Consider the following 144,179-nt stretch of genomic DNA (forward strand, 5'->3'; position numbering starts at 1 on the left):
GAGATTCCATGCATTTATAGATAGATGTGAAAAATATTCGCACACAAAACAATATTCCTATTAAGTGAAAATTATTCAGGGATTTACTTCCTACTGGCAGCATTCACCAGAAATTGGCCCCTGATCAGTCCACGGGTTTGCGAACTGTGGGTAAAAACATTGGTATTCGAAGCTCGTTTTTTGAAGATTCTAGAGTCTAGATCAGTGGATCTGAAACATCCATTTGAAAATACTTTGTGCCAAGGACCAGTGTTGCCAGATTCTGTGAGAGAAACAAGCAACCAGGTCTCGGAAAACCAGCCCAAAAGAAGCGATTATGGGCCACATGAGTACTTTAACATATACATCAGCTATTTGAAAATAGCAGATCTACAAGCTCAGCTTGTAGATCTGCTATTTTAAAATAAAATCTTGCGGGGAAATTATAATAAGCAGATCTGGCAACACTGCCAAGGACCCCCACAAATACTTTGTGCCAAGGACCCCCATAAGATACCACTTGTCAAGATATTTATAAAATAGCCAAAAACTATTAGGGCTTAAATGTTGGAATTAATGATCTCTAGGAGAGACGCTTCGCGGTTCCTTGCACATGATGTGACAGAGACTTCAACAGCTATACTGCCTGGAAAATGGAGCCTGGAGTTTTGCTCAGGTGTGAGATTGAGAATTGAACAGTAGTTATGCCAACTAAAATCTTACACCTCAGTGATGATGGGCTGATAAACATGTCCCTCCTCCGGAAAAACCTCACACCATCGCCTATGTGTTTCGAACGCATGCATGGTTGTGTGTGTGTTTGTTTGCGTGTGCGGCATGCATGCATTGGCAGGCTTCCAAGTGCATAATGTGTGTGTGTGTGTGTGTGTGTGTGTGTGTGTGTGTGTGTGTGTGTGTGTGTGTGTGTGTGTGTGTGTGTGTGTGTGTGTGTGTGTGTGTGTGTGTCCTGAAACGGGTGCTTATTTTGTGTGTGTATGAGTGCGTGTGCGCCAGGCATCTTTGTTGTGAATGTTCCTTGTGACAGCCCCAGTAACACCTGGCCACCCAGCAGGAACTGCTGTATCTAATAATGAGAGACGGTGTCAGGGACACACAGGGGGCGTCCAACGGTGGGGGGTATTAAGCATCACCATGGACTCCCTGCTTCATTTATACTCCACCGTACGACACTGCTGTGCACCATAAATAGTCCGATCTACAAGCTCACGACTCGTCACGATGCGACGGGTCGTGAGCTTGTGCATCTGCTATTTTTGGCACGCGACAGCGAGGCACAAATCAAGCTTATACCTGGGGGGGCCGCTAACAAACTACACATAAATCCACCGTGGCTCGCATCCCATCTTACTTCGTTGGCTGCCAAACTACACAGTGGAAAGTGAGAGAGAGAGAGAGAGAGAGAGAGAGATAATCATATTTCCTGTCAAAGTGTATGGTAGATGGCAGGTAAAAATAAATAAAAAACAAGACTCATGCAAATGTGCCTCCTTTGTTTTTTTTCCTGCCTCCCTCAGCTGTCATTCCAGCTCAGCTTTCAGCGGAGAAATAATTCTGTCCTCTCTGGAAGCTAGACGGAAATCAAACGCTGGTCATTTGATTGACAGCTCATTACCCTCGCCTTAACACAGACAACAACCTTGGAAAGTGGAGGAGAGAGACTGCGTGAGGAATCGAGTGTGCACACGCACTCGCGCGCGCACACACACACACACACACACACGCACACCATCCTCTGACCTACATCCTCTGAGAAACATAGGATGTATGCCTTCGAGGTGGCATATTCACGCCACCACACACGTGGGCTGCTGCAGGGGCGAGAGGTGCGGAAACAACTAGTTGCAGAAACTCTAGTTACTGCTCCTCTTGAAGACTTTTAGAGTTTGTCCTGCAGCACTTGTCAAAGCCCCTGCTTTTTTACACAGCGGTTTGCAGTATACCATTCCCCCTCCTCCCCGTAACTCTTTCTATACTTTCGTCGGTTTGACCTAATAGGAAGCATCATCAAACTGTGGGCTGATGATGACCCAAATAAGTAATTCATAATCTATCAAACATTCATAAAATGTTAATTGGATTAAGTTCTTATAAACAACTTTGATTTTGTAAATATTTCCCTTTTAACCCATTAAGACCGGGAACGCATCTGTGTCATTTTAGGATTTCTTTGGCTATTCAAAAATAGCAGATATACAAGCTCGGCACCGAGATTCTACAAATGTAGTCTAAAGGTCATTACACACCGGCGATTATGCGAATATACGCAAAATTCGGACTCGTTCCGAATAATTAAAAGACGCTTTTTCGCTTCGCTTTTTCGCTTTTTCGCTCCATGGAAGCTTGCATTGACTTTATAAGGTTTTTAAAAAAAACATATTATTCGCATGAAAAAATCGCCCATGGTGTGTAAGGAGCTTAAATCCTAACCGTTTTTTGAAAAAACTTATGTTGCTATATCAGTGGTTCTCTTTTCATGTCAAGGACCCCCAAAATGATATGTATTTGGCCGCGGACCCCCATCTCAAAATGTTTTGTTCCAGGGACCCCCCAGAAGCAAAGATTTGAGTTACAAATGTTCGCTTTAAAAATATACATATTCAAAGATTTGCAAAAAAAATCTATATAGCAGATAGCAGATCTACAAGCTCATAGTGCGGCACTCAAATAGCCCAAAGAAATAAAAAATGACACCGATGCGTTCCCGGTCTTAATGGTTTAAGAAACTGCATTTCTGAAGGAAACGTTGCAGTGCTCTCTCCGAGCGCCCAGCAGGGAGCCGTGGTGCTGAGTCATGGCCTTACTCGGCGGTCTGCTTTTGAGCAGGGTCGTCCTGACCTATGTTTTGGAGTTGACCTTCATCAGCTATTGCACGTGTTCCATTAGCACAATCTCCTTACGGCCAGTTTCTGGTTGGATGGGCATGTTAATGTATTTTTGGGAGAGCATATTTAATAAAGGGACATTTTTTAGACAGATCTATTTTTGACGAGTGATGCATACCTTTTCGTGTGTGTATATGCTCCCATTCATATGGGCGGACACACACACACGCACGCACACTCACACATTATTATTTCACGGCTGAATGTTCAGAGACTGAGAAACACCTCCCCCCATGTCCACACAGTCACAAAATACAAAGAATATGCGTCTTCCACACTCACAGCACACAAACTCATTCGCATATGCCACACACACACACACACACACACACACACACACACACACACACACACACACACACACACACACACACACACACACACACACACACACACACACACACACACACACACACACACACACACACACACACACACACACACACACACACACACACACACACACACACACACACACCATCCTCTGACCTTCATCCTCAACAGCAACACAGTATCAGTGGAGATGGAGAACTCCCTGTTCCCTGGAGAAGGTCCGGCAGCCGCCCACCTTATCTCTGTCCTCCCTTCGAGGTTCCCACCACCAGGAGAAAGGAAGGTCTTTCATATGCTTCTTATCACCGGGATGGAAGGGGAGTGAAGAGGCTGGGGGGGGCTGGGGGGGAGGAGGAGGAGGAGGAGGGTGAGAACCCCCACCTTCCCCTTCATCCTAGCGGTTTCCCATGTCCAGGTCTTGATGATGTGTCTGCCGGAGCGCACAGGGATCTCACCTCGCTCCGGGTGAGGGAATCAAAGAAAAGGTACGACAAGAGAAAAGGTAACGACTAGATAAATGTCAAAAAGGAAAGTAAGACAGAGACAAGAAACAGCTCAATTACCCACCAGCCCTGGCACAGTGGGGACTGAATCTGGTGTATATGATACTATATACAAACCAGTGATAAATGAAAGGAAAGACCAGCACAAAAGTGTCTTAAGTAAGGTGTTAGGCCACCACAAGGTGTCAGAACAGCTTCAATACTCTCTGGAACTCTACTGGAGGGATGGAACACCGTTCTAACTAAATATTTTCCATCATTTTGTTCAATTGGGTTGAGATCTGGTGACTGTGAAGTCCATAGCCCATGATTCAGATCTTTTTAAAACCATGCAGTGACCCCTCATGCCCTGTCGATAGGGGCATTGTCATCCCGGAAGAGATCACTCCCATCAGAATAGAAATGTTTCATCGTAGGATTAAGGTGATCACTCAGAATATATTTGTATTGATTTGCAGTACCGCTTCCTTCTAAGGGAACAAGTGGATCCTGTCGTGGAATTCTGGATCAATCAGCAATCGATAAGGCACATACTAGGAGTCGAGACAATATTCTAGGTGGAGGTGGTTATGCTTTATGTACATGATATCATGGTCAGAAGTACATTAACGCTCATGTCAGTGGTACGGTAGTTCTGCCTCAAGCACAAGGCAGAGATCAGACTGTTAGCTGCCTGAAGGACAAACTGAACCATAACAAGATAGGCTGTACCAAAACAATAGCTATAGGCCTAGCAGAGACATCTAGGATCTTACAAGCTGTCAAATATCATAAAGTATTGTAGAAGTATTATAAGGAATGGTATAATATAAAGGTTAAATATAAGCAGCCATATAACTTCTTCCTCAATCCAAACCATTTGAGGGAAATGCCCCCATATAGCATAACTGGACCCTGTCACTGTTTGGGTGAAGCAATACTGTTCTGTTCTCTTGTACACCACACGTGCACTTGCCCACTTGTGGGGAATATGGTGAAGGATGACTCATATGACAATAATTATCAGTTTTTTTCCACATCTTTGTAGACCAGTGCCTATGTTTTTTTCACCAATTTTTGTCATTCAAATTGTCTAATGTCACAGTCTAATCACATCCTCTATTGACATTGAAAGTCACATGAGGCAGAATTGCTCTTCTGTTTTTCCTTACATATCACATGAATGAGTATCATCATCATGATCACTGAAAGTGAGCTTTTGACCACAGTTTCCAATGCTAGTCACTGTCTTTCCTATAGATCGTAATGCAGATGGCACTTTAGTTACTGTTCCTATTGACATAGGAAAACTAATAGGATACGCACATCACTTGGTGGAGGTGCTGGGTTGTAAAGTGTCGTGAAGAAAAAGAATAAACCTGCACTCTCATCTGTTCTTTTTCTTTTTCCTATTGACATAGGAGACATTGGAGCAGTCTTTGTGAATGCCCGTGCCATAATGAACCCTCTTTCATAGTCATATGGATCACATCTTGATCCATAATAATCAAGGTCGACTGGACCCGCTCCACATGTTTTTTGTATATAAAACTCCAAATACAGCACAGCTCAGTCATGGTATTCAGAAGCACAGAGATGAAATTGTGTGATGTGCAAATGCTGAATATTTCATTAAACACGGTTTGATCTTTAATTGGCGTATTACAGCACCATTAGCCAAGATCAAACCGGCCTGTCCCATTCAAACATCAATGCGTGTGCAGGCATCTCAGGGACTGTCACTCTCATCTCCAACAAAAGCCTGTCTTCAGCCTGCCTCTTCGCGCTACGCTGTCTGCTCTGGTAGCTGCACGGCTTATTACAATACTCCCTCAAAGTATCGTTTGAGGGAGCTCGATTGTGAGAGAGATAGTTATCATTCTTTTCAGCCAACGAAACAAAATGCACTGAATGGAGCAACAGCACAGTTATTCATTTCCGTGACACCAAACTTCTCGCTACATAAGGACAGCCTACAGCGCTGTCACGACTTCAAATAAGATGCATTTCATATTGTGTCAGCTACAGAGTATGTACAGAGTATGTAGGGCCTCGGTGCCTTGCCCGAGAACAACTCAACAGGATAGACAGTGCAACGTATGATACAGTATGTATGCATCTGTCAGACTGCTGATGTTGAACCTGTGACCCCTAACAAATCTACTGTAAGACACCATAGGCCTCTCTGCGGCCATTCAATAGTTGCTCTTGAACTACAACAGTGGTTCTCACACTTTTTAATTTCAAGGACCCCATACTTCTGAGAACGTTGGGTCCATTTGGTTCCATTCTCAGAGGTACAGGGTCCATTTAGAACCTCCACGATGAACCCTGATGGTCCCTGGACCCCAGAACCACTGCACTACAGCAACAATCAGTACTTTAAGTACATGCTTTATGGCGATTTTGTACAAGAAAAGTCACACCGACTGCACAAAACATTTGTGTTGCAAACCAAATAAACCTCACAGTAACCGTCAGCGTTCTGTCAACTTCTAAGAAGCTATTCTAGCATTTTCTCCCCATTTCCTATGGTAAAAGGCTATGAGCATAATTCCACCCGGCACAAATTAAGACGTTACGCTATTCATGCAGAATAATGAAGTGTGCTGTTGTTTAGTATGGAGGGACAAGCATGCTCAAGGGTACCCAGGGCCTCATCAGCATTGCTGAACAGTGCGGGAGGATGGTGGGGAGGAGGAGGGGGGGGGGGCACACTAGTGTCCCTAGTCCCTCTGGGAAAAACCTGGGGACCCTCAGCCTTTGAAGTGGTAATTTGCCCGAGCACAAGGGAGGGCAGCCAAATTGAAATGTCTTTGACAACGACAGACAGACGCTGTTGTCATCTGATTGAGCCACCCTCAGGACGTTGGAGGGGGGCGAGTGAGAGGAAGAGAGGGAGACCAAAAGAGACACACAGTAAAGGTGGAGCAGAAAGAGACGTGTGTGTGTGTGTGTGTGTGTGTGTGTGTGTGTGTGTGTGTGTGTGTGTGTGTGTGTGTGTGTGTGTGTGTGTGTGTGTGTGTGTGTGTGTGTGTGTGGTGTGTGTGTGTGTGTGGGTGTGTGTGTGTGGGGGGGGGTTGGCAGAGAGAGATTCTTTCTTTTTTTACGTTTTTATTAGGTTATCCTTACATATTTTTAAATACGAAAATGTCTTCTTTTTTTGGAGGGGGGGTGAAGTTTTCTACTTAGTGTATTTGATTGCAATGCTGCAAGCTCTGTTTACTCATTTCTTTATAACATTTGAAATGATGCCTAGCCTGCGAGCTAGTTCAGGCACTGGAGAGGTTTCATGCATGGTTTCATACTATGTGGGTGTGTATACCATACCTGCCAACCTCAGACCGTCAGAAAACAGGAGTTTTTTTTCTAGGGGGGTGGGGGACATATACTGACCATGCCACAGTGTGTCTTTTTATTATTTTTGGGTCCACTAATATTATCTCTTCCTTTATAGATATTGAAGACCTGGCCCGATGACATGTACAGGCCTTTTCCTCTGCTATTCAGAGCCATAATTAGTGTTGCCGTGACCCAGAAAAAAACGTATTTTGTGAATGGGATTGGTGTTGCTTTAATATGATGGTGGTGGGAGTGGCTTTAGGTCTGAGATTGCGGGTGCAGCCAATGGGTTGCATGTCCGCTGACCTTCACTTTGGAGGTGTAGCCTTTAAAATGTTTGGTGGTTGATGTGTTCTGTATTGTCTGTCCTGATGAAGGTCTAACGACCGAAACGTCAATTAAGAATAAAGAGCTACATTTTTTGCAAGATCCAGACGGTGTGCGGGTCCTATTCTTTGGTCTAACCATCAGAGATCTCCTCCATAATTTGTACATTTTTGACTTACGCACCTGTCGCCAACCCTTGAGGTGTGCATCGGCCTCCTTCACAAAAGCTTCACTCTGTTATAAAATATAATGCCTCATTGTATCCATTTTTAATGTCATTAATTCACAGACCATTCAGACCGTATAAAAGAACAATCAAATACTGCCATTGTGATTTGCATATCAAATTAACATGAATGGCCGTGGCTGCATATCAGTGAGGGGCCTCACAAAAAGGGTGGAATCCCCCAAAACAGGATAAGAACAGGAGAAATGGAAGAGCAGGAGACGTCCAGGAGATGGGGTCAAATAACAGGATTCTCCTGGTGAGAACAGAAGGGTTGGCAGGTCTGGTGTATAGTCCACACTCCACAGACGTGCTGCCTGTAGGCGGCCATTGCTGCGGTGTCGCGGTGCGGAGCGTTGACACCGCAGCAATGGCTGCCTACAGGCAGCGCGTCTGTGGATTCGTCTATTCACGAGTGTCAGTTTTCCTGGACTGTTGTTATGCGCCTGCTTGCTATACCAGCGCCACCCCAGCACCACCAGTGGGCTCTGCTCTCTGTTCCCCATGAGGATTGTTATTGTATACTGCTCTTAATGGTTAATGATGGTTGTCTTATAATGTGCTGAGCAGGATAAAAGCCTGAACGCCAAGATAAAATACAATATTCACACTTGTACTCACATTTTATAAATATAATGTCGGTTTCAATCCGTTTGTGAGTTACCTGACTGAAATGCACATACATTTCATAGTCTTTTTAGATTTTTATTTCTCACTTGCTTTGGAAAAGTAAGTAAGTAGGTCGGAGAGCTTACTTAATTTCTCACTTGCTTTGGCAAAGTAAACGCGTGTTTCCCATGCCAATAAATTAAGAGAGGGAGAGAGAGAGGAGACCAAAGGGGCAATTGGAGAGAGAAACCGTTAAATGGGGAGGTAACCAGGGGTGTCAAAACTGGCGGCCCGTGGGCCACATACGGATGATTTGTGTGTGTGTGTGTGTGTGTGTGCTAGAGACAGAGAATGAGATGAGGGTAAAGAAGGAAAGACAGACAGACAGACAGACACAGAGGTAAGGCTCCAGTTTAGAGAGGGGGCTGTCTGCTCAACAGACGGAGGGAGACAGAGTGGCTGAGACAAGGAGAAAGAGTGAGAGAAGAGTGAGGGGGAAACAGGCTAAACGTGTTTTATCTGCCACCAAACTGACTTTAGTGGAAATGGAATCATTGCTTGCTGCAAACAACAAGTTCACTGGCCTGGCTAATCCTGTTATGACCTTAAATCACAAGGTCATATTGTGATGACCTGAGGCACAATCAGCGAAGGTCTCCTCATGGATGGGAGCCCTAGGCTATATCTTTGGATGGTATGAATATTTCATGCCTTGTACTGCATTCAACAACCTTGAGCAGTGACGTCCACAGAACCAAAAATACTCATCAATAAAAGATTGACAAAGGGGGAATGTTGGTGAGATGTTGCTTGTAATATATTGGTTATCTAATAACAAAGCATACTCTACTGCCATTGTTGTTACTCAGTGTAAAATGCTATAGAAATAAAAGAGATGGTTGCATGTAGTGTAGGCATATGCCAACACTACAATAATGTGCATTAAAGAGACATTCTGAACATTGATCGGTGAATACGAGCACCTGGAATAGGTTGTGAGATAGCTACGGTTCATAAACAGTGCTTGCTTTCCACTTCAACCTGCTTTGAGATGCAAATAGAACACACCACGGGGCAAAGTGCAGATGAGGAGCATTTATCCACATTCGAGCAGCGAAATTAAGTCTGCGACATTCATTTGAATGTAAAATGAGGTTACGCATGGTTCACTCAGAGAGCCCCGGCTACAAGAAAGTGGTAATGTAACACATTGCCATGCAGCAAATCACTTCGCATTGGGCTCCATTTTGTGTAGCTGTTACGCAGAAAGAGAACTTGAGGGTCAGGGAGTCATCTGACCTGCCATAATCACTGCTTTATTCAACTGTTTTTCTGCTTTTCATTCTCCTCTCGCTCTCGCTCCTGTGATCTTAACGCTCTGTCACATACTCAAATTATCACGCACGCACGCCAACACACACGCACGCAAGTGCAGACAGGCACGTACACACCCAGACATATTTCTTCCTTCTTTTTTTATGTCTGCTACAATGTGTGACCAACCAGAACAAAAATAATTTGCCTCTTATATACCTGTACACAAGATGTAACAATAAAGAAACCTTGAACTCTAGACACATAACTAGCTGCCGCTTGTACAGACTCACTCACACAGACAATCACACTCACACACACATGCACGCACCCGCCCACGCACGCACACACGCCTCTGTAGATGAACAGATGAATGGAAGCAGGCTCACTGCGGAGGCGAGGAGAACCTTTAACCTCTGCGTGCTGCAGGTGGACTCGGAGACCTCCTGGTGGGAGCCAGGTGACAGCTTGGTGGCTCAGCTCCTCAGAAGGGACCCCAGCTGAAGTGTGTGTATCGCCCCGCCCCGTGGCCTTATTCTGTCCTGAAGCAGATGAGGCCCTACGTGAGGGGTCCCGGGGAGGGCCCCGTCCCCATCTGTCGAAGCACGTCTCACTGCACCGCAGCATGACATGGCATAAAACAGCAGAAGGAGGGGAAGTTAAAATGCATTCAATGCTGGTGGAGGAAGAGTAGAAAACAGATATTTTCTCTCTCTCTCACACACACACGTACATGCACACACGCTATTTATTACAAGGCAACATTCTCAGATTAAAAAGAATGCTTAAAGAATGACAAACTCTAACAAAAGGCTTAGCCATTACATCTGAATAAATTGTGTGCGCACCTGACCTTGTTTTGAATTGCTCTCTCTATCTGTCAGACATCCACTATAATGAATGCTGTATAAGGCCAAATTCTGCTTGCAGAAAATACGTTTATATAACCACATGAACCCTGGCTAGCGTCCCTATTCTGGGGGCGAATGTTCAGTTAAAATAGCAGATCAACAAGCTCACAATGTGTCGCCTTACGACGCGTTGTAGATTGCCTATTTTATGGAGAGATTTGGTGTAGAATGGACAAAAGGAGGGGGTATCCAGTCAACTAAGTAGTGGTTAAGTTGTAGGGCTAAATTGTTGCTTATTTGAATGTCTCTGATCATTGCTAATGAGAACAATTACATCTCTCAAATTGCTCTCTTAATTTTGACTTGATGAAAGTTATGGCACGTTTCTGTTGTCTTGCAATTCAGGAAATGTCACATCCTTGTTCTGTCAAACTGGTGGCCTCTTAAAAAAAAGCATTTTGCCAGTGAATCAGTGCCTTACGAGGGCTGGCTCGTGCTCCGTGGCAGCTCTGTTTAGATGAACAAGCAGCTTTTGTTGCCCATAGTTCTGAGGAGGGGAGACATTTCTGCTTAACTCTGCAAATTCAGCTCAGTTCAAATGTAAAACTCTGCAAAAAAAGAAAAGAAGAAAAAAAACTAAAACAAACAAGAGGGCATGTAAGAAGCTGCGTTTTTAAAAGTGTACCCAATTAAAAGTGTGTCTCTTGTGGGATGGAGGTAAAATTAGTCAGGGGATTTAACCGGAGAGAGAATGCCGCAATAGACAACATCCTCAATCAGTTTGCAGGTGCAGCTGCAACTCTACTTGAAGTGGGGGCTGTATTTGGGGTGGGAGGGGGGGGGGGGGTGCTCGGAAGGAGAGCGACAGAGAGTATATTCATATGCTATACCAGGGGTCTTCAACGTTTTTCAGGCCAAGGACCCCCTAGCTGAGAGAGAGAGAGATGAAGCAGGGACCCCCTCTATATTGTATAAAATTGTGTTTCAGATTAAACTTTTTTCCCCCCCTATCTACACCTAAACCTCTTTGCCAAAAATAGCCGATCTACAAGCCCACAGTGCGAGGCGTTGTGAACTTGTAGATCTGCTATTTTTGGCAAAAGTTCTCCTCAGAAAAGGGATGCTAGGGTAAGTGGTTGATGTAAAAAAATATATATATCATATCACACAAAGATTTGGCGGCCCCCCTGTAGTAACTCTGAGGACCCCCTAGGGGTCCCGGACCCCCTGTTGAAGACCCCTGTACTATACCAGTGACATGACACTACCGATAATGACTGGCACCATTCTATATGAAATGGTATTGTAATGCCGGTGTGCTTACAGTGCATGGTGATATTATTGCTCATCAGAGATTGGTCGAATTATTTTTAGATATTTATTGACTCGGCTCTGCTTGCCTGCAGTCCCAGAGGGGCGTGGTTTGCTGGCTCGGGGTAATTCAGGACAAGTTTTCAGTCTCCAGACAATTTGAATTAAAAGAAACAATAGTCAACAACATTACTTTATCCTACATGATGACCCCCCCACACCCCCACCCCCAATCCAATTAGTACAGCAAGTGGGTTAAAGCAAACACTACATGTAGAAGTAAAATACAACTCACTCACTCAGGGCTATTCCTAGCCTGTGCTTGAAACTGCTGCCACCAAGTGGTCATTTTGGGGACCGGTGCCATTTTTGAAGGACAGGACAGACAAGCCTGTAGTGAAAACAGCCCATCATGAACACAACACAATAAAGTACATTACTCAGAATTATAGAATCATTTCCCATATTTGACATTTAACATTTTTACATTTAGTTCCTTTTCACAACAAATGATAATAACTTTTGTTTTGTCAGGAATAATGTAGTGAATTAACATATGATACTGTAAGTGCAACACATTCTGTTGTAGGCCTACTGTGTGTTATTAAGTACCTCAAACTTACGTTGCGCATTTGAGGCAGGCACACACACACACACACACACACACACACACACACACACACACACACACACACACACACACACACACACACACACACACACACACACACACACACACACACACACACACACACACACACACACACACACACACACAAACAACCTGGGTAATGGTATCAGCCACCACTATTGGAGTTTTGCTTTTATCGTTTGTCTTTGTATAGCAAACTCCCAAACCATAGGGCCATAGGCAATGCAGGGTTCCATTGCAATGGTGTGTGAGATGACCTCATCTAGGACAACATGTTCATCCCTGACAGGTCTTTCTTTACCGGGCCTGATGATATATGACTGCTGCCCTTAGCGGTGCAAACTCAGAGGTTCCGGGAATCGAGCACAGTTTCATCTTTGGCTGGTTGCACTGGCCTTGACATACCCACTCACTCCCTTGGTTACACGGTGCAGAGTGTGTGTGTGCATGCGTTTCTGTGCCTGCGTGTATATGCACGTGTGTGTTTGTGCGTGTATGTCTCACTTCTGCGCAACCCGAGAGTCCTTGTCTGGAGACCTTGAGTGCTACAAAGTACAGGGCCTCTCTTGTGGGAGAGGAGGCGAAAGACCCTGAGCAGATAAGAAACTTTTCAGCCCCGGCAGCTAGAACGAGGCGTCCCACAGCCTCTCCCCTCCTTCCTCGCTCCGCTGTTGACGTCTATGGGATAGATAGGAGATAATCAGCTTGTAGCGAGTTCACCACTGGCCACAATGATTTAGACATAGCAGCCAATGAACCCTACACAGACAAAGACTCTACATATCTCTGGATAATTAAAAATGTGTCTGTCTGTCTGATGTTGCAGGGCCCCCACAGGTGCTGCTCGATGGCCCAAAACCAAGGAGGGGGGGGGGGCTACGTGCTGACTGAGCACGGAAAACAGCTACTCTGTCTTTCTCAAACATCTTCAAGGTCCCCGTGGAGGGATAAATGGCCAACAGGAGTTGGCTTCCTGAGGGAGAGAGCTCCGGAGCTTTACTGGGGTAAGTCCGCTTCCTGCCTCATTGGCTTTATGGGGCGCTTGGGTCTATATACCTAATCGCTTTTATTGCAGACTAGATTCTATAGACATTACTATTCAACCTTTCTTTATTGTTTTTACTTGTGATATAGACATGTTTTTTCTTTTAATTGTTATATTATCTTATGGAAAATTAACTCAAATGTTCAGAGGAGGAGAATATCTAAATCTGCATAATGCCTTGTATCTATCCTGAGTGCAATATAGCAAATTGCTTGTAACTTGGCTCATACTGACTGTGACATATTTTGGTCTGTTAGTGCATAGCCACTGATTCTGTGTCTCTTTTTTTCTAGGTCCCAACACTGCAGAGCAGCTGCTGGCTTCCAGGAGGACTCTGTTCACTCGCTGTTCCTTTTTCCTATGCATATACCTCTTTGAAATGTAATGTTAAAGAGGCATACGGCATGGGAAAATGGGGCTGCAGAGGTATTTCACCAGAAAGTTTCGCCGTTTCGTCTTCTGCTGCCGACCCTCCCGACAGCTGACCCTCCCCGACAGCTGACCCCAAACTCCCCAGCAGCACCCTGGGCCACAGTATGGAGATGCGAGGAAGCCTGCAATCTGCAAAACAGTATTTGTATCATTTAATGCTGTCAGTTACAATGATGTAAAACCATTATTCCTTTTTGAGTGAATCACCTGCTGTTGTTCTTTCATAAATAGGCCTATAACATGTATAGATATTTTACCAAATGTTCATATTTGACAAATCCCTCTGTTTGGATAACCAGGTTTTTAAAGAGGTTATTTTATGAAATAAAGACATTTTCAACATCAACAAGTTATCTTTTTTACTACTAATTGTGAATTACTGTATTTAATAATGTTATCTATTACTGCTAAAAACAATTTAGGGTGTTGATACACTAGGCAATATTTTTGGGCATCTCTGATGAGCAACAGTGCCCAAGAAATTGCCTCAGTATTGCTGCTTTAATCTCATACCAATATCTTTTTTTATTATTATCTGTACCGTACACAGTAAAGTATTTAGTGTAAATTTTACTTTTGAGAGTGAGCTTTAGTTGTTTTTTTTAATGTTTGATACACTCTCAGAGTTAAATTAACACAGGGGCATTTACTGTGTATAGCCTACTTTCTCAATGCGGTAATGGCAGTGCTGTATATCTAATTGCCTAAAAGGGCACTGTGTATCATCATAAGGGCATTATTTGCAGTTAGATAATAGTGTGGTTGTACTACCTTGGAGTAGATGGGTTTTAAAATGTGCACTTTTGTGCAAAATAGTCTTGCAACAAAAAGTACAGTAAAACTGTGTGCAGTATTTCTGACAGAGGTTAATTATTACATTACATTACATTACATTACATTACAGTCATTTAGCAGACGCTTTTATCCAAAGCGTGAAAACATTTAACCTGCCTGGAAATGTTCATATAACACAGAGGTGTAACATGCAGGTGGTGATGGTGTAGGAGTTTTTTTATGGTCAATATATATATTTGTACAGAATTTGACTTAGTTTCTCACTTCAAGACATAATGTATATCAACGGGTTATAGCAGTTGTTCTCAACCAGTGGTCCGGGGACCACCAGTGGTCCTTGAGGGGGTTTTCAGGTGGTCCCCAGCTAAATGATGGAGAGTTGGTAACCAAATGGACCCTTATCATAGATCTTTAACTCTTGAGAGTGTAAAACAGGTCCATTTGGTTTCATTTTTACGCTCTCGAGAGTTAAATTATTGTTAAACATCTGCATTACTTAATTAAAGAATTGTTATTTTGATCAACGTCTGCCTGTCATCTCTCTGTCCCATTGGTACCAACATCAATACAGCATGGAATTGTGGACAAAATCTTACCAAACGATAACAAAATATTCTAAGTCTTGGGTCTGAGAGTCTAAATCTCATCAAACAGTGGTCCGTGGCTCAAATGCCGGATAAATAATGGACCTTGATGTGAAAAGGGTTGAAAACCACTGGTGTAGGAGAGCCACAGAGGGCTTTTTTATTGTCCATCCATATATATATTTGTACAGAATTTGACATTTTGTCAAGACATAATGTAATCAAAGGGCTATTATAGGGTAATGCCTAACCGCTTTCTCGCTACTGGCTCCAGCCGGTCTACAGCCATCACATAGCTTCTTAAGGTACTTACCTGAGTGATAACCACTCTGATCTGAATGCAATGCTTCAAGTATCAGTGAAATGCAACTGGTCTCCGCCCTTACACATTTGCAAAGGCTTATCCATGTTGATGTGACCATTACAACCAGTCCTGCAGTTAAAGGTCATGAATTACACATGATGTGCAATTGTAGGCCCTGGGAGGTGTGACAATTTTACTGTTTTATTTACTGTGATCCAATAAGCCTATAAATGTTTTTTTTCTCTAATTGTGTGGTTCTTTGTGAATTAAATCCTTACCTTTTGATGATTATATAGGCTTGTAGATCTGCTATTTTTGAAAATATGTGCATACCTTTGAATATATATATCTTTAAAGCGAACATTTTTAACTCAAATCTTTGCTTCTGGGGGTCCCTGGCACAAAACATTTTCAGATGGGGGTCTGCTGTGGCCAAATGTATATCAATTTAGGGGTCCTTAGAATGAAAAGGTTTGAAAACCACTGATAGGCCACTTGGTATAGGAAACAAATATGCAGAAAAATATGTCTGCATGACTGAGTAGCTCCAGTCTGCATGCAGGGTTGCAGCAGACAGAAACCAAAGCAGCCACACAGAGGTGAGGAAATGGTCGCTGTGTGGAGGCGACACTTCCCTAGAGTCCTCGTCAGAGCGGGTAGATTATGTTATCATCTTGGGGGATCAGGGCCCATGCTGCATCTTCAAAGCGTCCCAGATAAAGGCCGCTAAAGACCAAGGGACTCTCTTACAACAACAGATCACCGCGATAAAGGCAGACATTCAAACGTATAGCCTTATCGCCATCATTGTCATAGCTAAGCATCAGTTTAGTGCTCCCATTGTCCCCTGGCTGCGGGGCGCAGAGCCACTAAAGGATCTCGAACCCTTGTAGTCAGGGTTGCCAGGTCCGCTTATTAGAAGCTACTTTGGGCTTGTTTTTCTGTAGAGTTGCTTGTAAATATTGGTTAGTTGCTGTTTTTTTGGGCTTGTTTCCTAATGTTGTTTAAATCAGTAGTTGTCAAGGACCCCCAAATTCACATGTATTTGTCCACGGACCCCATCTAAAAGTATTGTGTGACCCCCTGTAGCCTACCAGATTGGTGTTGTTAAAATATTAAAAAATATATTCAAAATGTTTCATCAATATATTTTTTAAATAGCAGATCTACAAGCTCACAACGCATCGCATTGCCATGCCTATTTTCAAATATCCGATGCTCATATGGCCTATGTTAATAGTTGCTTCTTTTGGGCTTGTTTTCATAGAGCTATTAGCTTATTTCTCTCGCAAAATCTGGCAACGCTGCTTGAAGTTTGCTTGGTGTCACAATCTCAGTGATTGAGGCTTTCATTTCTTAAAGAGGGCGACCAGAGGGAACATTTTTATGATGTGAATAGTAGCCTACTTTATGAAGCCGTGCGTAAAACTGCGACCCTTGTATGCGCCATTGTGCGAACACATACGGGGTTTTCGAATTATCATTGTCTTTGCATATTTACATTTGAACTGGCCGACAATCAAGCCTAATGTTGTTGCTACTGTAATACCTTTGATCTTCACTGATCCAAACGCTGGCTGTTGGGTAACTGGCGCCAGTGTGCCCACCGGGGTATTGGAGACGTGTCAATACTACAACAGGAACTGTATTGTGCCTAAACTACTTTATTCTCTGTTGGGAAACAGAATGTGTTGGTTTAGGAAGAGACAGTTAAGCCTGATTCATACTTTATGACAGAAGCATAAATGAGTCTTTATCCTCGCATTCTGAGGACAACTTGTAACATGGCCAGCGTTTCGGGTTAAACTGGGTTTGATTAGAATCAGAATACATTTATTATTTTTTTATTACCAGGTATAGCCTATTACCTCGGTGATGTCGGTGCACTGAACACTCACTACCTACACTGAAAGCAACATGAAAACATGCACTCTCATTTAACGATTTCTTCAAGATAATAGGGCTAAAGTCTGCACACAGTAGGCCTAATGTTGACAAGCCTCTATCATTCAATAGTGCAAGCTTTCCATTTCTCCAACTCTGTCTAGTTGTAGCCTACTAGCCTTATTGGCCTTTTATATGAATTGGTCTGTCCATGCAGTCGGTGTTGAGGGCCAAACACTTTATTCTAGACCTCCATTCTTTATGAAAAAGGTTACCTGACATTTAACGTGCATTGGAATTGGACACAAATTGAGACTCTTAAAATCGGACTGTTTGTGATTTTCTTCGGGGGTAGACTCAGACTGTCTAGTGCATTGGTTCTCAGGGGTCATTGGGGGGGTTCCAGGGGGTCGCCAGCAAAATGTTTTAATATAGCATCACAATAACTTTAACCTTTTATAATATGGGCTATTCAAAAATAGCAGATAGACAAAAAAAATAGCAGATCTACAAGCTGTAGATCTGCTATTTTTTTTTTGTGCTTTTAAAATAATATAATATTTTTTAAAGCCAACATTTGTAACTCAAATCTGTGCTTCTGGGGGTCCCTGGAACAACACATTTTGAGATGGGGGTCCGCGGCCAAATGCATATCATTTTGGGGGTCCTTGACATGAACCACTGGTCTAGTGTATGCAGGCCTATGCACAGACATGAAAGTCAGGGTCGTGATACAGTCGGCGGGGCCACAGTTTCAGGCGGGCAGACACATGTATGAGCTCCAGAGATTCTCACAGACCGAGTGGCGCCGAGGTCTTCACACACTCACAGGATATGTAAAGCCTGCAATAACGAGCCATTAGCCCCCCTAATCAGTGGAATCGATCAGACGTTAACACCTCTTTACAATTGCAAATTTCTGAGGGGGGCCAGGCCTATAAAAGCGGCCCTGGGGACAGGAGTTCATCACATCACTCTCTGACTCTCACTGGATAAAGAGGTCACTGACCACCAGCACTGATACATTACACAGCCGCAAACATGGTGAAAATATTCTCTGTTGACTGGATGGCGCAGAGCCACTCTAACAGCACACCGACAGAGGACCAAGGAGCGATTATTGATAACACCCCAACCCAAAGACCCCATGTTCCATGCATGGTGCAGCCTCGTCCACCCACTTCTTACGAAAAGGGTTACCTGCAGCTGAAGCCGAAAACAACAACATCTCAACACTGTGAGAGCAGCAGTCATCGGGGATCATCTGAGATGATGAGCTCACCTCTCCGTGAAACAAACTGTTCGTCGCCTCCTTCGGATTCAGAAATCAGCGGGTGCTCGTCTGGTTACGAGAGCGAAGCTGCGTCCTCGGGCTCGGAGTGTCCCTCTGTGGAAGAGGAGGTCACCGAGATGGAACAGGTCACCGAGATGGACAGAGATGCGGCCCAACGCCGTGTGCGCACTAAGTTCTCAGCGGAGCAGATCAACAGACTGGAGAGAATCTTCAACAAGCACAAATACCTGGACGCCGGGGAAAGAATTAAGACTGCAGAGAAGCTGAAGCTGTCTGAGACACAGGTAAGATTGGCTACAATTAAGACAAAACTAATATGAATGCACAACGTTCGCTTAGGTTCATTTCCAGTTCGATGCTCTATATCTATGCAATGATTTTAACGATGTTTTCCCTTTTTTTGTCTCTCAGGTCAGAACGTGGTTTCAGAACAGAAGGATGAAGCTTAAACGGGACGTACAGGACATACGGGCTGAATTCCTCGCCCCCGCCATGTTCCAGGCCGTGCCCCAGATTCAGTACCCCGGCTTCGGCGGACAGCGACTCCAATATGGCCAGGCGTTTTACCCTGCCATTGTTCCCCAAATATTCCCCATGCAACAACACTTTTCACACCAGCCCACGCATGTCATGATGCATAACCCCCTTTTCTACTGAAGACATGGCCCAATGTACATTGTTAGCGACTCAAACACTTAGAATTCGAAGTTAAAGTGCAATCCCTACTTTTTTACGAGGTGTTGTGTTACCAATATTATTTTTTTTATGTAAAGCTGTACAGAAATACAAATGTCTATTTATCATTGAATAAAAACATATATTTTATTGAAATACTCGTTTCTGTGCTGGTTTCTTTAGGCTAGATTGTCATTATTAAATTATTATATAAGGGCTATTATATTCAAACTGGGTGGAGGTCTAGGAAGGCTGCTTCAAAGGGAACCATTCTATTCTACTGAGATGGTTGACAAAAGTATCTATTCTTATCATTAGAGGATTAGCTGAACATGAATAGGCCATTTAAGTCTTATTTCAAGCACATCAGACAACAGATGGGTATGTTATCTCAGTGCTCTATCAAAGACATGGGATTGGGGATCAGGCTATTAGCAGAAGTTCTTATCACAGTCCCTTGTATGGCTTCCTTGATTTGATCCCCTCATGACAGTCACACTGACGCTTAGTCCAATTAAACAATCATACAATTAAATCACGGCATGGCCTGCAGTGAGCATTTCGTGCTCAAAGATAGGGGGCAACGACAAAATGAACCATATTTATTTATTTTATGGACGACGAGGGTGGAGCGGGTTCTCTTCTCGTCCCAGTCTGTCCCACCTGTCAACAGAGACAGAGAAGGGACCCCATGCTGCGCTTTCAAATGAAAGTCAACTAGTCGTGTTTGTCCTCACCGCTGCACTTCAAACGCCATGCTAACGGGGAGATCATGGTCAACAATTAGCTCAGATTAAGCCGGTCATTGATGAGTTTACACTTACTGCTGGAGCCCTCCGGCCTGGCTCCAGAGAGTCTGGGGTTCTGTGTGCCTTTGAGTCTGATCCCTGGTTTGAAGTCGGGCCTGAGGTATAGACTGTTGTGATGTGACTGTTGTAGGTACCATTTGAAGTACCATGATAGGCTTGATAGCACACCTTTGTCTATACACAACAACTGTAAATGAATTAACGGAACATCAATAACTGCTGAAGGAGAAAGGTATGTCGCTAGGCCAAGTTATTGATGAATTACCTTCAAATATACACAACAAAAAGAACACAATTTAATGTTCTGCCAAATGTGAGAATACACTTTCTGATTATAATTGCCATTATAAGACATGTATTATACAATGCTGTCACTTTAATTTCAATTATAGAGCAGTGGTTCTCAAACTTTTCAGGCCACCCCCCAAAATAATCGTATTTGAACTGGGGGCCCCCCAACCCTGATAAGCACTTGGAATTGTAGGAGTTGAGGCGTTACATTTAGTTTGACTGGTTCCACAGATACATATTCTAAGCTCACAGCTTGTAGATCAGCTATTTTCACTTATATTATTTGACAATTTGACCATTGTTTGACCAGTTTTTATAGTATATATATTTTTTTATAGTTTTGTTGATTACTTTTGATGCAGTAATGGTCTTTTTATTTTCTTCCTTTTTTTGTTGAGGTCACTGTCATCTGGGGACCCCCCAAAACATCATGTGGGGACCCCGACCCACAGATTGAGAACCCCTGAGCACCAGCATAGCAGTTGCAATGGAGTTTACAAGGATCGAGGTCCAACAGCAGCAAATGTCATTTTAAATTAGCATGTTAACGAAGATCAAACGGACCTTTCTCACTTTCTGTTGATACGCTGTGATGGCGTCACACCCTCCCACTCAGACGCTTACAAAGACCTCATCAACAGGCTGTTGACAGCGCAGCAGACAGCCAGGCGCTTCTGTTCTGTCTGCGGCCGAAATTCACCAGCCTCGACGGCCAATAAGTCACAATTGATTTAAATACAATGTCAAGTTGTTTTATTTCATTTCCCCCAGACTCTAACAAGAGAACAGAAGATTAATAACTTGATTGAATGCAAACTCAAATCCAACTCCACAAGTTCACACCAGGAGTGGATGAGATTATGTTGCGCATTCCTGGGACATTGATAATTTAAACAATTATTTAAAAACAAGAGATTCTGGATAAATAGTATAGGCAAAATGTATGAGGTATTTACTGTACCTAAACTCAAACGTACAATAGGTGCTAATAAACAGTGATCCCCCCTGTCCGTTCTGCTTATTATCACATACCATCAAATGTATAAACACATAGGCTACATAAACATATGAGGATGTATACAGGGGATGTACTGTACATGTATGACACGTGTAAAACAGAAGGTCAAGATGATGAGGCAAGAGACTGAGGTCAGAGCTCTCTGAAGTGTTTCTGCTTGGTCTGTGTTCAGTCAAAACTATAGCCCCATAAAGAGTGCACCCCTGGTAAAAGCAGTATAATATTTTTCCAGGACTGAATTCTGACACATGACAAAAAGTGAACGTGTTCATTGTAGACTTCTATATTAAGTGTATACGCTCCTTTGAACACATATAGTCAGCAGTGTAAACAACTCTGCAAACACGCACATGCCTTCACGCACGCGTGTGTGCGCACACACACACACACACACACACACACACACACACACACACACACACACACACACACACACTGAAGATCAGGCCTGTCCCTTGATAAATGGATAGTTGGATAATTACTTGCCATTAAAAGTTAAAATAATGAAAGGGAAATGCCTACCTATTTCAACCCAAGATCTTTAGAAACTTCCTTTTAGGAATGGCTATTGTAAAGTCGGTGATGAGGAATTCAGGCCATCAAGAGTGTGACAACCAACCCCAGTCTCCCATTAATCAGTGCAAGAGAGGACAGGTCAAATGTTTGAAATATTACTACAATAACTCATATAAATTACATTCATGCTTTGTTTTGTATTATTTCATTAATCGTGGCTATATGGCGTCGAATCATTCAGACATACAGCCTCCCCTACAGTATTGACATTTCATTCACTCCCCCTACCATCTACATGATACTCAGACTTGGAGGCGCCCGGACAACCATCCAATCTTGAACGTGAGAAAAGGAACACAATTGCGGTATCTATTAACCTCAATTACAACGGCCATCAGGTTTTTATCGTTCCGTTGAGATCCCTTTGCATATGCAAATAGAGACGTGTGCCCCTCCTATATATAGTGGCCACGACCAGGTCAGTGGTCAAAGCACACCTTGAGCCTCAGTCATAGCTATACATCCTACAGCCGTCGGAATACCAACACAAATAATGGCACACAACTTCTCCGTAGAATGGCTTTCCAAAAGTTGTTACACCACGCAAGACTGTGAGGATGTTATGATCCGAACCACGCAATGCAAGACCGCTTCACTCCAGCCTAAAGTCCACAGTGAAATGTTTCTACAAACTCAGATTGAGGAGCTCGCAAAGGAATCAAGAAGCCAATTTACTCCGACCTCACCAAACAGTAAGTTCTCTTTTTGATATAATATGAGTTTGTTTGTGCATCTTGTGTGCAGAGCATGAAAGCCCTGTTTTACCAATTGGTTGGATTTTAACCGAATCTTCTCTCTCTCCCTCCATCCATCAGATAGCTGCGGGTACACCTCGGGGTCAGAGAGTGAGATTGGAGAAGACAGCGAGCGAGAAGCGGCCCAGAACCGCAGGATGAGGACCAAGTTCACCACCGAGCAGATCAGCAAGCTAGAGAACACATTCTGCAAGCACAAGTACCTCGGCGCCACGCAGAGGAGGAAAATCTCCGAGAAACTCAACATTTCTGAAACTCAGGTAAATAGTGACCTATTGTAGTTCAGTGTTTCTTAAAGTCGATTCCAGGAATCCAGGGACTCTCTGGGTTTCTTTAGGGGGGTCTAATTTCACCCTTACAAGTCTGTAACTCTGACAGTGTACAAATTCATTTGTACACTGTCAGAGTTAAGGAAAGACCTTGAAATGTAAAAGTTAGAGAACCATTGCTGTAGTTCTGTCTTTCCTTGAATCAGTGACAATATAATAATATAAACTAAAGAAAAACACAAAAGTACAAGTTATCTTTTCATTGTATTTTTATTTGACAAGTGACAAAAACGGATGACTAATTTTCCCCCTCTTCTTCTATTGCAGATCAAAACCTGGTTCCAGAACCGAAGGATGAAACTGAAGCGAGAGGTCCAAGACCTGCGCCCCGAGTTCTTCCACGCGCAGTCGAGTCTGCTGCCGCCTTTCCTGTTCGCGGCGCCGCCGTCGTTTCAGCACCACCCTATGAGCGGACAGCTCCCCGCCTACTCCTACGGACCCCCACCGCCGGTCCAGCGCCTCCCGTTCCCCACGCAGCAACATCTCACAGTTCAGCAGCATCTCACTCCAATGATGCTACATCCTCACTACTACTAAAGCCTATAGTTTTTTCTATTCAAAAATCTATGTTTCTCATGTGGAACTGATGTTTAATTTAACTGTGGATGGATTTCCTATCTAGAATCTAGATGTTTTTTTTTTCTCTTTCCTCTCTTTGTGGAGGGGGTTTTAAGATTTTTATTTTGTGAAGCACTCTACATTTTATCCAATCTGTATTATATGTAAATAGATATTTATACAGAGAAATGTTTTATTATGGTTTATGCTATGAAACAAATAAAATTGTTTGAATTCTACCAATTCGTCGCAAGTTTCTGCAGAGGACACGACAAGAACAAGCATGGTAGCTGAAAACTATTCGGGGGTATCAACATTAGATTCATGAAGTAGCCTATAATAGATTTTTAAAAATAAGCTAAAAAGTCTTCTTAAACCTTCCAAAATGAACAGCAAAGTGTCGAAGGAAGTTCAATGTTAGACAATTTGCTGTTGGAAGGCTAATAAAGACACTTAAATAATGTTGTTACCGATACACCTAAACAATGTGACAATATAAGTCTTTTAGCTATATAATGATAGACAGTGTTTTGCCACCAGCTTTTCGGCTAGTGTGAGCCGCAAAGAAACAAATGGTGTAGGTTCCAGCCCATAGTGCTATTGGCACAATACTGTGACCGTATTGTTTCACATTTTGTCACGTTTGTCAACAACGGTGGATCACAGACCAGCTGTATGGTCATGGTCCATAGACCAAAACCTTCAGCATATCATGCATAAACTGACAATACCTTTAAAGAGAGTCGGCCTGCTGTGCTTATACTGGTTTGGCTGGAATATCCATTTCGTGTAGCATTATATGGGTTTATAAGTGAATGAGTCGTCTCAGCACAGTTAGCAGCCTCTGGACAGGCTACAAGTTGATGACCGGTGGCGTGGCTCCGAGCCGTGATTACGTTCTGCTCTTTAGAGATTTGCATCTTCAAAGGGACTTCAAAGCCGAGGTAACTGCTAGATCATTTAGATCCATTGAGCTCCTATTGTCTCTAAATTGAACTTTTCGCACTTACTTGAAAGACTCCGAGACACGGCGCCCGCAAGTCTGCCAAATGTGTATATTGTCTCACGTTAAAGTCATTAGATGGCACCAGTTAAAGAGGTGGCTGATTGAGTCACTCCTGTCATATAGTCTCGTTCACTGATGGATTTGTAAATCCATTTTAAATGAAATACCTGTGTAGTGACTGCACTGCAAACTCCAACTGTTTATTAAAGGATTTCCATTAGAGACACATGAATAAGCCTCTTCCTGGGGTCCTAAACAAAGAAAATACAATACAAATGTACAATCAAAAATACAAATTAAAGTACAAAAACAATAAAATAAAAACAATACAAATTAACATTATAAAATCAAATCCAATAGTCCAGTCAAATTAAACAAATACACAGTTACATACTCGAGTTACTTGGCAAGATAGCTATGTTTTTTTTAAAAGTAATTTTGCTATGGATTGGGTTTTTGTTCTATTGGCCTATATATACCAGTGAGTTTTAGAATTTTGTTTTTTGTGCTGTTTTTGTTCTTATGTTACCAGACGCTCAGAACATATTCAACTCAGACATCCAATGCTAAAAATGTGAAGTCACATTTGCACACACACACACACACACACACACACACACACACACACACACACACACACACACACACACACACACACACACACACACACACACACACACACACACACACACACACACACACACACACACACACACACACACACACAATGGAAACAAAATGAACACATACACGCAGCTTGTATATGAAATGTAATTTATTTGGCTAAATCCAGAACACTTCCATAGCATAGGTATCACATGCCATGTTTCATGGGAGGAGAGAAATATAGGCTATAGAAGAAAAATAGACCAGAAATAGAAAAATAGACTTAACATACTGTACTTGATCAAATAACATTATGCACACACCGATACCTCATGTTAAATCAAAACCTCTGAAAGGCTAGTATTTACACAATAGATAAGCTTGTCAAGTGTTTGCCCTTTGTGTCACTACTATCCACACAATAAATACTATCTGTTAGCTGTGTTTAAAACAGAATGTGATGACGTCTGCTTTAGGAGTCTCTTCATATGGATGTAATTGTTAACAACTAATTGGGAAAACTAAGAGTTGTGTGCTATGATGAGCGAGGATAAGACCAGGTGAAGCACAAGCACAATGTAGTGAATAAAGTCCTGCGTTTGAATTTCCATGTTTCAGACAGTCAGACATCAAAGCAACATCCAATAAGACGTTTGCAAAGGTTTAAAAGTTAAAGCTCTATTATGTTTAAGAATGCAGACAGGTTAAGCCCAGGTATCACTATATAAAGATCTTATCATCTATTTAGGATTTGATCCACGTATATAAAGAAATCACTGGGTCAGGCCACAAATAATTATAACATCATCAGAATGACAATTATCTAGGGATGAATGATCTCAAATGACCCCACAAGCGGTATATTTTCCACTTAAATTAAGGAAATGTTTTAACCACTTAAGCCCCTATTCAAAAGCTTTCTAGAAATAGTCGGTTTACTTGATCTGCGATTTTAAATAGGTCATTATAAGGCAAAGACATTTGCAGCCACTTTCAACCTGGCATCCCCGTTTTGGGCATGTTATTATAGGTGAAAATGTTCTAAACTCTTCAACAAGCTGACAATGTGTCACACCGAGACACATTGTGAGCTTCTATATCTGCTATTTAAGAAAAAAACGCCAGGTTTAAAGTGGTTCATGTAAAAAAAAAAGAAAAAAGAACTTGACTTAATGTAAAAAATACTTATATATACACGCTAAGAGATGTGGATCATGGATGAGATCACGTGAGGTCAACTTTCTGCAGGTTTACCCGTGTGTTTAACTTTAAAACCAACACTATTCGCCAAAGCTGGGGGGCTGTTTGAAAAATAATACAAAACTATTAAACACCAAAAAGATGTTTGGCTGCAAATTTCAGCTATCAGAGTGGAACTGGGTCTGCTGTAGCAACTGGCTGGGGGAGGGGGGAGGGGTTCATGGCTCACTGGAAGGTGGCCTTGACCCTCCTCAGCGTGTCCTGAATCCTCCGGGCGTGCCGTTCGGTGGATTGCCGGAAGTTGGCGTCGTTGTCCGCCGCCAAGAGGTGAACGTCGCAGGTACTGAGGTTGGAGACGCGGTGCCGTAGGTAGGCCTGTAGCTCACGGTCGGGGCTGTAGGGGTACGCGGCGTCCTGGAACGCGTGCACTTGACTCACCACCTTCGCTATGCTCCTTGAACACAGGATGAATGACACAGGAGATAACGAAGGGAGCGTGGGCACAGATCAAACGAGAGAGAGAAGAGAGAAACAAAGGAGGATTGCTATTTTAATGTCGAGAAGCCGAAATCAAAGAATTTGACTCCTTATCATGTAACAAATAAACTCTTGAATCTTCAGTGTTACTTTATAACTCTGAGAGTGTGCAAAATCTGCACCCAAAATGGACCCATACGGGTCCATGCCAAGAGCATCGCTAGGTACCCTTGACCACCAGGACCCTAAGTTACAGGTCAATTAGGTTCAAGTTCACATTCAGAGAAAGGGTAAATGAATACTGAGGATTTTTCTGTGTCAGAATGAGAAGCCAGATAAAAACACAGAACAAGGGACGAAGCAAAACTCCAGTCTGATATCACTTCAGTGTCACCCCCACCCCCACACACACACATTGGAGAGTGCCAACGGAAACCCAGCTTTAGCAATAACCAGCTGTGTCTCTCTCTGCCCCCATACCAGCTATGTCTCCTGACCCTGGACATCTGGAGAAAACGACGCCTCGCGGCATCTGGGCCTTTGCAATCTCTTTACCAATCTCACCCCATCATCACGGGCACCATCTGGAGCAGCGCTAGGATGCCACTATCCCATTACCACACTACCGCCACGTGCCACGACCCTCAGCATCTGGTCAGCCATATTGGAGTGAGCGAGAAGGACATAGGGGAAACTATGTCCTCACGGCCACTTGGCCCTGACTTTGTTTCAGTTGGACATGCGTGCGTGTGTGTGTGTGTGTGAAGAGAAAGTTAATCTTCAGTTTATGTCATCTTGAGTTATTACTGGAGTGACATTTTGTGTCAGTACTAGGACACAGGGCATGTTTATCAGCACACAGGAACTAATGTGACTATTCTTTATGCAGTTTAAACTGGGGAGAGTGCATAGAACAGCAGTTTTCAACAGACATAAGAGGAGTGATGATTCCACCTTTGGGGAAGTTACTTTATAAATGTAATTTATTGCATATTACGGACAGGCAGACAGACAGATAGATAAGAGTCATACCATAAAATGGAAGAGGCTGAATGGAATATACAAGAATGACACAATAAGAGTACAATGCCATGTCATGTTGACACACAAAAAACTCAGAAGCTGCAGCACCCTCTATCGGTGCAGGGCATATTATTGTCAAAAATGGAATTAAAGTCTAAATAGAGAATGGTAGGATTTTTTAGCTGAGGGGGTGCTTTTTTTATGACATCACGCGCATGTGCGGTCAAGTATTGTGAGGTTTTATATGTTATTATATTTCTTTTTAGTTTTGCATTAAAAAAATAATTTGAGTTTCAACTTGTTTCTGTTTTTCTAACGGCTAATGAAATTATTTCTTCCCTTTTAGTATTCTTCTTAGTTAAAGCTGCGCAATGTAACTTTCCTGTCATACCCCAGATTTGAACCCGGGTCTACTATACAAGTACTGACATTTCTACCACTGAGCTAATAGAGCCTGCTTGCTTGCTGTGGGGAGAAATTGAATTTTGGACCTTCAGAAATAGGATCATGTCAAAGATCCTCCTGGCTGCTTTGCATAAACATAGATGACCTGCATGTGTTCAACCGCAGTCAGAGTAGTTGATGAGGGGATCATCGTTCATGCCTCCTCTGTGGAATTAATTACATGAACAATAGGAAGGTAAACGACTGCCCTTTGTCCTCTGATTGGGGAGGGATAATCCTTCATTCCTGGCCAGGTCTTTTTGCACAGTGTCTGCTGTTTGTGTTTGGAATAATTTTCAGGAGTCACAATTGATTCACAATTGAATTTTGACCTTCAGAAATAGGATCATGTCAAAGGTTGTGTCCAACCTAGACACAGATGCAAAATGTCTCAATAGAAGAGCAGGGACACCAAATTCAACCACCCCAATTGTATTGTAATTTTAAACATACTCTACCATACAGATAGGATAAAATAACATTTTATTCACAACATTTTTGACACAATACAGCTTTAACTACAGCCCTGACACAGTCACACTTACACACACATAAGTAGACTTAAAATAATCAGACAATTTTGTGTTTACTTGAACAATTGTATTTGAAAAAAGCTACATTTGATAAGTCTATCTGCATAGTGAGTGATTCAAAATGATTCCAATAACAAACGGCAGACACTGTGCAAAAAGAACTGGCCAGGAATGAAGGATTATCTCCCCTCAATCAGAGGACAAAGGGCAGTCGTTTACCTTTCTATTGTTCATGTAATTAATTCCACAGAGGAGGGATGAACGATGATCCCCTCATGATGATCCCCTCATGATGATCCCCTCATCAACTACTCTGATTGTGGTTGAACACAGGTCATCTATGTTTATGCAAAGCAACCAGGTAGGTGATACTGTTGTTGTTTGAAGTAAGTTGATCGCATTCTCGTGGGCTTCATCTTTTAAATTAGGCTTTAAACACAGGAATGTAAGACACTGCAATGATAGTAATTATATGCGGAGAGGAGACAAAAATGGTAATCGATGCTATTCCGACGCATGACGCACACACTGCAGATGTAAAAAAGCCGTGGATTTCCCCTCACCTGAGCTTGGTCCACTTGTATGCTCCAGTGGTGAGGGTGAAGGCTCCTATCTCTAACTGCTGGATGTGCATGGCCAAGATGTGTGCCGAGGGCAGAGTGGGTCTTCTCCTCGCCTGCTCTCCTCCCATCAGACACAGGTCATCACTCTTTAGAAACACCTACAGTAAAGAGAGCAGGGTTGTGGTTCTGTTAGCCGGTTCCGTTTTGGATCCGATTCTGACTATAAAATGAGTGCTAACTCATCACGATTTGTGTGCATGGGGATCTCATCTTAAACAAGCTCAGTGCTTAATGAGTCTTCCAGTTTAGTAGACCTTGTATTGTGAATTTGTACTTCCATGTACTGTTGTTCTCATGTCTTACTAAATAAAGTACATCAATCAATCAATCAATTGAACAGATTTACAATTGGATGAATGAACACTGAGGATTTTAGTGTGCTCAGAGCACGATTTGGATCTTTAACTAGTCATTTGTACAGTAACAAAAGGATAAATGAACACTGAGGATTTTAAGTTTAAGTTTAAGTGAAGTTTGTAAAATACCTGGATTGGTTAAGCTCAGTCTCTTTTCTTCGCTCTCTCTTCTACAACTCCTGTCAGTATGTGATGGTGTAATATGTTTGTTTATTCAACTGTGTGTTGGTTCATGGCAAATAGCTGCACTAAATGGAAATGTGGGGTGCAAGTGTGGTAAAATCAACAAACTGACAGTGAAATGCAATATTTGCATCAAGTTCCTCTCAACAAAGCAATCTCAACCAAGCAAACACCATGTTTAAACATGTAGCTAAGCAGCATCAAATGAAAGTAACAACTTTGAGAACCAAGTCAGTGAGGCCAGTGTGAGTGCAGCCAGTTGGTCAGTCGGTTGTTCAGTCGGCCTGTTCTGTCTGTGTGTTCAACACTTGGCTATTATACAAATGTCAGTTTTGAGAGGCAATTTCCAGAGAGAAAATTAAAACAAGAAGAGGTTGTCCAGCACCCAGTAGCTCAGTGTGTTCAATCCCTGTTATTCCTAATTTAAAAGCACATTTTGAAAGAGATTTCCCCAGGGGATAGACTTAAAAGCTATTTGAGAGTACATGCAGGGTGTCTTAGTCACAGTAGCTCCATGTCCACGGGTTGTGCTGTTAATCTTTACATTTTTAGATAACATAGTACGGCTTATTTCGGGTTTTGTCAACACAGTACTGAATAGTTTCATATAAAGCGCTTTGGGCAAATGTACCTTATGGCTTATACTATGCTCTGCCTGAGATTCATATCTTGAAGTTTATATTTTGTATTATGTTTTGTGCCATCAGCCAGCTTTGTGACTGGGAGCTACAGTATGGACACAGTTTACATTTTGAAAAGTGTTTGTATGTAGTTATGGACATGCAGACAAATTCATATAAAGGTGATTACCGTGATTACAACATTAACTTTGTGACAGCTTGGGGAGGGAGGAATGGGAGGGCAGAGACAGAAGAGGGGTGTTTGGATTTATTGTGTAAGGATGGGTGGGGGGTGGCGTGGGTTAATCTTATTATTTGTACACACTACTATTATTCCTGCACTGTAAAATATTGTGTTAAAGGGACACTTCACCCAAAAAAAACGTTCAATGGATTAGTCACCCCATGGAGACTTGAATTCATGGATATTTTTTTAGTTTTTTGTCTCATTCCTAAGACAATAATTTGATGACCGGAACCGCTGCCTACCGGTCCACTGCCTACCGGTCCACTGCCTACCGGTCAAATTATGGTCTTAGGAATGAGACAAAAACAAAAAAATATCCATGAATTCAGGTCTCCATGGGGTGACTAATCCATTGAAACAGTTTTTTTGGGGTGAAGTGTCCCTTTAATGTAACTCTGAATGTCCAAATGCAATTTCACAGTGTGACACAGTAAAGATTGAAATTATAATTATTATTATTTCTGCTTATAGGATATTCGGGCAAGAGAGAAAAACAAATGGACAGAGAAGGAATGCCCTGAATGTTGACGTTCTAGCTCACATGTGATGTGGGCAATCATGTCTTTTCGAATGATAAGTCGATCTTGATGGGCTATTGAGTTGGTCGCAGAGCATTAGAAAACTCATACAAAAACAGCCGTTCACACTGTCCGACGGCCATTCACACTCAGCCTGGCTGATTTGAATGTGAACCCTATAGAGTCATATGAGGGGAGGAGCGCATAAAAGCATATTAGCATAGAAATGTCCCATTCAGCATATCAATGGTTCAGGTGTACTATGTTTAGGACTACTTTTGAGTTCAGAAAGAGACGCCAAGGGACAGAAGAAATATTTCACATTTCCACACCAATCGAGATGAGAATTCGGCATGTCGAATAGAAAGCGCTTGTGTCTCATCTCAGCGATGGGGAAGAAGGGGAATTTAGAACTCTCTGACAAACTACAAATCCTTTTCCAGCTGAGGAAGAGAAACATGAAGAATTTGAAATCTCAGGCATTGGTAGGGAGAGACAGAGGCAAGAGAGCAGGCTGTTTTCACAAAGCCAACCGGTTAAATCAATCCAACCACTGCACCTATCGTGTTTGTCACATTTACGCCAAACTAAGGAAATCATTTTGGGATGGTGTGATATTCAAGGAGACGTTGCTTTCAGGGACTGGTTTAGCTGTGGGTCTGTATAGCAGACAGTGAGAACACTCCAAGCTGTTTTTTATTTGGTTGTCTGCCCTCCAGCTCAGCAGAACATTACGTGCCAAGTCCAGCCTATCTAGAGAAAAACACAAGCCAGTGTGCACACATACATGCACGCACGCACGCACGCACGCACACGCGCACACACACACACACACACACATACCTGCACAGCTCGCAGCTCCTCTAGGATCTCACACACTTTGCTAGGCAGATGTTTCCAAGCCTGCAAGGGAGACAGGAGGAAGTTTAATTTAGTAATTTCATTTAGCCACAAAAAATGGAAACTAATTATACAGGAATATAAGCAGCCTTCAGATAGAAATATGGAAATGTCCCTTATTCGGTTCAGATGGGTGTCTTTTCATAGGATATTTGAGGACCCTTCTGTACAGGACACAAACCTACTGTAAACTCTGTGCGCGTGTGCTACATCAGGAGTGTCTAAATCATTTTAGGTCATGGGCTGGACTGTATAAAATGTGACTTAATTCAGGCGGGACCATTGTGCACACGTGCAAACGCACATGTGTGAACGCATATGCATGTTATTTAAAAAAAAATAAAAAATGTTTGCATGTCTCTGCTCCAAAATATTTCACTTCACGATTTAGGTTCTTATGAGAAACATTTCTAGAAAACGTTTTTGTTCGGTATCAGCTATATATCAGAGACAAATGGAACAAATGTAGAACTAACAAAACAATGTTCAAGTGTAGGCTACACAATAGCACTTACATTTTATACTCATATTTTATATTTATATATTTTTTGACAAGTAACCAAACAGACCACTATAGCACTCACAGATCCATCAAAACTTCTATTTGTTTTTAGGTTTTAAGGCATGAATCTGGTCATAGTATCCCATAACACGTTTCTTGAGGCCTTGCACGTTGACATTGACATGGAGTACCTGATCAAGGCCCTGCACAGACTGAGGGTTGACGAGTAGACACAACAAGCACACAGTGGGCATTGGTAGTGCAGAGATGGCAGCAAGAGAGTGTCAAGAGAGCAACTGCCATACAAATACTTAACCCATTCAATCCGGCATACTAATAGCAGATCTACAAGCTCGTAGCGTGGCACCGAGTGCCACGCTACGAGCTTGTAGATCTGCTATTTTATTTGAAAAATCGCGAACATTTGTGCAAATCTTTTGAATGTATGTTTTTTAAAGCGAACATTTTTAACTCAAATCTTTGCTTCTGGGGATTCTACAAACCCCCCCCCCCCACCCCCATCTCAACATATTTTGTTCCAGGGACCCCCAGAAGCAAAGATTTGAGTTAAAGATTTGCACACATTTTCACGATTCCCCCCCCCTCAAAAATAGCAGATATACAAGCTCTATGAGCTTGTAGATCTGCTATTTTTGAATAGACAAAGAATAAATGCTTGTGAATCATTTTTCTCTTCTTCCCGAAATCAGAAGAAGCCGATTCACTGGACTGCACCTGGGCTGCGGGGCAAGGGCTGTCCAGCGCGTGGACCCCCGCGCTGCATCAGTGCTTGTTGCTATTAATGTTAATATGGATCCCATTTGAGGAGGACATTAACCCATTGAGACCTGAAGCCGATTCTACAAAATGTCTTCTATATCTTCTAAAACAGCTTTCTGAAAAAAACGTATGTTGCTATATCAGTAGTTCTCAAACTTTGTCATGTCAAGGACCCCCAAAATTATATGTATTTGGCCGCGGACCCCCATCTCAATATAATTTGTTCCAGGGACCCCCCAGAAGCAAAGATTTTAGTTAAAAATGTTCGCTTTAAAACAATATATATTCAAAGATTTGCACGCATTTTCATAATTTTTCAAAAATAGCAGATCTACAAGCTCGTATATACACGTATAAAGTGTAAAATAATGCTTTTTTGCTCAAATGAAAAAGTGACACAGATGCGATCCAGGGTCTTAATGGGTTAAATATGGTCTCATCGCAGGCAAATTCAACTCGTAGCCCGAGGGCACCGAATCCATGATTTATTGCAGTCATTCCGGAATTGTTTTGTGAGAAGCAATTTATTATCTCTGCAGCCTTACTGGTAACTGCCTGACAATCACATTCTCCAGGCCTCCGAGGATCTGCATGGCCGTGGCGAAGTTCCTCGACTCGTAGCAGTGTTTGCCAATCAACAGAAACTTGCTCAGCAAAGCCACTTGCGTCTGTAAACAAAACAGAGGACACATGACCAAAGACAGCACATAGAACCACTGAGAGATATAGGAACACAAACTGTGCCTACTGTACGCAGTAAAATCCCTGTGTCGATTTAAAGGGGGTTTCAACCTAAATCCCATTGTTCTGAGGTGAAGAGATCAGGCATATAGGGTGTGGCAAAAATACCCTATGACTGTGTATTTCTCCCATACATAAGAGGAAAAAAAAACATCATATGTTTTTATTCGGAGAGCACAAGAATCTGTTATACACAATAAAATAAAATCAACTGTGTTAACCCATTAAGGCCTGAGGCCGATTCTACAAAATGCCTTCCAAATCCGTTTTTTGAAAAAAACGTATGTTGCTATGTCAGTGGTTCTCAAACTTTTTCATGTCAAGGACCCCCAAAATGATATGTATTTGGCCGCGACCCCTCATCTCAAAATATTTTTTTCCAGGGACCCCCCAGAAGCAAAGACTCGAGTTACAAATGTTTGCCGTAAAAATATATATATTCAAAGATTTGCAAAAATGTTCACGATTTTTCAAAAGATAGCAGATCTACAAGCTCATAGCGCGGCACACACGCGCAATGAGCTTGTATATCTGCTATTTTTGAATAGCCAAAGTGTAAAATAATGCTTTTTTAGCTCAAATAAAAAAATGACACAGATACGTTCCAGGTCTTAAAAGGATTGTACAAATGTAACCAAACAGACCCGAAAGGGTGCTTTTTGTTAGATTTGTACAATCTCAGAATATTAATTTAAACTGAAGATTGTATTGTGTGTTTGACCAATACCACCAGACACAGCATTGCTCTCATTTGGCAGATTCGATCTCACCTTGACCGTGTCACAGATGACTATCTCTGCAGAGATCCAGGTGGTGACACTGTCTGCATATGTGAGCAGCCGCTGGAGGTGGCTGCGTGTCCCCTCACATGCAAACAGATTGTTGCCCTCTGGTGGCGGGACGTGCTGCTGAGACACATTCCTGATGGTGGGAAAAGCCAGGATTCAATATAGTTTTAGCCACTTAAAACCCTCAATACTTAGTAAAACTTGACCGTAGGCTCTGTACTTAGTCTGATATTTTTCCCTCTACATCAAACATTTTTGGCGAAAAGATTGGAGACGAACGTTCCCCCGAGAATAGGGATGCTGGGCGTTCAGTGGTTCTCAAACTTTTTCATGTCAAAAAGACCCCCAAATTAACGACCAAATGTATGTATTTGGTCGTGGACCCCATCTGAAAATATTTTGTGCCAGGAACCCCCATACAAGATTTACGTTTTAAAAATATTCAATTTTCCCCCCAAATTTTTCAAGTAAAAAAAAAAGAGCAGATCTACAAGCTCACAACACATAGATCGTCTATTTTAAAATATCCGATGTACTGTATGTATATCGATTGATTGAATACTTTATTAGTCAAAAATTTAAACAGCAGGATAACACAAAAAAGTCCTGGGGACTTGTTTCAATTGTGGTCGTATGTATTCAATTCATCAACAGAGCATAGAATATTGACACAATAATACATGTCATCAACAATTACAAATATATATATATTAACAGAGGGAAAAAAGGGAAAGGGAAAATTGGCGGCAGTGTAAGACCTCTCTATTTTAGGGGATTTCATATCCATGTCCACTTGTAGTTTTCTGACAGATATAGGGGTCAAGTGGTTAAACTGATTTTGATGCTGTTTTAACACATTTTATTTGGGACCCCCTGGAACCCTCTCAAGGAACCCTGGGGGTCCCTTGACCCCACTTTGAGAACCACTAGTTTAAGTCAATAGTTCATCATTTTTTTTTCATCATGAAGGGTTCACCCAGTTCATAAATGTGAGTTACTTTTGACACATAATCAGAATCAATGTAATAACCAAATACAATAATATGCAGGACTGTGCCAGACAAGCTTAACAGAATCTCCCACATTGCTTAAACTAGGGACAGGGGGGAAATATATTGTGGATGGTAGATTAGTAAATGGATTACTTAAATATTAACAATCATCAATACTAAATATGTGTGTGTGTGTGTGTGTGTGTGTGTGTGTGTGTGTGTGTGTGTGTGTGTGTGTGTGTGTGTGTGTGTGTAGCAAGTTGTCTGTACTCACTTGTTTGGACTCGAACCCTTTTCTTTGACACCTTGAATTCTCGAGTTGAGGAAGTGAACTGGGTGACAGCCATGGAAAATGTCCTGTTAGACATATTTTAATAGTAACGTCACCTCATGTCATTCAAGTGCACAGGAGAGCAACATGCCAGTTAATGGTGACTTACATCTTCATAGAGGTATGTCTCCCTCTAGTGTGGAACACAAGCAACAGCACTTTAAATGTGAGTAGGAGAAAAGGGATTTTGTGTGAATATATCCATCACATTGAATGTTTGTCTGTGTATGTGTAAGCATGTGAGAATGTGGGTTTTTATATGGCCTGTATATGAGCATGTTTATTATGACTCTACAATGAATTGTAAATAATTATTTCAGTTTCCACAATTAATAATGACACAATAGTGGCGCTGAACCATTTGATTGAATCTACAATACTTGCAGTAGTTGGAAATATGGAAATTAACATGTGGATCAGGATTAACTGTGACCATTGTGTAATACACTGGATTATCGGTTTAGCTGTAATTGTAACATAATAACATCCTGGGATGGCCTATGTTTGTGCAAATACAAGTTGGGGAGCAAGTTGGGGAGCAAATATTATTTCAATTAATCAAATAATCGAGAACCGAAATAATCGTTTAACCACTTAAACATTGCATGCTTTGTTTTAAGCAACGGTGTCATGCATCAAGTCAAGTTGTGAGCTTGTAGATCAGCTATTTTCAATATCTTCGCAATTTTTTTTAACATTTTCGCTTATAATAACATGCTCAAAAGAAGGGATCAAGTATTAATCAATTATTTTATTACATTATTGATAATTTTTTATTATCGCTTAACCCATTAATACCTGGAACGCATCTGTGTCACTTTAGATTTCTTTGGCTATTCAAAAATAGCAGATATACAAGCTCATAGCGCGGCACCGAGTGCCGCGCTATGAGCTTGTAGATCTGCTATTTTTGAAAAATCATGAATTTTTTTTCCCAAGATTTTTTTCCAAAAACTGTTAGGATTTAGAAAACATTTTTAAGAATCGCCTCAGGTCTTAAAGGGTTAAAGTGATTAGTTCGATTAGCTGTTGGATTAACCTGCTGCAGCAGTGTGAGCTGCTGTGCCGTCTGCTGTGCGCCGTATTCACTCTGGCTGAAGGGGAGGCGCTCGTCGCCACGGAGGCATCCGCTGGACAGGTCGTCCATCAGGGAGCCGTAGTACGTCACGGGCAGGGCCGCGGCGATCGAGAAGGCCTTCTCTTTGGACAAGGACACCGTGGGCTCCACCACCCTGGAGATCCTCCACTGAAACGTCTAGAAAGATGACAACGTGTGAAGGCCGACGCGTTCTTGTTTTGTTTTGTTAATGAAATGTCTGAATATACAGCCCTTAACCCATTAAGACCTGAGGCCGCTTCTAAACATTTTCTAAATCCTAACAGTTTTTCGGAAAAAATTTAAAAACAAATAATTTTCACGATTTTTCAAAAATAGCAGATCTACAAGCTCGTAGCGCGGCACTCGGTGCCGCGCTATGAGCTTGTATATCTGCTATTTTTGAATAGCCTAAATACATCTAAAAGTGACACAGATGCGTTCCAGGTATTAATGGGTTAAGTCAAGTCTGATATGGGAGAGAAGGCCTCGCAACATCATTTCTGATTTTAAAAGGCTGCATAATAATACATTTAAAAAGTTGAAAATGTACGCGTCGGTGCCTAATCACCCCGTCAGGATTTATTTATCAATAATGTCCGGCTACCCGTCAATTATCCCTTGCATAATAGGCACACAAGGTCTTCCAAAAGGGTCCTCAGCTGCAATAAGGAAAAGGAATCCAGCGCAAGCCAAACCAAATTTCAAATGCCTCTAGTTAAACTGGCTGTTTAACATGAAAGACTGAAAGCAACTAATTCAGGCCCATTGCCCCATGGTCTACACCAAGGATATGTGTTCTGCGTCAAAAGATGTATCTTCATTATTTGTGCTACCGCTTTAACATGTTTTGGGGGGCATCCAAGGGTCAGTCGAAGAGGTTAGGTGTTCTGAATAGAGCTCGCCTGATGCCAGATTTTTGTGTCCTAGACCTCCTAGACCACTGATTACCAACTCTTTCACTGTATCTTGTAAAAAGAAAAAAAAGAAAAGAAAGAAAACAAATAAAGAAATAATTAACGTTTGAATTTGAGAACATTTCACCTAAAAACAACCAAATAAATTTAAATAAACACAAATAACTTTTTAACCCATTTAGACCTGGAACGCATTTGTGTCACTTTAGATTTCTTTGGCTATTCAAAAATAGCAGATACTGTATACAAGCTCATAGCTATGAGCTTGTAGATCTGCTATTTTTGAAAAATCTTGAAAAAGTTTTAGAAGACATTTTGTAGAATCGGAACCTCAGGTCTTAATGGGTTAATAGATAAAAACATATATATATATTTCGGCCAAACGGATATATTGGTCAGGCTCTAGTTTTGACCACATCAATCTATTTTACGGACCATCATACTACACTGACTTTTCTTCCTGGGTCCTCGATGGATGATTTGCCGCACAGCAGCTGGACAGACAGGGAGTCGTCGCCCTCATCTTTGTGGATCAGGCTTTGACTTCCATGGCTCCACGTCTTACTTGGAGAGCTGTGGAGGCTGGTGAGAAGGACCTCTCCTCGGCTGTCTAGTGGAGCCACCTGTAGAGGAACCAGAATGGGCAAACAATGGAATTTGCTGTAAACAGTGCATCAGCTGTCTTTTTGTCATTCCAACAATGTTCCTCTGAGTGAGAGAGATTTTGGCAAATGCCCAACAAGCAAGCCTACAATACAAAGTTGACTCACGGTTGATTCAATTTAGCTAGTCTATTGATTCAGACACTGATTTGAGTTGTTTATAACGTACTCCTGACCAGTGGTGTAAAGTAACTAAGTACATTTACTCAAGTACTGTACTTAAAGTAAAATGTTGAGGTACTTTACTTCCAACGGTCTATACTTTTACTTCTACTCCACTACATCTCAGAGGCAAATATTGCACTTTTACTCCACTACAATTATTTGAAAACTCTAGTTACTATTTACTTTGCAGATATAACTTACTACATTATAGCCCCATTTTATACCTAGCCGATCTACAAGCTCACAAGTGAGCTTTTGGTACTTTAAGTACATTTTGATACCAATACATTTGTACTTTTACTCAAGTAAATTATGAATTTCTGACTTTTACTTGTAACAGAGTACTTCTGCATTGCAGTATTGATACTTTTAATTAAGTACACCAGGGTATGACACTAATCACCGATCTACAAGCTCACAATTTCATCACATCACGACACCAGCGTGCAACAAGTGTTTTTGAGAATTTTATCCCATAATGATCGACGTGCCCAAAATAGGAATGCCAGGGTTAATGTGACCGGCCGCGGGCATTGACCACTTGGTCAACTAAACGATTCCTATGTCTGATTACCTGAGTGATGAGGAAGTTCTCCAGCGTGTTCAGAAGGACAGACTGCTTCGTGAAGTCCACCAGTCTACAATCCATCACCCAGGCCTCCAGCAGAGCCAAACTGCGGTGGAATACCTTTGCATTGTCTCCTGACAAGTCTGGACCAGCTCTGGCACAGAAAAATCACAGCAGAGTGAAGCCCGATTCATACTTCTTTGCCGCACATCAAAAATAGCCGCGACCTAAGCTCACAACGCATAGCGGATGATGGCTTTACAAAACAGATACACAATTCATGCAAACACAAATCACACACCAGAAGTAGAGTGCTCAGCCAGAGGTAGAAACTACTTCTAACTTCAGACTATGGCGTTCAATAAAATGGAGTATTTTCAGAACAGTTAATTATGCAGCTATTTCTTTGTGTATTCATGAGATATACTGTGTATATACCTTGAGGAACTGACGAATCTGTCCATTAGGAATTGAAGAAGCTCCTCTGGAGTACAGAAGTGGCGATACGTGTACAGGAAGTGTTGGACGTAACCTTCCAGAGCTGCGTTTCTAGAACGAGATGGAACATTATAATATCAACACAATATGCAAGTTTGTCGATACAAGCCAACATTAGATTAACACCAAAATATACATTTATAAATGTGACTGACAACATACCCCAAAATTACTACTCTATTGTTCTTAATGTTGCACTCATTCAACTCAGTCTGAGCTGGTTTAAGTCAGTCTTTAGATGTTTGCCAGCGCATGCACCAAAACTAACACTGTATATCCTAATACAGAGCCGTCTTGAAATCACAGACATGTAGTGTTACCAAATGAGCCTGAACCTGCTGTTAGTAGTAAGGTGAGATGAAATTAGCAATATTATTATACAATTCTTATTCTCATTCACTGCCACTGACGTAAAAAACGTATTTTTTTCCAATTACCAAATCTGCCACTGAAAAAAAACGTAATTTTGCTAAATAATTTTTTTAAACAAGATCTCAAGGTCCTTCATCTCTCTCCACGACACATTTCATTGTGCACACCCGGATACGGAAATACGTCATATCGAAGATTTTCGCTTCCGCCCGCTTCCTGTTTAGGTCCCGCCTTCAAACGGCCTTTTCTCGGCTTTGCATTTCTCCGCCGCGGAACGCTGTTTAGCAACGCTGTTTTGAAACTGCTTCTACTGCAAAATGGAATGTCGCCGATTGAAAATGTCTTCTCTGGGCCACTCACACAACTACCCTGTGTGTCTACAAACAGTTGAACACGCGATCATAAGGGATTTAGCGAGGTCTGAAAAGTAAGTGAGTTTTCCGTTCACATGGCGATACATGGTGTTCTACGCTGGGCTGGAGGAGAAGGGCTCCACCCAGATCTGAATGTTTGTTGTCTGAGCGACGTGCACGACTCGCCTGTGTGTTTAGAAACGACTGGACTTGCGATCATAATGAGATTTTTTTTTTAAAACATTTTTATAAAAAACACTAAATCGCTGGCAGTGGGCAAACACAGCCAGAAATAAGTCTGGCAGGGAATGAGTTAACAATGTAGCAGCTTTTTAGACTGAAGATAATGTGATCATGTGGCACATGTGCCTCTCTAAATTGTTCTAGGTGAAAGATATCGGTGCCGTGATCATGCAATTACCGGTACTGTGATTGACTCAATTATCATGTCTCAGTCTCACCTTCTCTCTCTCTCCCCCTCTCTCTCTCTCTCTCTTAAACCCTATATAAGTACTTCATTGACTGGGGTCCCCCAGAGGTTTGTACTTGGCCCTATTCTTTTTTACCCTCTATACCAAATCTATTGGCTCAAAATAGCCGATCTACAAGCTCGCAACGTGTCATGTTGCGAGTAGGGTTTAACATTTTCCGGGAAATATCTAAATTTAATTCCCGGGAATTTTCAGACCTTTTCCCGGGCTTCCCGGGAATTCCCGTTAAAGGGTAAAAAAAAAAAAGTACCCACTAAAATGCTTTTATATGTAGATATTTAAATAGCCAATTTTATATTGAGGTGCCCAAATGTCCCTATTGTGTCCACCTATGAACTTGCACTAATAATGACTTAAGTAGATTTTTTAAATCATATAAATATAATATATAAATATAATATAGTGCCCTGGCGGAGATCTGCCCTGTTACGCAGCAGCGGGTGAAGACAATTAACTTAAACGAGGAGCTGCGCTGTGCACCCAACACGCACTCAAACAATGTCAAACTCTAGCTGCTGAAATAAACGTTCCATTTGTATCATTATTGACAAGAGAATTTGCAAAAGGATTATTTATTTATTGTCCATCAGAGCGCCGGTGAGGTCACAGCTTATCTCTACTTTTGTAGGATATTGATTTGATATTGTTTGCAGTTATTAATTTATTTTAGGCTACTTGGATATTAAGACTCCATTTTGGGATGTTGGCTGTATGTTGTCAAATGTATTAATCTATATTTTGTTGTTGATCAAATGTCGGGTTTTGTAGTGTGATTTTGATGTGCACATGCATGCGCTGCCACTGACAATCAATGAGACAGACAGCTGTTGTGCAGTTCACTTGTTCTACTGGGTAGTTCTAGTAAAATGGTAGTTTGAACGTTCTAAAATGCAAGTGTAGGTAGGGTAGGCTACATTAATGATGATAAAAAAATCGGACCACATCGGTCTAATTCTCTCTCTCTCTCTCTCTCTCTCTCGCACGCGCTCTCTCTTGCTCTCTCTCTCTCTCTCTCTCTCTCTCTCTCCAGTCTCTCCTCTCTCTCTATCTAAAGCATTGCTTGGCTTGCGCGCATTTTAAGCTGGAATATAGGCTCGAAATCAAACCTACCCACTGCTTATGCAGCGTTTCACTTGATGTTGAATCTCAACTAGTCAACTGGTGTCTACTGTTTTAAACGGTGAAATCAGCGTGCGCAGGGCAGGCAGGGGGGCATCACGGCCACGGCCACGTCCCATATTGGTTCTCACAACGGGACGATGGGACCCTGCCCTGGTCGGCAACGCGGCAAGTAACTTGGCTAATTATAATAGTAATTCCTCCTTGCTGTAGATAGGCCTTTCTACTAATTAGTATTCATTTCTAAAAAAAAAAAAAAAAAAACGGGATCCCGGGAACCGAAGTCAGTTCCCGGGACGGTAAATAACCTCGGGAATCCCGGGATTCCCGCATCCCGGGATTCCCGGTGTTAAACCCTAGTTGCGAGCTTGTAGATCGGCTATTTTCGCCGAATGTTCACCGAATATGACATGACCAGAATAAGGACGCTAGCATTTATGTAAGTCGCACTCATATGTTTGAAAAGAAGCTATTTGCTTTTAACTGGAGTAGAGTTCACAGGCATCATTTTTGTATTTAGAAGTGAGTTTATAATCTATGCAAATCTGCTTATATTTTCTAGAACACACTGTTCCCATCTGAATCTATAATTTATCTATTAAATCATTTATAATTTATTTATCATGTCTCATTTCTCTCTCGTACACACATTTAAGCAATGATGGGGTATTGGTAGGCGGTATCTGGCCGATTGTGATGGGCTGGTCTGGGCCAATACTGGCCAAAGACCAGGTTATCTACTAGGCTTTGTCTGTCTTTCTGTCTGTCTGTCTGTCTGTCTGTATGTATGTCCCCACAAACGTAGACCAATCATAGCTCACGTCACTTCAGGTCCTCCAGGCCAATGACCGAACCAGAGTCCTGTTCAGTCTCGCCATCTGTCTGGAGGCATGAGGCCATTTTCCGGAAGTGCTATATTTAGCAATATTTTAGTGAAAATAGATGTTTGGGAGGTGTACTGAGAATATAACTAGTGGCGGCCTTTGCTATGTTTCGGGCCTCCACCCTCATGGGGACCTCCAACTGACCCCCCCCCCCCCCCATTTTTGTTAGATCTTTGTTGAACAGCAGTTCCTATATGCCAAATTATTAGAAACGTTATCACACTTCATTTAGCCATCACTATTCTATGGGGAGTGATAAAAGGGTGATAATCTATATTTACAGTTCCCTTCAATGCATTTCCAGTCAAAGTCAGTGGTGGAAAAAGTACTCAAATGTTTTATTTAAGTAAAAGTATCAATACTGCAATGTAGAAGTATTTTGTTACAAGTAAAAGTCCGGAATTCGAAATTTACTTGAGTAAAAGTACAAAAGTATTGGTATCAAAATGTACTTAAAGTACCAAAAGTAAAAGTACTAAATATTTGAAAATAGCCGATCTACAAGCTCACAACGCGTCGCGATGCGACGCGTTGTGAGCTTGTAGATCTGCTATTTCCAAATAGTCTATGTATAAAATAGGGCTAAAGTGGTTAATGTATGTTTTATAATATCATAATTGATATCTGAAAAGTAAATAGTAACTAAAGTTTTCAAGTAAATGTAGTGGAGTAAAAGTACAATATTTGCCTCTGAGATGTAGTGGAGTAGAAGTAAAAGTATTGGAAATTGGAAATACTCAAGTAAAGTACAAATACCTCAAAACTGTACTTAAGTACAGTACTTAAGTAAATGTACTTAGTTACTTTCCACCACTGGTCAAAGTGTATATGAGTAATACCTAGCATAGAGGTACGCCATGAGACCCAGCGGAGACCCGGCTTGTAGCGTACTCTTCCCTTTGTTGGTCCCAAAGCTCAGCACGGCAGGGTCTTCAGAGGATCGCAGCTCCAAAGAACCAGGACCACACGCTGCCAAGGAGGATAGCTGGGACACGTCTAGACCCCACTGTTCCACAGTCAACATCTGGACAAACACACGAGTCACACATCACATCAATAGTTCTACTATACTGCATGAAGTGAAGCAGCCCATTCAGGTGGATGTACTAGTTTGTGTTGCACCTCAAGCAGTGGTGGAAAAAGTACTCAATTTTTTTACTTAAGTAAAAGTACCAATACTGCAATACGAAAATACTCTGTTACAAGTAAAAGTCCAGAATAAAAAAATTACTTGAGTAAAAGTACAAAAGTATTGGCATCAAAATGTACTTAAAGTACCAAAACTAAAAGTACTAAATATTTGAAAATAGCCGATCTACAAGCTCACAACGCGTCGCGATGCGACGCGTTGTGAGCTTGTAAATCTGCTATTTTCAAATAGCCTAGGTATAAATTTAATTTAAAGTGGTTAATGTATGTTTCATTATATCGTAATTTATATCTGAAAAGTAACTAGTAACTAAAGTTTTCAAGTAAATGTAGTGGAGTAAAAGTACAATATTTGCCTCTGAGATGTAGTGGAGTAGAAGTAAAAGTATTGGACATTGGAAATACTCAAGTAAAGTACAAATACCTCAAAATTGTACTTAAGTACAGTACTTAAGTAAATGTACTTAGTTACTTTCCACCACTGTGTACTAGTTTGTGTTGCACCTCAAGGTATTTCTTCACAGAGTCCAGGAAGTCCACTCTAGATGTCAGCTCTTCAAGTTGGGTCTTGAGCTTGGATGACATCAGTTTGCTCTCGGAACCTTTGGGATTAATATATTATGTTATTTTTTAACCCATTAACACATTGCATGCCAGTCGCGTAGATCTACGCAAACCTATTTAAAGCCGCAGCGTGCCAGTCGCGTAGATCTACGCGAACCGCCGATTCCCATGTTAAGTGCCCCAGGTGCACTTTCCGATTTTTTTTGATCCATTTCCGTTTCCGGTCGGAAACGGAATTATTCGGGTTCCGGTTTTTTCGATCGTATCCGCTTCCTGTCTGGGATCCTGTTTAAAACTCGATTTTCTCTGGTTGTTGTTTTTCTCCTCGCTGATCACTGTTTACCGTGTATCGGCTGTAGCTTCAAGATGGCGGCACGGATTTGGAAACTGTTTTCGCTGACCGTTTCTCACGGATCCGCTGTGTGTTTAGAACCAAATGAACGCGCACTTTTAACTTATTTAGCGAGGTCTGTGGCGACATGAAAAAAACTAAAAAACAACAATAAAACGCTGGCACTGGTGAGTACATTATGAGATTAAACTCTGGCATGGAATGTGTTTAAGACCTGAGAAGATTCTAGAAATGTCTTCTAAATCCTAAAAAAAAATTGGAAAAAAAACCCAATTATTTTTCAAAAATAGCAGATCTACAAGTTCATAGCGCGGCACTCGGTGCCGCGCTATGAGCTTGTATATCTGCTATTTTTGAATAGCCTAAAGAAATCTAAAGTGACACAGATGCGTTCCAGGTATCAATGGGTTAAATATAAATCTTTACCATACTGCAACTAAATGCTTTGTTTGTGTTCATTCATGTGCTAAAAGAGTGACTTTGAGAGCTATTTTACCGTACATTGTAAGTCAATGAGGAGCATATTTTGAATTATCAATTTCTAATCAAATGGAGCAATTATTTTAGATTTCTTGTCCGCCTTTGGAGTTTCATCATGGTAAGGTAACTTACACAACCCAAACCTCTACCAAAGTGGTCTTGCCCTTTAACATCTAATTTTCATTTAAGCTATCATGGAGAACCATACAATAGTCACCTTTGTTTTTTCTGTCTTGTTGGATCAGCTTCTGGTAGAAATTTCTAGTTTTCCTCAGATTCCTCGTCTCAATCGTCAGTTGCTGTTGCAGCTCCTGTGTAGAGGAGGTGAATTCAAACGTCCCCAAAATTACACAATATTTGTTTTCATTGAAATGAGCCATATGGTGTATGGCAGTGGTTCTAAACCTGTGATTTTGGGGGGTCCCTAGATGACAGAATGACCTTTTTAATACCTCGAAAAGAAAAAGACCATTACTACATAAATAGTAATCAACAAACTATACTACAAAAACTGGTCAAACATTGGCCAAATTGTCAAATATCATAAGAAAGAAAGAGGCAAACATTTTGAAAATAGCTTCTATTTTCACAATATTTATCTGTGGAACCGGGTCAAACAAAATTGAATGCCTCAACCCCTACAATTTAAAGTGCTTATCAGGGTGGGGGGTCCCCAGTGTTCAAATATGATTATTTTGGGGGGTCCCCAGTTCAAATATGATTATTTTGGGGGGTCCCGGCCTGAAAAGGTTGAGAACCACTGGTGTACGGTACAGTATCAGTGCTCCAGAAGTGAACTGAGTAAAGGGGTCAGAGTGTTGACATCATTGCTGGCCCTCTCTCCAGAGTGTGATGGGCTGTGATGGAGCTCATAAACAACTTACAACAGCCCTATCCAAGTGCCGCGGCGTGCACACACACAAAGACTTCATTAATATTCTATTATAAATCATAACAACCTCTGCTGCCACAGGCGAAGTTCAACCCATTACCATTCAAATCAAGTTGAGGGAAAATAATGTGCAAATTACCTTAACCCCCCCCCGCACCCCGGCCCGCATCTCTCGTTCGTATTTACCCCAAAGCCTGACCGTGGCCTACTTTGTACCAGATTTGAATATCGTTCCTGTAAATGGTAGAAAGAAACTAAGAAGTGAAATGAATTTGAATACCTAATTGTTCCTCCAGTAGTAAATAACATTACAATGGGAATGAATCTGTGATCATAAAGAAAACGCCCCCAACAACAACAACAACAGCATATTTCCAACCAGCCATGGGGAATTTAAAAATGTAATGAGAACAATAACAGGATTCTGATCAAATCTGCAGTGTTGCTTCAATTATCAGCTACGTTGAATAGCTGTAGAAACAATACTTTTGTGTATTGCTTTTCAATCAGTTACAAATTACTTTTATGTAGTGTGAACTAAGCAGTGATTGACAAATTGATACAGACTTCTTAGTGATGATAACACTTTACAATGGTGCTGCTCCAGTATATTAACCGTCCTATGTGATAATATATGGGTAACACTTTCTATGAAGCCCATGTCTATAATGCATTATAAATGTACTTATGGTTATCATTGCTGCTCTTTTAACTCGTTATGTAAAGCACTTTGTAACCTTGTTTCTAAAAGTGCTACCTGTATACAACTAAATTAATTATCATTATAATGCATTGTAGTGTGCTAACAATGTGTAGTTATGATAAGCAGTCATTGTTATAAGCACTCATAAATATTCATAATGCTTTATAACATAACCATAACAAATTATAAAGCATTTTAATGACTTATAAAGGTCAAGTAAAATACATTATAATCTGCTTGAAACAGTAAAATTACAGGTTTAAGATAGCCTCGAGCTCCAGGCTTTTATTGTTTAGTTTTGCTAAAAAAATAAAAGCCTGGACCAGCGCGTCGGTGTACCCGGTATAGGAAGTGTTTCATTTCCCCAACCAACCAGAGTGCAGTGGGCGTCGCTCGTAATGTTGTGTTGACGGGGCGGGGGCTGACGGACAGATCGGTGAACCAATGGGATCAGGCGCATTCTCCCCGCGCTGATTTTAAACCCGCCCCTCTATACACGAAATCAGGAAGGCTAGTGCAGCCTAGGTTTAAGATAACTCAAAATGCATTATAACAAAAATCATAATACCTTATAAAGCATCTTATGATTACTTACAAGGTTACAAAGTGCTGAACACTCAAGACTTTTTTTATCATGACTTATAGTCATGCTATAATGCATTATAATGCATTATAACATTATTATGATGTATTACAACTATGATAATTATTATACACTATAGGTCAAATAATTATTAATATTTATGAGTGCTTATAACTATTATTATACAGTGTTATAAGTAATTATAATGCATTATATGCATGTTTATAATGCATTATAGACATGGGCTTCCTAGAAAGTATGAGATAATTAAATGTACTGTATTATTAAATGGTGATCAAATTTGGGATACTTGGCAAATGGCCGTACTAACACTGACACATAATAATTGTGTACTTGCAATATCTCTCTATAGTCCATTAAAGTGTAATAATGCCACTGTAACCAGAGTAGAGGAACTGCTAACTAACTATAGTGGGTGCTGGGTTAAGAGCAGAACATAATTTTAAAGGACAGAACTCTGCATAACCAGTGTCACCACCACAGCCTATACACAGATAAAGGCACAACTCTCTTTTAGGTATTCGTGTATAATGTTAACATACCGTACATGTTTTACAAAAGGCATTTTGATCACTCTACAAAGAAACATCACCAAAACGTTACTAAAAAGCAGATGGTCTGACTCACTGGCTGCCATTTCGATGTAAGCCCACAGGGCTGTGGTTGACCATACCTGCATCTTCAGGTCCAGGCAGGGCGTTGCTGAGTGCTGGCCCAGGTTCAGAGCATACTGAATCACCTCCTGGCTGAAGCAGTCTTCTCCATAGAAGGCCAGGGCCCAGCGCGGGCTGAAGCCGGCGCCAGATTCCTCCGATCGGGATCCGGGGGATAGGAGTCGTTCTGAGGCTAGAGAGTCGCTATCCTCCATGTCCACCGAGCATGCAGTCTGCATGCTCGTCTGGCCCTTGTGGGGGCCCCCCCTCGGGCCCCCCTCTCTTCCCATCAGCGAGTCAGCTTCAGAGGGGCTTTCATCGTCGCCCCCCGCTGGACGATCGCCTCCCTCCATGACCCCGCCACTACCCGAGACTTCACCACTGACAGGCCTCACGCCTACAGACCACAACACAGGGAGAGAGAGAGAGAGAGAGAGAGAGAGAGAGAGAGAAAGAGAGAGAGAGAGAAAGAGAGAAAGAGAGAAAGAGAGAGACAGAGAGAGACAGAGAGAGAGAGACAGACAGACAGACAGACAGACAGACAGACAGACAGACAGACAGACAGACAGACAGACAGACAGACAGACAGACAGACAGACAGACAGACAGACAGACAGACAGACAGACAGACAGACAGACAGACAGAGACAGACAGACAGACAGACAGAGAGACAGACAGACAGACAGACAGAGACAGACAGAGACAGACAGACAGACAGACAGACAGAGAGATAGAGAGAGAGAGAGAGAGACGGAGAGAGAGGAGAGAGAGACAGGGACAGAGGCTAAAGTGGGTGCACAAGAAAAACTAAATATTGCTGCGGAGGGAGTGAGGGAGGAAGAAAGTGGGAAGGCAGAGTTGGGACTCTATGAAGGCTGGATAATTTGTCATATATATTTGTCATAATATGTTTATTAGCATTCGTTGCTAACCTTGTTACTGCTAAATGACTAATGTAATGTTTAAAAGATAGCAAGGTAACATTTTACCTTGCTATCTTTTAAACCCTGAACAGATGAACCCTAGCGTCCCTAATTTTGGATCATAATTGGGGAACGTTCTGCATCGGCCCAAATAGGCAAACACTTGGCAAAAACAGCAGATTGCGTCGCTATTTATAGAAGTATAGGGTTTAAGTGGTTAAGTGAGACTCAAAACCCAACACAGAGTGTTCTACTCTGTCTGGGATGGAGACGAAGAGCTCATTCTCTGCATGTGTTTCTTTCTCTCTGTGTGTGTGTGTGTGTGTGTGTGTGTGTGTGTGTGTGTGTGTGTGTGTGTGTGTGTGTGTGTGTGTGTGTGTGTGTGTGTGTGTGTGTGTGTGTGTGTGTGTGTGTGTGTGTGTGTGTGTGTGTGTGTGTGTGTGTGTGTGTGTGTGTGTGTGTGTGTGTGTGTGTGTGTGTGTGTGTGTGTATGTGTGTGTGTGTGTGCTTCTGGACAGGAAGTTAATTCCCGTTTCCACAACAACAGCCGTCTGATGAGGGGATCTTTGCAGCCTCGACAGCATGACTTGGACTTTCCTGAATGTGCTGCGATCTTAAGAACTGTATCCAACAGTCAGTCAAGGCCATACCAACTCCAACCCACTGCCAGACAAAGTGGAACACGCTGAAACCTCACAGCTGCATGTTTTCAATCTACCGTCCAAGCAATCTGCATACTGCCACTCATAACATCAACAGTTATACAGTTATTAGCATCCACGTCAACGCAGCAGTGATGGTCAGTGTAAAAAATTACTTACATTCTTTACTTAAGTAAAAGTACCAATACTGCAAAATAGAAATGCTCTGTTACAAGTAAAAGTCCAGAATTCAAAATGTACTTGAGTAAAAGTACAAAAGTATTGGCATCAAAATGCACTTAAAGTACCAAAAGTAAAAGTACTAAAATACTTGAAAATAGCAGATCTACAAGCTCACACGTTGTGACGCGTTGTGAGCTTGTAGATCGGCTATTTTCAAATAGCCTACAGTATGTATAAAATTGGCCTAAAAATAATATAATAATTTATACCTGAAAAGTAACTAGTAACTAAAGTTTTCAAATAATTGTAGTGGAGTAAAAGTACAATATTTGCGTCCGAGATGAAGTAGAAGTAAAAGTATTGGAAATTGGAAATACTCAAGTAAAGTACAAATCCCTCAAAATTGTACTTAAGCACAGTAAATGTACTTAGTTACTTTCCACCACTGGTGATGGTAGAGTCAACAGTCTTGTCTCTTACCTGGGCAGACATGGTACTGATTCTCCTCTGATCGCTCTTCACCGTTTCGGCACAAAGGCTCAGATTTCCAGAGACCAGGCTGGCCCTCTGTCGTTTCCCGTGCACGTTCAGCAACATGAATGTTTCCATTCAGGTCCAGACGGCCGTGGTGCAGGTGCACCTCCTTGCTCCCCGTCCAGATAGTGGCCGTCGAGGGCGCGGTGGTGGTGGCTGCCCTTTGCAGACCCTTTGATGGAGGCTGCTCATTAGAACCCCTGCATGGGGCAGAACACACAGACGCACGATTGCACGCATACAAAGACACACAGACACACACACACAGACACACACACACAGACACACATTTTGCTGACTTTTGGGAAACATTAACAGATACATGTCTGACCTTAACCCTTAAGATTATGAAATTGCAATTAAATCAAATTGTGGACACCAATCAAATGTTTTGATGTCCAGGATGTTAAAATGTGGCCTATTTCAGGGATAGACACACACACACACACCGAGGGATCACGCCCAGATAAAATTGTATAAAATTGCTTTTATACAATTGTCTTTTTACAGATCTACAAGCTCGCAACATATCGGGTTACTTTGTGAGCTTTTAGATCGGCTATTTACTTACTGTAAGTGGTTAACAACCAAACACGAAGAGATAACCCAGTGAGATACAACATATTATACACAATTGAGTTACATCTCTGGTCCATGTGAAAACAGCCTAGCGGGGGGGATCATTATGAAAGTCAAACTTGCGCGCCAAAGACACACTTCAAAGTCAATGAGAATAAATCGAGTCACACAACTCTCGTCTCTCTCCCTCACTAACTACACACAACAATCCTTAAATAATTCATCACTGGCTTTGGAGTATCCCCACCAGAGAGAGGAGAGAGTCCTTTGCTGCACAGCAGTTGTACAAGACTAGTCCAACTCTGACTAAAGGGATTACCCCCCGCGCCGCCCCCCGCCTTCCTCAGCTCTCAATGTCTTTCCTCATCCCTCAGAGCATCTGGAGCTGTGAAGAAGAAGGAAAAAAACAACTCCTCAAGAGCCGAGTCTAGTGTATGTATATATCCGTCTCTCCAAACCTCTCTGACGTCTCACTATACAGCCACAGCAGATTGAGAGTTCTCTTCTTCTTCATGAGGAGACCCGTGGAGAAGAAGAACCATGTCTGGTGGGGAACCATGTCACTGTCCTATCAGCCACTCCCTGCCTTCCATCCATGCGGATGACGTGCAATGGCTAGATGTTCATTCATTCACTTAAGGCTCCTCAAGGCTAATTGGGAATACGTCTTCGCTGTCGGCCAAAAACCTTGTATCTCCATATTTCAACTTCTTAGTTTTTTTCTGGTAATTAATGCCCTATACTTCGTCACACTAGTGTCACACAGAAGTATAATGTATCTCAACGCGTCGCATAATGTGTCTGTGGGTTTTTATAAACAACGAACCAATGAAAATAATTAACAAGAGCTTGTGACTAAATAATAACTACATTGGACCCACTGGAACACTGGCTCCTTTTTATTTTCCATTTCCTGACAAAGTAACGGTTTTGGATATACACGGTTTCTGTCCGGCAGCGACGATATGGGTAACAGTGAAGAAGGGGGCTTTGAATGTCTCTTCAGCGGTGCTTGGCGATCCCCTCGGCACTAACGAAAGCACACTTCACCGGCGGTTGCCATAGGGACCGTTCTAGCTCGCGAGTGATGTTTGCACGAAGTGCGTGCGGTGTGAACGCTATTTTGAGGTGCATGTGAGTGTGTGCAGGAAGGAGAGGTCATTTGCCAGTGTGATTGAAGCACCCCTAAGTGTCAATTATTGAGAATGAGTGACTTCCTCCTCTGATGATGAATGGAATGATGCATCATTCCCATTTTGATATAAAGATTTTGTCTGATCAAATTAGGGTAATTATTCATTAATCCATTAAGTCCTGAGACCGATTCTACAAGTGCCTTCTAAATCCTAGCAGTTTTTTTGAAAAAACTTAAACTATTTCATGTCAAGGACCCCCAAAATGATATGTATTTGGCCGCAGACCCCCATCTCAAAATATTTTCCAGGGACCCCCAGAAGCAAAGATTTGAGTAGAAATGTTCGCTTAAAAAAAATAATATATATATTCAAAGATTTGCACAAATTTTCACGATTTTTCAAAAATAGCAAATCTACAAGCTCATAGCGTGGCACCCAGTGCCGCGCTATGAGCTTGTAGATCTGCTATTTTTGAATAGCCAAAGATATCTAAAATGACCCAGATGCTTTCCCGGTCTTAATGGATTAACAGATTTTTATTCATATCATAATCATCACTTTCCACCTACTGTGTTTTTGTGAATGTGGCAGTCCAATTTGGCTTCAAAACATTGACCACATATGAGTCATTTCAGCTTTCTTTATATCATTATACATATGAGTCATTTCAGCTTTCTTTATATCATTATACATATGAGTCATTTCAGCTTTCTTTATATCATTATACAAAAGCGGACGTGTTTGTGCGTGTGTGTTTTTATGCAGGAAACCAAGGACAGAGAGGAGAGATATGCAAGATAAGAAAGGAGTCGGACTCAAAAGGTCACGACATATACACGTCATAGTTATACATGATGCTAAAACCAAATCAATTGAAATGAATGAATATCAATTATATTTTTAAGGGTTTTGTTACATAGCATAATTAACTCTCTCAGTGCCAATGAAATAAAAAAATATGTTCATACTGTGCCAGCAATTTTTTTTTTCCAAAGTAAAAAAAAAGTGCTTAGGAAGCGAGATACAGCCTTTTTCAGTTATAAGTTAAACAATGAGTGGATGGAGCTGCAAATCTTCAGATAATGATATCTTGGGTTCTGAACATTCTATTTTTTATTTTTTTTTACTCGGGATAACTCGTTCTGGCACTGAGGGCATTCAGAAAAAACTCGGGATAACTCGTGGCTTGGCACAACAAAGGAAGGAAATGAATGACTAATGGCAATTGGCAACAGTCATGAGTCAAATTTAAACCCACATATCATCATCATGCAGTGTTGCTTGAGCCACCTGTCTACAGTAGGTCCTGTCCTGTCTAGATCAGTGTTTTGATGGTGTTGTGTCTGTAAATGAAAGGACACTGGGATCCAGGCAGACCTACTCACAGGGTGGCTGGGCTATAGTTGACCAGGCAGTGCAGCACACCCAGCAAGTCCTCTTCCCAGTACAGACCATTAAACCTCTCCTTCACAACGCCGGCAAACGTCTGGTACTGCAGGTCCTTCAAAGAGAAGATGTACTCCCCTCGGAACAGAGAAACACAAAAGGTCCATTTTGAATAGGTATGAACAACACTACTGTCTAAAAGAAAGACAATTTCCTTTTCAATGATCAATTATCTTTTAAATACCAGGTCAATTTAAACATTGCATACATGTGCTTATTGGTGCCACTGATAATCTTAGATTTAGAGTCCTCTTTTATTATAGAAGGAAGCCATTGAGAACCTTTCATCCGTCATTTTGTTTAGTTATACTGCAGCCGCCCTTGCCAAAACACGCAGGAGGGTCATAACTTATGACCTTTCAATGCTTCCATATAAAAAGTAGATTTTCTTAAAAACAATAAATTGTGACTGGATATACTACTGGAGTGTACACTGTGAAATGTGTACGCAGCATTAAATGTCAACTTATTGCTCAGAGTGTATGCAAAGGAAATATTCACACATTCCATTTAGCTGAAATGCAGGTGCGTTGGATAGTATCAAATGACCATTCAAGAAGAAATATTCATGAAGAAAAACCCCACACACACACTGCGCTTGCTCAGCAGCATCGAGTTCATTCACACACACACAAACGTTTCGGTCCCTCTGGACCTTCCTGAAGAGTGTCTTACAGAAATGATACCATCATGATATTCTATCCACCTGTTTCTTGGCTGTGTGTTTTCCACTTCCTGTCGGATTTCATTGGATATCATTAGTCATCTGACCGGTTTCATTGGATTTCATTGGATCAAAAGACAGGAAGTGGAACACAGTGAAAAGCCTAGGAAACAGGTGGATAGACAGATACTCCACCCCTTATGTGTTCACAGGTGTGAGACAATCACACTCTCCAGTAGGAGTGTCTCTCAATGATTGTCTGTGACCTGTGTGTGATTTTATCTCCCCCTCCGCTCCCTCTGGCCCCCACCGTACAGCCCGCAAACCTGTCCGTCAGGTTGTGGGGACTGCACCCATAGATATAGAAACCTAGATACCTCATTGGCCTCTGCAGTTCGTTGGAGCAACTTGTATCGCGGCCGCCATTTTCGCGTAGGCAAACGGACACTCAAAGTGACTACTGGCCAATCACAGCGCTCACAGCGCGTTGACTACAGGCCAATCACAGTGCGTCTTTTCTAAGACCTGTCAGAATCTAGTTGTCCCGCCCCCACCTGCCTCTGATTGGCCTACCGAACGCCCCCTTCTGTGACACACGCGGAAGCTTCAGGGAAGCTCTCCTACGCTAAAATGGCGCCCAAGATACACATGCCTCAGAGCCGAAGGAGGCGTCTACCTTTATATGTCTATGACTGCACCTAACCTGACGGACATTTTCTATCCGTTGCATGCAGTTCCCTTGGCGCCCTTTGGCAGTATTTGATGAAAAAAGTTTTCCTCTGCTCCTCCTTCTCCAAAAGAAAAAGACGCACGTTGGTGCACGACGTCGCTTCCACCTAGTAGGTGGAAGTACTTGAGTAAATGTACTTTAGGGTGACCATATTCTGAATTCCCAAAAAGAGGACACTTCAAACATCTGCGCGTGCATGCGTTCCCAGCGCATGTGTTCATATATGATTATTTTACACTCAATAATCAAATTAACAGTCGGGATTTTGCAGTGTATCAAATCAAATCAACAAACAGAATGATGATATAAGACGGTTGGTTATATTGTAAGGATTTCGTTTTTCAAAGGCAATGGTTCTCGACTTGAGGTTGGGGGACCCCCAGAGGGGGTTCTAGCTGGTCCCCAGTTAAATGATTGATAGTTAGGAACCAAATGTACAATTTGTACACTCTCAGAGTTAAATTAACACATTTTACCGTGTAGATTGGGGTGTCAGGGATAAACATTAAATCAAATGGGTTTCATTGGACTAAAGCTTGTCAAACTGGGGGATGTTGCATTGTTGGTGAAGGTACATACCCATAGCCAGGTCCTCTGCTCCATCCTCCAAATAACCATCAAAGGCAAACTCTCCCCGGAGCAGGTCAATCACCTCTTGCAGGGCAGGGTGGACATTGGCTCTGTGGAGCTCTGAAGGGGAAGCGTCCTTACCCGCCTCTCTGGGATCACCTCCCCCACTGCGGGAGACGTGCACGGCGCGCTCTGGGTTTCCGTTGTAAGTGACAGAGCTACCGTTGGCAAAATAGGGAGGCGATCGCAAAAGCTGCTGCGTGGGACTCAAAGAAACAGTCACGCAGTTAACCGACAGGCCGTTGTTTCCCCCTGTGTGTGTGGTACAGCTTGTGATCAGGGGCAGATTCAGCTCTAGCCCGGGGATGGATTCTGGCGTCGTGATCTGGACCGGCACCAGGGTAAGGTGTCCGGTCGCGGGGTCCTGACGTAGCAGGTAATTGTTGACGAGACTGCGGCCATTGAGAGGGGCGGAGGATGACAGCGGAGGATGCGAAACGCCGGGGCCCTGCTTGGCTTCGTCAGGGGACGTGAGAGGAGGAGAGTTGACCAGTGTCCTGTCACTGCTAGAGGCTGTGGACGTGCTGGCGCTCGCAGCCCTGTGATTGGAGGGGAGGTCCGGCCGAACGGCGCGTAAATCTGTGTCAGTTGGTGTGAGCGTTGGGTCCTCAAAGTGCGCTGTGAAATCCAGGCCCGTTACCTGCATGCGTTGGCTGCCGCTGCTTCTTGCTAATTCATACACAGCCCTGTAAGACAATTGATTTGTTGACACTTAAAGGCATACTAGGTAACGTTTTCAACAAAACTAAAGTTAAATTGTATATCTTTTGTGAGTGGCAAAAGTTTCACAACACCCACTCCATGAATTTCACCCCCGGAAGCCTTTTATTTATATGTTTTCTATTGAACGTGTACGGGGGGGACTTTCCCGGGGAAATGACGTCATCTGGCCGGAAAACGGAGGTGGAAATGCACTGGTTTCCTGTTTGGCCAGGAACTACCGCAACGGTTTCCTGTTTGGCCAGGAACTATCGCGCTGATAACAAAAAGGAACCTCACGCTGATTTTAAGAGAATGTAGGATTGGAAGATCGAAAAAGAACAGAAAAAGAAAGCACAGCTCATGGTAACTAATGCTCCACTGGCTAAGAGAAACGATCCGTAGATAGTATAAAACAATTAAAAGATCGCTTTTTGAAACGCTTCCGGCTTCCGGTGAAAACGAATGGAATTCTGGGTAATCGAGGATTACGGAAATTGTATGCAGTGACGGTAGTGACCAGCAGAGGTTGCTAAAAATCGTTAGTTGTGAATTTGCATTGTACAACTTTAACTCAAGGTAGTACAGCGGATAAAAGCAATATTTTGGGAGAATCGTTCACTTGGTGATACAAGCGTGAAACTTGGTACAGATCATCTTTAGAGGTCATTTATCGATTTTTTTAATCGAGCCACTTGAAAATCAAAGATGGCGGCCATTTTTCAAGATGGCCGACATCTTAGTGGGCAGTTAAGTGATATGATGGTTTATTTGGTGATACAAGCATGAAAATTGGCATGAGCAGTCTCTGTGGGTCACTTGACAATAGGCCACCCACAGCTACTTGAAATTTCAAGATGGCGGCCATTTTTCAAGATGGCCAACACTTTAGTGGAGCAATTAAGTTATATAATGGTTTATTTGGTGATACAAGCATGAACATTGGCATGAGCAGTCTCTGTGGGTCACTTGACAATAGGCCACCCACAGCTACTTGAAATTTCAAGATGGCGGCCATTTTTCAAGATGGCCAACACTTTAGTGGAGCAATTAAGTTATATAATGGTTTATTTGGTGATACAAGCATTAAATTTGGCATGAGCAGTCTCTAAGGGTTGCTTGACAAGAAAACACTCCCAGCCACTTTACATTTCTATTTTCAAGATGGCCGCCCCCTGGATCCTCAAAAGATACATTTTCTCATAGAAATGTATGTTTTTTTTTCATTAAGGACGATTATACGATTATTATTATTATGCTAAAGAACAACTTTTAACACATCACAATATAGTTGTGTTGATTTGTTGATCATAGATAGATTAGATAAGAGTGAATATCTGCACTACCAGGGCACACTGGTGATATATCACTGCTGTTAAACTCAGAGTGGGGTTCAATGTCAGCTAATTGAAAGTTGGTATCCCAAATGCTGTCTAATTTACCCCAAAACAGTTAGATAGCCGCACCTGAATTGACAGGTTGTGCCAGCACGGGAGAGCCGAGCCAAGGTTAATGGGGTTTTAGTTAACCGGATGGTGTACAGATCGCTCAGGATTTAAATGGCATTGGATGAACGATCGAACTAAGTGTAGGGTTAAGGCACGAACTTAGTTGTATCCCATACATCAAAGTGCTTGGTAAAAGGTGGTAAAAGGATAAACCCTCGGCCTCTGCCTATGCTGCAGACATGGCAGAAGCCATCATAACAGTTGTGAAAACTAACTGGGACAGATGTTTAATTTGTCAGCAGGTCACCAAGGAAAAACTCATTCAGCCGAGTTTATTCAACAGAGAGCACGATCGTACTGGTTATGATACCATTGCAAGAAATGTTCCATTATTTCATAAGATCAATGCTCTGCCTATCTTACTTAGTCCAACCCGACTAGATGAAGGTGATGGCATAGAAAGCACATCGACAAGAAACAGAGCAAAATATAATTCAAGCTGTAAACTTAGGTTCAACAACACAGAGCTGGAAAGGGCCCAAAAGAGAGCATCTACATCTGCTGAAGACACTGAAGATACCAAAGATATCCATGTCAAGAGGCCAAGAAGATCTAATGTATGACCGGTCCAGCGATGTCACAACTGTGAACGAGGCCAGGCTTGATCTCTTTGCCAGAAAGCAAAGACAATATGACTTGATCCCACCAACTCAAGCAGCACTCAAAGAGCATGCCAAACATGCTTCTTATGAGGCTGGATACGTGTGGGGACAGGCATTGAAGCGACATCCACAAATGCCGAGCCCATCTGACTGGGGATGGGTGGAACAGGACGAGAAGTGGAAAGTCTTCTGGACTCCACTTCCACCTATTGCGGAGAGTTGTTGGGAGTTGACCAAATGTGGGTGCTCCAAGGCATGTACTGGAAGGTGTAACTGCTTCAGATATGGACTCAGTTTCACATGCCTATGTAGTTGCCCCTGCTAGAACCTATTTGCATGTTTATTTTGCCAGAGTTATTCCCTGTTGTCCTCTGTGTTTTCAAGTGGAGGCCTATGGCTCGGCTTCCCCTCGTCACATCGACGCATCATGTTTTACTTTTTATCTAGTCTATTACTGTGTAATTTTCAGTTGTTACTTTGTAACATTGCTTCCACTGCCTTCCACTGCCATATCTAACAGTGAAGCACATTTTCAGTTTAGTTCCTTAGTATCGTTTGTCATGGTTCCGTGGCTATTGCCATTCAGTATTAGCCATTACTCATAATTTTGGAGCACTGTCCGTTCAGCACCACAACTGTGCTTATCAGCACCACAACTGTGCTAATTTATTCATCTTATTTTTTGTATCCCCACCCCTTAGTATTTATTTGACACATGTAATGGCTGTTAGTTTAAAAAAAACAATATATATATATATATATATATATATATATATATATATATATATATATATATAACCTCCCTTGTGACTGTTACCTTGTCGTGGTAAGGGAGCTTGTTTAGGCCTACCTCAGTGAACCCTGAGAGCTATGCCGGTGGGAGGCAACTCCTGACAGGTCTTACCAAACTGGACAGGTCGTGGGCGAGGAGTCAGACAAAACACAGTCAAACAACCTCTCTTGACAGAGCTTTTTGAGGAACCCAATACATTTCTATGAGAAAAGGTATCATTTAAAGATTGACATCTTGAAATTTCAAGTGGCTGTGGGCGGTTTCTTGTCAAATGACCTTTTGAGACGGCTCATGGCAATTTTCATGCTTGTATCACCAACTAAATGATTTCTTAAGCTTAACTAGTCCACTAAGGTGGTGGCCATCTTGAAAAATGGCCGCCATCTTGACATTTCAAGTAGCTGTGGGTGGCTTATTGTCAAGTGACCCACAGAGACTGCTCATGCCAATTTTCATGCTTGTATCACCAAATGAACCATTATATAACTTAAATGCTCCAATAAAGTGTTGGCCATCTTGAAAAATGTCCGCCATCTTGAAATTTCAAGTAGCTGTGGGTGGCCTATTGTCAAGTGACCCACAGAGACTGCTCATGCCAATTTTCATGCTTGTATCACCAAATAAACCATCATATCACTTAACTGCCCACTAAGGTATCGGCCATCTTGAAAAATGGCCGCCATCTTGGATTTTTGAGTGGCTCGATTAAAAAAGTCAAAGAGTTGACCTAAAGGAATGTTCATGCCAATTTTCACGCTTGTATCACAAAGTGAACGATTGTTCCTACTATCCGCTCTACTAAGGGGGAAATTCAGGGTGTCACAGCAGTATAAAAACACACAAACTCAATATTATTATTTTTTTCAGCCCTCATTCATCCCTTATTCTTTTCTCACTTACTCTATAAGTGAAGTCTTTAGTTTGACTTAAGGTTACATTCTCTGCCTATTGTTTGTGAGTGTATGTGTAGGAAAAGCACTCTTTTAATTAGGATCATTATTATTATTATTATGAACCACTTAAACCCTATACTCAGTTGACCGGATTCCCAAGGGCTCTATACTAGGACACTTCCTCGTTTCTGTTGGGTTTAGAAAATAACCGATCTAAAAGCTACTAGCTATTCTGGGAAAATAGCTCCTAGAATAGGGATGCTAAAGGTTCAAGTGGTTAATTAAAGCACAAACTGACCATACAAGCTTTACATGAATACCACATACCCCTCAATGGCAGCCTCAGATAGTGGGGTCCCCTCCTCCCGTGAGTCCTCGTCCTTGGTCAGGACGATGGGGGTGAAGTGTGTGGCGATGGAAGTGAAGGCCTCTGGGAGTGCGAGTCCCTTTCTGACTGCGTAGCTGTGGGGAATAGGGCCAGGCATAGGAGCCAGACGGCTCTCAGTGGCCGTCGGCATAAAGCCTATACACACACAGTCACAACAATGGCAGTTACAATATCCATGATATTGTCTCATGCAATGTACACTAGTAAAGTTCACTGAACAAATAAATGGAGTTTAAGTGGTTAATTCCACTTCAGTAAATTTCAAGGGAGGTGTAGATTAAAAAATGGAAAAAGGTTTAAGAACCTTTTTAACCACTTAACCCTAGTGTCCTGATTTTGGGCAAATATTCACCTTTTTTCTTTCTTTCTTTCTTTCTTTTACCCCCAAAATAGTGGAAATAGCAGCTCTTCAAGCTCACAACACATTGCGATGCGCCATGTTGTGAGTTTGCAGATCAGCTATTTTAACCCAATTAGCTGTAAACGTCACCATAAAAATTTTTTTTTTTACTTTCAGTATTGCATGAGGGTCTTTATGAGTTGATCCTTCTTACCACCATTGATATGTGCCGATTCCTCAAATGGCCTCTGCTCAGTGTCCAGTCCATTCTCCTCATCTACATCAGTGCATCTGGACAGTGGCTAAAAGTAAAGGCAGATCAGCTGTCTGTCCCAACAGTCCCTCCAGGATGCCATTACACCACTGCATAAGTTAACTCAACCTTATCATTACCAATATTAGTAATAATAGTAGGTAGCAACAGTAGGTATAGCACATTTTGAGGAGGCTTACCTGGTGAACTCTATTGATGAGTTTGACCCATAAAGTATCAGCATTGGTCCCTTGACGTGATAAGTAATCACCACAGATCTACAGCATAAAGACGCCAAAACACAATGTACACTTCACACATGATCACACACATAGACACCTCTCCTTTCATGTTTAATTTTGTACCCAAATAAGGATTTTGTTCCAAAATGAGAGCCATAGTTTGTAATAATTTAGGATACTTAAGATATAGCCCGCAATCCAAATGAATTATTGTCTCCGCCAGGCCGAAAGGCATGGCGAGAGAGAATGTTTTGCACCCTGTCTGTCCGTCCGTCCGTCCGTCCGTCCGTCCGTCAGCAGCTAATCTCCGGCACCGTTGACCCGGTCGTCATGCCCGGCACGTCATGCAAATCGGTACACAGTATCTCTATAGTCATGTGATCAACACGGATCTGTCCGATTTCCCATATTCCATCCTCATTGGCTAAGGTTGGCTTCCAAAGTTTGCAGGATTGGTACGTTTTGAACAAAATGCCTCAAATCATGATCGCAGTGTGCGATTTCCGTGAAATTTCATACGCACATTCCCACTAGGCCGAGGAAGAAATGCCACCCTTTTCACATTGGCCTGTTATAGCGCCACCAGCAGGTCTAATTTAGCAAAACAAATTTTTGGAACAAAATGCCTAAAATCATGAATGCAGAGTCAGATTGCCGTGAAAGACCCAAGAATAATTGGCACCCTTTTCACATTGGCCTATTATAGCGCCACCAGGAGGCCACAATAATGTAACTGACCTGTGCTCCGAGGAGCACTTTTCTAGTTTATTTATGAGACGGGGTTGCTCATATTATAGAACAACAAATGTACATGTTGCATTTTGGAAAGGAAAATATCTGTTCAAGTCATGCTATCCAGATCACTGTGCAGAACAGCACAGGAGAACATGCACACGCCTGTGAAGTGTAAAGACTAGTGCAAAGTTAGATTACACAAACACGTGAAGAGTGGCGAACAGATGCTACCTTCTTAGCCATAACAATGGAAGGTCTCTCGATGGGTGTTCTCTTCGCCATCTCGAGCAGTAGTCTCTTCAGTTTACGAGGCATGGCCAGCTTTTGATGAGGTGATAAACTGAACTTGGCCGTGGCCCAAAGAATAGCGGCCACTGCGTACACACAAGCCTGGACCGACACAGACAAACAGGAAGAGAAACAAGCTCTCATTAAAACAAAAAAGAACACTCAATACCAATTGTCACCAGATTATCGGAATGACATTTTATAAATAAATGCCAGGAGTTGAGTTTGATGAACCTTTTCTGTTAGGATTCCATGTTCTTGATATTCAGGAGCCAGATAAAATGCATCACGGGAGCCTGCAATAAATACAATAAATTATTGAGGGCAACAACTTTGAATCTTCTGTTACAATAACAAGATTGCTTTTGCCGAACTCTAGCCTGTCATAAAGAAAATAATTTCATATTACATAAACATAAGCTGAGCACTGAAGACAAACAACATTGTTGTACTTCAATGTTGTAAAGGAAGACCTCAGACGGTGGTAAATAATACATAGTACATAAGAGTATGCAAGAAAGACTCTACCTATATTTTTGGGTTTCAAGAAAAGAACTTCTCCTTCGCAACCAACATACACTGTGTCGAGGCAAAGATAGGCTGTTAGAAAAGAGAGAGGATGGTGTTAAACCAAACATGAACTCCCTTTCTCCATCGTAAGAGAGAAAGAAAGATAGATAAATACATGAGTAATATGGTAAATAAAAATAAAATGGAATATAGTGAAAATAAATATATTAACTCTTTAACTGCCAGAGTGTATACATAAAAAAAAAACTCACCCACTGCCAGTTATTTTGCGATTTTCTTACCATTTCAAGTAGTCACAGAATATTTATCTTTAGTATGATCGATCCCCTGATGGGTTGCTAATCACGGGAGGGTTTCACTATGCTTCCGCAAAAATAAAATAAAAATCTCATCACGACCTCCCATTAGCTTGTTATGCAGCGTTTAAAAATAGCATGTTTCGGCAAAAAAAAGAGAACTACACAGGAGCCGAGATACAGCATTTTTAAGTAATAAATTCACCAGGAAGTGAATGGAGCAGTAAATCTTCGGATCGCGTTATCTCTGGTTCTGTGTGAAAAAAAACTATAAAAAATTAAATAAATAAAACTCGTAGTTGGCAGGCTGAGCCAAAGCAGAATTTGATGAATTAACACATTGGGTGCCAGAGGTTTATTAAAATATTATACGTTGAGTGCCTGCATTTCTTCCATCCACTTGCGTTATACGTTTCGTGCTGTAGAAGCCCCGACGCGGAAGTGCATGTAAACAAAGCGTGCGTGCGAGACGGCGGAGGGTCCCGACTAACGCCTGGAACAATAATATTTCCAACGCGATCCTCCATTGCAGCGTGATCGCCGATCGAAAACGGCTCGTTTCCACCACGTTAAAAATAAATGGAGATATTAAGCTTTTAGTCAAGGAGATAACATTGAAAACGCCGACCGGAAGGATTTTTGACATGGAGCCAGATCCAGCCTCTTCTTCTCAGAAACTCCTTGGGTGATGTCAAAGTTTCGTTTTAGCGCCCCACGCGGGCCACTCGTATAAAAATAGAATTGGGTCAAAAACGGTCCGGACCGTTTTCGGCACTTCTCGTTTGGATCCTCAAAAAACGGTCCGGACCGTTTATGGCACTCGATGTGTTAACTCGTCCATGGCAGGCAATGAGTTAATATATTTAGTCTTGGTTCTGCAATAGGAAATGATGATCTAGTTGGTTTCATTCAGCAGGAGGTACTGGTACTCACTTGGGAAGTCGATATAGGTCTGCAGTGTGGCGAGGCAAGTGTGACACAAAGCCCACAGCTCGTTCACCGTCAGCCTGCGTCCAGACAGCACGAGCAGCTCTCTGAGAGAGATCCACTGGATGGAACACAGACGAGAAGGAACATAAGCACAAAGAGAGGTAAACCTGTGCACTAAATTGCTCCATTGACATTTTGTAAGCTTAAAGTTGACGAAGAACATGATTGAAATCCAACCCTCGGTAATAAAGTCAGGGTTCTTCTAATTCGAATTCTGTTTTTGTGCAAGTTTTTTTGTGCAATCTGAAGTTTTAACCCTTTAAGACCTGAGGCAATTCTTAAAAATGTTTTCTAAATCCTAACAGATTTTTGAAAAAAATCTGAAAGATATTTTTTCACGATTTTTCAAAAATAGCAGATCTACAAGCTCATAGCGCGGCACTCGGTGCCGCGCTATGAGCTTGTATATCTGCTATTTTTGAATAGCCAAATAAATCTAAAGTGACACAGATGCGTTCCAGGTATTAATGGGTTAATACTTTTCCAGTTTGTTTATATTCTTTGTTTGTATTCCATTGTTGCACTCTGGGAGCTTGCATTCACAACATGCTTTCAACACAGAAACAAACACTCCCAATCATAACCACTTTAACCCTGACATCCCTATTTTGGATTTATAGGCTAGATATTATAGCTCAATATTTTCGAAAAATATCAAAACATTTTCATAACCTGACATTATTTTCGGAATTTTCCAAAAATGTTGAAAATAGCAGATCTATAAGCTCACACACTGTGAGCTTGTAGATAGGCATTCTTTTTGCTATTCATCGTATGATTAACCCTTTAAGACCTGGAACTGTGTCATTTTTAGATTTGAGCTAAAAAGCATTATTGTACACTTTGGCTATTCAAAAATAGCAGATATACAAGCTCATAGCGCGGCACCGAGTGCCGCGCTATGAACTTGTAGATCTGCTATTTTTGAAAAATCGTGAAAATGTGTGAAAATATTTGAATATAAATATTTTTAAAGCGAACATTTTTAACTCAAATCGTTGCTTCTGGGGGTCCCTGGAACAATATATTTTGGTGGGGGTCCGCGGCCAAATACATATCATTTTGGGGGTCCTTGACATGAAAAAGATTGAGCACCACTGATATAGAAACATAGGTTTTTCAGAAAACTGTTGAGATTTAGGAGACATGTAGAATCGGCTTCAGGTCTCAATGGGTTAAGTATATAGTGGTTCAAATAACTCTGTGTGCATCTGCTTCAATTGAAAAAAAAAGCAAAAACTAAAAAAAAGCGAAATAATAATAACAGTGGAGCACTGAACCTCGTCCTGAGACTCTTCGTTGAGGCACAGCATGCTTTTGGTCATGTGGTTGTTGAGACTGCAGAGGCTGTTGCTCAACGAACCCCGGTCATCGGCGCAGTCGTGTTCCACCTCCTGGTCTCGACAGGAAGTGCAGGGGGACGCCGAGTCCGAGGCGGATCGGTCTTCACTTTCGCCGCTACACATCCTGTTAGTTTCTGGTTCTCCTCTACATCCAGACTCCTCGGCATCCTCCTCCTCCTTCCCTCGCCATTCGTCGGTGTCCGGCAGAACGCTCAGGCAGTCGTGGGGGGTTCTGCCGTTGTTGTCGTCGTAGGAATCGCAGGACACCCCCCGGGTGAACCTCCGAAGACTTTCGTCCCACACGGCCGCGGACTCGCGCGAAGCCGAGCGTTCGTCCGCCCCTATCTCCGTGAGGTCGGTCACGTGCACGCTGATGTCGTGCACGGACGACGGGGGATTGTTGGAGTCCGGGACGGACCGGGAGCGATTCAAGACGCCCCTCGCCCCCCTGGCCAACTGGGCGTGTCTCCTCACCGGGGAGCTGGTCTGGGACCGGTAGTCCAACTCGTCTCCGAGGACCACGTCGTCTCCTCCTTCACCACCATCATCGTCCATGTCCTCGGCCCAGAGAGAGGAGTCCCAGGCCCCGCATATGTGCTGCCGGGAGGAGAGGCCGTTTTTTGCATTGGTGGCGTTATCCGCGACGCCCGGGTCGTCGCCGGCGACGCTGTCCGATGAGTTCGTTCGGTTTAGCGGGATGCATCTGGTTTTGGGATGCTGCCATCTCGCCTCCCATGAGCCTTCCTTTCCATCTGTGCTTATAAACACGGAGAATAATTAGCGCCACGAGACATCACAGCAGAGTGCTAATGCAGTGCCATGTTTTAACCCATTAACCCATTAAGACCTGAGGCGATTCTTTAAAAAAAATCTAAATCCTAACAGTTTTTGGAAAAAAATCTAAACATTTTTTTTTTCACGATTTTTCAAAAATAGCAGATCTACAAGTTCATAGCGCGGCACTCGGTGCCGCGCTATGAGCTTGTATATCTGCTATTTTTGAATAGCCAAAGACATCTAAAGTGACACAGATGCGTTCCAGGTATTAATGGGTTAAGACCTGGGACGCATGTGTCATTTTTAGATTTGAGCTAAAAAAGCATTATTTTACACTTTGGGCTATTCAAAAATAGCAGATCTACGAGCTCGTAGATCTGCTATTTTTGAAAAATCGTGAAAATGCGTGCACATCTTTGAATATATATATTTTTTAAAGCGAACATTTGTAACTCAAATCTTTGCTTCTGGGGGGTCCCTGGAACAAAACATTTTGAGATGGGGGTCGGCGGCCAAATGCATATAATTCTGGGGGTCCTTGACATGAAAAAGTTTGAGCACCACTGATATAGAAACATACGTTTTTTTTTCAGAATACTGTTGGGATTTAGAAGACATTTGTAGAATCGGAACCTCAGGCCTCAATGGGTTAACCAGACAGAGATGTATACATTATGAGCCGACCTTGAAAGGCTGCGACGGATTCGAGTGAGAGTACCCGTCTTCCGAGAGAGGAGAGTTTGCGGCACACAGCTACAGAGGAAGTGTGAGACAGCCTTGCTTCTGCCAGGGAGAGGACGTCCTGTGGGGATAGTAAAATGTTAAAACAAGGGACCATCATTGTGTTTTACAAGGCAGAACGGTCCAACTTTGATACAGTGTCATACTTAGAAGTTCTCGCTTTTTATTGCGAGAGCTTCGGGTTTCTCAGATTAACTGTGTGTGTGTGTGTGTGTGTGTGTTGGATAGACATCAACTGAGCAAGACAACTAGGGAAACAAATTATAACAAAAGTTATGGTCAACTGCTCCTGACCAATAGCCTTGCACTGACATCGCATCTCCACTTGGTGGTGCCCCAGAGCGCTTCATGGGAAACAGCTGAGCAGTAACTTAATAAAAAGCCAATTAGCTTTATCTAATGGTCAGGAGGGAACAATAGCATTTTATTACTACACCAAATATCATTACCGGAACCATCATTTACTTATCCTAAAGGATTGCTGCAACATTAGTGTGTGTGTGTGTGTGTGTGTGTGTGTGTGTGTGTGTGTGTGTGTGTGTGTGTGTGTGTCTGACCCATAATCTTTCTCCGGTGTTGGTAATATGGCAGACTGAAGTGTATGACCAATGTTAACTGTGAATAAGTTCACGCGCATTTGTTGTTTATATCCTGAACTTGGATTCAAGCACTGAGACACATGTTGTTTCGAGTGTGCGGGACAAAAGCAACTGAAAAATATTTGTGCCCTTGTAATGTATTTTATAAATGTGGACTCAAATACAGAAATTGAAATGTGTGTGTGTGTGTGTGTGTGTGTTTATGTATATCTGGCTACATGTATGTATGTATGTATGTATGTATGTATGTATGTATGTATGTATGTATGTATGTATGTATAGTATATATAAATATAACTCTAAAGGTCTCAACACACCTAACTTTGTTGTCCAGACTACTACAGACTATCAGTGGGTTGAAAGGCGTGAAAACATTGCTGAATGCACCTCTCTCCACACCGCATGGACAAACAAACACATGAACATGTGCATGCTTAAATCATTTGAGAAATGATGAAGATAACCACTGCGCCGCAGGGTGCTTAGGAGGACATGGTCACAAGGTTATCTGTATTTAGACTATTTGGGTTTATCATATCTTTCTTATTTAATGTTAATTAACCCATTAAAACCGGGAACGCATCTGTGTAACCACTTTAATTTAACCATTCTTTTATACTTTGGGCTATTCAAAAATTGCCCCAGAAAGTAGATCTGCTATTTTTGAAAAATCTTGAAAATTTGTGCAAATCTTTGAATATATATATATTTTTTTTTAAAGCGAACATTTTTAACTCAAATCTTTGCGGGGGGGGGGGGGGGGGTCCGTGGAACAAAATATTTTCAGATAGGGGGTCCGCGGCCAAATACATATCATTTTGGGAGGTCCTTGACATGAAAAAGTATCATAAGTAAGCAACATAAGTAAAAAAAAAAAAAGACATTAGTAGAATCCAATAAGATTTGAGTTACAAATGTTCGTTTTAAAAAAATATATATATTCAAAGATTTGCACAAATGTTCATGATTTTTCAAAAAATAGCAGACCTACAAGCTCTATGAGCTTGTAGATCTGCTATTTTTTAATAGCCAAAGGAATCTAAAAATGAGACGCAGATGCGTTCCCGGTCTTAATGGGTTAAAACAATAAACACTGCGTGCCTGTAGCAAGCGGCAGCGCAATGGGCACACAGCCAAATCATTTTGCTTCAACTAATGATTATATTATAATAATAATTAGCGAGAATGATTAGAAAGAAATGGCACAACAGCCTGCCATTTCTGCATTTCTGTTCCGAGTAGCCTACTGGAGGATACTCACCGCACGAGCCTTGCGCATCCACAAAGTAATCCAACGTATCATCACAAGCATCGTCATCATTTTAAATTGATAAAATAGCCAATCTATCCTCCCTGTATATCCATTGTCCCATGAAATAGTTGGAGAATGCCACCAGCTAAAGAAAAGCAGGAGAAAGTGCTTATGATATTGGTGTAAGTTAAAGATACGGCTTAGTTTTGATTCCGAGAAACACACGAGTCACACACGAGCGCGTGCGTGCACACAGTCCAACACTTTGTGCCTGAATTTTGAGCACACATGGAGCTGTAGCGATATACCATGGCTATGCGCTGTATTCAGACAAAATTTATTTACGCAAGCACTACCTCTGTATTGCATTTGAGAAAGGGTCCTCGCTGCCCCTCCTAGCAAGGCTAAGCAGCCAACCAGAGAGCTCTAACCCCCTCTCTACCAACCCGCTGCTATCCGACGGTCAAAACCGCCCAAGCTTGCTGGGTCGGCTTTCGACACCTCACTACAAGGTTCGACCCGACACGACGGTGTACACACCGCCTATTCAACAACACATTTTGGCCAAAGATGTGTTGGGGCAGGGGTCATCAATGTGTCCGTACACGGACAAACGTGTCCGTGGCAAGACTTGTCCGCGTCCGCTGCAAATCTTTGATTAAAAAAATGTATTACTAGAGCCAGTATACAGTGGCTGACTTGCCAGTCTCCAGGTTTTCTTCAGAATTGATAGGACACATATTTAATTAATGCAGAAATACCAGTGGTGTAAAGTAACAAAGTACAAGTACTTACAATACTTGTATACTTTATTTGAGTTTGTAGCCTATTCAACCTTCACTGTAACTTCAATACATTTAAAATATGAAAATGATTATTTTACTCTTCTATCATTGGACACCTTGTTACTGAAACCAATATAATTGCAAGTCTCTCATCATCTAGATATTGGATTATCCACACTGTTCATATTCACAACAGGCACTCTCATCAAGACAAGATGCCTGCTGTCCATTGTTGTATGCTGGTGATGTATAAAATTAGCCTGGTAAACCCCCCCTCCCTCCGGAAATCTCATTTGCATTTGGTTTCAGGAAGGAGGGTCTGGGATTGCTCACAGAGTAAAGCTGCCCGAACTGCTGCGCATTCGAACCAATCAGCGGCTGCTAGGGGCGGGATCATCCAATCACCTGCCTAGTAGCTTGAAAAAATGAAACTCCGTCTGTCATCGATTCTGCGCCCGGAGTCTCAGATGCAAGTACGCTGTGAAGCAAAATGTGTGTCGCAAGCTTCTTCCATTTGACGGAGTGAGGTTAGTATAAAATAGGTTTAAAGTGGTTACACTGATTTTGATGCTATTAAGCAGTTTTGCTGGGGACCCCCTGGAACCCACTCAAGGACCCCTGGGGGTCCCCAGACCCCACTTTGAGAACCAAACAAAAAAAAATCTTCCATGCCAATGAATGACCTGACTTTAACTTAGTTTAATAGGATAAGAGCTGGGTTTCCGAAATGTCCTTTGACATTAACACATAAAGACACTGCCAGACAGGTATTCAAATCTTATTAAACCAGGTACCAAACAGTGGCGGATGTGCCTAATGACTTAGATATTATAATGACTGGTGGAACATGACAATTGTTCTCGCTGTCTCTGATTGTCTTTAATGCTTTGAAAGGTTCTCAAAGCCATCAGTTCAATTTAGAAAGAAGAAGAAAGTGAGGCAGAAATTAGACATAAGTACAGAGATGGCCATGGAAATAATAATAATAAACGTGACTTTTAAAGCAATTTTTGAAACTGGGTTACATATTGCTCCATCTACGCCTTCCCTCACAGCTTTCCTACTTAATATCTTAACTCATTGAGTGCCATTCACATGTTTCACGTGTTTTACCGCTATGGTGCAACGTGCCAATCACGTGTTTCACGTGTTTTTGAAAAAGGAAAGTAAAAAAAAACCCCCAAAAAAACAAGATATCATCATCTGAAGATTTGCAGCTCCATCCACTCCTTGTTTAACTTATAACTGAAAAAGGCTCCATCTCGCTTCCAAAGCACTTTTTTTTTACTTTTTTTTACTAAAAAAGAAAAAAAAAACGCACTGGCCAGAAATAGCCAGAAATTATTCTGGCACTCAGTGAGTTAATAAAATAAAATAAACTACTAGGAATGAGGACTAATCACTCTCCCTCTTTAAAAACACAGCATGTGTTCTCCATCGTGTCTACTGGACTAGTACACTGTACATTTAGGCCTGTGTTTCTGGTAATATCATTGACCACTAATATTGTATGTCCATGGCAAACACTTCGTTTGTTGAAAATGTCCATCACAAGCCGGCATGTTGATGACCCCTGGTTGGGGGGCTTTAAGGGCGGCAATGTCGCTTGTCTGTCAACCACTTCCCAAGCAACATATCTTCAAAACTACTCGCAGGATTGCTGTGCACTTTCTGATTTTGGTGACCCCATAGCCTTTCCTCTAATACCACCCAAAGCTTAGCTCTTAGCTTACCCAACGCCCACTCAATACTGGCACTAATAATATCCTTAAATCTTCCCTTTCTATATTTTGTGGTCGAGGTGGAAACCTTGTGTGTCAAAATCGTTCCTTTTTCTAAAACAGTGAAAAGAGCAGATCTACAAGATTGTATATCTGCTTTTTTTCACTGTGTCTTGTATGATGAAGTAGGGCATTCATTTACAAAAATAACTAAAACGTCAAAATATGGAGATACAAGGTTTCTGCCTGACTGCAACAATATATTATTAGGCCCACTAGTGAGAGCGCGGTGCACTAAGGATGACAATGCCGGTCGGTTTGCAGCATCTATGGCCCGGTTTGGTGAGGCTAGCCAGGCTTTCCTCATTATGTACATTTTGACTCTCTGTCAGAGATAAATTGTCTATTTTGCACATGTCATTATAGGCAAAGATTTGAAAACATTTCAACAAATTGTGAAAGACATTTCATACACTTTCACAAGAAGTTAAAAGAAAGCAAGAATAGCAGATCTACAAGCTGTAGACGTCACTGTTGTATGACAAAGTATAAAATAGGTCATAAGTGGTTAGAAACTCAGGACTCTACTGTGCACAATACACAGGGAGTCAGTGTTGCCAGCTTTTGCGAGAGAAACCAGCAACCAGGTCAATGAAAACAAGCCCGAAAGAAGCGACAAGACCACATATGAGCATCGGATATTTGAAAGTAGCCGCTCGCCTGAGGTCGACGCGGCGCGTTGTGAGCTTGTAGATCTGATATTTTCTAAAAGAATCTTGGAGGAAAAAAGTGAAACATCTTGAATATTTTTGGAAACATTTTAACAACACAAATCTGGTACAGGGGTCACAAAATACTTGTAGATGGCGGGTCCGTGGACAAATACATATTAATTTGGGGGTCCTTGACAATGAAAATGTTTGAGACCCACTGGTTTAAACAACAAATAAACAACTACACTAACAACTTTAGAAACAAGCCCCCCCAAAAAACGCAACTACGCAATATTTACAAGCGACATAACCCATTAACAATGTCCTCTTTAAATCCTAACAGTTTTCTGAAAAAAATATGTTTCTGTGTCAGTGGTTCTCAATCTTTTTCATGACAAGAACCCCCAACATTATATGTATTTTCAAATATGTTGTTCGAGGGACCCCCAGAAGCAAAGATTTGAGTTAAAGATGTTGATTTGATGTTAAAAAATATGTATATTCAAAGATTTGCACAAATGTTCACGATTTCTCAAAAATAGCAGATCTACAAGTTCATAGCGCGGCACTCGGTGCCACGCTAAGAGCTTGTATATCTGCTATTTTTGAATAGCCAAATAGTGTAAAATAATGTTTTTTTAGCGTTCCCTTCCCGGTCTTAATGGGTTAACAGAAAAACAAGCCCCAAAGTCGCTTCTAATAAGTGGACATGGCAACACTGACCTTAGTGTGTGTAAACTGCAGTGCAGCAGTGCTTGCTTGGGTATACCTGTGGGAGAGGCCTGTCCTCGGGTTTCTCCTGTTGCATCTGCTCCAGCAGCCTCCGGGCCTCCTCCCCCAGCTCCGCCTGCAGCTCTGGCTCGATGACAAAGTCTAACGCGGCTGACAGGGTGCAGCCCAGAGAGTACATGTGGCCCTGAAGCAAAGCGAGAGAGAGAAAGATACACGCATAAGCGACCTCAGGCGAACCCAGAGCATCAAAAGGTGGAGATCATCTGCTGTCAAACAGGGTTTGTTTGTGTTGAATTAACCCCTTAAAACCGGGAACACATCATTGGCCAGGTTTCCCAAACGAATTTGGGCTCATGCGCAGCCTAGAAGCTGCGTAAGAGCCTCCACGCACCTGCGCAGTAGCAACCCCGCCACGCACTGTCTTCGTTAGTAGCAGCTGTGTGTGCCCAACGTGCCATCTAAACTGGCTTCAGGAAGCACCATCGTCGTAGGTTCTCATTACGTGTGTGCTAAAACTACATTCGCGAGACAGCATAGACGTAAAGACCTCCTGGACGAAGTCTACGTAAAGCCTACGTAAACTACGTAGGGCTGTCATACGCTACACTGCAGTTTAAACACCCTTTGCGAAAGTGAAATGGATCATAAAAATACCAGAGCCAACTGTCAGATGTCCTGAAGCAGTCCACTCCAAATACAACTTTTGAATAATATATTTATGAATGAAATTACAGTGGTGAGTTGACATCTGCAAGGTAAATAAAACACTAAAGTGTCCCCATTATGCAAGTAAATTAAATATACTTAAAATACCAAAAGTAAAGGTATGCAGAATGTCCCATTTCCCAAATTTAATATGTATTAAAATCTTTTGAAAATAGCAGATCTACAAGCTTGTGAAGCGTTGTGAGCTTGTAGATCTGCTATTTTCAAAAGATTTTTTAACCATTCATAAAAATGGCGAGCGCAACAGCTGTCACTTTGTGAGAGGAACTGGGGACTTTCATCATAACGTTTAACTATAAAACTTCGAAATTTAGGAAACATGTTTAGCTCAGCATCATTTATATACCTTTAGTTAACTTGCCATATGCTTAATATTTTTATCAGACGATCGGATCATCCGTGAGAGTACAATTTGTAAACTTCGGGTTCATGCATAAAGGACTAAGCAGCGTAGCCCTGGTTCAGAGCGTTAGTGTGTTCCCTCTAACGCCCTGGAAGACCCCTCGCTCTGCGCTTGTACAAGGAATTCCGCTGCCCTGCGAGTGCTCAAGAGTAGTAAAAATAAACAAAACCATTTCGCTACTCACCAAAGCAAAGGCTGTTTTGTGTTGTTGAAAGTCTATTCTCGGAGGTGGGAAGCCTCTCAGCACCCCAACTACTCTGTAAAATACACTTTTTGGGCAGCAAATAAAATATGTCAGAGAGACGGAAATTATTTTTATTTACTCCACAGTGCCCTCTACAGATCTGTAGGATTGAACTTACCATTAACCAAAATCTGTAGAGGGCACTGTGGAGTAAATAAAAATAATTTCCGTCTCGCTGACATATTTTATTTGCTGCCCAAAAAGTGTATTTTACAGAGTAGGTGGGGTGCTGAGAGGCTTCCCACCTCCGAGAATAGACTTTCAACAACACAAAACGAGAAAGGGCGTGCAAAAGACCTGGCTATCGAGCTCAGGCTTATTAGCATGACTGGTAACGTGTCGTGCTGGCGAGTGGGAGTTTCGGGTTCAATCCCAGCTCACTGCCTCCCTATATATGCATGGATCCGGTGTTTATAAATTCTAGCAAATTCCGATCATCTCATAAGAGGTGACAGAGCCAACTGTCAGATGTCCTGAAGCAGTCCACTCTAAATACAACGTTTGAATATATTTATGCATTAAATTACATCTACAAGCTTAAGAGGCGTTGTGAGCTTGCAATCTGCTATTTTAAAACATATATTTATACATATTAAACTTGGGAAATGGGACATTCTGCGTCCTTTTTTAAAAATATATATTTAGGGGCTTTTTTGCCTTTATTTGGACAGGACAATAGACTGACAGGAAAAGGGGAGAGAGACACAGTAAAAGTCGTCGGTACTAGAGTTGAACCCGCGACAGCTATCTTGGTGGATTCCCAAATTGTGTGACATGCGCCTAGACCGCTAGGCTAGTGGACGACCCATACTGAACTCTGTTACTTTTGGTAATTTTTTTTTTAATACATTTATATCTTGCAGACGTCAGCTGTCACTTTGTGAGGGGAACTGGGGTCTTACGTCCTTTAGTTAACTTGGCTTGCTTAATATTTTTATCAGATGATCAGATCAGAGATCATTCGTGAGAGTACAGTACAATTTGTAAACTTCGGGTTCATGCATAGAGGACGCTCACCCTACCCCAAAAAAAAAAGATCTGCAAGCTGTCGTTACGCACCGGCCCGGCCGATATATATATATATATATATATATATATATATATATATATATATATATATATAAATTAAATGTGTGTGTGTGTGTGTGTGTGTGTGTGTGTGTGTGTGTGTGTGTGTGTGTGTGTGTGTGTGTGTGTGTGTGTGTGTGTGGTCGGTCGGTCGGTCGGTCTTTTCATGGATCTATTTCGCTACGATGGGTGTTACTACCGCCCCAGGGCGCTAGTAACAAACTGCTTCGTAGGACAGCACTGCAGGGCTACGCCTCTCGCAGAAGTAGGAGGAGAGTAGGATACGCCATTCTGTCTCCCAAATGTAGTTTTAGCAGACACGTAACGCGTGGACGTGGGAACCCATAGCACGTTGGGCACAACCAGCTGCTACTAATCAGGGTTGCCAGATCTGATGGACAGTTTCCAGCTCAAGCACAACTTAAAACCAGCCCAATTCAATAAACAGCCCTCCTTAATTCGGTTATTTCTTTAATTATGCGTAGTCTGGTGACATGATCGAGGCTAATAATAACCCGCCAAATATGTTAATTTTAAATTTTAATTTGATTTAATTTAATAATTACATTTGGGCTTGTTTTTAACTTAACAAGCCCAAATTTGATGTGCCCGTCCAAGGCTATTTATTCCAGCCCAATGAGTTTTAAAATAGCCCAATCTGGCAACACTGCTACTAATTAGGGTTCACCGAGTCTCAGCTGTGTAGGAGGCTCTTACGCTGCGGAGGCAACGCATGACCTGAAATCTACGTGCCTGCTAGGGTACTGCGCAGAATGTGTGGACACACGTAAGACCCGTCGTAGAACCTGCGCAGATGCTCAACGCAGCATCTCTACGAATCTCTTTGGGAAACGTGGCCATTGTCATTTTAGGTTTCTTTGGCCATTCAAAATTGGCTGAAATACAAGCTCGTAGCGCAGCACCGAGTGCCACGCTACGAGCTTGTAGATCTGCTATTTTTTGGAGAAAAATTTATCTTGAAAATGTGTGCAAATCTTTGTATATACGTACTGTATATACATTTTAACTCAAATCTTTGCTTCTGGTGGTGGGAGGGTCCACGGACAAATACATATCATTTTGGGTGGTCCTTGAAATGAAAAAAGTTTTTTTTTTTTTTACTCTCTCAGTGCCAATTAAATAAAAAAATTATTGCGAACTTTGCCAGATTTTGTTTTTTGTTTTTTCAAAGAAAATAAAAAGTGCTTAGGAAGCGAGATACAGCCTTTTTCAGTTTTAGGTTAAACAAAGAGTGGATGGAGCTGCAAATCTTCAGATAATGATATCTTGGGTTCTGAACACTTTTTAAAAAAATAAATAAAAAAAGATTTTTTTTATTTATTATTATCATTATTTTTAAACTCGGGATTTCTCGTTCTGGCACTGAGGGTATAACCCAAAAACTCGGGATAACTCGGGGTCTGGCACTGAGAGAGTTAAACTGTTAGGATTTAGAAGACATTTGTAGAAAATAGATTCGAGTTCAAAATCTATATACGTATATACAAAGATTTGCACAAACTTTCACGATTTTTTCACACACAAAATAGCAGATCTACAAGCTCGTAGTACGAGCTTGTAGATCTGCTATTTTTGAATAGCCAAAGAGATCTGAAATGACACAGATGCGTTCCCGGATTGAGTGGGTTAAGATCCTTCTTTGATGTCAAACATAACATACATGCATGGATTTGAGGGGAGCCAACCAGTTAACCAGCAGCTATTCTATGGCCATGCAGTACAGTACATGTAGTAACACCCAGTTATCTTTCAGGAGGACAGGAAGTTAAACGGTCGTTGCTTGTTGACCGTGTTATTTAGATAGATGGTAGGCATGTTATTTAGATAGATGGTAGGTATCTTCTTTTAGATAGACGGTAGGTGTGTTATTTAGATAGATGGTTAGTATGGTTATTTAAATAGATTCTAGGTATGCTGTTTACTTGTAGATAGATGCTACAGAGTGGGATATTTAGATAGATGGAAGGTAGCACATACCGGACGTACTTGTAATTCCTAAACCATTTATCATGGCACTCACTAAGTTGCCACCACAGGGGAGTAAATATCAGTGGCATATTTTAACCCATTAAGACCTGGAACTGTGTCATTTTTAGATTTCAGCTAAAAATCATTATTTTACACTTTGGGCTATTCAAAAATAGCAGATATACAAGCTCATAGCGCGGCACCGAGTGCCGCGCTACGAGCTTGTATATCTGCTATTTTTGAAAAATCGTGAAAATGTGTCCAAATCTTTGAATATATATATTTTTAAAGCAAATGTTTTTAACTCAAATCTTTGCTTCTGGGGGTCCCTGGAACAAAATATTTTGATCGGGGTCCGCGGCCAAATACATATAATTTTGGGGGTCCTTGACATGAACAAGATTCAGCACCACTGATATAGAAACATACGTTTTTCAGAAAACTGTTGAGATTTAGGAGACATGTAGAATCGGCTTCAGGTCTCAATGGGTTAAAAAGAGGGCGTAATCCAGCTTGACAGCGTGTCGCGGGTTCGACTCCCGATCCCGACGACCTTTGTTGCATGTCACCCCCCCTCTTCTCTCTACCCATTTCCTGTCAGCCTGCTATCCTATCAATAAAAGGCGTAAAAGCCCCCCCCCCCAAAAAAAATAGGTTAGAATTAATTAATGCTGCCTCTCCTGTTTTGTTCATTAGACCAGGGGTCTTCAACAGGGGGTCCGGGACCCCTAGGGGGTCCTCAGAGTTACTACAGGGGTCCCCCAAATCTTTGTGTGATATGATTATTTGTTTTTACATTAACCACTTGAACCCTAGTATCCCTTTTCTGAGGAGAACTTTAGCCAAAAAATATTTTTGGCAAAGAGTTATAGGTGTGTAGAGGGAAAAAAAGAGCAGCAAAAGTTTATCTGAAACACCATTTTATACAATATAGAGGGGGTCCCTGCTTCATCTCTCTCTCAGCTAGGGGGTCCTTGGCCTGAAAAGGTTGCATGAAAACGTTGCATTAGACTATATTATATTTTAATATATATGTATAAAATGATATATCGTCCTGTCGGCAAAGACATTTGCAACAGGTTGATGTCCCCATGTTTCTGCATAAACATTTGAATCCTACTGTCTTGCCAGTAGCACTAGTGGTTGTTCTGGGCAGCTCCCAGGTGCGAATGTGTGTAATTGTGTGAAGCAGGATGTTGCTGGAAAATGTCCCAGGGCCCGTTTGAAAAAAGAGATGGAGATCTGAATGTGACCTACCCTGGTTAACCCATTAAGACCCTGAAGCCGATTCTACAAATGTCTTCTAAATCCCAACAGTTTTCTGAAAAAAATGTTTGTTTCTATATCAGTGGTGCTCAAACTTTTTCATGTCAAGGACCCCCAAAATTATATGTATTTGGCCGAGGACCCCCATCTCAAAATATTTTGTTCCAGGGACCCCCCAGAAGCAAAGATTTGAGTTAAAAAATGTTCGCTTTAAAAGAATATATATATATATTCAAAGATTTGCACAAATTTTTACGATTTTTCAAAAATAGCAGATCTACAAGCTCATAGCGCGGCACTCGGTGCCGCGCTATGAGCTTGTATATCTGCTATTTTTGAATAGCCAAAGTGTAAAATAATAATTTTTTAGCTCAAATCAAAAAATTACACAGATGCGTTCCAGGATAAATAAATAAAAATAACCATCAACAAAAAGCTTGGGCAAAATAAGAGTTTATGAAGGGCCAGCCCACAGCTTAGCTATTTACCTAACTATTTTGGTCTCCCGCATTGGGATCCGCCTTGCACACGCGTTTACCACATAAGTATTGGTCCCTGTTCCACTTCACTTGTTTGGAACAATCGTCATGTCTAGCATCTGAACTCAAAAACACCTGTTTCAGCTCCACAGTTACCAGAAAGTTAGCCATAATATGTACTGTGAGCGCAGCAAAGCAAAACAAAAGCCCTGTCATATATGTGTGCAAAGCGGTGACAATTATAGCCCTCTGGGGTGGTTGTATCCCTGCTTCCCATTTTCTTTCTATAATCTTTCACAGAGTGATGAGATTTCCATTCTCCTGTCACCGTAGTTCTATTTCGCGACCTTGGGCTCCTGGTTGTGAGATCATGTCAGGTAAGAGGGAAGGATAGTTCTTCGATTGTTAGACAAGGCTGCAGGATGAGAGTAGTATTCGTTCTGATAGTCAACATGGCCATATAGCTTGAAGAAAGGAGCCCCAGCTGCACTGTATGTTAAAGGTATCATGACATTCATTTTCACTTTTTTTATTTTCAATGTTTTATTTGGGGTTTTATGACCTCAATTACACCCAAAAAAACGGAACTTAGAACATTCAGTGGATTTTCTGTGGTCTGGGGTTTTCTGAATAATTAGGCTGAAAAGTAATCTGAGCTTGGCCCTTCGACAGTGAGGTCACAGTCGATTAATCCCGCCCACTCTCCTCCTCGCCCCTCCCCTCCCCTATCCTTTCCTTTGGGGGGGGGCGGAGCAGAGGCGATGATTGACAGGCAAAATCCCTCACCAGTGACACAAAGATTTCTTTTTTCATTGCAGTTGAAAAGGCTTTAGAAATGTGAGAGAAAAACACCTGCCATGGATCACTGGAATGGAATTTTCACTTAATAGTTTTTGTACACTTTTGAAGGACCAGGACAAAGACTTTGAATGTGGTGTAAAAGTGAATGTCATGATGTTTTGATGGATGTGTGAATTATGCCCTTGATTTCATTCATACCAGCTTAGGGTACTGCATGGATAGGTTCAAAAATAAAATGTATCCCTAAAGTATCAATGTTTTTGAAGTCCAAATGAAAAATCAACTCTATGAACGGTATTGAAACCGAAAAATGAGCAAGAAATAACTATTTTCTAAATTAAATTTGGCTACGTTGACGCAGTAAAGCGAGCTGTTTGTAGTCCCATTTGAATAACAATGTACAATTTAGACATTCAGAGTGCTCTTATCCATTGTCCCTGCACACAAACAAACTTTCGCACTCGCCAGCACAACAAGTACAAGTGTTGGTCACAGGTTTGTTACATGCTTTTCTCAAGGGTACCTCACGGCACACCAAGATCCCTGCAAGCAAGCGAAGCAACGCAAACCACTGACCTTCACATTAGAAAAACACTACGCTGGTGCATGGATCTAATCAATCTGTAGGCGCAGAATGATGCCTCACCTCAAACGTGCTTCCTGTGCTGTCAAACTCAGGAGGCACGAAGGAGCCCTCAGGATCATCTGTGGGACAATCAGGCATAAAAAGTAAACACGTTAATTCGCGCCGATCTCCGACATTGACCCCTGATTAAGCAATCAGGATCATAGCACACCACGCATGTATTATTCATGCGTATTATTCACTCATCAAAGTAAAACAGGCAGCGCATTTGTCTTCTCACACTTTGATATATGGCTGTGGTTTCTGCACTAAACTCACTAAGCCCCCGCCCCCCCATAATCAGATGCAAATCGTGGAAATGTGTATAGTACTGTAAGCATATTAAAACACACTAGCACCCCCCCCCCCCACCCCCATCATCTGCATACGTCGTGTCAGAGATAATCCCTGACAAACAAGCGGGGAAGGTATCTGCAGGCTGAGGGGGGAGATCCACATCACTAGTGTATCCTCCTTGATCTTAAATAGGCCACTGTTTCTACTGGGTGCACGGACACACACGCACACACGCACACCTCAAAACTGCTCAGGCTGAGATAGCGAGAGAGAGAGAGAGAGAGAGGTGGGTGGTGTACTCAGCCCAGTTATAGAGAGATAGAGGAGGTGAGTGAAAGAAAAGTGGGTCAGGACAGATTTGGGTTTGTCTACTAGAGTTATGATGTTCTCTGCTATAGGTGTGGATGGTGGTGAGGCCACTGGCTCTCCCCTCTCTCCTCTCCTTCTCTCCCCCCATCCCATCTTTCTTCTCTCCTCCTGGACTAGTCAGAGAGAACTTCCTCTCTCTCCCTCTCACACACACACACACACACGTTTGTGTTACTATACTTGTGAGGACATCAACGTTCTAGGAAGCCGATTTTATGATTGATTTAGGATTTCTTTGGGGCATTTTTAACCGCAAGTCTAAAGCCGAAAAATAGCAGATCTACACAACGTTGTGAGCTTGTAGATCGGCTATTTTCCGGTGTTTGACATCGCCGCACAACTAAGTATAAAATAGGGGAAAATCTAACCCCAAGCCCCTAAACCTAACCTCTAAAAGGTCTAATCCTAAACCTAACCCCAACCTGAATCTTTTTCTAATTGTAAACGTATCTCTAAAAAAAAAAATCAACCATAAAATAACCCTTTTTCTTGCGAGGACCAGGAAAATGGTCCTCACAACATCTATTCCTCAAATTCTACTAAACTTGTGAGAACGTTTGGTCCTCACAAGTATAGTCACACACACACACACACACACACACACACACACACACACACACACACACACACACACACACACACACACACACACACACACACACACACACACACACACACACACACACACACACACACACACACACACACACACACACACACACACAAGAGAAAGTTGAACACAGCAATGAGGTTGCCAGGTCAGACAGAAATAAGAAGTGAGGATCAGAAGGGAGGGAGGGGAAGAATGTAACACAGCTGAGATGATGAGCCACGACCCTGATAATGACTGCATTCTGCAACCCTGAGATACTGCAGCACACAGTACAATGTTGGTGACTCATATGTGCCTGTAGCCATACATACCAAATACATATTTAACCACTTATTACCTGGCAGCCCTATGTTGTGCATGTAGGCAAAGCATTTCAAAAAGAAATGTCAACATTTCAAAAAGAAATTCAAGAATTTCCCAAACTATTTTCGCTCTTTTCGAAAACAGGGCTTAAAGGAGTAGTTCACCCCAAAAAATCTTATTTCCTATCAATTACACATCCCATGAAGCATTGAATTCATGGAGATTTTTTTGTTTTTTATCGCATTCCTAAGCCAATAATTTGATGACCGGCGGTCTCTCCTGTAGGAGACACAAAGAGTCTCCTTTGTGTCTCCTACCGGATACATTAGGGTCTTTATTATTATCATCAAATTATTGGCTCAGGAATGTGACAAAAAGCAGAACATCTCAATGAATTCAATGCTTCATGGGGTGTGTAATTGATAGAGAATAAGTCATTGTTTGGGTGAACTACTCCTCTAAGTGGTTAACCCATTAAGACCTGAGGCGATTCTACAAATGTCTCCTAAATCCTAACAGTTTTCTGAAAAACGTATGTTTCTATATCAGTGGTTTTCAAACTTTTTCATGTCAAGGACCCCCAAAATGATATGTATTTGGCTGCCGACCCCCATCTCAAAATATGTTGTTCCAGGGACCCCCAGAAGCAAAGATTTGAGTTAAAAATGTTGGCTTTAAAAGAATATATATTCAAAGATTTGCACACATTTTCACGATTTTTCTAAAATAGCCAAAGTGTAAAATAATGCTTTTTTAGCTCAAATGAAAAAGTGACACAGATGCGTTCCAGGTCTAAATAGGTTAATCCAAATAATCTGAGTGTAAAAACGCACCCATAAAGGGATGTTACTGTATGTTCCAAAATGTCACAAAGCCCAATTTCATCACAGATGGAGTTGGTTGCTATGCTGAATCTTTTGGTAACCAAGGATCCTTCTGGCTTCCTCACATTTCCAAGTCTCTTTAAAGAAGAACTTTTGATGTCGTGCACGTTCCTTATTATTAGCGGTTATATGAAAGCATGCAAGAAGAATCCAGTGGAAGAAAGTAACTTAGTACATGTACTCAAGTACTTTTGAGATACTTTTACTTTACTGGAGTATTTCCAATTATTTTTCTTATACTCCATTTCATCTCAGATGCAAATATTGTACTTTTACTCCACTACAATTATTTGAAAACTTTTAGTTTTAGAGTGACTTTGTACATTTAGATGATTATTACAAATCATACATTAACCCCTTCAGCTCCGGTAATACTTTGGCTATTTGAAAATAGCAGGTCTACAAGCTCACAACCTGTCGCGATGTGACACTTTGTGACATTGTAGATCTTATATTTTCAAAAGATTTTTATACATTTTGGAAACTTGTGAACTCTGCATAGTGAGTACTTTTACTTTTGGTACTTTAAGTATGTTTTGATGCCAATATACTACTTTTGTACTTTTACTCAAGTACATTTTGCAATCTTGTAACAGAGTACTTCCACATTGTGGACTTCTTCCATCACTTGAAGAATGTAGGTTTAACAGGTGACCTCCCAGGGCACCTCTTCAAGCGCCATAATGAATGTTGTTTGGAAATGTCTGACTCTGTGCACTTAGCACAGTGTCTGGAGAGAACTACACTGCGTCATGGGTGCTCAATACCCATCATTCCCACAGGAGCTGGTCTCCATGTTATATCACTGACTGCATCAATATTACAGCCTTCAAGGTCGCTCAATTGTACACTCTTACAAGGGGAACCTACTGTATGTGTGTGTGTGTGTGTGTGTGTGTGTGTGTGTGTGTGTGTGTGTGTGTGTGTGTGTGTGTGTGTGTGTGTGTGTGTGTGTGTGTGTGTGTGTGTGTGTGTGTGTGTGTGTGTGTGTGTTCATAGACGTGTGCTTGTGTGAGTGTCAGCACGCGTGCAATCTCATCACTATTTCACAAAGAGTTCAATTAAACACGATCAATGGCTAAACAGGCAAGGTAGAGAGGGCAGTGTTATGATTAATGACATAGTTCAGCGGGCACACAGTGCACACTGTATGCACGGTATTTGTTCTATCTACAGAATGAATCATATTCCAAGGACACAAGTCCAGTAAAGCTGGATAACAAATTATGTGAAGAGACATTTTAAGTGATTTTAGTTGAAATAGTCAGAACATTTTCAACATTTTCAAGGCTGAGCTGAGTTTGCACATACTGTATGAGTGCGTGCGTGTGTGCGTGCGTGCGTGCGTGTTTGTGTGTGTTTGTGTGTGTGTGTGTGTGTACTGTCCAGTAAACCCAGGGTGTCTTGACTACAAGGGCATTTGTTACTAGCGCTGCACGATTCTTGCTCAAATGTGAATCACGATTTTCTTCCATAAGAATTGAGATCACGATTCTCACATGATTCTCACACAATTCTCTTGTAAATATAAAAACATTAAGCAAAAAAAAAAAAAAATTGAAAAAGAAATCGCCATAATTTAAAATCGAGATTGCATAGGTGTCTGAATCGAGATCACGATCTTTTTTTCGATTAATTGTGCAGCACTATTTGTTACCACAACAACAGTCACCACGGGAAATACACAGTATTATAATGTGTGTGTGCATGTGTTTGTAACAGTCAGTGACATAAACCTTGATTAATAAGAGAACATGAATGGTGCATGGAGAGAGTGACATAAACAGTAATATCTGTCTTCATTTATCCCTTTGTAACTCAGAGAACAATGGGAGAGTAGAGGAGAGGTGTTGTGAGCTGGGGCTATGCAGGGCATTCTATATTAAAGTTGGCTTAAGGGAGGACCTCTGACGTCACGCGCATGTCACCATGACTCAGCCATAACCATATAAGGAGTTCCCAATGCAGCTACGCCCAAATATGGAGTGTGTTGTCTAACCTCAATGTGTCGTCATGGGATCAAGAGCACAATCAAGTCACTCAGCTCAATATATGGCCCCAAATGGGGCACGCCCATATACAGTATGGGAAAATGGGTTTAAAAATATATACCTGTATTCCACCAGCACCTCAAACCAGGTATGGTAAACTTATGTGACCGAATCCCGGAACTAAAGTTCCAAAGTCTGGTGAGGACTGAGGGTACTGGTAGTGCTAGAGGAACACTATTATAACAAACAACCAATAATAATCATTCATAACTAGCAAACACCAGCAAAAGAAAATCAGTGTTAACACATTGACTGCCAGAGTTTATTCATAATGTACTCACCCCTGTGCCAGCAATTTGCGTGTTTTTTAATTTTGTAATTTTTCATTCAAATAAATTCTCTGATTATGGTGTTAAGCACATACGACAGTTCCACCAGTAGAGAGCAGCAAATCCACACATTGATCACCTCGCTCGCCCCCTCCCAAACAGGCCCACGTCATATCCTGTCATTCACCGGATGTTATGTTTTCGACAATCCCTGATCCGCTGATCGGCCTGAAAACGATGTGATACACTACGACGATGACTGTTAGTCACCCGACACCCGGACCAAAGAAAATAGAAGTTGAGCTGTCCGTTCGTTTTTTATACCGTGTGAAAAAACGTGTTTTTCCCTATTCTGGCCGAAAATGACCGGAGAAAAACAATGTGACCCGGAAATGATTTTTTATTTTTTTACATCCGGCTCCGGGTGAGTTTGACGTAAGTGGAAAACGAAAGTGCTGATGAGAAATAAACAGAGCCGCGCGATCACAGATTAAACAATGAAAATTCAAAAGAACGCATCAATGCGTTCTTTTGAATTGCTGGCATTCAAGCGATGGATTTGAAAGAACGCATCGATGCGATCTTGGCAATCAATGTGTTAAGAGTATGTAACAATTATTAGTAAAAGACCATAAGTGAATAATCAGTAGCCTATTATAGGCTGATTATTCATTGCTGCTGATGTGAGTGAACAGGTAACATTAGTTACAATGACTAATCAGTGTGGGTCATCGTCAATTTCACCTTCCAAGTACATTTCTCTTCAAATACGTCATTGCCATTGATTGCCTGTTTACGCTATCACCAATCTAGGAACCCATTCTGTAAAAAAAATAAGAATCTGTCTTGAGAGATATACGTTATCACTAACAAGGGACACCAACATACATTTAAATTCACATTTAACGGCAGAAAGGGTGCCAGAGCATTACAAATATACTCTATCTGGTTTTGAATGGTATGGAGGTTCCGATTCTGCAAAATGTCTTCTAAATCCTAACGGTTTTCTGAAAAACGTATGTTTCTATATCAGTGGTTTTCAAACATTTTCATGTCAAGGACCCCCAAAATTATATGAATTTGGCCGCGGACCCCCATCTCAAAATATTTTGTTCCAGGGACCCCCCAGAAGCAAAGATTTGAGTTAATGTTTGCTTTAAAAGAATATATATATTCAAAGATTTGCACACATTTTAACGATTTTTCAAAAATAGCAGATCTACAAGCTCGTAGCGCGGCACTCGAGCTTGTATATCTTATCTGCTATTTTTGAATAGCCAAAGTGTAAAATAAAGCTTTTTTTAGCTCAAATGAAAAAGTGACACAGATGCGTTCCAGGTCTTAATGGGTTAATATATTAGCAGCCTTCTTACCTTTGCAAAGTCATATCGATGCAACATCCACACACACTCCACATAGAATAGGTCTATTTTCATTCAAAAAGGTCTACTTTCATATGATAATGAGTCACGTTTCCCCCTCAAATCGGTATCGCTCTCAAAAATAGCACATTGGTTCTCGTTTCAACTCCTGAAAAATCAGGCTGCTTACATACTGTAGGTTGGCTCAGACAGGAGACATGGTAGTAGGTTGCATTTACAGGAGAGGAGAGTTCTGTCTGTTCTTTTCCTGGATGCCTAAACATAGAAGTGAGATTCCTCTTGGTTTCTCCACGCTTCTTATCATGAAAAGATGTGCAGTGCACCACAGTGATTCTTTTGCAGCTGTCTAAAGTCAGCCTTGGAAGTCTAGCCTAACTGAGATATCTGCCTCTTCACGGACTAGTTGATGATATAGTCACCAGCTGAAAAACAAACTGTGAACAAACTGCATTCCTGTCGGAAAAGGGGTATATGGATGAGGGCGTGCCATAAACAAGGTCTGACGTTATGTGCTGCAAGTACGGCATGGCCAATTTTCAGTTTTTTTGCCCCCTCTTTTTTACAGATGACTAAAGTGCAGCTTGTAAGCTTAAATGATGTGTCATATATTGAAATATGAAAATAGTTGAAGAAGATATACATAATATGTGAATGTAATTAAACCTGAAAATCAAGAAGATCTCACACCTCCCGCTCCAGTTACTAGTGTGTTGTTGTTTTTTTTGGGTGAATTGATCAACATTGAAACGTGTAATATTAAAAAATCACACCCTGTGTGAAGTGAGTGGTGCCTTTGATGAGTTCATTATGCGCTCCTGTTTGTGTTTAATTAGTGTAACTGGTTGCATCTTTGTGTTGAAATCAACTGCAGCTGTTGAGGCCAGACACAAACTTGTTGAGGCCGTCCGCAAACATACGGACGGACAGCAACAAGCTATTTACTTGACTTTCACAATTTCATGTTTGCCTACTTGCAGCACATTCTATCAAACTCCCGGTTACATGTCATTGTTCCGACATGCCATTGTTCGGACATTACTAACCCTGGCTATCCCTAACCCTAACCGCACGCGGAAGCCACGTAGTCGGAGTGGTGGGATGTCGGACTTATGAGCAGCCACCCAAACTCCCATATGGGGTAGATAAAGAACTGAACCGTGTCCAAAGGCTATTGGCAACACAATGTCATATGCAGGGTATAATTACATTAAGAATAGAGGAATGATATTATTTCCTGATGTGTGTACTTGGTTGTGTGCCATGTCGTGCATCAAAAATAGCCGATCTGCAAGCTCACAACACGGGAAATTGTGGATCGGATATTTTTGGTGTATAAATCAGGCTTTATGGCTGTGCAGGAAGAGAAAACTCACCGCTCAGCTGCTCCATGAAGCACACGTTCCCGTGGGCGTTGAAGGCCAGGGTGTCAGGTGTTATGCACAGGGTGTGGAAGAGGTGGGAGGGTCCGATGCTCTTGACGGCCAGCACGCACTCGGCAAACACCGCCCACACTTCCTCCTCCGTCAAACAGGTGTCTCGCAGAGAGAGGACGTCCGCCAGGGACACGTTCTCCTAGTGGACACAATGACCACAGGCCCACAGATGTTTAGCATTAGCATTAGTGTCACTGACCATTATTCATTTAACCCGTTCAAACCCGGGAACGCATCTGTGTAACCACGTTAACCATTATTTATACTTTGGGCTAATAAAAAATAGCAGATCTACAAGCTCATAGCGCGGCACTCTTGTAGATCTGCTATTTTTGAGAAATGTATTTTTGTGCAAATTTGAATATGTATATATTTTTAAAGGGAACATTTTTGACTCAAATCTTTGCTTCTGGGGGGTCCCTGTTACAAAATATTTTATGATGGGGTCGGCGGCCAAATACATATCATTTTGGGGGTCCTTGACATGAAAAAGTTTGAGCACCACTGATATTATAGCAACAATAGTTTTTCAGAAAACTAGGCTCGGCTAGGTTAGGCTTTAGAAGACATTTGTAGAATCGGCCTAATGGGTTAATAGCCATTTTGCTATTACTTCATACTCATTGATTTTTCCCAATGAGGAACCGCCACTCGCCGAGTATGAAGTAGTAGAGCACAGAGGGACAGTGTGAGGACCATGTCATAAGTTGGTGCAAGCAGTAAAAAGCACTCGTTTGGGAAGAGTCTCCATCATTCTACTGTTGTGAGGACATTTGGTGCACACATGAGGACACACACACACACACACACACACACACACACACACAAGCTCGTGTGACGTTATTCTCTCCCATGCAGTGAATGGAGTGAACTTATGGTCACAATGCTCTTTTATGTTCACTAGCCGGGGCAGCTCTGCTAAAAAAAGGAACTCCATCTCCAATTCAAATAGAGCAGCTGCATCACTTAAAGGAGCATTTCACCCCTGGAAGAAGTTTTCGGTCTTTTAATGAAGTTTAGGAGTGAAGAAACAAGATCCTGGGTTTTTTTTGTGAATAATCTGTGTTTTTAGATATCTAGTAATCTTTGCAATATTCGTGACGTTATTTGCATCATGAGAGATATGTCTCATTCCTTTCCGCACTACATGTTGTCTCGACGCGTCTCAGTCAGACAGCTTCAAAGACAGCCCCAAAGGGTGTTCCCAAGATTCGGTCCAACCTTCAACCTTCTTGCACTCCACCCCTTTGTTTTGAGTTGTAAATAATACCCACCCCTTTTTAGCTATGCGTTCCCCGTTCAGATTTGTATCATGGCGTCAGCACGCATATCTGAGTTAGAGGATTCCATGGAGGAAGATGACTACTTTCAAGTTATGGCTGATTTTGAGATACAGGAGGGCTATCTTTTTGAACCGGAGTATAGCGATGAACAGCTCCAGCGCAGGGACGAGGAAGAGGCGGCGGCGGCGGCTGCTGCTCTAGCAGCCAGGCAGGCAGCATTAGCTGCTGGGGCGGACGTGGAGCAGCCACGGGTCGGTAACACTTCTTGGTGCCTGTGCACCAATTGCATGCCCATGGTGACAGACATCGAGTGTATTTGTTGCCACGAATTCCCCCGTGCGCAATTCCTGCTGGATGAGCTGTTGGATGAGCAAGATGCCAGGGGGGTAACAGGGCAACCGATATGTACAACTGTGCACAACAGCTTTGCAATAAACATAGATCGACATAACCTGGAACTCTACTTCAAGATTCCCAAAAAGAACTGGGAGAATCAACCAGAACCAAAGGGGCCAAATGGACGCATGTCTGACGAGTAAGTAAACATTGCTGTAAAGTAACCACTATCACTAGCCCTGAAACATGACTGTCATACCATGACAGTCATGGTGCCGAGTCCCCCTGGTCTAAAGTTGTGTTCGATTTTTTCACATTGCCATCTCTCACATAAACATAAACATTCAGATTTCAAATATAAAGTGCTTACCACCGAGCCACGGATGTTACAAGGCGACGCGGACCGCGATGAGTACCCGTATCTCCCGTATTGTTCAATAAAAAGCATTTTAATCCCATCGCCGGCCATTTTCTTTTTTGTTTTGTAATGTATCAGAGTGCAATACACATCCCAACCATTAGTGTCGCATGGTTGAAAGTATCGGAGACAATTTGGAGAAAATGGCCGGCGATGGGATTAAAATGCTTTTTATTGAACAATACGGGAGATACGGGTACTTATCGCGGTTCGCGTCGCCTTGTAACATCCATGGCTCGGTGGTAAGCACTTTATATTTGAAATCTGAAAGTTTATGTTTATGTGAGAGATGGCAATGTGAAAAACAACACAACTTTAGACCAGGGGGACTCGGCACCATGCGTCATGTGAACCATGGCTAGCTGATGAAGGTACATGGAGCCAATTACGCGTCCTGATCTGATTGCATTGTTGCCTCTTTTGAAATAAAATAATAAGTAGCCTGTCCTATCCTACACGAGGGACACAACGTGAGTGCTGGCATCAATTATTTTATTAGCTTATGAATTGTAGACTCCTGGGTCGTTATAATGTTCCAGGTGGATAATATTCTACCCAGTGTGTGTGCATTTTACATGTCAATATTAGGCTACTGTAGGTCTGTATTTACTGTAAGCATTGAAGAGTCAAATGGAAAGATCCGTGGTAGTCACAGGAGCATGAGTGTATGGACAATATTCATTCAACTCAACTGTTTTAGGCCTACATGGAAGCTAGATACAAGTATTATTCGTGTACAAAAATTGGAAAATGGTGAGGTGCATAATGAGGTGTTTGTATTATTTTAGCTGTCATTCTTCTGAATAGAGGTGGAATATTCCAGTCCATGTAACGGTAGTCTACCGATCTAATCAATGATTAGTAATCATGTCTTTTGTCAATTATATCTTTCAGTCAGTATCGTTTGGTAGCCTACAGGCACTACGTTGAGTGGGTGTTGCAAGGAGAGAAACTTGGTCCAGGAGTTCGCATCGTCTTACCGGCCTGCGTCATAAAAGCCGTCAGATCCGCATACCCATCACCAACGGGACAATACCGTGGATTCCAGCAAGTCCGTGAGGCTTTTGAAGAGCTATGAACAGCCCCCTTTAGTTCTGGTTTATTTTTCCAGGTTATGTCGATCTAAGTTTATTGCAAACACATATACACATATCGGTTGCCCTGCTGGTCCCCCCGTGGCATCTTGCTTATCCAACAGCTCATCTCGTCTCCATGGACATGCATTTGGTGCACAGGCAGCTGAAATCCAGCACATTTTTTTTTCTTCATATTTCTTATTTGTTTTGGAAATAAAACTAAGATTGTTCACATTTGGTTGCAATATTCATTGAAGGTATGCCTATAATAACCATTCATGAGAAATGTACATTTCATTACTTGGCCAGTATTTTCAGTTTGACATATTTGTTACCAATTACAGCTGTGGGACTATAATGTACTTTTGAACCATCATTAGACATATCTGGTCTGATGTCTCATTTGGCACAGAATTCCTTTTAGCATGTAAGTTACATAAACAGTGTACGTCATGAGTATACTGTCCATGTTTTAGTCGGAGATAACAGTGAAAACTGCCCAAAAACAGAGTTATTTGTATTTGGTCACATGTAATGTAGCAGGGGAAGCCTATACTGTTATCAACTTGGTGTTAGTGTTCGCATATTCAAAATGATATGGTGAGTAAAAACCAGATTACAAAGTAAGCAAGTCTACTAGCCTGAGTTCAATATTATCAAGACTTATCACAACTTTGTGGGATGATAAATAACACTGGTTGCTGGTTGCATCTTACAGTACATTTCATAGCTTGTATATGAGCACAATGTAAGGGACACAGCACACAGGTAGTAGGTTTTTCCTTTTTACTTCCATATTGGCACATACAAGGATTTTCTCTGGAGCCGGTGCATTACACAGTAGTATGCAACATTCTCCATTCACTCAAAATGTAAACAAGCAATGACAAGGTAAACAGTTTCCATAGTTTCAGCTTGATTCAATATTCCAATTGTCACACCTTGATTGACAAGTACATAATAGTAACATTCTATGTTTTGGTTCCTAAAATGATAGCAGCAATAATATACTGTGCACAATGCCTGGCTGTAGAATAAGCATAAATGCACTCAGACAATGTTATGCCAAAACAGTGTGTTGGTATTCAACTGTGATCATACCCACTTTGAAGTCCATATATTCATTTCTGCTCAACTTTCACGTGCATGAGGGGCCTTCTTTCAAGGACAGTTATTGTCACATCACAAGTTTACAGGTGTGAAACAATGGGTGAAACGATTGCAGTTATAAAATATAATCATAATAGATGAAGAAGTGATAATGCCTGTGTGACGTCCCACGTAGCCAGAGTGATTTAGCAGCAGGGCTCAGCACTCAGCCTGATGATGGAAAGTGTTCTGCCTTTTTCAGCACATCAAGGGTGGCCCATTTGAGGTCCTTGGTCATGTGTACTTGAACTTCAAGTGTTGAACAAAGCTGCTATCATTTGCAGTCTCCTGGGAATTAGAAAATAGCCATAGACAAAACACAAGGAAAATGGTCAGATATGTGAAATGTTCCCAATATGAGCAGATCAAATGTATGGACACATAACGGTGCAGGGTTCAACTAATGACATCAATGAAATAAGGCAGCACAACAAGGAACTTGAAATTGCTGACCATCTCCACTGCGACACCGTCGATGCACAGGGGAGCAAGCTCTCTTCCCGGCCTCCTGTAGTCCATAATCAGCTCCTTGGTGTCCTTCATTGAGTGCGAGGTTGTTATCATGACACCATTGTGTCAGTGATTTGAGCATATTCCTGTAGGCAGTCTCTCTGTAAAAAATGTATCCCACGATTTTGTAACCCCATTTTTTACACCCAGTGCCAATTGTCTATGTAATCCTGGGCACTGCCTTCCCTCTGCCAACCTAGGGAGGCCAGGGCCGAGCTCATGCCTCCTTCAATGCATGAGAGCCAACTGACCTTCTTGTCACCTGACAGGGGAGAGTTTCCCTGGTTGGATGTAGCGCGTGGAAGGAACACGTTATTCCAACCATTTCCTTTCCCCTCTAGGGAGGGTACCTACCCTAGGGAACACGGGATGAACATGCAAACTCCACACAGAGGCCCTTTCGCCAACCCCACCTAGGGTATGGGCACTGATGACGTGGAGGAGAGAACACGCCCCCAGCGCCCACAGCGTCCCCTGCGGGAATCCTGTAGGCAGTCTCATCATCACTGATGAGACCCATCACCGTCATCAGCATGGTCACCAGCAACTGCATCAGAATATGACAGGAGAGGTGTCACTGACTGGCAACATTTTTGGGAACAATCAAGGAGAACACTAGAAGCTTCACAACATGCAGGACTTACCTATTGGAACCGACTCCGACTTCTGTCAAGTAATTCCTGCAGTGGGGGGGCAGGTGTACGGGCAATGTTGGGCGGAAGGTCCGATGGTTGAGGCAGATTGAGTGAAGATGTCGGGGCCTTGTACACCACACTTGGGTCCCGGCGACGCTCAATGACCAGCTGCATTAGTGCGCGTCTAAAGCGGTAGGTGCGAGGCTTATAAATCTTTTTCTCCACCCACGTGCCTGAGCGCCTGCAGTTGACCTTCTTGTGACGCGGTGCACCTGAATAAAAGGAGGAAAAAAAGTTTCAACAAGGACTCACCATTGAAAGTCTGCTGCAAGTGTAAAAAAATATGTCATATATCTGCTCCTAAAACACACCTGTAAGAGTAGTGGCTTGCCTTCTCTTTACAACATTCTCGTTGTGCTCCATAATGGCAAGATGGCCTCTCTCCTTCATCCCCATGTAGGAGAATGACTGGCGTTTCGGGATGTATTTCAGCAGGGCACTATGGAACACCTCAAGCTCACCTGTGTGTTGTAACATGAAAGCACACAAACATCTACTGTAAACCAACTGGTATGTGTCATTTGAAAAGGTGTCAACTTGACAATCACTTATGATTGCTTATCGCATTCAAGGGCTAATTCCTCACCAGTATGCTTGAAGAGGCCCATTTGTCCAAGGTCCTTTAGGAGCCTTTTGTCCTGGACCAGGGAGGACAGCGTCTTGTACGATGCAGACTCCCTCTGCATCCACATCCTCTTCCGTCGCTGCTCTGAGCACAGTGGAAGATGATGGCAGCTGTGCTCATCGTCACCCTCTTTCCACTTGTGCTCATCACATACATGGTGAAGAATGGACAGCCACCTCTGCTCCAATAGCTACAGTATTGTGAATATCAGTTATTGACTGCTTGGTAATGACTGGCACAATGGAAAGAAATTGCAACTGTCTGAGAACAATCCAGAATCGTACTGCTGGCGATCCCTCACCTCTGTGTCACCGTCACATGTTGAGCAGGAAAACCACATGTGGTTATAAATGGACCTTTCAAGAACAACAACATACACAAGAATAAACAATTACACTGAACAAATGACATGTTTGAAATATGCGTCTTCTTTGCATAAAGACTCAACACTCACATTGTCCAGCCACGCAATACGTCCAGGGCTTTTTTTTTGCTTCTGGTCTTCAACTTTTTCAGGAAACCCACACCCACACACACACACACACACACACACACACACACACACACACACACACACACACACACACACACACACACACACACACACACACACAACATTGTGCCCTGTATTGCATGAAATTACATGTGCTGCCACAACTATCTGATGATAACATGAATAGTATATAGTGCATACAGCTTTGAACCAGAGCCAACCTTTAGCTGTGTGCCATACGTCAAACTGATGTTCGATCTCCGGGTACTCGACTCTCATCAGCTTTCGGACCGAGGGAGAGCGATCTGTAGCGATCACGTCCACATACAACCCCATACCAAGCAGCTCTGTAAAAGTAAGCAAAGTTTATCTATGAAGTGCTTTTCAAAACATAGTTACAAGGTGCTGTACAATGACCCACAAAATGAGAAAATGTAGTTATAACAAGGCAGGCAACATAAGAGCAATAAAGCATATGAGAACCTGTCAGTCCACGCCTGAAGCCCAGTGGTTCCATCATAACAGAGCTGGAGGCTTCTGTGACCTGGAAGGAGGAGCAAGAAACAAAATGCAGCAGTACAGAAAGTTATTTCAGTAACAGACCATCCTGCTGTGAACACAACATTTCAAAACATCAACATTACCTGAACCAGTTCAGTGTGAAGAATCTCCTTCGTGTCCTCCAACATGAAGGTGTAGTGGCAGAACTTGGCACTGAATCCAGGAGAGTCGCATCTGGCATCTCCCAGGAGTTGTGGCTCCTTAGTAGGACTATATTCTATGCCTTCCTGCTCAAAGTAGACTCGTGCCAAGAGTCCTCTCCTCTGCTGCTGATATAGGTCCTCAATGGCAGGGTGAACATAGGCCTTTTGAAGTTCATGAAAGGTTGTGACACCAAACATTTGCAGTCTCATGGTCTTTGCCCACGCTGCAATCTCAGTGAAGCTGCACCCCGTGAAAACAACTGCTCCAGCAACTTGTAAGTGGACCTCTGGCATGCCCCTGACATCCGGCGATGACCTCCAGGTGTCTGTGTGGCCGTCAGTGCACCGCCACTTGACGTTGAGCTGTGCACCAACATAGTGCTTCTGCACATCTGATTTTGCGATAGATTTTCCACACACCTGGCAGAATTTGAAGAGGGACATTATCCTCTCCTCATCCACGAGCACCTTCCCACCCTTGAGCACCTTCCCCTTCCCATTCAATGCCGCCGCCGCCTCCTCCTCCTCCTCCTCCTCCTCCTCCTCCTCCTCCTCCTCCTCCTCCGTCATCGTCTCAGGCTCGTAGCGCTCATCCCCCAGGTCACACGCCTCCACATCGGTCTCAACTTCACTGGAAAGTTGTCCTGCGGTCTGAATGAAAACCATGACTTGAAAGCAATCTCTTTCATATGGAAGTATGATTGTATTCAAATGACAACATTCCAGATGTTCATGTCAACATTTGCAGACTTTTCATTGCATATTTTCTATGGCGCTAGAAGTGGATGACACCAGAGTAAAGTAGTTTTTTAAACAGCTAGGCTAACTTACAGATTGACTTGCCCCTGGCACTGCCACTGGAACAATGTTCAGCGACGTTGACGGTTCCTCTGTCTGGATGAGAGTAGAAACAGCAACATAGTGTTATGTCCAAAAAATACATGATCTATTACTACATTCAAACATTTGGACAGCTGTGTGAGGCCTGGTGAGGAATGGTTTAGCGGTACAATTCAAACAATTTATCAGATTCTGTTGTCCAAGCAATATAGAAATTATTTGGTCTTATATTAGTTTGACTAGTTTTTATTTTCCTGATCATGTTGCTAATGCTATGAAGAATGTCACACTCTTATTTCACTGTAAACTGTGGTGTGACAAAGTGCATTCTGAAGTGTAAGATCAGGGTAAATGGCATGACACTAGTCAGCAAATGGAGATGTACTGTAAATGGAGTGAAAATAAAATCACTTGCTGTAAAACATCTGGCCCCCCAGATATGTGGCCCAGTTGTAGGGGAGGTATTATTGAACTATTTTCCAACGTTGTAAAGCGAATTTGAAAAAGGAATTGACCTTTTCCTACAGATGTACAAACAAACTGTACAAAAGGTTTACAGTTGGGTTTTTCACAGCATGTATTGAAAAAGACGTTTGGGAATAGGTAAAAATGAAAATACAAACCCGAAAAACAAACAACTCAGATGGGCAAGGAAATATTACACCAGGCAACTTCGACACATGCAATAATAACGATAGCCATTCATATATACCCATTGTTATGCTACGCGTAGCTATGTTTGCTCAATGTACTCAGATATAACCATGGATCACACGACGGTCGTGAAGTCATCTACATAAACGTTCAGATTTCACATATAAAGTGCTTACCCCATTGCCACGGATGTTACAATATACATCGGGTGGGTCTAAGTACCCGTATCTTCCGTATTGTTCAATAAAAAGCATTTTAATCCGATCGGTGGCCATTTTCTCTGAATTGCTTTCAACTATGCGACCCTATCGGTTGGGAGTTGTATTGCACTCTGATACATTATAACTATGATAAGAATGGCTGCCGATCGGATTAAAATGCTTTTTATTGAACAATACGGAAGATACGGGTACTTCTGGGGGCCCGTACATAATTGTAACATCCGTGGCCATGAAGTAAGCACTTTATATTTGAAATCTGAACGTTTATGTAGATGTACGGGTTGTAAATGCAGAAAGTACCTAAAAACCTGGTTGAATTTGCGCCATGACGCTCGTGACAGACGAACATCATGCGAACCATATGGCTAGTTTCAGGGCAATACTAAAGATATTACCGTGATCCGATCAAAACAAAACAGTGCTATGACTATTACAGTAACTTGGTATACCTGTGTTCGACGCCTTTTCGCAGGCGAAGGTCCGACTGACTCGGCATCGTCCAAGTTGATGGAAGGAACCGCGGTGGTCGACAGTACTGGTCGAGGTTTTCGACCTCCCATGAGACGATACCTCATCTGGTCACATTCATACTCCTCCGGGTTGAAGTGTAAACTACACACTCTCATGTTCTGTAGCTCCCTGAGCGGTGTGCTGTCGTTCAACTTCGGGTTATTCATTGCTCTGACCCACTTCTTGCAACGCTCTGGATCCTTGACTGGAAAGGTGAAGGCACTAACTCCACCAGGATGATTCTTCCTTTTAGTAACTGTGCAATGTGGTACTGCACAAGGCGGTGTCATGTTTACGATAACTGTCTCTCAATACACACCAAGAAACAAGTCACCTCAAGACTACTCTGAACTCCTACTCTACAAATTGAATATGGCGCTTCTTGAGTTTATAGTACCCACGCATGCCCAAACATACCCAGGTGGCACCGGGGTAGCCATGTGTTGTGGGCAGTGCCAGAAGGCTCTGTGTGGGTGTGTAGATGATATTACGTATGCAATGTGGGTGGCTGCGTTTGTGAACCGCGCCCCGTCGGAGAGGGTGGGTGCGCAAAGCATTCTGGGAGTTGAAGTTATAGGCAGTGATACGCTGTGGTCCCCCTGTGGTCCCCCCTGTGGTCACCCCTGGAACTTCTTCCAGGGGTGAAGTGCTCCTTTAAGTGACCCAATCTGTTTTCCCTGTGCTCAGAGATCGTTCGCTTGCCGTTGCAGTTTGGTTGCAGCAGTGAACAAAGCAAAATCTACATGAGCCTGTGGGGTACGTACTACTGCACAATTACAGGGCAGAAAACTGCCACTTTAAGCAGCAACAGCACCGTCCCCATAAATAGACAGTTTCCCTTGAGAACGGTGCAAACCTAGAAGTCTCTCCATCTCCGCTCAAGTTAAATATGCCGTCCTACATAAGTTTCCCTCAGCCCACAGGGTTCTAATGCGACTCAGCATTGGGACAACCCTCCCTTCTCTCCCTATATAAAGCAGGGTTTTTAACTGGTGGTCCGTGGACCACTGGTGGTTTGTGGAGGTATTGCACGTGGTCCCTGACTATGCGTGCAGCTGTCTGGGAATCCATTCGGTAAAAGGAAAAGAAACTAACTTTTTTCTCCCTTTGTTTTTGCCTCTGGGAGCACGGCCTCCTTTTTTGTGTAAAACAGGAACTCGGCTTTGGCTCCGCCCCTTTCTTATTCCACTTCCTCCCGGGTGCTTTTTGTTTATTCCTACTAACAATAACATTAATGTTTACGGCAGTAGTGCTGACAGATTCTGCTGTTATCAGAATCTGGCTTGAGAGATTATGCCTTCAGTAAAGTAGGAAAGTGATTATTTATTTATTTTCCCCATGATTCTATTTGTTTTACACTGATGGCATGTGTGTGATATTATATATAACATACTATGATCATTATCATTATCAGTGGTCAGTTGAGGAGTCAGTTCCAAAAGTACTTCAAACTTAACTACCACAGAAGAGGATCAGCTCAACCCATTCAATCGGGGGAAAGCATCTGTGTCATTTTATACTTTAAACTAGCAGATACAAGCTTGTAGATCTGCTATTTTTTTTAAATCGTGAAAATTTGTGCAAATTATTTTATACACGCATTTTTTTAACTGAACATTTTGAACTTAAATCTTTGCTTCTGGGGGTCTCTGGAACAAAATATTTTGAGATGGGGGTTGGCGGACAAATAGTAAATAGGCCTAGATATCAATTGTGGGGATCTTTGACCTGAAAAAGTTTGAAAACCACTGATATAGCAACATAAGTTTTTCAGACAGCTGTTAGGATTTAGATTACAGTTTTAGAATCAGCCTGAGGTCTTATTGGGTTAAGAGCCACAGACCATGTCAAGCGCCTCATGCGAAGTTCTGGACGAGCAGCCAGAACTTACAGTAAAAGCAATGAAATGTTGTTGTTTTTTTTACCTTTTGCAACTACATAATTGTGAGAGTGGGGTTTTCCACAATGACACACCTAAAGAATAAGTACACGGCAAGGTTGCAGCCAGAAAATGATATGAGACTCTGTCCACAACTATAGCCGAGAATACACAGACTCTGTGCAACTCAAGAAGAATCATAATCTTAACCCGTATCGCCACCTGACACAGCGCTTTAGTCCCCAGGTTGATCCTTAGTCAGGGTGGTGGTCCCTGGCTCACAGTCAGTTGAAAACTCAAAAGGATACATACAGTGGGAGAGAGCAGCAGAGATTAGGGGTCTGGTAGGGTATTCTGTTGCTCTGGTACTCCTGTCCTGTCCAGTCCAACTGATTCAGACGTTTGTGTTCTCTCACGTACAGCCCCCTCCGGGTAATGTCTAGATAAGTTCAGGGTTCCAGTGTGTGTGTGTGTGTGTGTGTGTGTGTGTGTGTGTGTGTGTGTGTGTGTGTGTGTGTGTGTGTGTGTGTGTGTGTGTGTGTGTGTGTGTGTGTGTGTGTGTGTGTGTGTGTGAAAGCAGCTCGAGATAACAGGCTGAGGTGTTTACTGACAGTGTGTGTGTGGGTAGTGTGTGTTTACATTTGTGCTTTTGCTGAACAGATGTTCAACAAGCTTCATTTCACCCTTCAGTCACACATCACTTTAGATACAATTTACTCGTCTAGACACAAACTCCAAACACATCACTGTTGATAACAATGTTTAGCTTGCTGAGGGCTGCCTCTCGGTAAATACACATTCAAAAACAGAATTATATTCTTACAACTCAGTCAATAGACTTATCTAATATGGGTCATTTTCTAAACTTTCAGAGTTGGATTTTATTGTGCATGTGCACATGAAAATGTGATTTTATCACTTGGAATACCAAAACGCTCGCCCCAAAACACAGTCGCCCCGCGGCAAATTCGGCGGTTTTCACCTGGTATTCCTAAACGTAACCTAAACTATGCCTAAACTAAACTATGCCTAAACGCAGTGTTGCATTCATCGCACGGGCCGGGTACCACGCCGTCCCACCAGTCTTTTGAGCAGGAGCACGCACATGCACGGATGTGCACGTGCGTAAACACGTGAATGCGTTCCAATCGATTTGTGCGCCAAGTATCCACCTTGCTACTTTGCATATTTCATAGGCTAATGTTGGTCAGAGCGTGCCTGTGCGCATTTGCGCGTGCGTGCACGTGACGTCATTAAAAATAGCGTCCCCCCAGTTAAAAAATCACCAATACACCACTGCCTAAACGTAAACTTATTCCTAAACGTAACCTCAGTAAAACTATGGATAACCCTAAGGCTATGGCTAACCCTAAAATAATGTAATTCTAACTTTATCCTCAGTAAAACAAATACAAGAATACAAGAACCGCTGATCCACGGAATAAAATGGGGGCGACTGTGTTTTGGGGTGAGCCTTCCAGTTACCATCACTTAAGTTGCCCTTTAGTGTTTATCAAAACAAAATGTATTGTCCTCCTAACTTATCTAATACACATAATATCTGCAAATGTCTTCTTGACTCTAGTCTAGCATCTTTATTTACACTATCCATAAAAACACAAAAGGTGACATCCAGCAAGAGAGTAATTGGGTACTATCTTAAAATCTTGACATGATAAATCCATAATAATTATATCAAATTCCAAGTCACTTTTGTGAGGTATAGTCTATAGCCTAGCAGTACAATACGTTGATTAATTAAAATGCATTGAAAGATATCCTACAGTATGAAGTTGTTCTCTGACCATGTTAGATTGAATTATTTAAAAGAATAATCCACAACCTTACCATAACTTAGTTAATTGCTTTGTTTGTTACAGAAACAGGTGGGAGGAAATAACTGAGAATGATCATTTCAAATTACGACTTTTCGGGGACTTCGTTAATAGGCCTAGGTTAAAATGTGTGCATATTTAATAGTGCCTTTCATAAATCTGTTACCTTAGCCCTGAAACAGGACTGTCATATATTATATGACAGTCATGACGAAACTTCAACCTGGTGTTTGCACGTTCTCCCCTTTTGGCCCGTACATCTACATAAACGTTTCAATTTAAAATATAAAGTGCTTACCCTATGGCCAAGGATGTTACAATCATGTAAGGGGCCTCATAAGTACCCGTATCTTCCGTATTCTTTAATAAAAAAGCATTTTAATCCAATCAGTGGCCAGTTTCTCATAGAGTTATAACATATTAGAGTGCAATACACCTCCCAACCGATGGGGTAGTTGAAAGCATATGGCGAAAAAAAACGGAGAAAATGGCCACCAATCGGATGAAAATGTTTTTTATTCAACAATACGGAAGATACGGGTACTTCTGAGAGCCCGTACATAATTGTAACATCCGTGGCCATGTGGTAAGCACTTTATATTTGAAATATGAACGTTTATGTAGATGTACGGGCCAAAAATGGACAAAGTGCAAACACCAGATTGAAGTTTTCACCATGGCGGTCGTGACAGACGACCGTCGTGTGATCCATGGCTACTACTGTTACCTCATCTTCAAGCAGTGGAGGCAGATGCTCCAGTTCATAACATTCCTCTGTTTCATCCTCTCTCCCATGCAGGTATGTGACTGCAGCCTCAGTACCGGGTGTCCCCATTGTGTCGACTTACGAATCACGACTTTGAACGTCTAATAATTATGGTGGCGAACAAAACAGAGTCAAATATGATCCTCTTCTTTTCACCGTGTCCTGGCAACGGCGTGTCTGTCGAGTCGATACATGCCTGATAGAACCAGGCTTAGACGAGGTCGACTAGTACTTTTGACATTGTTCTCTGTCCAAACAAGAACATGATGCAGCATTCATTCCAAGACCCACAGCCCACAGGGAGAGTCCGTGTTACTGCGGGAGACCTCAGTCCAGAACCATAGATATAGAAACCTAGAGACCTATCAGTCCAGAACAACCATTATTGCCGAAGAACAGGTGATACAGCTGCGGCTGCGACGCGCCTTCAGTTCGTGTCGTCAGTCGCTACAACTAGGGACTTCTACGGAAGTAGCTGTCATGGCAACGACTCTCACGCTTGCAAAAGAAACGTAACGATATTAAACTGCAGTTTCGCACTGTATCAGCTCGTCCCTTATTCCCTTCTACAGCCTGCGAAGCAATGCACTGTCTGTGTGGCTGCCAAAGGCTGCTGTCAGATTTTGCCGTCCGCCTCCGTTCTCAGTGCAGTTCTGGAACGGAACAGCGTCCAGTGACTCATGGAGGGGCAGCCCCCCTCCCTCCAGCCCACTTTCTTATTAAGTGCTCCTGCATTCTACTAGAACTTTGCTTTGATGTAGCCTAGTTATGTCATGTGCATTGGCAACCGGTTGTAATATAGATTCGGCTACCATAGACTGCTATAAGCCCATATATTATGCCTTAGCAGCAGCCTATAAAATCACAGGATATGATTTACAGCAGGGCAGGCAACCTTTTAAATAATTTGCTTCTAAGTCAACTCTTATATTTAAAAAAAAAAGATAAACTAACTCAAAATGGCTCCATGGCTCAGTCAAAATGTGTTGTGATTCTATTACAGTAGGCTATTTGTCATTCTGTTCAAATGTTGTCTTTTAATAATGTCCTCTAGATTTTCTAGCTCCTATGTCCGTCTGTCAGTGAGTCTGCCTCAAACAAAGTCCTGCTTTACACAGAGCAAACAATGGCGAGCCCTTTTTTACAGCACTGCGAGTACTGTAGGCCTAGATATGGGTCGGGGCTTGGACGCATTGCCTTGTGCCAGGCAACCACTTTGGCGTTGGTTCAAGGCGACCTAGTTCACTGGCTCTTCTCTGTTGATTAGTGTTCTTCCTATGTGGCTCCTGGTACCATACCAGCAGGTATCAGAGAGCACATATACAGTACAGTCATTTGAGACTCAGCTGTGCATAATTATCCCATTACTCCTGACCTGCACCTCTGCTTGCGTAGGGTTTCAAAGGACCTGTGGACTGAAACAGAGATAGTTATGTTTGTAGAGAGGAGGACTCATAACTTTTGCTTGCCGTTTGATGTATGTGTTTATGTATAGGAATTAACAAAGTATCTGATGTTTGCACTCAACAAACCTTTCCTGGGCACAAAAAGCACCAGTTCTACACCAGCATCACATCACTCATTCAGTCACAGCAGTGTGCATTCTCTCCAGATCAATACCATTTTGTACACATCCTGATAGACCACTTAATTGTGCACTCTATCTGAATGTATACCCTCTGGCCTTGCCCTGGCGATGATGTAAAGCTTGTCTGGGTGCCAGATGAGCTCAGGGTGGCAGGGAATGAGATAGCTATTATGTTGGCAGTGCCCTGTGACTGCTGAGCGGCGATATAGACGACTCACTGTCCTGACGGGGGTTGGAAAGACTATTAGATTTGTTGACCACTCAGCGCTCTGGCATGTTGAGATAATGGGGAAATACATTTATATTAGCTGCCAGACTTTTAATAGGACGAAACATATCCTGCATATCCCCACAATGACTTTGACATGACACCAACGCAGACCATTTTGATCCTACTTGGCACTGCTCCCACACCAAACTAATAGTCACATTCAGGGAGTATTCCATCTTCACGAGGATTAGCTAGTTATGTCAGAAGTGGTATTCAGCATGCTTTACAAAGACATGACATATGGAGCCATCAGATACAGAAGTGCAGAGAAAGTGATTTTCTGACCTTTTGCATTTCGAGTCACGAGAAGAATACTCTCTCTCTCCCGCTCGCTTAAGCCTGATTTATACTTTGTTGTTGCGCCGTGTCACGCTCCAGAAATAGCATATCTACAAGCTCACGACATATGACAGTGTTGTGAGCTTGTACATCTGCTATTTCTGGTGCTCCACACCCGCATGCAACTACAGTAAGTATAATTTAGGCTTATCTAGAATGAAATGAGACAAAGAAGCATATCATCATTGTGGATTGTGTATGAGCAGGCACACACAATATACAGACAGACACATATGGACATGTGACACACATCTTTAATTATCTATTTATGAAATATAGAGCCGCGAAAGAAAAGGCCATAAATGTTGTCCTGGCCATGGCTTCATGACAGATTTGAGGAAAAATATAGTGCAGATGAATCCACTATGTAAAGGATAGGAGTAGCAGCATCTTCTCCATTTATAGCAGCAACACAGAGCAAAACCATGCAAAGCTAATTGGACTTCTTTGTGTGCACCCATACCAGCTGTAATCCCTGTATTAGCAGCCTGTGTGCATACTGTATGTCCTAGGCCAGACGTGCACGAAACTTTGTCACGGGAGATATTTATTACAGATTCATGCATAGAAACATTGGAATGGCAATGCAGATTAACGAGCCAAGTAATGAAAGATCCATTAAGACCTGGAACGCATCTGTGTCACTTTAGATTTGAGCTAAAAAGCATTATTTTACGCTTTGGCTATTCAAAAATAGCAGATATACAAGCTCATAGCGCGGCACCGAGTGCCGCGCTACAAGCTTGTAGATCTGCAATATTTCGAAAAATCGCGACAATCTGAGCAAATCTTTGAATATGTACATGTTTTAAAGCAAAACAAAACAACTACAATCTTTGCTTCTGGGGGTCCCTGGAACAAAATATTTTGAGATGGGGGTCCGCGGCCAAATACATATCATTTCGGGGGTCCTTGATAATTATGAAAAAGTGTGAGAACCACTGATATAGCAACATACGTTTTTTAGAAAACTGTTGGGATTTAGAAGACATTTGGCTTCAGGTCTTAATGGGTCAACTGCTTAGACCCTCTATACATAGTGAAACCTGAGACCTGAGTTGCACTGTACTGTTCTTCTTTGATGTACAATCAATCTCTTTGCCAAACATAGCAGATTTACAAGTTCACAACACTTGTAGGTCTGCTATTTTTGGTGAATGATTCCCCCCGAATATGGATGCTGGGTTTCAAGTAGTTAACTTAGTTGACCGGAGCCCCCAGTACTCTATAGCAGACTGTGCCCTCAAGTTGACACCTGGGTTCAAGTGGTTAAATGTTCACTTTGAAACATCATGCATTGAGTAATTGTTATGTTTTTAAACTGAATTTGCTGATAATTATTTGTCGTTAATTGATATGTGTGCATGTGTTTATCCTTCACATAAACACATATCATTAAAAAACAGTTTACCTGAAGAACACCACATCTTTGGTCAAAACATGTTGCTTATTATTACTTCATCCTTTTCTTTAGCTTCTGTCTATTACAAACATGGTTGTTGTCAGCAATAATTGCCAATTCATTAACATGAATAAATACTACCTTGGCTTGGGTTGTGACAAGTATGGATCAATAATTCTGGGTCATTGCTGAAAAAGGGGTGCATACCCTGTCCAAGGCTACCAAATAAAAGGAATACTTGGTAAATCTAGAAGCCAACAGATACTCAAGCTGGGAGATTGACTCAGGAGTTTGTGTAGCAGCTTGTTGAAAGCACTTCTCATACACAGCAAAGTCCTGAGTGAAAATGTAAAAATGAAGCTGAGTCCATTCTTTTAGACTTTAAGAGTTAAATGAACACTTAGGACTTTCGCGCGCGCGCACGCACGCACGCACGCACGCACACACACACACACACACACACACACACACACACACACACACACACACACACACACACACACACACACACACACACACACACACACACACACACACACACACACACACACACACACACACACACACACACACACACACACTCTCTAGAGAGAGAGACTGTGCACCACAACTGGTTCCATGTATGTGCCAGCCTGGTTGACCTGTGTTATGTGAGTATGTGATGGCACCGGAAGGTCAGTGCTGTGCCCCGGCGGAGAGAGAGGTGACAAAGGTTCCTGCTGGCAGTCTGGGCGATTGAAGCATGACGCTGTAAAACTGTCGAGATTGTGTTGGTTTAACAGGCAGCAAGGAAATCATATTGGATATCGACAAAGCAATTTTTTAAGCATCAAAACATCCCCTCAGGAATAGTGATTTGCTGCGTGGTCTGACTACACTGAGGCCCTATACGGGAAGGGACAGAGCAAGCTGTTCTTCCTGAGGAAAAAGAAGAAAGAAGAAAAATGTTTTGATGCTTGAAAAATTGCTTCAATGTGTCTGCAACAGTCTGCTGCAGATGGAGCCTGTGCCAGCCAGTGTCCTCTACTTTGCCATGATATATTGGGGGTGGAGGGGATACCAACACAAGGGATGGCAACAAAGAGAACAAGCTGGTGAGGAAAGCTGCCCTTTAGTCAGAGTTAAATTGGACAATCTGGAGGTAGTTGCAGGGGGAAGGATGAAGGAAGGAAGCTGGACGTCATCCTAATAAACCTCTCCACCCCCCTATATGAGGTGCTAGCGGGGATGAGGAGCACGTTCAACCACACAGACTCATCCCAACTCAGCACACCACAAAGAGAGTTGGACAGTCCTTTGCGCCCAGCAGCCATCAGGCTCCACAACCAAGCCTGAACCCCATATGAGAGCTTAAGACCTACACCGTCTGTTCTGTTTCACTGTGGATTACTGACTCCTGCTTTGATTTGGGCACTGTCTGCTCTTTTGGATTATTACTGACTCCGGCTTTAACTCAGGCACACTTGTACATGGACTACTACCACTACTGCAGTATGCATCAAATACTGCTGAAGGCCTGTTGACACTACGTACATTTATTCTCATATTCACTGTCAATAGTTTGTACATTATATTCCTTCACACAAGATGTAGTCTAGTTTTAAAAGCTGACACTAGGAGCAGTGGTTTTCAAACTTTGTGTGCATAAGCATAAGGCACATGATGGGCAACTAAAAGCACAGCTGTATTCATAGCGAAAATAGCAGATCTACAAGTTCACAACGGAGCGCATTGCATTGTGCGCTCGAAAATCTGCTATTTTCAGCATGTTCAAGTTTGTTAAAACTAATAATAATTCAACATTTTTGGCTATAATGTCAAAATAGGGACGCCAGGTTGAAAGTGGTTAAAATTAAAACGAGTGCACATAAATGATGAAATACCGGTACTGATATTAATTGCAACAATTGTGTAAATTGCAATAATTATGTGTGGTTGTTACCAAATCCCAAGGCACACCTGGTCACATGTCTCATAGCCTCGATCTCCAGGCTTTTATTGTTTAGTTTTGCTAAAAAATAAAAGCCTGGACCGTTTGGGAACCGCTGCTCTGGAGTGTTGGATGTAATAGGTGCATTGGCTGGATTTGTGATGGTGAGCAATGTCTGGAGCTTGGAGCTTTAGCACCCCCCTCCCCCACACCACCAGGCTCCTTACACAGCACTGAGACATGTTATTATCTGCACACACACTTGGAAATATGTGCTGAGGTGCAGAGCTCTGCAACGAGAGATGAACAATGCCTGACACTAAAAAACACTCGCAACATCTGTTTTCCCAGCACCTTGTTAGAAAGTTCAATAGACACGAAGTGGGTCCCTCTGGCCAGAGGAGGAAATACACAAACCATGTTTCTGCAACAGGCAGGCAGCAGCCACACGCGCACGCACATTCACACACACACACACACACACACACACACACACACACACACACACACACACACACACACACACACACACGCGCACACACGCACATGCGCACGCGCACGCACACACACACACACACACACACACACACACACACACACACACACACACACACACACACACACACACACACACACACACACATGCACACACAGGCTGTTATGGGCTACACGTGCTTTGAAGCCTAATGCTTCCTACTGTATATTTCAGCTTACTGTGTGTAGATGGTGTTGCATAATCAAAAATTAAACATTCAGACATTAACAGATTGATTAAAATGGAATGAATGAATGACTGAAAGCTATTGCAATTGTGTCCAGTATTGTCATTTTCCAATATTGTCTGCATATAGAGTTGAAGGATTTTCATTTCTGATCTGTAAGTAGTGTAACTTGTAAACGGACCTGTCTTTAACCACTTGACCACCAGCATCCATATTCTGGGGGGAACATTAGCCAAAAATAGCAGATCTACAATCTCACAACGCGTCATGGTGTGAGCTTGAAGATCGGCTATTTTTGTTTAAAAAAAAAAAGAGGTCAAAGTAACTCAGGTCCAGTTTTGGGTTTTGAGTCTGGAGGGTTTAAGTGTTTTTTAAGCAAATTGGCACACACTGGCGTGTGTGTGTGTGTGTGTGTGTGTGTGTGTGTGTGTGTGTGTGTGTGTGTGTGTGTGTGTGTGTGTGTGTGTGTGTGTGTGTGTGTGTGTGTGCGTGTGTATGAGAGAGAGAGAGAGAGAGAGAGAGAGAGAGAGAGAGAGAGAGAGAGAGAGAGAGAGAGAGAGAGAGAGAGAGAGAGAGAGAGAGAGAGAGAGAGAGTTATAGCTGCCTGCATGTCTGCCTGCAAGACTTGTTACAGGGGAGAGAACATGCTGGTTTATGGATTTACCAAAGCAGTAGAGAAAACACTCTCACAGCACGATAACTCTGTGTGGTTCTGGAAATCATAGACCTCAAAGAATGTAAAATATTTATGCACACTTTGCTTACCTCTGTAATGTTGAAGAGCCAAAAATATTAGGCCTGTATACAATATAGTATAGTATAGTTAAATGTGCAGGTCAATTTTTGGCTACATTTCTATATACTCTCGTAGCTTCAAATGGATACGAGACACACACACACACACACACACACACACACACACACACACACACACACACACACACACACACACACACACACACACACACACACACACACACACACACACACACACACACACACACACACACACACAGAGAGAGAGAGAGAGTCTATGCATGTGGTGGTTGGGTGTGTGGAGTTCAGCAGGTCCAACATCTTTCTCTTCCTTCCGAACACTTAATTACTCCAGCCAGCTAATCTTTCACTTAATAAAAATCTATTAAATAGACCTGTCTGCTTATATAAGCAGGTGGTAATTTAGAGAGCCTGGAGCAAGACCACAATGTTTCAGCTATACTTGGCACAGTGCTGCATCCACCACTCTGTATACTGTAGACGGTCCATGTATATAGTATACACATTATTAAATGTGCATGTCCTTAAATATGAATACGTTTTAACAACTTAAACCCCCAGCATCGGCATTCTGGGGAAAACCCTAGCAGAAAATAGCAGATCTACATGCTCACAACAAAGAGTCACTAGTATGAGGGACTCCGGTTAACCAAGTATAGGGGTTAGGTGGTTAAATATCTGTATATCATGATATTTGCATATGATGCAAGCTATTGTGATGTTTTGAATGAATGGTAATACTGTAACTGGCCACTGCTAGAATATTATGCAATTGTCTTGAGCAGGGGTCTTCAACAGGGGGTGCGGGACCCCTAGGGGGTCCTCAGAGTTACAACATGGGGGGCTGCCAAATATTTGTGTGATAGGATAATTGTGTTACATTAACCACTTAAACCCTAGCGTCCCTAAGGAGAATTTGAGCCAAAAATAGCCGATCTACAAGCTCACAACGCCTCGCAGATCGGCTATTTTTGGCAAAAAGAGGGAAAAAAGAGCACTACGTAATATTAGTGGACTAAGTACATAGTGAAAGGTCAAGTTTTCTAAGTATTGATGGTTTAAGTGGTTAAATGTAGTGGGCGTCCCTGCTTCATCTCTCTCCAAGCTAAGGGGTCCTTGGCCAGAAAAACGTTGAATACCCCTGGTCTTGAGTACTGTGGCCCAGATAAGATTGAACAGAGCCACAGTACTTGAGGCTTTATTGTGACTGTCCAAGTGAATCCCTTTCCTGACCACAAACTGGAACCCTGCCCATGTATTGCCTTTAGTCCAAACACACTGCCATTAATGACATGCCAGAAAGCAGTGGTGTAAAGTAATTAAAGTAAGTAAGTACATTTACTCAAGTACTTGTACTAAAGTACAATTTTGAGGTATTTTTTACTTCACTGGAGTATTTCCAATTCTCAGTACTTTTACTTCTACTTCACTACATTTCTGAGGCAAATATTATACTTTTACTCCACTACAATTATTTGAAAACCATTTGAAAAAAATGGTGAGCTTGTAGATCTGCTATTTTCAAAAGATGTGAAACGGGACATTCTGCCTAATGAGTACTTTCTCATTTGGTACTTCATGTAAATGTTTATACCAATACTTTTGTACTTTTTACTCAAGTACATTTTGAATTCCGGACTTTTACTTTTACTTAACAGAGTATTTTTACATTGCAGTATTGATACTTTTACTTAAGTAAAAAAAAATGTGAGTAGCCTACCTTTTCCACTACTGCCCGAAAGACTACAGATGCTATGGTTTCAATGACATTCCAACAGTCTGTCAAACACACTGAGTAACTCTTTATAACCACCAGATGGCAGCACTGTATAGCAATCAGAACGGAAGGCGGTTTAGTCACCAGGCAGGCCTGATGTAAAATGTTTAACCACTTAAACCCCATATGGGTAACTGGAGTCCCTCAGGGCTCAATACTAGTGTTTTTTTCTGTTTTCTGTTATTGTGGGGAAAGCTTTCGCTGAAAATAGCCGATCGACAAGCTCACAATGCACAATTAAATAAAGTTAAATATTGATTTCTCGGCAGGCTTTGTTACATAATGTTTAATAATCAGTGTCTGTTTATATACCATAATAGTTTATATACCATAAGGAGCAAGTGCATTTCTGACTTGTATTTGTAATGTATAGTTATAAATATACTATATTTAACTGAAAATGTCTTTATTTTCAGCATTCATGTGGCAAGCCAATGGCCCTGAACATTCCAATAGTAGTATTTGTGAAAGATGTCTTTTCCCAGAAAACTGCAGCAAGATTTTAATCTGTATCATCAACTATAGGCCCCTGAGCCAAAGTATACGATTAATCAGCTGGTTGTGAGTCATGGTTAATTTCACTTATCTTAAATGAATGCACAGGTTCCGGGATGTCATCCAGCATCCAGAGGTTCAGTGCCCTCTGTCCACAGATGACATTCCTTAGTGGTCATTTCCACAATCTTAAAACAATTGATTGCCAATAATGCCTTGGTAGACTGTTTAAATAAGGACCTGCTTTTTTTGTTCCTGTCTGTGACAAAGAAAGTACAGCCAGACTTAAAAATAGAACAATGTTCTTTGCCAACTTTTCCATTTTATTTTTGTATGAGTTATTAGTGCATATATGAAATAGAGGGCGGGATGAGAATCCATCTCAAATGACAAAAGGACATTTTAAAGATGTTTCGCTACAAACTGCCAGACAGGGATCAGAGGGCTAATATAACAAATACATTTTTGAAATGATTTTTTTTTTATCGATTTATTTATTTATTTTTAGCAATATATATTTTTATTTTGGTAAATATATGAAAATGTTTACCTGTAATAACATGCCAAAATTGGGAAGCCAGGTTGAAAGTGCTTAACCTGTAAAACACCTGTTTGTATGTGTGTGTATGTGCCTGCGTGCGCGCACGTGCGTGCGTGTGCGTGTGGGTGACTGGGTGTGTGCATGTGCTCGCACATATGTCTGCTTGAATGTCAAAGTGAATAAGAGACAGATGGACAGACAGAAAGTGAGACAGTTTCAAGGACAGCACAAGAAACAAACAGTATATAATAGAGAAAGAAAGAGTCCGATCATGTTAAATAGAAAGACACCTAGTTGCGGACAAACGCCTCATGTCCGCTATGTGTGAGCCTGAACACAGTGATAAACTGGCATAACCTCCAAGCTGACCCCCCCCGTCCGTCCCCCCGTCCCCCCATCCCCCCAACACCCAGCTCCCTCCATCATCTGCTGCTCCCCTGTCTCCCTCCCTCCTGCTTTGCCCCGCCTGGCCGTTCGCCCGCCATGTCGTCCCCAGCTGTCCTGCAGCTCTCTGCAGTGAGGCAAACATTGTGGGAGGGATAGCCATGCAGGGAGGAGAGGAAAGGGAGCCATGGCCCATGGGGAAGGTGTGAGGTGGAAGTCCAGCACTGCTGAAGGGAAGAGATGAGGGGGGGGGGGGTTGGGTTTCTCCCATCCTCAGAGCTGTCTGGCTCCTCCGTCTCCCCTCGGGCCCCTGCTGTTACAAACAGCAGCAGCAGCCTCTTACGGTCGTCATAATCCACTGGATTGTCGTATTAAACAGCAGCAACACCATTCTCTGCTCCCTTGCAGTTGTACCGTGCATTGCATCACCACGGACAGAGCTATAAATAACAAAAAAATAACGAAGAAAGGATGGGGGAGAAGAGGAATAGGGGGTGGGGGGGCGGGGGGTTGTCAAACAGATTGGCAGCCATTGGCTGGCTCCCGAACCCTAGCTCACATGGAGCTCTCAGTCACGACTTGGAGATGGAGAGCAGAGCAATGTTCTCGCTCTCCCCTTTCGCGATTCAGTCTTTGGCACACATGACAGTGTGAACAGTGGATTTGACGGGCGTAGCTAAAGGAATTTAACAGCACGGGAGGAAAGGGGGGGGGGACTCACTGAGATATCAAACTTGGGTTCTGAGCACCCATGTTATGCTGTCAGAGACATATCTTCACTTAGTGGTTAGAAGGGTGGGTAATGGTTGATGGTATGGCATTTAAGAACCGGTGGAATAGGGTTGAGTTTAGTGAAGCAGGCTGGAGTTGAAGGGTTTGTGTTCATTACCTCCACGCACACAGAGGCAGTCTGCTCATCTGTTTTTTTCTGGGAGGGGCAGAAAGAAAGATATGAGGCTTTGGCTCGAAGGCAACTGCGGAGTGAGACTATCACACACTAAAGTGGAGTAAAGACACAGCAATGACAACCAAATAAACCAATACAGCTGTTCATATTTTCCCATGTCTGGAGCCCCAGTGTGCCACATTAGCGTACACCCCCCTCTATGCCCTGCAGGCAAACTACTACAGCGACAACTCAGTGCAAGAAAAGAAAGGACCCAATTCGCCCAAGTCAAATGAAGCCACCACTGTGTAATGTAGGATGACAGCGCAACATGCTTCATGCACATACCCATTACTATCACTTACGCTGTGACCTAATCATTCTCGCCGTTGCAGTTATTATCAGCAACTCCAAAGCCATAGTTAACATATAGTATGCACTAGATAGATGTACACTAATGGTGTACGTGCAGTTGGCGTTGCAGGCACCCAATCAAGTGAGACACACACACACACGCACACGCACACGCACACGCACACACACACACACACACACACACACACACACACACACACACACACACACACACACACACACACACACACCCGCCTGCCAGCCTGCCTGCATGCATGCACAAATTATGTTCCCATGTACACACGCCCCCAGACACAAACAGACATGGAGTATTTTATGGCATGCCAAGTGAACATTGTCTATAGGAGGACATAACATTCTCCCTCTTTCTGCCTCGCTAGATACGGAGGTCTACGTTCCTCCTCCTGTCGTATCCCGATTCTCCTTCTTTGATCTTGATACATGGCTTTCTCTCCTTCTCTTTTCTCTCCAAACCCCTTTACTACTATTCTTCATCTGTATTCCATCTCTCTCTACTTATTTTTTGCCAGCCCTGTCTCGCTCTTTCTCCCTCTCTCTCTCTCTCTACCATCTCCCCTTGAGTCTTGGGTGTTTTATTTAAGTCAAGGACGACATTAGCATGGCGATCACAGCCTTCTATCAGCAGTGTGTGTGTGTGCACTGCCAAGGCTGGCGGAGCAGGCCCTGTTATCAGAGACGAGAGAGAGAGAGAGAGAGAGAGAGAGAGAGAGAGAGAGAGACAGAGAGAACGAAAGAACACGGCCGGGGAGAGTAAAAACAGACACCAACAGACGAAGAGACAGAGAGAGAGAGAAAGGGGTGGGAATTGATGTTCTAAAACATCTGTAGATCCCAGGACAGTTTACGATTACATAAAGACCAAAACATACATGTACTGCACGTGGCTGAATTAAACACATATGTAATCCCCTTGAATGCCATTTGTTGGCTGTGTTGGGAAAGATGTCTCCTTCCTGTCGGTGGACAAAATGCATTGTCATAAGTGTCAGGATATGCTAGACCAGTGGTTTTCAACCTTTTTCGCGTCAAGGACCCCCAAATTGACACATATTAGCCCACGGACCCCCATTCGAAAACATATGCCAGGGACTCAACCATTTTGATTGATTGGGGGTCCCAATCTTAACTGTATCATCAGCATTAGTGTTCATCATTCACTGCCACAATTATTGCTGGCCGCGTTTGCCCACTGCCAGAGATTTTTCATTGAAAAAAAAAAAGTACTCAGGAGCCGAGATACAGAATTTTTAAGTTTTAAGTTAACAAGGAAGTGGATGGGAGTGTAGATCTTTAAACAATCATATCTCCTTGGTCTTTGGGTCAAATTTGAAAAAAAAACAACAAAAAAAAAATATATATATATATTTTTTTTGAAAAAAATAAAATTACGTTTTTTACGTCAGTGGCAGGATTGGTAAACGGGACAAATTACGTTTTTTACGTCAGTGGCAGTGAATGAGTTAACTTTGAGAGTGTAGAAATGGAACCAAATGGACCCGTTAGGGTCCATTTGGTTCCATTTGTACACTCTCAGAGTTACAGACACATAAGGGTCAATTTGGTTCCTAACTATTCATTTGGCTGGGGACCCCCTCAAGGACGGTGGTCCCCGGACCACTGGTTGAGAACCACTGTACTAGACAAAAGAAACTTCAAATCTTGCCCCAAAACCGATGTTCTAGGTCCGGAGAACCGGTTCAAATTGCACCGTTTTTAACGCGTCGCAGCTAATTATAATACTGCAACTTATAACGCAAACAAAGTGCATACGGTACATGGATATAAAACACCATCCACGCGCCCACACATAAATACGCCCATGCATACTCATGCACGTTTACCAAGGCATTTATGGTAGCATGAAATTAAAACGTGGGTAATTGTATCATAAACACACAGCTGTGTCGCTAAACCCAGTTCCATTTTTAATGAAACAGATGCCATCCTGGGCAATTTTTATGTTCTTCAGCGACAAGTCGCGCCCACCTTTTGTGGCCTTCTTTCATCCTCCAAACATGCACAATGAAAGTCTCAGTGCTAATTTACCAATTTCTAACTCAAGAGAGTGCAAAATTTTAACCAAATGGACCCATAAGGGTCCATTCGGTTACATTTGTGCGCTCTCTGAGTTAAAATGACTCTCACCGACAGGGGACATCCTCCTTTACCTCGGAAACACCCCACATAATTAAAACACATTAGCCTTCACACTCATTATCACAATTCACTAATCACTATTACAACTCATTGGCACCATTTGGGGGGGGGGGGGGGGGGTGCGTGCTATGTACAACCTTGTAAAATAAATGAATATAAATAAATAAATATGTACATATTATATCCAGCTGAGTATTAAATGTGCTCATGCGTTTCACGGCCTGTCAGGCCCTGGGTCTGATTTGTGATGCACACAATGACACTGTCTCATTTCCAGGGACATGCATGCTCAGCACGAACGCACAGTGTACCCATGAATGTGTGTGTGTGTGTGTGTCACACACACACACACGCACGCACGCACGCACGCACGCACGCACGCACGCACACACACACACACACACAGACAGACTGCCAGTCAAGTCGAGCCCGCTATCATTTGAGAACCTTCCCTTGGGTGAATATTTCTCCCAAGGAGAACATCTCAATCTCCATCACCACTGTCAGAAGGGATTTATACAGTAGCAGGAGAGACACACACAAGTCAGGCATTCATACATCCCCCCCCCCCCCCCCCCATCTCTTTTTCATTCTCCCACTAACGCCAACATTCATAGTCGTTCTCTTAGGTCACCATCTAGGTCTCTTAGGCCATTGGTTCTCAAAGTGGGGTCCTTGGGGGGGGGGGTTCCAGGGGGTCCCCAGCAAAATGTGTTAATATAGCATCACAATAATTTTAACCTTTTATACTTTGGCTATTCAAAAATAGCAAGATATACAAGCTCATAGCGCGGCACCGAGTGCCGCGCTATGAGCTTGTAGATCTGCTATTTTAAAAAATGTGTGAAAATGTGTGCAAAACTTTTGAATATATATTTATCTCTGCGAACATTTGTAACTCACATCTTTACTACTGGGGGGTCCCTGGAACAAAATATTTGAGATGGGGGTCCGCGGCCAAATACCTATCATTTTGGGGGTCCCTGACATGAAAGAGTTTGAGAACCACTGTCTTAGGCACGCACGCACACACACACACACACACACGCTCACATGCAAAACAAACTGTACACGCAAACTCGGAAACAAGAGCAAAAGATGTCATTTTTCTTTTCATTGCATGGTGAAAAAATACATTTATTGGAATTCGTGTTGATGTAGAAAAAAGTGAAAAGTGACTTTGGGTTTTTGTTACACAGTACCACAGGTGAGAACTGTAGCAGTGGCCTGGGTTGAACCATCGCTGACTCGGCAAGCTCCTTTTGGACAGAATGTCTGCTACAGATGGCAACAGAGATGAGAGACCTACAGTAGGCCTACCAAAATACACAGTCAAATCACCCAGTGCTCATTTGAACCCCTGGAGTGTAGAAAATGTAACCAAATCGACGAGACGGGTCAATTTGGTTACAATTGCACATTCTCTAGAAGTTACAAATGGATAAATTAACCACTTGAACCCCAGCATCCATATTCTGAGGGGGGGGGGGAACATTAGCCAAAAATAGCAGATCTACAAGCTGACAACGCGTTGCGACGTGGTGCTTGTAGATCGGCAATTTTTTTCTGTAGATTTGGTGTAGAGTGAAAACGGTGTACTAAGTACGGTTGCAACTCAGGTCGGTTTTACTGAGACTAGAGGGTTTAAGTTAACACCTATAAGGTCTTTATTGTGTAGGTCTACATTGCCTCACACTGATAAATAAAAGCTCAGGCTGCTCCGAAGACACAGCACCAGCAAATAATACAGTACACATTGTACGTATGGCAATTAGCCTAGACCGAAGCAGCGATCTCTCCGTTTCATGAAGTGTAATTAGTTTTTAGTTTTTTTTGTGTTTGTTTTAGACTGAAAACACAAATGATTTTAGAAATTGTGATACTGTCACAAAGACCCTTCCCAGTGATTCTCAACCAAGCGGTGGGGGGGGGGTTCACAGACAACAAACAACTCTATTAGAAGAATATCGTGTGATTTAATATATATGGGGTCGTGGCTGGCTTCAGGTTGCCGTACGGCCAGCGTTAGAACTGGTTGAGAACACCCGTTAAAAGTCAGGGCCACAGTCTGTCAGCGTCTCAAAGGAGCCCTCATACACTGTGATCACTTTATTGGACAGTTCATCAACCATCATTATGTTGGGCAAACTTTCGACATTTTCTAAATGTTTTAAACACTTTAAAAAAATTGTGAAAATATCCCGCCTGTAGATTAACCACTTAAACACTTCATAATTCAGTTGACCAGGGCCCAACAAAGAGTCTATACTTGGTCCCCTCCTTTTTTCCCTATACACCAATCTCTTTTGCTGAAAATATCCGATCTACAAGCTCACAACGTGACACATTGCGGGCTTGTAGATCTGCTATTTTAACTAAATGGTTATAAATTAATGTTTGCCTAACATGACATGCCCAGAATAAGGACACCGGGGTTCATGTGGTTCCCCGGCATCCGTATTCTGGGGAAAACCTAAAATAGACGTTCTACAAGCTTGTACGTTCTACAAGCTTGTAGAACGGCTATTTTCAGTGAAGGTATTTAATGTAGAGTGAAAACAGAAAAGAATGGGGGTTTATGAGTCACAAGTGGGGGGCCAACAATATCACCTTCTTGCCCCAGACCCTGGATATAACCTCTGGTGGCTCTGTCTGTACAAAGCTATGAACTTCATGCTTCATCATCCATGTCTCCGCAGGAAGTCGTTTAGCTCTCTGGTTCTCAAACCTGTGGGCCGGGGCCCACTGATGGGTCCACGAGGGTATTGCGAGTGGGCCTCGAAATAATTGGCAAAACGCTAAAGATTCGAATGATAATATAACATTAATATTAGAAAAGTGATACCAATAAATAAGAACTTAAAAATGTACTACATTAGTGCCATTGATCCGAGGTGGAACACAATCTATTGATTGATCATTAACCCATTAAGACCTGGAACTGTGTCATTTTTAGATTTGAGCTAAAAAGCATTCTTTTACACTTTGGGCTATTCAAAAATAGCAGATCTACAAGCTCATAGCGCGGCACCGAGTGCCGCGCTACGAGCTTGTAGATCTGCTATTTTTGAAAAATCGTGAAAATGTGAGCAAATCCTCTGAATATATATATTTTTAAAGCGAAAATTTTTAACTCAAATCTTTGCTTCTGGGGGGGTCCCTGGAACAACATATTTTGATGGGGGTCCGCGGCCAAAAACATAATTTTGGGGGTCCTTGACATGAAAAAGATTGAGCACCACTGATATAGAAACATAGGTTTTTCAGAAAACTGTTGAGATTTAGGAGACATGTGGAATCGGCTTCAGGTCTCAATGGGTTAAAATAAACGTGCTCTGAAAAATGCAGTCCACCCATCTGACCCCTTTAAGTGACAGGTGGGTGGGCCGCGAACACTTTTGTGAAGTGGGCCCCGATCCAGAAAAGGTTGAGAACCACTTGGTTTAGCTATTACAAAAAGGATTGGAAAAAAAAGAAGAAGGGGAAAAAAAGAAGAAATACCACATCAATGTTTGTGTTTTCTCTCTGTAGAAATATTTTTTTTCTCTCTCTCTCTGAACACATATTTCCTTGACAAACATCATGAGCAGCTCTGGTAGGCCAAAACATGGGGTAGTGCATTTCTATTTCAGATGTGACAGAAATAAATTTAAACAAAATTGCAACAAAAAAATGCATTTCAAAATTCATTTCTAAACTCAGATACTGAGTATTAATAACATAGAGAGGTCAGTCTTTTTTTCTTTTTTTTTTACCATACAATTTTCTTTACATATAGATTTCTTTTATTCTTAAATATCTTATTTCTCTTATAAAATAATTAATCAGAAACCAATTCTATATACATAGACAAGAGTGCACACGAGTTTGGGTAAATAGATGGCGTGCATGCCAAGGTGGTTTTGCAAGGGCAGGGTTTGCTGTGTCATACTCTTCACAATGTATGGATCTGTTTTTGTTTTTTTTCCCCCTCCTCCTGCCACAGTCACTGGTGAATAAGTGGTTCCCTTGGTGAGCGTCATTCTCAGTATCACCATTCATAAAACAAACAAGGCTGTTCTAAATCAATAAAGAGCCTCTTTTATGTACTCTGCTGAGTGGCAATGCTTCAAAGTGATTGTGACCTTCATGGTAACAATGGACTGATCCATACAGTGCTTCAGCCTTGGCCTCGCTCTCCACGCCAGATGGCCGCTAAGCTAGCCACCAAAATATTATGGTGTTTTCTCGGATAGGGCCTCGTCCAAAACTAAATGCTATTTTTTTTTTCCCTTTTTGGAATGGAGATCTGTATTGGAAAATCATATTAGTTGAGAAATAGGCTTAATCCATGACCGTGAAATGGCACCGAAAACAGGAAGAATTAAATAAAAATAAAAAACAATGCATGGCATGTTGCAGCAGTCTAATCTGGTCAGGAGACAAGAGACAGTGTAATGGCAATTGTTAAGGAATTGGCATTGGCTTGCACTGTAATAATAATAATAATAACAATAATAATAATGTTAACAAAAAAGGAAATAGTAGCTACATACAACAAATTATGCACACTGTGGGGCATAAAAAAACAATTGCATTTTTCCCCATTGATTTCAGTGAGTCATTAACAATAATGTTAAAACGGTCTACATTGTTATTTTCCATTATTTTATAAAGGGGCAGAAAACTGATACAGGTCAAAGGCGGGTTTCCCAAGGTGTACCCTCAGTAACTTGAGTCTCTTGCACACTCATGCTCACAACACTCGCTTCTCTCCTAAAGCTGTTAAGTGTCTTAATTTTTACAAATATAGCTTCTTCACGACAATGTATGAAATATCGATTCATCAAATATTGACTGTAGAATGTCTAGGGGTAGGCTATGTGTGAAACACACACTTGTGGGGGAGCAGAGTTGATGTGGCACAGTGTTAAACCTCATGATATACAATGACATGAACTCTCATGGTATATAGTGGCGCCAACTCTCTATTCACAATGGTAATGTTCTAGTTTTTGTGGTCTCCCAGTCCCACCCCCAAAAAGAAACACAACGGTAAAGACATCTTACACACAGCACGATCAATATCAACCCGGAAGAGGAGACTCTACGTGGATTTCACTGCTCTTTTCGGTTGCTTTTTAATTTTCACAGCTATCTCTGGCAAGCGGACAATATCTTTGTATATTATTTATAAAATCTCTAGTAGATATTCACAGTTGATAGTAAGGTTGCTTGTTTGACTGGCAAAAATACCAATGGAGTCTAAAATTGCTGGTTTAAGTTTGTCTAAAACATGGATGTCAAGAGTTTCTTGAAGAACAGGAGGTATGTCGTCAGAGACTAATTGGATGGATTCAGATTCAAAGTGTAAAAGTGCATTTAAGCACTAATACATTTTCATACACAACCATCCATTTTCTCATATACATATATATGTATTTATGTACGTATATATATATATGTACATATATGTACATATATATACGTATATATGTATGTGTATATATGTATGTGTATATATATATATATATATATATATATATATACATACATATATACACATATCTGTAGTGTGCATGTGTTGTGTAGTATTATGAAGTGGTAAAATAAAAGCACATTTTACAAATCTTTCTTGACGGAAGAATTTCTGTCCTGCGTCGAATGCCCTGGAGACCATAAACATGGATGTCAGATTTCTGTACATCGAAACAGGACATACATGTGAATATATGAGAACATAAAACAAAACAATAATAACAATAATTATAAAAACCCACTCTGATTGTGACATGTGATGTGTTATTCCATTTTTTTTTCCTTCTTTTTTTTGTTATCCTACAAAGGGTGGTGAGGGCTTATTTTTTGGAAGGGGGGTCGAGGCAGACGTTTTCTTTTTTTTTTACCACGGTCCCAGTCTGTGGACTACACGGTAGTTTCATTTCTCCACGGCCCGGTGCGTATATTCCCCGTGCTGTCTGACGTGTACAGGAGTCCCTCATGAAGGCCCCCCTTCAGGATCCCGTTCTGATTGGGCGGGATCTGGGGGTAGGATTGTCTGCGCGGCGGGGCCGCGTGCATTTCCAGGTGGCGATGCGGTGCCACCAGGTCCTCCTCCGCCATTTTGCCACAGCCACACAGAAAGGCCCCCGTGTCGCCCGCCTCCGCCTGGCACAGCGTGGGGAAAAGGTCCGCCTTGGAGCAGCAGATGTGCCTGTGGCAGGGATTGTGACACGCCAGCTCGTGGGCGCCGACCGAGGCGGCGTGGCACGCGTGATGCCCGTCGTGGTGCCCCTCGTGGGCCAGGTGCGGGCAGACGTGGGCGTGGTGCTCGTGCGCGCTGTGCTGCGGGCTGTCCGCGTGCGAGCTGTGCACGCTGCCGCCGTCCACGCTGGACGGGATGTGGTAGGCGTACTCCCGCTCGTTCCCCGCCGCTCCTCCTCCGGCGCCGCCCCCGGCCCGGTGGCGACCAAAATGCCGGCCCTTAGTCCTCGTGCTGCCCTTGAGGCAGCGGTGCAGGTGGATCCCGGGCCGGTAGCCCTCCGCCTCGGCGAGCAGCACGTGGGTGGGCGCCGGCTCCTCGTCCATGAGCTGCTGGCTGCGCATGGCGGCGCAGCACGGCGCCACGGGGGCCAGGCACGCCACGTGGTTCTGCGCCGACGGCAGCGGAGCGTGTTTGCAGTGGCTGTGGCCGCAGCCCATCAGGGCTTTGCCCGGGCACGGCGAGTCGTGGTGGCAGTGGCTGTGGCCGTGCCCCGGGGTGTCCCCGTTCACGTTGACTTTGGGCCGGACGGGTCCGGGCCCGTGGGCGCCGCCGCCGTCGGCGCGTCGTCCGGGACAACAGGAGCACCAGCAGTGCCAGACGTCGTCGCGTTTGGCGCAGTGGTGAATGAGGACGAACAGCCCCAGTGTGACGGAGAAGGCACCATACAGGCAGCTGAAGATCATATCCAGGAAGTGGCCCTGTGTCACGGCCAGCGCCCCGAAGGTCCAGGTGGCCAGGAACAGGAAGAGGGTGAAGGCCGCCGTGCGCACCTGGGCCTTGAAGGAGTGCTCGTTGGCCAGCAGCGCGGGGTTGATCGGGACTCCCGGGCAGCCGGCCGGGCACTGGCCGCCGCCGCCAGGCGCCGCCGCCACCAGCGCCCCGGGCTCCGCCCCTTGGTTGCAGTGGGTCGGCACGTCAGCGGCGGCCAGCCTCTGCTGCTCCTCGCTCAGCTGCTTCAGCTCATACTTCTTCTCGGGGTGTCGGCGCAGCTGGATGAAGGTGCACAGGAAGTAGACGCATGTCACCAGCACGATGAAGGCCACGGGGCCAAAGAAGGCTCCCAAGCTGGGCTCCCATGCCATCCAGCAGCTGCAACACACGACACAAAGGCACGCACAAACGCACACGCACACACGCACGCACGCACGCACGCACGCACACACACACACACACACACACGCACACGCACACGCACACGCACACGCACACACACACACACACACACACACACACAATGTTAGCTTCATCATTACCACATGACCTCTATAAGCCATTTAGTAAACACAGAAAAACAAACAATAGGGTTCATCAAACACTTAATCCCCCTTTGAAAATCATAATGGAATGGATGGAGGTGTGTGTGTACCTGCCTGAAAATCTGACTCAGGCAATGCCTACTACATAATTGGTGCCCCGTGTGAGGCTTGGCAACTTAATTTCGATGTGTCATCAACAAGTTTGTGTTCTGTAATAATTCAACTTTGCTTAAAATCCTCAGTCCTTCAGGCAGCCTGTGAAACTTGAGCCACTGTCCAGCAGCCCAAACAGCTATTCTGAGCAACTGTGCAATCCCACAGATCTGCTGTTTCTAATCTTGAGAGTTTAAGAGCAGAGAAATTAATGCGAGCCTAAAAAGTCATCAATTTGCGTAAAGTTAACGTTAATCCAGTCCATTAACGTGTAAAAACGCAAAAATAAGTTACTGTATGCTTAATGCGTGAAAAGTCCACTGACGTCGTGTGAAAGTGCAAAATAAGCAATTACAGTTCCTAATAGTATCCCTCCAAAATGATCAAACATTTATTGGAGGATGTGCTAAGCCAGATGTAACTTAATGAAATATAGGCATAGCTAACCTATTTCATCACCTGGTAATATTTGATTTGGTATAAGTTGAGACAGTTACTAACTACACTCCTTGTGCTTAAAACTTAAGGGTTGCGTTCCTCGCTAATCTAGGCCTATTTTGCGAGTCGAGGTAAGTCCCCTTATTTAACCCTCTCACTTTCAGTGTACGGGTTGGACATAATTTATGTGACAGCTCACTGTGAATAACTAGCATTAACCCAATGTGCTGCACATTCTTTGTCCTGTGACGCTACTTTAGATAGCAAGCCATCGCCACCATCTTAAGAGTACAGCGTCCGTTCCAGACCGCCATCTTGGCAGTCCAAGTTGTGATGTGAGTAGTGTGTCAAAAAGCTATTCCAGTGGGTCAGCCTGCTTGCTGAAACCGGACTCCACAGGCACACATACCACTCTCTCACACACACACACACACACACACACACACACAGCATCACAGAGCTTCTCCGCTGCTGTACCCATATTCTGTGTTAGTGTGTTATCCTTAAGTAATCTTAGGAATCTATCAAATTTGATCCTTGCTTGTTTAAATCTTCAAAATAATCTTGCATTAATGCAATCCTTTCAACTAAAGCCTTATCATTTTTGTTGCTGTAATAGTACCATATTTTCTTTATCCTTGCGTATTCTCTAATCAATCATTTCCAAAATGCCTGACACATTAACTCAGAGCACCGATGTCATGGAATTGGTGAGATTCCTCTCCCCATTCACGATAATCATGATGTTGATTATGGTAAATGTCAAGATATTGTTTCAAAAAGTGCTGTATGCACTAAAACTAATCTCTGAATTTGGACTAACAATCATTGATTCAAAGAATACACAACCGTTAGAGAAAGCAACGCAGAATTCTACTCATGTAAATTCTGATAACAATCTGAGTCAAATTTTGACATCCAAAAAGAAACTGTCACAGCAACAAAATTTGAAAGAGGATGCTGCTCAAAATCATATCATGCAGCTCACTGCCATATTCAATTCAACAATGAATATGATGCATGACACCAACGAAAACTTTAAGGCCCAAGTGATTGACATGAAATCATGCATCACTTCCTTTAATGAAAGGTTGAATGATGCAGTATCTCAAATTGCCTTGTCAAAACAGAGCATTGACAAACTGCAAGATTCAATCAGAAGTCTGACAAATGAAAATAAACAGCTTACTGTTAAGAGTAATCAACAACAGCAAGAGATTATTTTACTTAAGGAAATGATTCCTAATAGCCATGTAAAACATCCAGCTGTCAGCTCTAAAGACACTCAGTGTAATCTGATAGCTCAGGGCCCCAACACAGTGCTTCTGCCTGTGCCCTTAGATGCTTTGCCATCATGGTCCCCTTCTCTGAACTTGAAAGCTCAATGCAATGGCATGCCCAACATGCCTTACCCAGGCATCTCGGCTCCACCTCCCTCTGATGTGATGCTACATCTTAGCCAAAATAGCTCTGGCCCACCATTCAAAAATCTATCTCCTCCAGTTTTGACTAGAGATGTATTGGACAGAATCGCTCACAATATGTCACGATTTGATCCTAAACCTGGCCAGGATTGTGGCGTAGTTGATCATTTAAGAGACATTGATTTCTTTCTAAAAGATTTCCCAAATGCTACCACAGACCAAAAAGTTCTCCTCATAGGTATTACTTCTAACTCTGAGGTACGCCGATTTATTGAACGTCAATCATCTGAGGTTGTCAAACAATATGACGTTCTGTGTCAACACCTGATTGAGGAATTCAGGAATCTTAAATCAAAAGGACTGCACGCATCTTTACGGCTTAGACAAACCGAAAAAGAAAGTCCTAGCACTTTCTTTGGCCGTTTGAGAAAAGTGTGGTTTACTGACCAGAATAGTCTTAATATGGAAGAAGATAGGACATTTAAAGCCTTTTTCCTTGATCGACTGCACCCCTGCATCAGACAACATGTCTGTGTGATAGTTCACCCAGACATGCATAGCAGTCAGTTAAGAAGGAAAGCAGACCGCATTTATAATAATTTCCTTGAATTTAACAGACCTGGTTATCTTCAGGAAAATTATTCTCAGGAAAATCATGCTAAGGCAGCCCGCTCTCCATCACCTGTCTTATCGCGACGGCAAAGAGCCCGGCTAAAACGTACCTGTAGTCCCGCGCATGATTCTGACAATTGGCGACTTAGGCCTGATGCTTAAACCGTTGTCCCTATGCTCCTATCATGCTAAACTACTAGTGATATTTCATAAACTGGATGTAATTAATGTAATAAAACCTAAAACCCTGTTTTATTATGCTAATCAATATTAAGGACTAACTATGGTATTGCTACCTTGTCAAATTGATTCAATGACAAAACATTTTAACTTATAAACCTGCAAACTATATGCTTAACCTAGAGTCATTGATAAACCTGTATCTGACCTATGTGTCCCTCATACAGGCCATGTTAGACAGCTGCTGACATCCCTGGCACATCTAGAAATGAGGGCCCACGCATTATGTTCCCGAGATCTCCCTCACAGGAGATATGCAGTAACTGCACAATACATGAACATGTTTTTAATTTGTTAAAATGAGTCCTTAAACTAGCGCTAATCCAAATGAAGTAACATATTCTATGTTACCCCTTTCGGTACTCTATCACTAACATTCAATTAATCAAAATTGAATGTAGTTAGCTATATGCTTTTTCTGTAACTCTGTTTTACAGATCACCACCCCAGATCTCAGAATGGGGGTGGCACTCGTCATGATATACTATTTTGTATATTCCTACACCGTTGCTATTAGGCTCTCAAGATCGACCTGCATGCTTATCAATCTACTGTCGCTCAGCCTATTATAGTCAACTCCTTTTAAAGACCTCTCTAGTATTTACAAGTTAATCAGTTCTCAACTCAAGATTAACCAGTCTATACTTTTTCTACATACAGTACACTAGGTCTCAGTGCTATTTCTATCACAGCCCTGAAATAGCCACCTGCATGCTCACTAAGTATGCATGCATCCCTTCTAAGTGTAGGGAAAGAATAGAAGAATAGGTGATGTTGCATACAGTACAACATCTCACACCCCATGGAAGTTTTACAATTAATTCTTTCCCATCTTTTCTTTCTTTTCTTTTCTTTACTTTATTTCAAACTTATAGCCTTATCAGTCCATGACCAACGTGATGATAGAAAATCCTGATTTTCTTATAGGCTAGACAGCATAAACCTCAGTGTTGTCCATACACTGCATGCTTAGTCTTATTCCTTTGAGAAATAAGTTTGTTTTATTCCCTCAGAAGGTTTTCATTCATGAAATCAAACTTTAGATCATTAGCATAGACATAGCATAAGACATGTATTATGCCATGAACAACTATTGATCTGTTGTCCTGAGTTCAACTCATTGTGCTTTTATCTCCTCATTCTTTTCACCATCAAAATATCTTCATAACCTTTGACCTTTTGATGCTGAAATGGGGGATCTGTAGTAACTATCGATATAGAAGCACAAATACTGTTTATACAGTTTCCACACTTATAATATTGGATGAACAAATGGACACAGCAAGTATTTCTAACTGTCTGACACTGATGGCTCAATCCACATGATATAGGAGCCCATGCTGCACAAACTGACCTATTGACCCTCAGGACAGAACTGGACCATGGATACAGATGACAGTTGCATCTCATTTCACTAACACAAGGTTTGGCTCACTTTGAAGTGCAACCGAAACTTGGTACATTCTATTTTCAGATGTTTGTCTCCAAATCAGACTCACTGGAACCTACAGACTCAATCCAGAATGGATAAGGATTCTTGGATTATAATACTGTTTCCCTTTATTGGATTGTTATCATCCCACAGATAACACTCTGACTTATTGACAAGTAACCATTCATGTCACCACTCATGTCATAATGTTTGAATGTTTCATTCATGTAATCATTCCAATTCATTAATCATGATTTTGATTGTAATTATGACATATACTATTTGCATCATATTCATCGTAGTTTACTGCACTGGATTCAATGGTTTATAATAACGGTGTAAATAAAATAAACACGACATTTGCAGAATATGTGTAATTTAAGCCATGAGCAATGCAAGAGTGCATGACTTCATCTTCCCAAGATGGACATTTCTCTGGACCACTTTGCCTCAAAACAACAACACGTGTGTTGCAACAGCCTCATGTTACTGTCAACACGCAACGTATATAAACGCTGTGTGTGACCCCCCCACTTTAACTACGACTTCGACTACTCGGAAGCTCCCAGACAGAGGAAGCCCCTCTCTGAGGAAGCAAGGGACTGCGAAGAAGAAGATGCCCTCCATGAATGGACAGGAAACTCTTCACACCGCACCTCCGTGACTGGAAGGCCTGATTCTCCCACAAGCCAGACGCAACAGCTTGGGGTCCCCCAGATGATCTGACCCTGACCAAGTTGTGTCTCCGCTGCTCCTTTTCTGCCTGGCCTAGGCATCCCTAAAGATAATTCAGCTGCCACAAAGCTCCTGACCGGCCCCTGCTCAACGCTACGACGACTGCGCTCTTGCCTGACCATAGGTAGAGCACATGGGCAGCATTCTGCCACAACTGGCTCCTCAGAGGACTGAGTGAGACAATAGGACGGATCTACAACTACACGTTGCCACAACAGACAACGTTCATCACTGGACATCAAACACATCACATGACAACTGTGATGTGCGGTAAACACAGGAACAACTCCTGAATAAGATCAATTCAGTTGCTCATGGCATATCATTAATTGCTTCTTATTTCATTTAATTGTTGTTTTCTTACAGGATTTAAAGTTAGGTTTAGCTTCCATCTGAATCCAGCTAAACCTTTATTACGTTTAATGTTGAGATTTTCCTTTTTCTTAAATGTTGCGTGCCTAGCTTAGGTTTGATTGAATAAATTCATATATTTTTAATATCAAATCTAGTTTGGTCATTGCTCAAGTTGAATTATTATTCCTTATAGAATATTGACATATGTTGACACACATCTTTAAAAAAGGCTCTGCCGAGACAAGAACGTTTTCCCCTTCAGATCTTGTAGATTTATTGAAATAAAATAATAAGTGATTATTTTATAATCTTTCATTATTTTATTGGTGGTTTAAAGTTAAGGTTAAATACAAATTAAGCTTGTGTTTACTCATAGGTTGATTTTCATGGTGCCTCGTTAAATCTTTGATCCCCAACAACATAATACTGTAAAAGTAGAAAACGTGTGCTCCTCTGTCAAACTGTGATCATAGCCACTTGGAATGGGATCAGAAAAATCTAACGTATACACCTTGATCACATGACCCCGGAGGTAATGTATATCGATTTGTGTGAGTTTTGGACAAAATCTGTTGGAGTAGTAGCAAAACTGCATCGGCCACCCCCACAAACTTTGGAAGCCAATCATAGCCAATCGGAATGGAATATGAGAAATGTGACAGGTTCGTCTTGATCACATGGCTATAGAGATACTGTGTATCGATTTGCGTGATGTTTTGGACAAAATCTGTAGGAGTAATATCAAAAAGTGTTTTGCAAAAAATTGGCCTCCTGGTGGCGCTATAACAGGCCGATGTGAAAGATTTGGGGCAGAGGTTCTGCTCTGGCCTCCAGGGAGTATGCGTGCACAGTTTCACACCGATAGGTCCAACGGTGCTGGAGAGTAGATGTACAGTGTACACAGACGGACGGACGAACACAAACACACACACACACACACACACACACACACACACACACACACACACACACACACACACACACACACACACACAAGGACGGACAGGGCGAAAACGTAGTCTCGGCCACGCCTTCGGCCTGGCGGTGACAACAATGCTCTTGCAGTTTGACCAGGAGAGTAAAGGACTTACTATGGCGCTTGCTCCCCACTGCCATAGTTGTCTATATTGACAGCTGCAGTGACCCCACAGATAATGAGAGGGACTCCACCACTCACTAGATAAAACCTGTGGAGAATGACAGAGAGAGAGAGAGAGAGAGAGAGAGAGAGAGAGAGAGAGAGAGAGAGAGAGAGAGAGAGAAGAATGCATTATAAGTTGTGATTTATAATCCTTTTTCTTGAAAATGTCTAAAAAAATGAAATTTTTGACCGTGACCTTGACCTCTATGAGGTAGCCTACCAAGTTTCAGGAAAATCCCCATCGGTTCACAACTCATTTTTACAACGGCAAACAAAGTTAACAACTCAAATAATGTTCAAACATGTGCAGCTAAAAGCCCACGGCCTCCACTACAGCATGAGACAACGGGGCTTGCACTTGAAAATGTCTATAATTTAATAGTAGTTCAATCTCTCTCAAATGCTAGGAGACATAGAACTTTTTGGATGACTCATTTTTTTTTTGTAGCCTACTGAGGTGTTGTTGAGGTCGTGAATTGCCCACTTGCCCATCCCAGTCATCTTTTGTTAAGCAATGAGCGATTCATCACACGGCTTTAAACAGAATGCAGTTTGTGATGCTCCAACAGTGGACATGTTTAGAGGTGTAATACAACCTTGTAATATAGACCTTCTTAATATATTTATTAATAATAGTCTTTATTGTCCCCACAGGGATATTCGTCTTCACCGTCTGTTCAACAGAAAAACACATAACCATATAGCACAAAACACCAAGACAATACATGAGGTCCCCACTCAACACAAAAAAACATCCTATCTGCGAGGCAATTTGTTTAATGCCGCAATGGCTGAGGGGACAAAACTCCTGCTAAAACGAGCCTTTTCCCACTTCAAGGTTCTGTGTCTTCGTCCAGATGGCATGAGTTCGAAGTAGCGATACAGGGGATGATCAGTGTCATTTGTTATCGTAAGTGCTAAGAGTGTGATGGCCTTATTGTTCATCAGAAAGTGTTGGTGTGGGAAGTCCGATAATCTTGGAAGCAATACGGGTAATACTGAAAAGTTTGTTTTTGTTAGACATGGACAATAAAGTGGAAAAGATTGGGCATAAAGTGGAAAAAACAGGACAGGTTGAATAATGCTTTTGTACAGTTTATTGTTGTTTTTACTACAATTTATTCATAATGAAATTAACCTTTTAACCCAGAATGTACATGAATTCTACATAAACAAAAGCCTATATTTATTTATGACTCAAACTACTGTCTCTCCTTCTGGGACATATATCTTCAAACTGCTATTTAACATAGTCATTATTCATTCTAATTTGAGAAACTGAAAGCAAGATTGATAGTGTGTTTGTTAGTGTGCTGGTTTATGAAGACTTAACAAGAAGATTTAACAACAAATAATGCAGATGAGGACCTTCAATGACACGTCATCCCTCCTTTATGGATGGCCAAGCCGACTCTCCATGATGAATTAGGTCTGAACCATTTTGACAAATAATGTAATTGTCATTATTTTTTTGGAAAATAATGCAAAAAAGCGATTTAAACCGTGAGTCATATCATCTCAAGATTCTCTCGTCAGACATTTTTCAGAACTTTGTTCTTTGTTCAAAGAAAAGTGGTTTCATTAAAATAAATGTCAGTGCGGAAGATTTACCGAGTTTGAGTATGATGAAAGGTTTCGCGAATATTGTACTTGATTCATTACCCAAAGCACTAGAATACATTGTCTATAATTTAATGTTGGAGCCCCATCTCTCTTATGCAATTAATTGCCGCCTCTGCGATTTGGAAATTGCAGCAGTTCATATTTAGATTCATTTAATTTCTCTTCCAGGCGTACCATGAAGATTACTTTGGCAAGACAGAAGCCACTTGTGAGTAAATAGAAGATACGGAAACGTATGCTTTTGGGAAAATCTGCTGCCATGTGCAAAACAACATAAATTTAGAGAGGATTTAATCTTTAATGTGATTGCTCCCCCCCCCCCCCCCACCACCCCCCTCAATTGGTTTTAAAGCCTGTTGCACTGGTATTATGCATTATGTAAAGCATATTCAAACTTCTCCACACACGCACGCATTTTGAATTAGTTTTTTATACAAATCCACCCCTAAGTAACTGCAGTAACAAAGCCAGCCCTTTGCACCCCATCCCCCTCCTTCCTCTGTCATCCTCTCTCTCTTCTCCACTCTATTTCCTCTTCCTTCCTTTCCTTTCCTTCTCAATCTCAACCTCTGTCAGCACTCTAGCCTTTTCTACCATTCCATCATGGTCTCTGCGCTCCTATCCTCCCCCCCCCCTGTCCTCTCTCCGTCACACACGGCACCCATCCCCAAAAAATTCAATTACAATCAAGATGTTTGTCTGGCCTAGAGTTTGCAAGGGCGGGGCATTACTGGGCCTGTCACTGTCTCTATACGAGGAGCGGTTTCCCCCCCCCAAGGGACGCCCTCCACCTCCTCCACCACCACCAGAAAGCCATTTACACAGCCGTCAGACAGATAAGCATAAATGAGAAGAACTAGTGGATGTTAAACCCTCCACCCCCTCACCCCCAGCCACCCGTGCTTTATGACCCTCATTCCTTTTTGTCTCACTTAAGACAACCTGCCTGCCTTTTCCGGTGCACCAGTAGAATGCTCATGTTTGCATACTGCGATGTAACGCCACTATAGCCAGCCGCGTTTTCACTTAGCTGCAATGCAGGCAATGTAGCGGATATTATTTGATTGCCATGTCATGTGAAAAACGTGCACAGATTTCTGTACTTTTTTGTTGTTGGCAATTTGACGGGGAAGCTTTTTTGCAGCAATGTAATTGGCGGCAATACATATTCCTCTGCAAACACAGAACATCGCTGTACCCGGTTAGCGTCACGATGTCGAGAAAGAGACAGAGAGAGAACGTCGAGCGAGAGAGGTCGAGCAAGCTTTGGTTTTAGCAAGAGAGAGACCGTGACTTTGGATCGAGCGAGCATGCTTTAAGACCTGGAACGCATCAGTGTCATTTTTTGATTTGAGCTAAAAAGCATTATTTTACACTTTGGCTATTAAAAAATAGCAGATATACAAGCTCGTCGTAGCGCGGCACCGAGTGCCGCGCTACGAGCTTGTAGATCTGCTATTTTTTTTTTATTGTGAAAATGTGTGCAAATCTTTGAATACATATATTATTTTAAAGCGAACATTTTTAACTCAAATCTTTGCTTCTGGGGGTCCCTGGAACAAAATGTTTTGAGATGGGGGTCCGCGGCCAAATTCATATCGTTTTGGGGGTCATGGACATGAAAAAGTTTGAGCACCACTGATATAGAAACATACGTTTTTCAGAATACTGTTGGGATTTAGAAGACTGCTTCAGGTCTTAATGGGTTAATAGTGAGTGAGACTGTGTGACAGCAAGCTGCCTGCCCTGTACCTAGAACTATTCAATGACCAAAATGCTTCAGAGCAATGTTGACATAACTAGAGAAAGGTAAAACGTATATATATATATGCATGTCCAACTACGATGCAAGTTAAAGTAGGCCCGTTTACTACATTGTGACGTGTATAGGGAGAGGGTGAGCGAGAGAGAGAGAAAAGAGAGAAACACAGAGGGGCTCGCAACACAGAGTGCAGCACGCACTGCCACGCAGCTGTCTGTAATATGATTTGATAATTTGTCCGTTTAAAAAAGAACGAGCAATTAAGGTGACATTTCAAGATATGTCATCTTGGACATGAGGGGATTTTAGGGTACGTGAGGAAGCAGAACTGCCAACCCACCAGGCTGAAGGGAACCCCAAATGCCCAGTCACCTCTCACACGAGTATTAAGTACTGTCCCGCAAATGAAACAAAATGAAATTTGTCACATAGCTGCACTTTTACTGCCAAGGAGGGCATGTGAAAACCACTCTCCTCCCACTGCCTATGCCAGCAAGTTATGTTAATTATTTAGCTGGTAATACCAAAGTCTGACGTCACTCCCCTTACTTCTCATGCATTTATTTTTCCCATTCTAAATCCCACAGACTTTTCACTTCATATAAGAACTGTGTTCCAAAAATAAACAAATGGTTGGCGATTTGACTCAAAATGGATATAAGCATCAACTGACGGTGAAGAGGTACTCATATATCGGAAGACACATTTTTTTTTATTGCCGCCTACAAACTGACATCAATTCCCAGGTTCAAAAATGACCTTAAGAGAACATCTCCTATTATCTAGCGTTCGGATCACGGCACTACCATCACACGGAGTACACTCGGAGTACACATCGAGGAGGACCTCAAATGGGAGACGCACTCCACACACGTGAGGAAAAAGGCTCAGCAGCGACTGTACTGGCTCCGCCGCCTGAAGAAGCTCGGAGTAGGACGTCGCATCCTCAGGCTGTACTACAACAGTTCTGTCGAAGGCATCCTAACAGGCTGTGTCACGGCCTGGTACGGGAACTGCACTGCCCGAGAAAAGGTCAGCCTACAACGAGTAGTGCGATCGGCAGAGCGGATAATGGGAATCGAGCTCCCAGCGCTCCAGGAACTGTACAAAAAGCGGTGCGTGGTCAAAGCCAAGCGCATCATCAAGGACAAGCACCACCCAAGTCATAGACTGTTCAACCCCCTACAACGACCGCGACCGGGCAAGGGGCTCTACCGCAGTATCAAGAGTTCCACCACCAGATTTTGGTGTAGTTTCAATCCAGCCGCTGTCAGAATGCTGAATGGGGCATAAGCCTGGATGAGTTCAGCAGCCTGACAGCAGGCGGCGCAGACTTTTCTGGCTCTTCCTGAACACACCTGTGGATTATACCAGGGACAATGACTTGGACTTTAGCCCCCCCCTCGGACACACCTGTGGACTACACCAGGTACAAATGACTTTTTGTTGCACTCCCTCATGGAGCTACATGCGGATTATACTAGGGTCAGTCCACTCTAGGTGGACACGCACTGACCTTTTGCACCTTAATCCCTTGTATAACGCACTGACTTTTTTTGGGTCTTTTTATTGTGCTCCTTAAGCACCTTAACGTCCTTGTCTATCATGCACAGTATAAGTATAACATGCACAGTACAATACATTGCTGCTATGCTCAGGCACCTTAGTTTAGTTTTTTTAGTTTTATTTATTATCTCAGGTAATTTGTAAATATGTAGATAACTTGTCTGGCCTTCTGTTGCTCTCTTGTTTTTGATCTCCTTCCCACCTGCCCCCCACCCTCTTCTTCTCCCCCCCCCCTCTTCTTTCTATGGAAACTAACGTTGCGATGGGAACGATGTACAAAAAAGAATTTCACCCACTTTTTTACCTTGTAAACCTGTGATGTGACAATAAAACTGATTCTGATTCTGATTCTGATCACACATAATCAGCGTCACGTTGTGTTGCACTGGATTATTTCTTTCTGTAGGAGAGCAGCGTTTGTCAGTTCTCAGTTGTTTTGTCAAACAAACTAAATAATAACACACTCTGATAACTAATGTCACGAAATCTAAGGAATCTCAGGAATGTTTTTGACAGTGGCGACGGATGAGTCATGTGATTTCCAACTGTAGTCTCCAACGCTACTTTCGGGTACCGCAGCAGGCGCAGAATTAATTACATTTTATCAAATGTGACTAAATATCATAAACGACACATACCTGGCAGCAGCTAGCATCTAGCACTAGTTTTCATTTTATTTTGGGAACAGTTCTTATTTATTTTCTTTTTTGAGTGGTGCTAGCCACTCCAAGGAGTGACTTTGTCCTGGTGTGTGTGTGTCTGTCTGTCTGTGTGTCTGTGTGTATGAGCACGGCCTCTCTGTAGCCATGGTTCACATGACGCTTGTATACAAGCGTCATGGTGCCGAGTCCCCCTGGTCTAAAGTTGTGTTCGATTTTTTCACATTGCCATCTCTCACATAAACATAAACGTTCAGATTTCAAATATAAAGTGCTTACCACCGAGCCACGGATGTTACAAGGCGATGCGGACCGCGATGAGTACCCGTATCTCCCGTATTGTTCAATAAAAAGCGTTTTAATCCCATCGCCGGCCATTTTCTCCAAATTGTCTCTGATACTTTCAACCATGCGACACTAATGGTTGGGAGGTGTATTGCACTCTGATACATTACAAAACAAAAAAAAACAAAAAAAGAAAATGGCCGGCGATGGGATTAAAATGCTTTTTATTGAACAATACGGGAGATACGGGTACTCATCGCGGTCCGCATCGCCTTGTAACATCCGTGGCTCGGTGGTAAGCACTTTATATTTGGAATCTGAACGTTTATGTTTATGTGAGAGATGGCAATGTGAAAAAATAGAACACAACTTTAGACCAGGGGGACTCGGCACCATGACTGTCATGGTATGACAGTCATGTTTCAGGGCTAGGCCTCTCTGTATGTTTGAGCACAGCCTCAACAGCTGCGGCTGATTGCAACACAAAGATGCAACCAGTTACACTAATTATACACACACACGCACACACACACAACACACTTTTGAGTAAAAATACTTAATGAGTAAAAATACTTAAAATGAGTAAAAATACTTAAATATTAGTAAAGATACTTTAAAGTTCCTAAACTGAGTAAAAATACTTTAAATGAGTAAAAATACTTTAAATGAGTAAAAATACTTAAAAGATGTTAAAATGAGTAAAAACACGTAAAAATCAATAAAAACATTTTAAAGTACTTAAAATTAGTAAAAATACTTTGAAGTCATCAAAGTCTGTAAAAAGTAACTAACGAAATGAACTCATGAAAGGCACCACTCTCTTCACACTGGTGTGATTTTTTCTCTAAATTTAGAATAGCCAATAATTTTTTACCCCTTTTTCTCCCCAATTTAGTCGTTGTGCCAATTAATTCCTCCCCACTCACATTTTTGTGTTGTCACTGCTGGCGTATCGTACTGACTCACCTGCCAGTGAGGAGCCCCCACCAGGAGGACATAGAGCCTTCTTCCTACTCCTCCCGCCCAACACTCCCCGCTGACAGGTGCCGCCCCCCCAGCCCGTAGGAGTACGTGCAATGACAATTATCACCCTCCTCCCCGCCCGGCTTCCCTCCCCCCGAACACGGGCCAATAGTGTTCGTGTAGACGCCCGACACAGCAGGATGCACCACGGTGGGTTCGAACCCACAACCTCCGTGGTGGTGGGCAGTGACTTTACCACTGCACCACCCGAGTGCCAGGGGGAACACAGTTCTTATATGATGTGATGCAGTGGTGGAAAGTAACTGTACTGTACTTAAGTACAATGTTGAGGTATTTGTACTTTACTTGAGTATTTCCAATTTCCAATACTTTTACTTCTACTCCACTACATCTCAGAGGCAAATATTGTACTTTTACTCCACTACAATTCTTTGAAAGATTTAGTTACTAGTTACTTTTCAGATATAAACTATGATATAATGAAACATACATTAACCACTTTACCCCTATTTTATACATAGGCTATTTGAAAATAGCAGATCTACAAGCTCACAACGCGTCGCATCGCGACGCGTTGTGAGCTTGTAGATCGGCTATTTTCAAATATTTAGTACTTTTACTTTTGGTACTTTAAGTACATTTTGATGCCAATACTTTTGTACTTTTACTCAATTACATTTTTTATTCTGGACTTTTACTTGTAACAGAGTATTTTTATATTGCAGTATTGGTACTTTTACTTAAGTAAATAATTTAAGTACTTTTTCCACCACTGATGTGATGTGCAAAAGTGAATGGAGTGTAGAATGGGGGAAAAATCTCAGTGACTCAGACGTGATAACGGACGTGATGACGTCAGGACTTTATTACTCTATATACTGGCATTGTGGTGAAAACATGTCTGACATGGATGAGCTGAAGGTAGTATCTATCAGTGGTGGAAAAAGTACTCAAATGTTTTACTTTAAGTAAAAGTACCAATACTGCAATGTGGAAATACTCTGTTACAAGTAAAAGTACGGAATAAAAATTTTACTTGAGTAAAAGTACCAAGGTATTGGCATCAAAATGTACTTAAAGTACCAAAAGTAAAAGTTCTAAGATGTTTGAAAATAGCAGATCTAACTCACAGTGTTGTGAGCTTGTAGATCGGCTATTTTCAAATAGCCTAGGTATAAAATAGGTGGTTAATGTATGTTTTATAATATAATAATTTATATCTGAAAAGTAGCTAGTAACTAAAGTTTTCAAATAATTGTAGTGGAGTAAAAGTACAATATTTGCCTCTGAGATGTAGTGGAGTAGAAGTGAAAGTACTGGAAATTGGAAATACTCAAGTAAAGTACAAGTACCTCAATTCTTTACTTAAGTACAGTACTTAAGTAAATGTACTTAGTTACTTTACACCACTGAAGCAAATGCATGCATGTGGGTATATATGCACATGGAGGCTGATCCCTGGAAGTCGTCTGTCCATGCAAGCATGCCTGCAGGGACAGACTTACACACGGGCCCAATGATGCACAGACACACAGACAGCACATAGGCACAGTTGTGCTTCTGAGTAGGTTTTAGCAGCAGCGATCATCTGATATAAATAGACTCTGAAGTGTGTTTTAGCCAGCAGCTACATCATGGTGCCACCCTCCTCTCACCTGACATCCCTGTTACTCTCTCTCTCCGTGTGCACCGTCCTCTGTTCTAGTGTCTATGTGTGTTTTAGCCCAGCAGCCAGCAAACGTAGTACCACCCGCCCTCCCCTCCTCACCTGACACCCCCGTTTCTCTCTCTCCGTTGCACTGTCCTCTGTTCACTGTCTATGTGTTGTGTCCTTTCTCTGGAATTGGCCCAGGATATACTTAGAACAGCTGAGGGACGACTCACGGTCAGACAGGGCAACTCTTACGGGGCAAAGCAAGCGAGGCTGCTGCCATATACTGCACGCAGTCAACCTAAGACTAAAATAAGGGTTCGGTTAGCTTTTAACCCATTTAGATCGGCAACGCTATAAAAATTTGGCCATAAAAATAGCAGATATACAAGCTCATAGAGTGCCACACTAAGAGCTTGATCTGCAATTTTTTGAAAAATGAAAAATGTGTGCGAATCTTTGAATATACATTTTTTTAAACGAACATTTGTAACTCAAATCTTTGCTTCTGGGGGGTCCCTGGAAAAACATATTTTGAGATGGGGATCCGCAGCCAAATACATATTATTTTGGGGGGTCCTTGACATGAAAAAGTTGGAGCACCACAAAAAAACCTGCGTTTAAAATAAAAAAACCTGCTTCCCCAGAAGCAAAGATTTGAATTACAAATGATCGCTTTAAAAATATATAGATATTCAAAGATTTTCACGATTTACAAGCTCACGATCTACAAGCTCATAGCGCGGCACTCGGTGCCGCGCTATGAGCTTGTATATCTGCTATTTTTGAATAACCAAAGACATTTTAAAATGACACAGATGCGTTCCAGGTCTTCATGGGTTAAGTAAAGTGTGAGCTTAGTGTGACACTGCAATGGTGGACAGGTACGCAGGGCTTTGGGTTTATTTTCATGCTCATTGTGCACTGCCATGGGCGGTGTTATCTTCTATTCTGTGACCGCATGAATGATACTTTACTTTGGCAGTAGGCCTACCTTTTCATTTCCGAGTGTGCAGTGCACCTCAACAGAATGGTTAACCACTAATGCTCAGGTGGCCTACATTCACAATTGATTTATTTCTCTTTTTTTGTGTGTGAAAAACCTAGTCTAAAAATAGCATTTCTATAACCAGGGCTCCGAACCGGTTCAAGGAACGGAAACGAAAAATCTGAAACAAATAATATTTTACTAGGAGCAGAAAGGAAAACAGAAATGTAATCATCATAACCTGTTCTGAACAGAAAAGGTCATTTTAAATCTCTACTCTTAGGTAACTTTCTCATCCCTATAATATTTAACAACAAGTCGAATTTGTCTTCATCTGCAATTAAGATTTCCCAAGAAACTCCCCAAATATCTTTAGATCTACATCACATCTCTGTGTGCCTTCATTGTACCAAATGTGCATTAATTCTCTATCCCAGATACAGATTATTTCTGACATCAAACCGAAAATGGCAAAAATACACCTGTCCCATGTGTGTGCACGGGAAGCCATTCAAAACCTGTCGAGCAACGCAACAAGCGCAGCAGAAGAGCACACATGCTCCCCTCCCTGTCAACCGAGGATAACGATGAAACAGAGCACCTGCTGCTGGCAAAAGAGAAAGAGGGACCATCACCAATCCTCACATCTCCTCCACGTCTCTCTCTCTCTCTCGGAAGCATACTCAAGAGAAGCCCATCTAAAGCACAGCGAAAAGGTATTTTTAAGTACTTGGCAAGCATGGCTGTATCCAACCCAGAGTTAACACAAACTCACCCTGACATTCACGTTAGTGTGTGGAATGTGCATTTTCATGCCCGGAAGTGTATTCTTTCCTCATTGAGATCTTCATTGAATGACAAGATCCTAGAAGACTTTTTGCTATGTTTGAATAAACAATATGGACTACGAGGCCACCTCTAATATAGACTAGATGCTGTCTTTCAATCTTTCTGTATAATTTTGTTTTTAATAATAAATCCACGGAGTAATGTGTGCATACACACGCTTTTCATTTCTGTAATTACACAAAAAAAATATGTTTAAATTGCTTTTTATACTGTTCGATTTGGAAGTGCAATGTTTTCATATGGACAATAAATATGAAGAAAGTTATTTATTTTTAGCCTATCTAATGTCAAATTAGTATTTGTGTCAACAGTGGCACGTAAATAATAATGTGTTTTAAGCATACTGTGTACAACGACGTAAAGATTAACGGTATTAGTTTTTTCCTTTTGTTATAATCGATTTAGGAACATTATATTGGGGTGGAACGCAAGAACAGAAACATTAAAATATCGGTTATGCTTCGACCTGCTTCTAACACATCTGCAAACAGGGAAAAGTTGATCCACTTAACACATAATTCTAATATTCCCCCTGAGATCATACTTTTCAAAAGACAAATTTTCACAATTATCCTATTGAGAGGTGAGCAAAGAATGCCTGCATGTGCAGACGATCGGTCAGCCAAAAACACGAGGTTGATTGCTCCAGACCTTTCCACAGAGACCCAAGATGAAAAAAATGTTCTACCGAAGGTGAAATACTGCTTTTAGGCTGTGTCAACCATACAGCGTGACAGTGAGTTAAGACCACAGATAGAGGCATTTAAAGTGTGTTGTCCAACACGATGCAGGGGGATTTCTGGCCAAAGGGTCACCGTGGTGATATGCTGCTGAACCAGCTGACGGGCCAATAAGCCATCATCATCACCACCACCTGCTGCCATCGGCCTGTTTGTGAGCTGAAGTGGAGCCGGGGTAAAGGGGGGGGGTGGTGGTGGGGGGCTTAGAGGAGGAGGAATTAATTTGTCTCTCCAGCAGCTAAAGTCTCATTGCATGGCGTCGCTGTCGCCGGGCAGAAACCTCGTACGTCCAAAACGGTTCGTTTTCAGGAAATGAAAGAAAGAACCTGTTGTGTTGCAATGGATCCAATCATTATTTAGTCACACGCTTCTGTTGATGCTTTTCATTGGTTCAATCAATGGTTGTAAAACCCAGAGACAGACTTAACCTTTTTTTTTCTCACGCGTTGTGACTTTATAGATCGTCTATTTTTAGGACCAAGTAGGGCATGAATTTATGGTAAAAAAGGAAGGAAAGAACGAAATATGGAGATACAAGGTTTCTACCCTCCAGCAACGATGGGCCCCTCTCTGATGGTCCACATTACATTCAGTCACTGTGGATCAACTCGACCTGCTGCACCACCACCCAATACCCCCCCCCCCCCTACACCCCACCAGTCACATTATCTCATTCCCAAGCTGCACATGATGGGACCGTTTCACCAGAACATTTCACATTAAAGCCCAGCAATCATGCAGGTGTCTCGATATTTGACTGTGTAAGACAGTGTGCTTGTCACAGCCTGAGAGCTGGCCCTTATTACTGTGTGAGGATCCATCTTATCCTCAATGACTTTCACTAGACTATCCAGAGATGCAAGAAATAAAACCCAGCCATATTTTTACCTTTACTGCTGTTTAGAATGTTTTAAAATATAAAAGTCCATATGATTGCTATACTGGTCATACTGTTGCCACTGTATTGAAGATACAGCTGCAGAAAATGGCCATCTCAAGTCATTTTTAAACCTTAAAAACCACAGAAATGGAATCATCTGTTTATAGGGTGAAAGTGTTTGGTAGAACTGTCTTGAATTCAGTTACATTATCTTAGAATACAACTAGAAAGGTCACATGCCAAAACTATGCAATTGTCAAACTATATGCCATTTCCAGTGGTTATGTAATTTTGACTTCGTCCTTGATTGTGACCTCGTCCGTTAACCTTTTCGACCCAAAAGTGGATCATCTCTTTGGGGCAGCCTATTGATCATTCCCACCAGGTTTCATGAAAGTCCAGCCTCATAAGTTCTCGTCAGAATTTTCTAACACCTGCAATGGGGTTGAAAACACAACCCCCATCCAACTCAGTCGGCAGAGGTAATAAAGCGCCTCATTTAGATAATGTGACATTCTGAGGAAATTCTAAATAAGTTTAGTATATCAATTAAATTACATTCCAGGCTTTTTAGGCAACCTATTATTTCAAGAAGGTGAGGTTTGGAGAATTATTGTGAGGTAATTATTTCAAATGCACGCCTCCTTCCTCTTTGCCTCCATATCTCTCTACACTCAAGCGTTCCCTGGCAGGCGCTCATGTTGAAGGTTCTAGAATGAAGTTCGGCAGACACACACACAGTAATTGCCACGTGCAGGAGAAGCTCACACAGCACCTTCCTCCGGAGATGAAAAGCACCCCCGACGTGGCTCCTAAAGCTGATCCTCTTAACCCATTAAGACCGGGAACGCATCTCTGTGTCATTTTTAGATTCCTTTGGGCTATTCAAAAATAGCAGATATACAAGCTCGTAACTGAGCTTGTAGATCTGCTATTTTTGGAAAGAAATTGTGAAAATGTGTGCAAATCTTTTAATATATATATACATTTTTAATAAAAATCTTTGCTTCTGAGGGGTCCCTGGAACAAAATATTTTGAGATGGGGGTCCGCGGCCAAATACGTATAATTTTGGGGGTCCTTGACATGAAAGTTTTTTTCAAAAAACTGTTAGGATTTAGAAGACATTTGTAGAATTCCCCAGAAGCAAAGCTTTGAGTTAAAAATGTTGGCTTTAAAAAATATGTATTCAAAGATTTGCACACATTTTCAAGATAAAAAAAATAAATAGCAGGTCTACAAGCTCATAGCATTCGGTGCCGCGCTATGAGCTTGTAGATCTGCTATTTTTGAATAGCCCAAAGAAATCTTAAAAATGACACACAGATGCGTTCCCGGTCTTAAAGGGTTAAACATGCCAAAGGCCGTGAGTAAGCAGAAAAAAAATGAAATGGAGAAATGAAAAAATAAATAAAAAAAAGCAAAAAAAGATATTTCAAACTGACGTGTGAGGAGGCTAAAAGCGAATGGGACAGAAATCCGTCCAAAAGGGCTAAATAGATTCATTTTTCTGATAAAAGCTCTCGAGCCTATTTGGCTCAGCTG

The 144,179-nt window shown here is 42.2% G+C and overlaps 4 protein-coding genes and 1 long non-coding RNA gene across 5 annotated transcripts in view; 1 reads left to right on the forward strand and 4 right to left on the reverse strand.

The window, feature by feature from the left end:
- Positions 1–18,414: 18,414 nt before the first annotated feature.
- LOC308100546 (homeobox protein vent1-like) lies at positions 18,415–23,657 on the forward strand (the record flags this gene model as incomplete). Its single annotated transcript, XM_080449613.1, has 2 exons — positions 18,415–18,951; positions 23,388–23,657. The coding sequence occupies 2 exons, from the start codon at positions 18,415–18,417 to the stop codon at positions 23,655–23,657; spliced, it is 807 nt and encodes a 268-aa protein (XP_080305739.1).
- A 1,784-nt stretch (positions 23,658–25,441) lies between these two features.
- On the reverse strand, positions 25,442–103,521 carry kndc1 (kinase non-catalytic C-lobe domain containing 1). The gene is made up of 30 exons (XM_080449946.1): positions 102,916–103,521; positions 88,901–89,099; positions 81,381–81,439; positions 73,796–73,942; positions 67,900–68,017; positions 66,376–67,190; positions 65,039–65,153; positions 63,807–63,878; positions 63,513–63,574; positions 63,222–63,380; positions 62,214–62,291; positions 61,975–62,062; positions 61,360–61,555; positions 56,487–57,223; positions 54,453–54,591; positions 51,299–51,552; positions 49,091–49,467; positions 46,436–46,529; positions 45,327–45,424; positions 44,513–44,697; positions 40,395–40,505; positions 39,963–40,110; positions 39,014–39,184; positions 37,588–37,803; positions 36,492–36,574; positions 35,208–35,358; positions 34,242–34,364; positions 32,358–32,417; positions 29,531–29,688; positions 25,442–26,944 (listed from the first exon to the last, which is right to left on the reverse strand). Exons 1-30 carry the CDS (start codon positions 103,021–103,023, stop codon positions 26,716–26,718), a joined length of 5,550 nt encoding a protein of 1,849 aa, XP_080306072.1. The 5' UTR covers positions 103,024–103,521; the 3' UTR covers positions 25,442–26,715.
- On the reverse strand, positions 94,372–95,562 carry LOC308100827 (uncharacterized protein). Its single transcript, XM_080449958.1, has 5 exons — positions 95,507–95,562; positions 95,354–95,408; positions 95,014–95,242; positions 94,739–94,888; positions 94,372–94,639 (listed from the first exon to the last, which is right to left on the reverse strand). Coding segments are annotated over exons 1-5 (699 nt in total). The 5' UTR covers positions 95,509–95,562; the 3' UTR covers positions 94,372–94,376.
- LOC308100828 lies at positions 95,616–96,595 on the reverse strand. Its single transcript, XR_013934465.1, has 3 exons — positions 96,190–96,595; positions 96,029–96,089; positions 95,616–95,892 (listed from the first exon to the last, which is right to left on the reverse strand). It is a non-coding gene; the product is annotated as an uncharacterized lncRNA (long non-coding RNA).
- Positions 103,522–122,264: 18,743 nt separating the features above from the next.
- adgra1b (adhesion G protein-coupled receptor A1b) overlaps positions 122,265–144,179 on the reverse strand; it is a 270,459-nt gene continuing 248,544 nt past the window's right edge. The window contains exons 18-19 of the mRNA XM_080450479.1: positions 130,599–130,694; positions 122,265–123,952 (exon numbers count right to left, since the gene is read on the reverse strand). Coding sequence (XP_080306605.1) covers positions 122,524–123,952; positions 130,599–130,694 — 1,525 coding nt within the window. The 3' untranslated portion in view covers positions 122,265–122,523. The remainder of the gene's footprint in view (positions 123,953–130,598; positions 130,695–144,179) is intronic.

The sequence above is a fragment of the Gymnoscopelus braueri genome (genome assembly GCF_963280865.1).
Source record: "Gymnoscopelus braueri genome assembly, chromosome: 14".
In the NCBI taxonomy this organism is placed as follows: domain Eukaryota; kingdom Metazoa; phylum Chordata; class Actinopteri; order Myctophiformes; family Myctophidae; genus Gymnoscopelus; species Gymnoscopelus braueri.

Excerpts from the sequence above, each read along its gene's own strand:
- kndc1 (XM_080449946.1), bottom strand. The coding sequence starts at position 103,023 with ATGGGGACACCCGGTACTGAGGCTGCAGTCACATACCTGCATGGGAGA. Across the intron at positions 62,063-62,213 it reads TCATCAATAGAGTTCACCAG|CCACTGTCCAGATGCACTGA; the intron begins GTAAGCCTCCTC and ends CTTTACTTTTAG. Across the intron at positions 57,224-61,359 it reads TCTGAGGCTGCCATTGAGGG|GGCTGTGTATGAATTAGCAA; the intron begins GTATGTGGTATT and ends ATTGTCTTACAG.
- LOC308100827 (XM_080449958.1), bottom strand. Across the intron at positions 95,243-95,353 it reads CATGTGACGGTGACACAGAG|CTATTGGAGCAGAGGTGGCT; the intron begins GTGAGGGATCGC and ends ACAATACTGTAG. Across the intron at positions 94,889-95,013 it reads GGGCCTCTTCAAGCATACTG|GTGAGCTTGAGGTGTTCCAT; the intron begins GTGAGGAATTAG and ends TACAACACACAG.